The following is a 144179-nucleotide window of genomic DNA, read 5'->3' as shown; positions in this document are numbered from 1 at the left end:
TATCATATATTTTTTCCACAGGTTGGCATTTATTGTCATGAATCTTGTTCTGAAGGGAGCTTGGCAAAGTGGTCACTAACTGGCACAGACACAAATAATAAAATCTGATTTTAAACATAACCTTAACCCTAACCTTAACCACAGTGCTTACCCTAATGCTTAACCCTAACCCCCCCCCCCCCCCCAAAAAAAAAAAATTATTAATTTTTACGATATAGACAATTTTGACTTTGCAGCTGGCCCATCTAGCAGAACTCGCTCAGTTCTGCCTCCAGGGCAAGACAATAAACATCAACCTGCTTTGTTCCAGTGATCTCCATTTTTGCTGGTGTCATTTTATTTCTCTTCCAGCACCATGGAGACAAAGAGCTTCATGTGAGAGCTTGTATCTATATTTAAAATAATGAATCTAGATGTGTGATGATTGTGAGGCCTTGCACTTTGAGAAGCAAGTTGGTGCACACCAAAGGTTTGTTTGTGCCAACTATGATTCAACCGGGCTGATTGGTTTTATTCAGGCAAATGCCACTGTTACCATGGTGTTTATTAACACTCAATAACACTACCCTTGGGTGTCAAGTGTGCACTCACGCCATTCCAAATCATATAATGGCTGATCCAACTCTATACTGGCCTGGTCTACTGTATAATGGCCTAGCCTACTGAACTGAATAATATGTGTGTACTGAATTGACCATAATCAAAAAAATATACACTGCTCAAAAAAATAAAGGGAACACTTAAACAACACAATGTAACTCCAAGTCAATCACACTTCTGTGAAATCAAACTGTCCACTTAGGAAGCAACACTGATTGACAATACATTTCACATGCTGTTGTGCAAATGGAATAGACAACAGGTGGAAATTATAGGCAATTAGCAAGACACCCCCAATAAAGGAGTTGTTCTGCAGGTGGGGACCACAGACCACCTCTCAGTTCCTGCTTCCTGACTGATGTTTTGGTCACTTTTGAATGCTGGCGGTGCTTTCACTCTAGTGGTAGCATGAGACGGAGTCTACAACCCACACAAGTGGCTCAGGTAGTGCAGCTCATCCAGGATGGCACATCAATGCGAGCTGTGGCAAGAAGGTTTGCTGTGTCTGTCAGCGTAGTGTCCAGAGCATAGAGGCGCTACCAGGAGACAGGCCAGTACATCAGGAGACGTGGAGGAGGCCGTAGGAGGGCAACAACCCAGCAGCAGGACCGCTACCTCCGCCTTTGTGCAAGGAGGAGCAGGAGAAGCACTGCCAGAGCCCTGCAAAATGACCTCCAGCAGGCCACAAATGTGCATGTGTCTGCTCAAACGGTCAGAAACAGACTCCATGAGGGTGGTATGAGGGCCCGACGTCCACAGGTGGGGGTTGTGCTTACAGCCCAACACCGTGCAGGACGTTTGGCATTTGCCAGAGAACACCAAGATTGGCTAATTTGCCACTGGCGCCCTGTGCTCTTCACAGATGAAAGCAGGTTCACACTGAGCACGTGACAGACGTGACAGAGTCTGGAGACGCCGTGGAGAACGTTCTGCTGCCTGCAACATCCTCCAGCATGACCGGTTTGGCGGTGGGTCAGTCATGGTGTGGGGTGGCATTTCTTTGGGGGGCCGCACAGCCCTCCATGTGCTCGCCAGAGGTAGCCTGACTGCCATTAGGTACCGAGATGAGATCCTCAGACCCCTTGTGAGACCATATGCTGGTGCGGTTGGCCCTGGGTTCCTCCTAATGCAAGACAATGCTAGACCTCATGTGGCTGGAGTGTGTCAGCAGTTCCTGCAAGAGGAAGGCATTGATGCTATGGACTGGCCCGCCCGTTCCCCAGACCTGAATCCAATTGAGCACATCTGGAACATCATGTCTTGCTCCATCCACCAACGCCACGTTGCACCACAGACTGTCCAGGAGCATGCCCAGGCGTTGTAGGGAGGTCATACAGGTACGTGGAGGCCACACACACTACTGAGCCTCATTTTGACTTGTTTTAAGGACATTACATCAAAGTTGGATCAGCCTGTAGTGTGGTTTTCCACTTTAATCTTGAGTGTGACTCCAAATCCAGACCTCCATGGGTTGATAAATTGAATTTCCATTGATTATTTTTGTGTGATTTTGTTGTCAGCACATTCAACTATGTAAAGAAAAAAGTATTTAATAAGATTATTTCTTTCATTCAGATCTAGGATGTGTTGTTTAACTGTTCCCTTTATTTTTTTGAGCAGTATATATCAGGTCAGTTGTATTACATAAGCTTCTGACTGGCGCCTCTTTTCCTCAAAACCCAATTCCTCATAGATAAACCAAATTGACAACCATCTCATTTGTTTTTCGAATATCAGTTAATATTTCCATAATGTTTTCACTTTCAAAGAACAACAGTTCTTTGACTCTGAATGGAAGTTGTCCTGGGACATCTTCAAACCAATGGAAAGTACAGTACTCCAACAATCTAGACAGCCAATCAATTACAGGGGGAAAAGGAAAATCCATATACATTAGGACATTAGCTTTAGCCCAGACAGACATCTCTGTACGAGTGGTCATATGAGGTGAATGTTTACATGGCTGGAAGACCAGACAACATAGAGGGGTTAAAAGATGATGACATTCCAATAGGTACTTAACCTCTTAAACTCTAATGCCCTCTGGTGGCATTTTCTAAGCCACGCATAATATTGTATACTACTGCCCTCATAGTACATTTAGTTTCCAAAACTATAAATCCTACAAACACATGCTAAGAACTGTGGGATTGTGATAAAGGTGTCAGAAACAATGTGACTACTACAAATCCCGAGATTCAGCAAGCCAAAACATTTTTACATGATTTTTTTTACTGTCCCCATGTTGGGGAATAAGATATTTAAATGTCTAGGTTTGAAATAAAATATGTCACAAATTACCCCTCCCCCAAAATATAAAAAAGAAGTCTTATATTTTACTTAATGGTGGAGCTTTAAACGTGCAAATTTCCATAGGAAATCCGCCATTTTAAAAGTGAAGGACTTGTGCAATGTGCCATGCCTTCCTTTTTAGCCTTACAGGAATGACATACATACAAGGAGAAAGCTGTAGTGTCTACCTATCCATTGTTGTAAATATATCCCCTGTGTGATTCCCAGTTCTTCCACTAGAGAGCAGTAGGAGATCATATGACGTCACTTGGCCACTTGAAACCAGTTGCGTCTGGTTTGGGTAGTGAGTCACTTTGCAAAAATGGCTGAACAGATTTTCAAGCTCTTTTTTTTCTTTTTTTACCTTTATTTAACCAGGTAGGCTAGTTGAGAACAAGTTCTTAAAATGACTTTAGCAATCAGGGCTTTCAAGTTAGGGATTCCTCAAACAGGTGAGGAAACTTCAAACCTCTTTTCCCATTTACTTTTCCTGTTGTAAACAAAATACTCATTGTCAACCACTAACCCTAACAGTTAAATTATCCCTGCACCTGAACAGCAACAAGAACCCCTTCTGCTTCCAGTCTCATACTAGACTAACATAATGGATTTACGAATCCCAGATTGCCCCTTTAAATTCTCCCTGCATGAGAAAAGAAACAAATCATTGACTATTGGATCTCCAATACCTCTCCTTTTTGCTTCTGTCTGTTCTTGGCCCTATATGGGTTATTCCAGTTTGTTTATTGACATGATAAGTATATTATTATTGGGTTAATGGATCTTTTATTCAGCTCTCTTATAGTAAGAACAGTCTGGTCTAAGACTTAGTCAGCCTGAGTGTTGGTTCTTATCTGCTGGGTTGCAGAAGCTGCTGTGTGGTTCCTGTTATTGGGATCCCATGTCGCCCAGGCAGATAGGCTACGTCCCAAATGGCACCCTATTCTCTATACAGTGCACTACAGGAACCATAGGACTGATCAAAAGTAGCACATTAGAAAGGGAATTGGGTGCCATTTGGGACACATTCAGACATGTGCCCTCTTGGCTGCCGCTGAACCCCAGCCTCATTCACTGCCCAACAATCTAGACTGCTTAAGGAGGCAATGGCATAAAATAAGGATTGTTTGTTATTACAATGCCAATCCACGGTGGCCTGAGCATACGTTGTTTTGACTTCGAGAACAATGAACCTTTGCAAGAAAAGACCCCCCTCACAGAGGCATTCTCCAATCCCCCTTCCCCATGTCTATTTAAGCAATCCTTCCTGAAATGTTAGAAAGCTTGATACTCATTCAATGTTTTTTACCGGAATAGAGCAACAACGGTCACATTGTAAAGAATCACAGAAAGTGTGTGTGTGTGTGTGTGTGTGTGTGTGTGTGTGTGTGTGTGTGTGTGTGTGTGTGTGTGTGTGTGTGTGTGTGTGTGTGTGTGTGTGTGTGTGTGTGTGTGTGTGTGTGTGTGTGTGTCAACCTGCAGCTAAATAGTGATCATGTCTCTATTAGCGAAACTAGTAACCTAAAAATGTATCATAGACAAATCATGCATTTTGGGTTATTGTCCCTCTTGACAGAGCCAAACAATTCCTTCTAAGTGACCACTAAATCAACAAGGAATTATGGAAACCAGTGGATATTCTGGATATTAGTCTAGGGTAGTAAACTGTGCAACATGTTAATGGTACAGGTACCAATATAAGAATGAGTCACAGCCACCCAAGATAAAGGAACAAAGCTGGTTAATTAGATCCAAGTCAATAGAACATGCCTAAAATGGAAAATGACTCACTGATGGGGAATTTAAAAGGGCCCGTTCCAAATGGCACCCTATTCCAGAGCCCAGCTCTGGTCAAAAGTAGTGCACCAAATAGAAAATAGTGCACTATATAGGGAATAGAGTGCCATTTGGGATGCAGACAAAAAGCTTTTCAGGTTTCCTCCCCAAATGTTACACCCTTTTGAATATGAGAGTGTTGTTGAATGTGGAGGGTGGAGGAGGGGCTGGCTTTGGTGTGTGTGTGGGGGGGGGGGGGTTGGAACAAAACAGGAAAGCATCCCCTTGTTTTGGCTCGTGGAGCTACAAGTGTTTGGATTTTTGAAAAGGTGAATTCACATTTTATTTTCATGTCTGCATTCAGGCCACAGTATGCACACACAACCACGCACGAGCATGCACACATACACAGTGTCACAGACAGACAGACAGACAGACAGACAGACAGACAGACAGACAGACAGACAGACAGACAGACAGACAGACAGACAGACAGACAGACAGACAGACAGACAGACAGACAGACAGACAGACAGACAGACAGACAGACAGACAGACAAATTGTGACACACACACACACACAGACAGACAGACAAATTTTGACACACACACACACAGACAGACAGACAAATTGTGACACACACACAAACAGACAAATTGTGACAGACACACAGACAAATTGTGACACACACACAGACACACACAGTCTCACTGCAGAGAATGTCTGGCATTCCTCAATAAGCAGACACACGAAGAGCACGAACCACCTCTGTGATGGATGTTGTGAACAGAGAAAGCTCAATAGACAAAATTTGAGACCTGATCTGCTCAGAAGTTCTGGTGACCTTTGATCAATTTTTACTCCTATTCTAAAGTGGGTCAATCTATTTTAGCCATGTTGAATCCTATGCTACATTTCATTTGGGCTAGTATTTTCAAACTGTATCATCATGGATCCTTGATGATACTGTAGGATATTTCATAATGTGCTGTAAACTTTATACAAGGATGCAGTTCATCATCATCCGTTCATGCAGTTCATCACCTTTGTTTTGATGATTATCTAATATCTTTGGTGTTTCTATTTTTTTTTGGAGGGACAGAATACGGAGAGCATTCTTGAGATGGGGAAACACGTTATCAGTAAAAACAGACTGTCGGATAAGATGGATATACATGTGGGGACTGGTCATGTTCTTGTTTGGAAAGTGATTGTGAAGTGCATTCACATAGGTTCTTGTTGATATTTTTTCTGTGCCCATCTCTTGGAGATTGTGTGTGTTTATTTAGGGCTGAAGCATTACAGATAGCTCGCTAGAAATTTAAAGGTAATTTCCTACTGAGCCGACATCTGCAGTGATTACCATGAATGCAGTCTCCGCTGACACGGGAACATTGCCTTTAAATTTCAATCACACTGTGACGATGAATTTCTGCGATAAGGATTACAATGAATTCGGCAGAAATTCCGCCGCCATTTATTTTCAACAAGGGCACGAGGAGAAATGTGCACGGGATTGTGGGAAGGTGAAGAACCTTGCTAGCGAGTGGCAGAAAAAGTTGAGCTCTGCTCTACTTCATGCAAATTTTAAGCGGAGCGAAGAATTGTCAAGACGAGGTGCCGCCTCTGGTCAAAACCCACTGTTAGCTGTATTGTAGCTGACAGTCTAACCTGGTGGTAAATCATGGACACTTTACTAAATGTTTGAAAAGTGATTGTGGAGTACATTCGGACGGTTGTTAATATATTTTTTAAATCTAATTTCAGTCGTCAGCCCATATCTTGGAAATCCCGTGATGTGTGTTTTGTTCACACCATTAATCATGGACTCTTTAGTAGGCCTATACAGTACAGTCTACAGTCTACACTCTGCATCCTTAACATACACTACAAACAAAAAAATTGGCACCCTATTCCCTATTTAGTGCACTACTTTTGACCAGAGTCTACAGGGCTCTAGTCAAAAGTAGTGCACTATGTAGTGAATAGGGTGCCATTTGGGACTCACAGTGTCTACAGCGTTTTCATTCCTGGACTTTCATTCCTCTCTTGACATTGTCCATAATAATACACAATGTAAAGTGAGATGGCCAGTTGGATTTTAGAGCATTTTAATGTTTCCTGTCATTGTCTACAGGAATTATTTATTGAAACTACTGTAGCACTTTCAAGGACATGTCAAGGGAAGAAAGGGTTTCGTCCCAAATAACACCCTATTCCTTACATAGTGCACATAGGGCTCTGGTCGAAAGTAGTACACTATGTAGGAAATAAGGTGGCATTTGGGATGCACACCAGTTTGACCTGTAATTGATCAGTAATTGTTTCATTTTTAGCACCCCAGTCATCAGTCAACTCCTCTATTTTCTCCTCCCTGTGCTTTGAACTTTTTGATAAATGTGTTTTTAATCCAGCTACTTGGCATGGTCTGATTTGTCTTAATAGATTCTTAGGAATTGGATGACATTCAAAGAGGTATTTTAATATGATCCATCAAATACAAGGCATCGCAAGTGTTGGTTACAGGTGAGACACATTTTCAGAATGTATTATATAGCTACACACAATAGTTGCATTATGTTGCAATTACAATGTAAAAACAATGTATAGCCTCAGAGCAAATTTAGAGACTTGTGCCACTCTAAAAAAGACATTGAAAAACAAGAAACTGAAAGAGGGAAAAAATAAGACAATGGAAAATGGAGCTGTCGCTTGATACACTGATTGGTGTCTGTTTGTTTATATATGGGTGTTGTCACTCTGGTTCAAAAGCACTGACCCTTGACAAGTTCTTCCAGGTGAAGGTTCTCCTGTCTCACCCTCCTTCCTCCATCCCTCCCACCCACCCTACTCTCTCTGCAGACAGACCTCTTGCAGTCTCACACCACGGCTGCATTGGGACGCACTATGGATATGATATCCAGTAAATCAAAGACTGATGAAGTTGTAAGTACAGTTGAAGTCGGAAGTTAACATACACTTAGGTTGGAGTCATTAAAACTCATTTTTCAACCAATCCACAAATTTCTTCTGAACAAACTAGAGTTTTGGCAAGTAGGTTAGGACATCTACTTTGTGCATGACACAAGTCATTTTTCCAACAATCGTTTACAGACAGATTTTTTTCACTTATAATTCACTGTATCACAATTAAAGTGGGTCAGACGTTTACATACAGTAAGTAGACTGTGCCTTTAAACAGCATCATCCAGAAAATTATGTCATTGCTTTAGAAGCTTCTGATAGGCTAATTGACATAATTTGAGTCAATTGGAGGTGTACCTGTGGATGTATTTCAAGGCCTACCTTCAAACTCAGTGCCTATTTGCTTGACATCATGGGAAAATCAAAAGAAATCAGCCAAGACCTCAGAAAAGAATTGTAGACCTCCACAAGTCTGGTTCATCCTTGGGAGCAATTTCCAAACTCCTGAAGGTACCACGTTCATCTGTACAAATAATAACACGCAAGTACAAACACCATGGGACCACGCAGCCATCATACTGCTCAGGAAGGAGACGCGTCTCCTAGAGATGAACGTACTTTGGTGCGAAAAGTGCAAATCAATCCCAGAACAACAGTAAAGGACCTTGTAAAGATGCTGGAGGAAACAGGTATAAAAGTATCTATATCCACAGTAAAACGAGTCCTATATCGACATAACCTGAATGGCATCTCAGCAAGGAAGAAGCCACTGCTCCAAAACCGCCATAGAAAAGCCAGACTACGGTTTGCAACTGCACATGGGGACAAAGATTGTACTTTTTGGAGAAAGGTCCTCTGGTCTGATGAAACAAAAATATAACTGTTTGGCCATAATGACCATCGTTATGTTTGGAGGAAAAAGGGGGAGGCTTGCAAGCTTGCAAGCCATAGGGACTGGTGCACTTCACAAAATAGATGGCATCATGAGGATGGAAAATGATGTGCATATATTGAAGCAACATCTCAAGATGTCAGTCAGGAAGTTGAAGCTTGGTCTTAGGTCTTCAAAATGGACAATGACCCCAAGCATACTTCCAAAGTTGTGGCAAAATGGCGTAAGGACAACAAAGTCAAGGTATTGGAGTGGCCATCACAAAGCTCTGACCTCAATCCTACAGCACATTTGTGGGCAGAACTGAAAAAGTGTGTGTGAGTAAGGAGGCCTACAAACCTGACTCAGTTACACCAGCTCTGTCAGGAGGAATGGGCCAAAATGCACCCACCTTATTGTGGGAAGCTTGTGGAAGGCTACCTGAAACGTTTGACCCAAGTTAAACAATTTAATGGCCATGCTACCAAATACTAACTGAGTGTATGTAAACTTCTGACCCACTGGGAATGTGATGAAAGAAATAAAAGCTGAAATATATCATTCTCTCTACTATTATTCTGACATTTCACATTCTTAAAATAAAGTGGTGATCCTAACTGACCTAAGACAGGGAAAGTTTACTAGGATTAAATGTCAGGAATTGTGAAAAACTGAGTTTAAATGTATTTGACTAAGGTGTATGTAAACTTCCAGTAATCGGCCTGTGTGTAGCTGGTGTAGAGAGTCAGGCACAGGACAGCAGATATGAGTAATCAACGTAATTTTCTCAAGATTAACAAAATACAACACAATATACCTAGCCCACAATAACGGACCTTATACAAGACAAACAATTACTCACAAACAAACATGGGGGAGCAGAGGGTTAAATAATGAACAAGTAATTGGGGGATTGAAACCAGGTGTGTAAGACAAAGATAAAACAAATGGAAAATGAAAAGTGTATCGGCGATGGTTAGAAGGCCGGTGACGTCGACCGCCGAACGCCGCCCGAACAAGGAGAGGGACCGACTTCGGTGGAAGTCGTGACACTTCCGACTTCAACTGTATATGCATGATTGTAGTTTTAAACAAAGAAAGAGATAAAGAGAGAGTGAGAAAGAGAGAAAAATAAGAAGATAATGTACGAAACACTTTTTAGAAACCTTTTGACATTGTTCCTAGAAGCACAGGAATGTCCATGTAACTTGATCTCAGAGACTGCAGTTACATTTAAATTACTTCTGATTGTGACACATTAAACCTTTGTGCTCATGGAAATAGTATAGTTATGTATTCATTTACTGTTGACATTATCAAGTTAATATCAGGGCTAATTAAAATCACTTTGCCCAAATAAAACATTTGGTTTTGATTTCAAGAAAATTGAAATTGTGTTTCATGGTGTGAAAACATATCAGAGGCTAAGAAGAAGCTCTTATTTGAAAGTTTGAAACCGTCACTTGCCATCATAAACTGCACTACCACTGCTTACAGCCAGTTCACCTACAGTGGCAAGAAAAAGTATGTGAACCCTTTGGAAATACCTGGATTTCTGCATAAATTGATAATCAAATTTGATCTGATCTTCATCTAGGTCACAACAATAGACAAACACTGTCTGCTTAAACTAATAACACACAAACAATTATACATGTTCATGTCTTTATTGAACACACCGTGTAAACATTCACAGTGCAGGGTGGTTATATATGTGAACCCTTGGATTTAATAACTGGTTGACCCTCCTTTGGCAGCAATAACCTCAACCAAACGTTTTCTGTAGTTGCAGATCAGACCTGCACAGCGGTCAGGAAGAATTTTGGACCATTCCTCTTCACAAAACTGTTTCAGTTCAGCAATATTCTTGGGATATCTGGTGTGAACTGGTCTCTTGAGGTCATGCCACAGCATCTCAATCAGGTTGAGATCAGGACTCTGACAGGGCCACTCCAGAAGATGTATTTTCTTCTGTTGACGCCATTCTGTTGTTGATTTAGTTCTGTGTTTTTGGCCGTTGTCCTGTTGCATCACCCAACTTCTGTTGAGCTTCAATTGGTCGACAGATAGCCTAACATTCTCCAAGCAAAATGTCTTGATAATCTTGGGAATTCATTTTTCCGTCGATGATAGCAAGCTGTCCAGGCCCTGAGGCAGCAAAGCAGCCCCAAACCATGATGCTCCCTCCACCATACTTTACAGTTGGGATGAAGTTTTGATGTTGGTGTGCTGTGCCTTTTTTTGTCTATACATAGTGTTGTGTGTTCTTTCCAAACAACTCAACTGTAGTTTCATCTGTCCACGGAATATTTTGTCAGTAGCGCTGTGAAACATCCAGTTGCACTTTTGAAAACTTCAGACATGCAGCAATGTTTTTTTTGGACAGAAGTGGCTTCTTCTATGGTGTCCCCCCCTAAACACCATTCTTGTTTAGTGTTTTACGTGTCGTAGACCCGTCAACAGAGATGTTAGCATGTTCCGTTAGATTTATGTAAGTATTTAGCTAACACTCTAGGATTCTTCTTAACCTCATTGTGCATTCTGCACTGTGCTCCTCCAGTCATCTTTGCAGGATGGCCACTCCTAGGGAGAGTAGCAACAGTGCTGAACTTTCTCCATTTATAGACAATTTGTCTTATTGTGGACTGATGAACATCAAGGCTTTTAGAGATACTTTTGTAACCCTTTCCAGCTTTATGCAAGACAACAATTCTTAATCTTAGTTCTACTGCGATTTATTTTGTTCGAGGCATGGTTCACATCAGGCAATGCTTCTTGTGAATAGCAAACACAAGAAGTTTTGTGTGTGTCAAATTTTGTGTGTCATTTTGTGTGTCAAATTGTGTGTGTGTTTTTTATAGGGCAAGGCAGCTCTAATCAACATCTCCAATCTCGTCTCATTGATTGGACTCCTGAGCTGACTCCTGACTCCAATTAGCTTTTGGAGAAGTCATTAGCCTGGGGGTTCGCATACTATTTCCAACCTACACTGTGAATGTTTAAATTCAATATAGACAAGAAAAATACAATAATTTGTGTTATTAGTTTAAGCACACTATGTTTGTATATTGTTGTAACTTAGATGAAGATCAGATCAAATTTGATGACCAATTTATGCAGAAATCCAGGTAATTCCAAAAGGTTCACATACTTTTTCTTGCCACAGTACATCTGCTAACCTCAGTCGCTTAACATCAGCTGTCAAGCTGTCATTTTCCAAATCCTCCCCATGTGTCTGTGGAATGCAGGAGCTAGACCAACATTAGCATAGAGAGCTGGAAAACAAGTAAGCACTAATCTACTTCTGCACCTCTGGAATGCTTGTGTGTGAACCGTGGGGTCACTTTAGAGAGGAGAGAACAAGAATGAAAGAAATTCCTTGTTCCAAAATCCTTAGCAAGCACCCGCGAGATGTGTTGCATACATACTGTACATGTAATCTCCCCTAGGGGGACCGTTGTGCCACTAATGTCATATAAGACCCTCCGGCTATTCTTAGTCATGTCAATCTCTGTCTTGGTCTCTCTTTGTCTTCTTTCTTTCTTTCTTTCTTTCTAGCTCTCTCTCTCTTTCTCTCTCGCTCTCTCTTGCTCTCTCTCTATCTGCTATTGTAGTCACTGCAATACGTTTTCCCTGTGCTGTTGTGTGTCAAACGTTGAGCTGGGGAGTTAAAAGAAGCAGAAATGAGAACTTCCACTACATGTACTTCATACATTAAACAGCACCACACGCCTCATGCCACACGTTCACCTTTGATCTGTGGATTCCTTCAATGTGGAAAACAATTTCTCTAACCCCAGCCACTTTGGAAGATTTACAAGGACATTTTGTTTTATATTTTAAAAGAGAAGAAGACCATGTACTTCCATCTTCCAACAACCTCACTTCCTATCCTGTACTTATACACTCAGAAAATCCCTGGGTATTTGTCTTATTGCCAGGGTCCAGGGCAGGCATTAGCAAGGGTTTTGTTATTCAATTCCTCCCCCTTTTAGTCAGAGCCGGCTTCAAATAGTTTATGAGGAGAAAGAGTCAGCATTCAAAATGGCACCCTACTCCCTACGTAGTGCACTATATAGGGAACAGGGTGACATTTGGGACGAACACAAAAACTGAGGTTGAGCGATGTCAGTCATCTTCACTCCCTCTGGGCATCATTGGCAGCTCCAGCTTCTTTCAGCACCGTCATCACCCCCTCCATCACTCCACCCCTTCCTTCCCTCCCTCCCTCTCTCCCTCCCTCTCTCTCTTCTCTCTCTCCCCTTTTACCCCTCGTTGTTCGCTGCCTGGCCGAATTACAGCGGTAAAGGGTAAAAATGTGTCTGTTGGTGGTGGCCCGTGGCGGGGGGGTAATAGAGCAGTTAAGTGTGTTTAAGGCATTTTTTAGGCGTGTACCTGTCAGGCGGTGCTTTGCGCTGCAGGCAACATGGATTGGGAGAGTTGTGTGAGACAAGGGTATGTATGTACAGTGCATTCAGAAAGTATTCACACCACTTGACTTTTTTCACATTTTGTTGTGTTACAGCCTGAATTTTAAATGGATGAAATTTAGATTTTGGGGTCACTGGCCTACACACAATACCCCATAATGTCAAAGTGGAATTATGTTTTTCAAAATATTCAACCCCTTTGTTATGGCAAGCATAAATAAGTTCAGGAGTAAGCAATTTCTTAACAAGTCACATAATAAGTTGCATGGACTCTGTGTGCAATAATAGTGTTTAACATAATTTTTTTATGACTACCTCATCTCTGTACCTCAAACATACAATTATCTGTAAGGTCCCTCAGTTGAGCAGTGAATTTCGAACACAGGTTCAACCATAAAGACCAGAGAGGTTTTCCAATGCTTCGCAAAGAAGAGCACCTATTGGTAGATGAGTAAAAAAAAAATCACAAAAAACAGCCATTGAATGTCCCTTTTAGCAGGGGGAAGTTATTAATTACACTTTGGATAATGTATCAATACACCCAGTCACTGCAAAGATACAGGTGTCTTTCCTAACTTAGTTGCCAGAGATGAAAGAAAGTTTAACGGCTCTGATAGGACAAACCTGAGGACAACATTGTAGTTACTCCACAATACTAACCTAATTGACGTAGTGAAAAGAAGGAAGCCTGCACAGAATAAGAATATTACAAAACATGCATCAAAATAAAATACAATGTTATTTGTCACACACACTGAATACAACATGTGTAGGTAGACCTTACCGTGAAATGCTTACTTACAAGCCCTTAACCAACAAGGCACTAAAGTAATACTACATAACATGTGGCAAAACAATGAACTTTTAGTCCTGAATACGAAGTGTTTTGGTTGGGGCAAATCCAATACAACATACTACTGAGAACCACTCTCCATATTTTCAAGCACAGTGGCTAAATCATGTTATGGATATGCTTATAATCTTTAAGGACTGGGGAGTTTTTTAGGATAAAAATTAAATGGATTGGAGCTAAGAACAGGCAAAATCTTAGAGGAAAACCTGGTTCCGTGTGCTTTCCACCAGACAATGGGATATTAATGAATCTTTCAGCAGAACAATAACCTCAAACACAAGGCCAAATTGTCACGCCTACTCCTGCTCCCCCTCTCCGGCACTTGACGTCACCGGTCTACTAACCACCAGTCCTGGCAACCATCATTATGTACACCTGCTCCCAATCGTTACACACACTTGGACCTCATCTTCACCTTGATTGCTCTCCCTTTATTTAGCCCTCAGTAGCCTTAGTCATCGGGCAGTAGTGGTTTTGTTCACGTTCAGTACGCTTCTCCTGTTTTGTTTATCTGCCTTCTGTAATTATTATTAAACCCACCATCTGCACCTGCTTCCTGACTTCAAGCATAATACGTTGTACAAATCTACACTGAAATTGCATACCAAGAAGACAGTGAATATTCCTGAGTGGCCAAGTTACAGTTTCAACTTAAATCTGTTTCAAAAGATATGGCAAGACCTGAAAATGGTTGTCTAGTGATGATGAACAACCAATTTGACAGAGCTTGAAGAGTTTTGAAAAGAATAATGGGCAAATGTTGCACAATCCAGGTGTGAAAACCTCTTAGAGACTTACCCAGAAAAACTCACAACTGTAACGACTGCCAAAGGTTATTCTAACAAGCTCTGTCAAATTGGTTGTTCATCATCACTAGACAACCATTTTCAGGTCTTGCCATATCTTTTGAAACAGATTTAAGTTGAAACTCAGGGGGTTGGAGGCTTATGTAATCAAGATATATCGGTGTTTAATTCTTTATTTTATTTTTACAAATGTAAAAATGTGTCTTACACTTTGACATTACAAAGTATTTTGTGTAAATGTTTTTTTGACCCCGTTTTCATAGTATACAATTGGTAGTTACAGTCTTGTATCATAGCTGCAACTCCCATGCAGACTTGGGAGAGGCAAAGGTCGAGAGCCGTGCGTCCTCCGAAACACAACCCAACCAAGCTGCACTGCTTCTTGACACAATGCCCACTTAACCCGGAAGCCAGTCGCACCAATGTGTCGGAGGAAACACTGTGCACCTGGCGACCGTGTCAGCGTGGACTACACCTGGCCCGCCACAGGAGTTGCTAGTGCGTGATGGGACAAGGACATTCCTGCCGGCCAAACCCTCCCCTTACCTGGACGACGCTGGGCCAATTGTGCACTGCCCCATGGGTTTCCCGGTCGCGGCCGGCTGCAACAGAGCCTGGACTCGAACCCAGAATCTTTAGTGGTACAGCTAGCACTGCGATGCAGTGCCTTAGACCACTACACCACTCAGGAGGCCTAATTAAATCCATTTTAATCCCACTTTGTAACACAACAAAATGTGGAAAAGTCAAGGGGTGTGAATACTTTCTGAAGGTACTGTATATATGAGAGCTTCTCGATATCAAGATGAAAGTCGGATGACCTTGTTGTTGGAAAAACATCATCGCTGTCACGTATACTCCCTCTCCGGCGCTCAAGGTTGTCAGGCTGCTCATTATTACGCACACTTGTCACCATCGTTACGTGCATCAGCGCCTCATCACACTCACCTGGACTCCATCACCTGCCTGGTTACCTTCCCTATATATGTCACTCCCTTTGGTACTTTCCCTAGGCGTTATTGTTTCTGTTCCGTTGTTTCATGTCTGTACACTACTCGTGTTTCTTGTTTTGTTCCTTCTGTTATTTATTATTAAAAGTCACTCCCTGAACTTGCTTCCCGACTCCCAGTGTACAGGTTACAATCGCCCCTGGTACATCATTGGATCGCTTGAGCTGTAGATTATAAAGGTGGCCTTTGGAAATGTGATCAATTAACAATTAGTTTAAAGAATTCATTGAATTCATGCTACTATATCTACCGTTTGTATCGCTAACTTTATTGCCTTTTAATCAGTCCCACAAGGGCCATGACCTTTGTGACCTTTGTGATCTTCAGGCACAGTCTTTGATCCGTGGTGTTGTTGCTGTGGGTCTCCCAGGGTGCTCAGAGGAGGGAGGAGTAAGGAGTAAGAACACTCATTCCACAGACAGACAAACAGACAGGCACACACACACACACACACACACACACACACACACACACACACACACACACACACACACACACACACACACACACACACACACACATAGACAAGACGGCCCTTTGCCAAAATATTTCACGCTTAGCCAGGCTTCTCCAAAGCTCGTTAACCACATAACTCCAGGGAAGAGAGAGACGGTGACACCACTATCATAGTGAGATGAAGAAAGTGGATAAAGATGTTTTCACGGACCTGCAGGCATTGACAAAAATAACAAATATCCAAATTGAGTAGTCATGTGTAATGCTCTTTTCAGTGAGCGTCAATAGGACACGATTAGGATATGCCGGACTGTACATATGACCCTACTGTGAAAACAAACCCACATATGAAAAACAGAATTTCAGTGTGGGTTGTTGTGTGCAGATTTTTAGCATTAAAACATTGCCCCTGGTAGCTAAATAACAGAAGAGTCAACAGAGTGGTTGGCAACCACAAGATTCTGTCCCAAATGGCACCATATTCCCTACATTGTGCACTACTTTTGATCAGAGCCTTATGAGCCCTGGTCAAAATAGTGCACTATATAGGGAATGGGGTGCCATTTGGGAGGAATACAATAAGTGTTTCACTTTATTACACTAAGCTCGACATCAGCCTCCTATTCAGGCAGTCAAATAATATGTGTCTAAATAAAGGAACACTTTGAGATGAATTAGACAGACTCATAAGTACTGTGCTTGCTCTCTATTGTTTTCCATTATTTGCCATGGAATCCAAGGATAAACAGCTTTACGTTCTAAAAGGATTCTGTGTGGTCTTGGAATGGAGTGGAATGGAATGGATATACAGGTGTAGCTAAACATGTGGAAATTTAATGATGAATCTATCCAGGGTTGTGCCTGCAAGTAATAACATCCTATTCCCTTCATAGTGTGCTACTTTTTGCCAAAAGTAGTGCACTACATAGGGAATAGGTTGCCATTTCAGACACAGACAAGGTCTGTGATCTGTGCTGTTCACACATGATGATGAGAGACCTGCCCACCGCCCACCAGATTTCCACTACGCCTGCTAGAGCCTCTGACCAAAAGTAGTGCACTACAAAGTGAATAGGGTGAAATGTCTGTTGTTTGTACTGTTTACATAGGATGAATCATGACCAAAGACAGACCTGTTTTGCCTACCTGATACGAATAGTTATACAATTATAATATTTGAATAATTATTATTATTTTTGAATTATTTTTGTGTTGCCTTTCTCAACTTAAATATGTACAGACCGCCCTAATTGGTGCTTGTCTTCTGTCTATAAATAAGGTGGTGAAATGACCTGACGAAGATCCTCTGAGGATGGAAACGTTGTGTGTTTATTAATAAAGGTACATGGGGGAGCTGATGAGTGTGCAGGCTCGATTTCTTTTTTACATAGACAAACCTGGCCAGTCCACTGGATCTCCACTGAACCTTAAGCTTCACCTCCATGGTGTCACTTAACACTGGGATACCTTCACCTTCCGTTGTGCCCTCTCTCGCTCTGCTCTCTTTGTATCTGTTGTCTGTGCCGTTCTTCCCTCTTAAAGGTACACATTTCTGGTTCAGTGCCTACCAGGGGAAAGGGTAGCCTATAACACAATAGGAGGAGTCGAACTATTTTAGCGGCAGAGAGGGGGGAGTGTTCCTCTCTGGGTGGTTCAGATTGTTGCTTTGGTGGCCTCAGTCCACTGATTAATTCCACTGAAGAAAGCAAGAGACAAACCATTTCACGGCAATGTGTCTGTTAGGCAAAATGTGTTACTTCCCTGCCATCGCCAATGAAACCAGAAAATTATGTTAATCAATTCATTGTGATTATTCTTTATGGAGTGAACTAAAAAAAGTGTTTCATAATGTCTTGACATCCTAACGTCTTTATTAATGTAAAGTTGATTGGGTTTTGTTTTCTTTCTCATCGAGGTGCTTAAAGCCCTAAAGGAGCAATCTGTGATTGGTACATCCATTGTTTTACTTTTAAATTAATAATGTAGAATTATTGATTCAAGAAGAATATAGTTTATAAATACCCTATGAGCATTGTTCAACTACAGTACCCCATCAGAAACCAACATGTAAGCTTGTTATACTCCAATATTGTTTGTAAATATATATATATATATATATATTATAAAAAAACACTTTTCCTCAAAACATGGTTAGAACTATCATTTTAATCTCATGGATGGTCAGTGCTTGCATCCATAGCTCTGTCTATGAATTTGAGGGTGGTTACAGTTGTCCAGCCCCATCCCTCAGCTGTTAATAAAAAGAGTGACAGGGTGTCTGCTTTGTTTTTGTTTGAACGGCAGGTTGCCCCTATAACTCTCACATCATCTGCCATCTTTCATACTCCGCTGCTCCAGGAACAACACACATCACTCAGGTGAAGCCATACTTCTGATCGTGTTGTCATTTCTTGAAATGTTGCTTTGAAAAATGCTTGTTTTGATTCTGCTAGAATTGCGCCTATGTACAAAGGGAAATTATCATTGTTTTAAACATAAAATGCCTACTTAAGAATAACAAACCCTGCAAATATATATCGTACCATGGTTTATTTTTCTCTTGGTCGCAAGGCTACTTTTTTATCATTCAGCAAAGTGTTCCAAGCAATGTGTTGGTGAAGATCGATAACAGATAAGTAGTAGAGAGAGACAGATAAGTAGTAGAGCGAGAGAGAGAGAGTTGTCTATGAGCCTCCCTCATATCACAGATAATCACAATCTGTATCCTCTCCATTGTGCTTTTTGGCAAGTGAGCACAAAAGGGATGTCTGCATTGCAGTGACCAACACGTCGATATCAAGTGTTTGAGTAAGGAGATACAGTGTCACGGAGGCTCTCCGCACTGCTCTAGCTCCTCTGTTCCCATCCTCCTAGATCTATCCACTGCCTTCGACACCCTGAACCATCAGATCCTACTCTCCACCCTCTCAGGCCTGGCGTCTCAGGCTTTACACACTCATGTGCATCCAACATGGCAGGCCGCTCCTACCAGGTGAAGTGGAGAGCATCTGTGTCTACACCATGTACTCTCACTACTGGTGTCCCCCAGGGCTTGGTTCTAGGCCCTTTCCTCTTCTCTCTATACCCCGAGTCACTCGGCTCCATCATATCCTCACAAGGTCTCTCCTATCATTGCTATGCGGGTGACACTCAACTACTTTTCTCCTTCCCCCTTCTGGCACCCAGGTGGCAACACGCATCTCTGCGTGCCTGGCAGATATCTCAGCTTGGATGTTGGCCCACCACCTCAAGCTCAACCTCAACAAGACGGAGCTGATCTTCCTCCCAGGGAAGGCCTGCCTGCTCCAAGACCTCTCCATCACAGTTGTTATCTCCATGGTGTCCCCCTCCTAGAGTGCAAAGAAGCTTTTCATGATCCTGGACAACACCCTGTCGTTCTCTGCAAACATCAAAGTAGATTTTGCAGAGAACGGGTTCATGCTCTACAACAGCGTTATTCACTATTTTTTGTAAGGGGGCCGCTTTGGGTTGAGACAGTCATTCAGAGGGGCCGCACAGATCTTTAACCTGTCTGGGATAGGGGGCAGTATTTTCACGGCCGGAGAAAAACGTACCCGATTAACTCTCCTGACATAATCTAATGTTTTGCTTTCGCTGTAAAGCCTTTTTGAAATCGGACAATGTGGTTGGATTAACGAGAGTCTTATCTTTCAAATGGTGTAAAATAGTAATATGTTTGAGAAATTGAAGTTATAGCAGTTTTGAGGTATTTGTATTTTGCGCCACGCGATTCCACTGACTGTTGAATAGAGTGGGACGCTAACATCCCACCTAGCCCAGAGAGGTTAATTTGTTGTACTGAGGTAATCCAAGTGTGTATTGGTCAGTCTGTTTCTGTTTTTGTTTCACAATGTTCATTGTTGAGTCCCTTCTCCTTCCCTCGCATGTTTGGGGCGCCGTCAGTGCACACAGATGCCAGATTTGACCAGTCAATTTTATTATCATCAGCAAAAAAATGTAACAAGGGCTTTCAGAATATCCTCTCCTCGTGTTTGTCCCTGAAGGGGCAGTAAACATAAGAGTTCCTCTCTGAATGATTCGTTTTGAGGAAAGCGGACCCAAACACATAATTGGGCAATGTCCCTAACATCAGTGCTTTCGTCAAGCGCAATACTTAAATACGGCACCACGGATATGTCAGTAGTCAGTTGCTTACCGATGTCCTCTATGCGTCTTGTTATGGTCGAGTCTGAGAGTTGTAGTTCCTTAATTTGCTTTAAAATAGCTTCCTTATTTGTGAAATCAGCATACAATATTTCAGCTGAGGCCAAAAAACATTCTTTGACAATATCCGCGTCTGCGAAGGCCTTTGTGTTTTTTGCGAGTATTACACTTTTCCCCCCCTACTAACACTGACTTTGCTGATATCTGCTTTATTGAGGAAAATGTACTTACTATGACTGAGATCTTTGGTTGTCCTACCTAGCTATCTTAAACCTCTTACATCTAGGCGTTCCGCTAGCGGAACCCCGTTCTGCCAGCGGAACCCCTAGCCAACATCCAATGGGATCGCATGGCGCGAAATACAAAAAACTCAAAGATCCAATAACTTCAATTTTTCAAATATACGACTATTTTACACCATTTGAAAGATAAACCTCTGCTGAATCCAACCACGTTGTCCGATTTCAAAAAGGCTTTACAGCGAAAGCAAAACATTAGATTATGTCAGGAGAGTACATAGACCAAAATAACCACACAGCCATTTTCCAAGCAAGCATATATGTCAATAAAACCCAAAACACAGCTAAATGAAGCACTAACCTTTGATGATGTTCATCAGATGACACTCCTAGGACATTATGTTATACAATACATGTATGTTTTGTTCAATCAAGTTCATATTTATATCCAAAAACAGCTTTTTACATTGGCGCGTGATGTTCAGAAAATGTATTCCCACCAAAAACTTCCAGTGAATTTACAAAAATACTCATCATAAACGTTGACAAAATACATAACAATTATTTTAAGAATTCTAGATACAGAACTCCTTTATGCAATCGCTGTGACAGATTTTAAAATAGCTTTTCGGCGAAAGCACATTTTTCAATATTCTGAGTACATAGCTCGCCATCACGGCTAGCTATTTTGACACCCGCCAACTTCGGGGTCACCTAAACTCAGAATTAGTATTAGAAATATATTATTACCTTTGCTGATCTTTGTCAGAATGCACTCCCAGGACTGCTACTTCCACAAGAAATGTTGTTTTTCTTCGAAATAATCCATAGTTATGTCCAAATACCTTCGTTTTGTTTGTGCGTTCAGGTCACTATCCAAAGGGTAACGCGCGAGCGCAATTCGAGACACAAAAAGTCTAAATGTTCCATTACCATACTTAGAAGCATGTCAAACGCTGTTTAAAATCAATTTTTATGGTATTTTTAACGTAAAATTGTGATAATATTCCAACCGGACAATAGTGTATTCATTCAAGGAGGAAAAGAAAAAACAGCGTGCTCGTGGGAACGCGCATATCCAATCTCTTTGTCCTCAGGCAGACCACTCAGTAACTGAGCTCCTATACTCTGCCCAGAGACAGGAGAAGGCTCAATCCACTTTCTGAAGACTTTAGACAGCCAATGGAAGCCTTAGAAAGTGCAACGTAACAGCACAGATACTGTAGTTTCGAAAGGGACTAGAAAGAAGAACTACATTTCTCAGATCCTACACTTCCTGGTTGAATTTTTCTCTGGTTTTTGCCTTCCATATAAGTTCTGTTATACTCACAGACACCATTCAAACAGTTTTAGAAACTTCAGAGTGTTTTCTATCCAGATCTACTAATAATATGCATATTCTCGTTTCTGGGCAAGAGTAGTAACCACTTTAAGTCGGGTACGTTTTTTCATCCGGCCGTGAAAATACTGCCCCCTATCCATATCAGGTTAAGATGAATGCACTAACTCTAAGTCGCTCTGGATAAGAGTGTCTGCTGCAGTGCATTGGGAAGTATTCAGACCGCATGACTTTTTCCACATTTTGTTACGTTACAGCCTTATTCAAAAATGTATTATAGGTACCTGCGGAGACTCAATTAGCAGGAATTGGATCGTCTCACTGTGGTTTCATGACACACGTAGGTTGGTTGGTGACCCGGCCTAAAGTGCGCCCGTCCAGCGCTCTAACATTCATGGAAATGGAGTGGGGTTGAGTAGGGATGCCCAGCTCGGATGCCAGAGTAGCGTCCATAAGACTCATATCGGCTCCCGAGTCGATGAGTATCTGGAGACTTGGACTAGTCGCCCCACCGCACGGGGGCATGGAGAGGGGGGCGAGTAGGGGGAGAAGCAAAATTATCCTTAGGACCCAGCAGAATACTCATTCCTACCAATGATCTAGGTCGCTTGAAGGGACAGGTAGACACCTAATAACCGGCAGTACCCCAATACAGACAACTCTGGGTGTTAAGTCTGCGTAAGTGTTCGGCTGGAGACAGCCTAGCCCTGCCGAGCTGCATCGGCTCTGGAAGAGGCAAATTGGCAATCTTCGGAGGCTTATGGAGGACTGGAAGGTTCTGGAAGGTTCTCCCATCTCCATAGAGGAACTCTAGAGCTCTGTCACAGTGGCCACCGGGTTCTTGGTCACCTTCCTAACCCAGGCACTTCTCCCCCGATTGCTCAGTTTGGCTGGGCGGCCAGCTCTAGGAAGAGTCTTGGTGGTTCAAAACTTATTCCATTTAAGAATGATGGAGGCAACTGTGTTCTTGGGGACCTTCATAAATGCTGCAGAAATGTTTTGGTACCCTTCACCAGATCTGTGCCTCGACACAATCCTGTCTCAAGGCTCTATGGACAATTCCTTCAACCTCAGGGCTTGGTTTTTGCTCTGACATGCACTTTCAACTGTGGGACCTTATATAGACAGATGTGTGCATTTCCAAATCATGTCTAACCAATTGAATTTACCACAGGTGGACTCCAATTAAGTTGTAGAAACATCTCAAGGATGATCAATGGAAACAGTGTGCACCTGAGCTCAATTTCCAGTCTCATAGCAAAGGGTCTGAATACTTATGTAAATATGGTATTTCTGTTTTCACTTTGTTATTATGGGGTATTGTGTATAGATTGCTTCAGGTTTCTTTTTATTTAGTCCATTTTAGAATAAGGCTGTAACGTAACAAAATGTGGAAAAAATCAAGAGGTCTGAATACTTTCCGAATGCACTGTACAATGCTGTAATATATGTAATTTAGCAGACGTATCCAAAGAAACTTACAGTTATGCATGGATACATTTTTTATGTATGGATGGTCCCGGGAATCAAACCCACTATCTTGGTGTTGCAAGCACCATGCTCTACCAACTGAGCTACAGGGCCCAAATTGTTTGTTTGTTTGTTTGTAAAAAGATTATCAAATTAATACCATCAGCTTCCAAGCAAATTCACATTGAAAATACAAAAATGCTTTCTTCATAATGCATATTGTATCATTCTGGCTATGGAATGAAAAAAAAAAGTGTTGATATTGAAATGTATTTGTAAAGAGCTGGCACAGGCTGGCAGGTTTATGTCTAGCAGTGCATTCATGTGGTCAGAGATTTGGATGTAGAATATCTCAAACAAATATGAGCTGATGTAAGAAAGGATGTTGTGTAGACATGGCCAACATACTCTCTCCACACATGCCTCTACATACACTGAGTATACAACACCTTCCTAACATTAAGTTGCACCCCCCTTTTGCCCTCGGAACAGCCTCAATTCATCGGGGAATGGACTCTATAAGGTGTTGAAAGTGTTCCACAGGGATGCTGGCCCATTTTTCTCCAATTCTTCCCACACTTGTGTCAAGTTGGCTGCATGTCCTTTGGGTGGTGGACCATTGTTGATACACGGGAAACTGTTGAGAGTGAAAAATCCAGCAGCGTTGCAGTTCTTGACACTCAAAACGTTCAAAGGCTCTTAAGTATTTTGTCTTGCCCATTCACCCTCTGAATGGCACACATACACAATCCATGTCTCAAGGCTTAGAAATCCTTCTTTAGACTAACCTGGATTCACCTGGTTAGTCTATGTCATGAATAGAGCAGGTGTTCCTAATGTTTTGTACACTCAGTGTATGCAATCCAGAATTTGACGTTAATACAATGTATTTGATGTTTTGATGAACTCCAGTGATATATTACTATGTATTTGCAGCTTGAATCTGCACTAACAACCAATAGCACCTTTCACTGAAATATTGACAGTGAGAGATCACATTACATCACATACACATTGCCATCAGGGTTTGTATTCATGAAGAGTCTCAGATAGGAGTGCTGATCCAGGATCAAATCAAATCAAATGTATTTATATAGCCCTTCGTATATCAGCTGAAATCTCAAAGTGCTGTACAGAAACCCAGCCTAAAACCCCAAACAGCAAGCAATGCATGTGAAAGAAGCACGGTGGCTAGGAAAAACTCCCTAGGAAAAACTCCCTAGAAAGGCCAAAAACCTAGGAAGAAACCTAGAGAGGAACCAGGCTATGAGGGGTGGCCAGTCCTCTTCTGGCTGTGCCGGGTGGATATTATAACAGAACATGGTCAAGATGTTAAAATGTTCATAAATGACCAGCATGGTCAAATAATAATAATCATAGTAGTTGTCGAGGGTGCAACAAGCACGTCCGGTGAACAGGTCAGGGTTCCGTAGCCGCAGGCAGAACAGTTGAAACTGGAGCAGCAGCATGGCCAGGTGGACTTGGGACAGCAAGGAGTCATCATGCCAGGTAGTCCCGAGGCATGGTCCTAGGGCTCAGGTCCTCCGAGAGAAAGAAAGAAAGAGAGAAAGAGAGAATTAGAGAGAGCATATTTAAATTCACACAGGACACCGGATAATACAAGAGAATACTCCAGGATCAGTTTCCCCTTGCCCATTCATTGCAGTCTAAAAGGCAAAACCACTCCTAGATCAGCAGCCCTACTCTGTGGCACTTCATCAATATGGGCACTGGTTTAAGTACAGTTAGGGGCTGATCATCAAGAGATAAATATTTAGACATTCTCTTAGCTCTTTTCTGAGGAGTGGTTTTATTGAACCCATAGGAAGAGTTCCATTCAAAGGGCATTGGGTCAGATTCTAACCCATGTCGACTTTGGCACTAATTGCAGGACCACATATGCCACCTCTTGGATCTTTGAAAGACCTGTCCAATCCACAGTTAGTACATGCACCTGTCAAAACCAGGAAATGTCATCCTCAGTCAACCAAGAGTAGCTGGTAAAGTAAATGGTGGCTGTAGATATGGCTGAAGAGGTCACTGGAAAACCTTGACCTGACCTCTACCTCTAGCTTAAAGTTCCTTGTCTACAGACAGATAGAGAATGCCCTTACAATAATATTTTATGAGACACTATAGAACTATAAAACCTAAGTTTATCCAGTGTATACGGCAGAAGCAATTGTCTAAGATCTCCTTATCACGTCTCAAACATGATACTTGGCATACCACGTTACCACTGGTCATAAACAATAATTGTTAGAAAATAAAGAAAAATCCATTCTGATTCCAGTCTGGTTCATTGTGAGATAATCTCAGTTAACCCATAACTAAAATCTCCCGTAATTTAGTCAAATGCTCATTTACGTAGTCTTTCCACGAGAGATTAGTTGTGAGATCACCTTTGAAAATTAAAGGTAGAGTTTCTCTTATCCTGATTGAACCGTGTCCTAGCTTGCCACCCAGGTTTCTAAGCCTAAAATAGTGTCCCAAATGACACCCTATTTCCTATACAGTGCACTATTTTTGACCAGGGCCACGAGGGCTCTGGTTAAATGTAGTGCACAAATGTAGTGCACTAGGAAATAGGGTGTCATTTGGGACACAAACATAGCCTCTGTAGGACCGGGAAGAGATGACCTGCTGGGTATGAAAGGTGTGTGTGTGGGGTCAGGATGACACCCTGCCAGTACTGTGGAAAGACAATGGACATTATAACTGGAGAGGACCCAAAACCGGACTCTGCAAGAAGCCTACAAGACATAGAAACAGGTAACTTCCTTATTCCTTCCAGCTTCTAGTAGAGCAGAGGGCCTCAACAGTGCATCTCCAGCAGACTCTGTTCTAGGCGAGGTACAGTAAAGACACATACAAATTCTGAGGAGATGAGAGAGATTCAGCAACTTTACTTCTCTAGTAATTCACAGTAGTTCTGACTGTGTTCCTGTGTGGGAAAAGGTTAAGTCACAATCATCAAGCTTGCTGTTGCTAGCTAATTTGTCCTGGGATATAAACATTGGATTGTTATTTTACCTGAAATGCACAAGGTCCTCTACTCTGACAATCAATCCACAGATAAAACGGTAAACCGAATTTGTTTCTCGTCATCTCTCCTCCTTCCTTCAGGCTTCTTTTTCTTCTTTGGACTTTATATGGCGGTTGGCAACCAACTTTACAGCATTTCTACAACCGAGTGGAGTGTGGACCTCAGTTCATCTTTCAGTCACCCACGTGGGTATATGCTCCTAAAAACCAATGAGGAGATTTGAGAGGCAGGACTTGCAGTGCTATGAACGTCACAAATAGAACCAAGTTCTATTTTAGCAAATCAGTGATTTGTTCTGATCTGAAACACCTGGAAAACAGTGGCAATTGTTACTGCATTGACTATCCTGGCTAAACACACATTCAACAGCTACAAATGGGGCGTCACAGAATGAGCCTAAACATTTGACCATACAGACTCAATCTGGTTCATGTTTTAGTTGAACAAATAAAGCAATGTCCCCTTCATCCTTTACCACGTCAAAATGTAGGTCTCTAAATGCGTTCAATTGTTTTACAGGGCCGAAGGTTGCTGCCATCGTGTGTGGCGGCCATATTTCTCTGGGTGAAATATGAAGGCTGGGCCATACGGACACAAAACAAGGGGGCGAAGGAAAAGAATGACCTCATCGGCCACCGTCCCTCCCCTCTGTCTCCCTCTGAGGAATGCGTCCCAAATGGCAACCTATTCCCTATATAGTGCACTGCATTTGACCAGGACCCCCTATGAAGTGCACTATATAAGCAATAGGGTGTCATTTTGGATACAGCCAAGGACCCCCCCCCCCCCCCCCCCCCAGAAGGAAGGTCACCATGGCATGAATGGCATCCTAAATAGCCCCCCTCATAAAAGGCTTGTTCAGGGCCCCTGAATGGAGCAGGTAGGTACATGGCCTGCACTTGAAAGCAGCAATGAGAGGGGTGAGCGAGAGAGACCTTTGTGTGTATGTGCTCTGGAGGCATTCTTCCTTTCTATCAGTCAAACCCCCGGAACAAAGAAAACAGGTGGCCATACTGTCGTTTTCCGCTTAATTTCACAGCCAAACACTAACAGGAGGGTGGAGAGAGGGAAGAAAAGCCTCCAGTTCCTTCTCTCTCTCTCTCTCTCTCTCTACCTCTCTCTCTCTCTATATATATATATATATATATACCCTGGTGATCTATGCTCTGGTCCTCTCTGCTCTTTATCTCCAAACCTTCAAAGTGTTAGAAAGGCTCAAATGAAGTAATATGCTCTCACTTATGTACTCACCTATACATTCAGACATACACATAGAGATTTTGTATAATGCAACACCACAAGTTAACTTAATTTGCAAGTTCTTTAGGGTTATGGTGTTCCTGTTAGTTGTTTGGGTTAGTTGTGTGACTGAGACACAGAGACTTATTCATCATTTGACCCATATGCTGTTGACAAAGTGCTCTCTTTATTTTAGGACTTTAATTCAACGTACACAACTACATAGTGCAAGTGCAGACAATATTGTTTAAATTCTGCAGCCAGATAGTTTCTCTGAAACCAGTGTGGGGAGATTCAAATGTACCTGTAACAATACATGCAGACACAGTGAGATTCTCTTACTCGACTTTTATTGTACATGGAGGAATTACAGTTATGTATTGCATAAAATGGTTTGAGCCTTATTACTGTATTAATCATACAATTGACGACAAATGTAAAAATAAACGAAATGACACAAGGATTTGAAACTGGAGGTATTCATGTTAGAGGAGAGCGAAATAGTGAATCCCAGAAGAACCAAATGAAACATGTCATCTTTTTTTGTTTTCTGTGTGTCTGTGAGCATGGTATGCAGTGTCAAGTGGGGGACCGGGGGCCTTAGGTTGAGACTGGCAGCTAGGTTTGAAAAAGCTGCACCGCCCTGAAAAAAAAACACAGCCAGGAATGTGTAACCTCTCATTTGGAAAATACCATTACTCCTTCTCAGGTATCACCCAGAGAGAGACAGAGGGAGCGGGAGAAAGTGTGTGTGTGTATGTCAGAGAGAGGAGAGAGAGAGACAGAGAGAGAGAGACTGTACCAAAGCCACCCCAGCAAAGCTAATGAGTAGACACTATGTCCTCTAATGTCATCATAATAGTTTCCTAATATGAAACCGTGCCTACCAGGTGTGGAGACATACACAGGGGTTTCCTACCAGGTTTGAAGTGTAGTTTCCCTTTGTTTTGGATGGCTCACCCCCCATTAGTATTGTTAGTGCCTGACATACCTGGGTTCAAATAGTATTTGAGTACAAGTTATTGTTTGTACTCTATATTGAACTCTTTTGACAATTGTATTGCTGTGTGATATGCTGCTTGTTGGGTGAATGTACATGTATTTTGTTACCTTAATCATCTGAAACCTGTAAGTAATGTGTGACCTAGAAGCATTAAATAAAACAATTAAAATAAACACAATCTAAAAAAATCCAATACCACACAGTAGCTGTGCCTGATTGGCCTCTTGAAATGGAACCAATAGAAACGTTCCAAAAGTGTAAGCCCCCACCGACATGGGTTGAGGAACTTCTGTTAAAGTTAGCCTTGTCTGAAGGTTAATGGGTCAGTTCTAGTGCATTAAGGATCATCGCTGCACCCTATGTAGCCCAAGGGTGTGTTGTATGCAGCACCGGATCCCACTGAGAAACCAAGGGTAGAGAAACCAGAAGTTAGATGAAAGGTGAGCCACAGGTGAAGCTATTTAAAGCCTCTTTCTTTAATCGGCTCTGATGGAAATGATGAATAATAGATATGGATTCAAAATGTGATGTCATAACCAAGTGTTAATGCTCATTGAGGTTTTCCAATCGATTTGCTGAGGGACAGAGGGTGACTCGTCGGAGATGAATAAGGATTAGGATTAAGGCATTCCTCCTGGGATAGGTAGGTCTGCTCCACAACAACATCCAGAGGTTCATCCAAAAGTGTGCGACACCAATTCTGATCACTTACGCAGCACACCAACTGGCATCACTCCAGTGTTTATTAGTAGTAGGGGTGTGCGTGTGTGTGTGTGTGTGTGTGTGTGTGTGTGTGTGTGTGTGTGTGTGTGTGTGCGCACATGTGTATCACCTGTCATTGAGAAACAGGGTCACCGGAGTGCCCAGGGGCCTTCTCTTCGCGTGACAGGATCAGAACTATCATTCTGTGCCAGAACTCTAGTTTTCCACACAAGGACGCTTGAAGCGGAGAGGCAATAGTACATCAATAGACCTAAATAAAACATCACCATGGAAAAAAATAGAATGTTAAGCATGTTTTTCATGGCTGTCGTCAACGTATTGTTAATCTTTAGGCAACTAAACACCAGTTTCCCATACAAAGATCCTTGAGCTGCAGAGGCAGTAAGTAGCATATCATCTACAGAACATCACCAAGGATACAATCTTCATAAGCTGTAGTCAACAAAATATTCATCCATAGAAAACTAGCTAAACCCTTTCTGGGCTTTGCACTTCTTTGTACAGACCTGTAGTAAAAGGCCTGCAGAGCTTACATCTTTGACCTAGGCCTGCACAAATCAGATCAAAGCAGTTTGATGTTTACATCCCGGGTGCATCTTCTTTGTAGCAGTGCATACATGTCAACACACCCATCATTCCTGGAAGGATCCAGTATTTATAGATCCCATTTCCAACCCAGCTCCCGTATTGTTGTTACTCCCATATTTCCTTTCCCTGGCTCCCTCTGGATCTGAGTGTCACAAACTTGTGACCTTCCTCTGAACCCAATCTCATTGAGTGTTACAGGACCAAGCTTATTATTAGGCCTACCCTATTAATGTTCAATCTATCTAATGAATTACCTCATTGACATTCTCTTGCTCTTGCTACGTCTCTGTACCTTTCTGCTCCAAATTGAACAGCTATCTCTGCTCCAATATCTGAATTAATCTGAGGAACTGACACATTTCTCAGTGGGTCTATTCAGAGTCAGTGACAAATTCCTATTTAATACAGTATTCCACTGATACAGGCCTAAATGCATCACCAGACAAAGTCATTTGATTGACTGAGATTAAATGTCAAATACGGCAGCAGGTAGCCCTTAAGCAGGGCACTAACCCCTAGTTGCTCTGGATAAGTGTTGACTAAAATGTTAAGATTGTTTGATTTATGGTAAAATAATGTTCCAGTTTCATCATGTTCCTTTTTCACAATGTTGGCACAAAAGATGAGTCACAAAATGAACATGATAATCCAAAAATACTGCCTGAATGCTGCCAGGAACTACTGACTGTATACGTAGAAATTGTAGTGAGGCACCGACAGCAATATTACTAAATCATGAATAATGTCAGATCAAACCACAACTTGTTTGTGGGACAATGGAAGGGCAACACCACCTGGCCAGGGCTGTGAACTCAAACCCTACCATTAACAATCACTTTATTTGTGTTCCAAATGGCACCATATTCCCTATATAGTGCACTACATTGACCAGGGCCCATAGGGCACTATATAGGGAATACGGTGCAATTTGGGACACAGTCCTTGGCATAAACCAAAACAATGAAAGGCCACTAACACAAAAGAACACAGAGGAGAGAAAGAACGAACCCTGAGCAGCAGAGTACACAATGAGTCTAACCCACTAGTTTATCACTTGGCAGTAGTCCTGTCATAACAACTACCCATGGTTCTTAGTGTTGTTGTCCCGGGCCGCCCGCCGTTGGCAGCGTGATAGAGGAGGATCTGAGCTTGTGCCCCGTCCATGCCCTGATTAAAAGCCTATGGCTGTGTTCCAAAGGCACCCCATTCTGTATATAGGTCACTACTTGGAAACGGAGCCCAGCACCCTATTCCCAGGGCTCAATAGGGCTTTGGTCAAAAGTAGTGCACTATATAGGGAATAGGGTGCCGTTTGGGACGCAAATTAGGTATGTCTTGGGTCAATATTGCATCCTCTCCGGCCTGGTACTTTGGCGCAGATGGCACAATTGCTGTTGCTGCCTTGTTTAACTACTGCTGTTTTGTGGACATTTATCGATTGGTAGCTGTGAGAAATCAATGAGGAGAAGCATGAAGAAGTCCTGATTGTCACCAGATCTTTAGGTGAGACTGTACTTCGTGAGGTCATAACAGAGCATGTTGATCCCCCCATTAGGTATTATAACAGGTGCTCAACTTTGCCCTAATTAATAGGCTACTGACTTTCATAACAGGTGGTGACATAGCAGATTTATCATGCACTGTGATTCATCTTTGTAATTAACCTGATATTGATATCATTCCTGCATGCATCATCTACCTACTAATCTGGTCCAACGAGCCAACTACTGTCTCTCTCTCTCAGTCGCAATTGAGCCAGAGGACGAGGTTATCCACCTATACTTGTAGTATGAATAATGCAGCACACAGGAGTCGAACGTAAACTAATTAATTACACGTCACAGTTAATAGTTGCTCGTCAATGCAGGGTGTGTATCTAGTATTTCAAGTAATTCTTTATAACGAGCAGCTCTACGGTAAACAGTAATTGTCCTGCTCTCAGTATGCAGATTGAACCCTTGCCGTAACTACAGCATTTTGAATACATTTGCTGTGGAGCTACTGAGAGAGAGAGAGAGAAAGAGAGTTTAACCGGCACCTGTATAGCCATGTATACAAAGGATGGCAAAGCCAACAGCAACACTGGGTTTCACCACCAAGTTTTACCATCATTTGGAACGCACACATCACAAGTGTTACAATGCGTGCTAAATTATTCTTGGAAACGTAATCCCGAAATTATATCTATTTGCTTGCAAGGGTGATTTACTGTAAAAATGCACACTTCATTCCAATACGCTTATCAGACTCAATGTTGCGAGAGAAAAGCAGGATTACAGCTCCACCCGGGAGAAGCATCCGGGTGCGGATGATGCGTGCTGACGCGTGCTGACGCCACCTGGTCGGTATGTGCGCACGCAACCTGAACTCGCGAAGTGTTCCAAGGTCTCGGGGTGCTACGCACTTACCAGCCGGCGCACTAGCTCTGATCCAGAGTGTTATATTAGTACGTTAGTATAGTAGTGGTCGAAGTTGGGAGAGCAGTTACTTTACATATGAAGTGGGAGAACTAGCTAGCTATGTGTTCAGGATGAATTTAGTTTTATAATTTGTTCATATAATGTTAATACCAAAAATCACAACAACCAAGCAACCACTGTTGCTTGTGCGTTAACTGTCTATCACCTTAAAAAATTGCTACACTGGCTAGCTAGCTAGTAGCTTAGCTAACTAGCTAGCAAATATACTGGTAACTATCCCCTGTCGTCTGTGCTACTAGCTAGCTAGTAGTGTCTAATTCTAAAAGTAATTTCACCACACCTGCTGTTGGTGGCAGTAATGCACCATCCTCTCTGGCACCATTCCACATCCTGTCTCATCTCGCATGTCTGACAGCATCTGTGGTGTGAGAAGGTACAGTATCTGCTGGAGCCAGACCCAATTGCCACTGGGAGCAATTTATGATCCTGAAAATAATCTAACATTAAACTGCACAGGGAACTACACTTCACCTGTGGTTTTGGCAAAGGTATTCCTGCTCTACACGGTATTAACATTCTATGGCGTGACGCTCCTGATCCAAAAATACGACTACCTGCAGCTAATTCCTCTGGTTGGGGCTGTTGTTGTGAGAAGACAGGCAGGTAGGGCAGGCAGGCGTTGCTCTCTCTGGATAACAGCCCTTGAGGCATTCTCTTGTCTGACGTTGATTAACTTTACAGATGATAAATAATTAAATCTGTAACCTTTCATGAGTAATGCCTGTCGTTATGTATGACCTATGTAAAACTTGTAAAGTAAAAATGCAAAGAGATATTGTACATTTAGTGACGGTTTCCCAGACACAGTTTAAGCAAGCTCAATGAAGAATCTCCATTGAAAATAGTTTTTTTTGTCCAGGACTAGGCTTTATCTGTGGCCGGGACACCGCCGCTCAAAGTACAGAGTACTGTACATGAAGTCGCCTATTTCAAACATTTCCAAAGATTGCATGTTAAAACATAGAATGCTTGAACAAGATAACATTGCCCTATTGTTGATCTCGCAGAACCACCATTAGAGTACTGTGGCTGTTTATGAACTATTCTGAAAATGTTTTAGGGATATTCCATAGAACTGCTCCTCAGTTGTGCTCCTAGCTGAAATGACTGAAACAGCTAGAGAGTGACTGGGCTTGGCAGAGCTGAGAGAGAGAGAGAGAGAGAGAGAGAGAGAAAGAGTAGGATTACTGCAGCATTCAGACAGACTGACTGACTGACAGAATGCTGAATGATAGCTGTCTGCAAATTCCCATAATCACGTCTGAGAAGTGTGCACCAGGGCACATAGAGGATCAGTAAGGTTAGTCCCTGTAGTCGAGCAGGGTTTCGTGAGATCCGTTGGCACTGGCGGGGCTGGGAGTTGGATAACAGGGTGTGTGGAGGTAGCGAGCAGCTGGGGCAGGGCGGCTGAGACTAAGGTCTGGACACTCCTCCCTGACATATCTAGCACACAATCCCATTGTTTGCCTCATAGACTCGCAAATTCCTGTCGAGTCGAGGAGATTCTTTGCGGTGTAATGGGCTATTATGTTAGAAGCTGGAACTATTCAAAAGCCTAATGAGTTACACCAAAGCTAATGTCTCTGGGGAGTCCCGTGCAGAGAGGCTGCATAGCTCTGAAGGTGAGGACCATTGTTGCAAGGGCTGCTAGGGGCTCGGGGCCTGTCCACGAGTTGTTAACCTTTTTTAAGCATCCAGGTACACTGATGAACTAGCTGCTATCCACCACAACACAGCAACACTTTAGAGAAAGGATTAGAGGGTTAACATAACCACTACATACAGACGTCATGAAAGGTCATCTTCTCTGTCTTGGGTGAACAGATCCACAGTTTTGAACCTGAATGGAAAAGTACAAAGACTCAGTGAGTCTTTTGAAATTAGTTATCAGGGTTTAGGGGCTGGAGGGCTTTTGGAAAGTTTAAATGGTGATAATGCAATTATAAAGGGCACCACCACCATCATTACTGTTGTCATTATCATCACTACTGACCACTGACGCAATAAACGTAACAGTTATCAAACATCTGATCAGTTCATCTATATCAAGTTAATTTGTGTTCCCCAAGAGAGTGTAAATATCAGCAGATTGATCTCTGATAAATCTTTCACCTGTAGTCAACAGGAAATCCTGTAAAAACACCATCAAAGTAGAGACAGTTCTTCGGAACAGGCCAGAGGCACAATGTTTGCTGTTGATTTGTTATTTGGCTAAATAAGGTGGTAAGGAAATGTAGACTTTTCTTCTTCTATTTGCGTGGAGTGTCTCTAGCACCTGTTGTAGCCGGCATCTGATTGACAGATACAAACTGGAGAGGAAGGATCGAATAGTTTGGAAGTAAAGGACTTTAAGAAATGCTGAAGATTTTGTTAAAACATAAAACGAGGGTTATACATAAAACGTCTATTTTTTGTAACTCAGCACAAACACATGTTGTGTAACATGCATCGAGTGCAAGGCTGAGATTTAAGAGGGGGAAATCGGACAGTTTGAAGCAAAGCAATTTCAGCACAGTAATCTCGGCTTTGCAAACGATGCAGAAAGTGCCCGAGGTGCTGAAAATGCCATCAAAGAGCTGTCCAGTTTTACTCTCCAGGCTCTAGGCTATTATAGGCTGGCATGTGGCATAACCTCTTCAGTTCCTAATGGCCTGAAAACCACAGTAAGTGATCTCTGCAATGCAGTGAGGAGTCATGTAGTGATAATTTCACAGTGTAATGAGCATAGTATTACCCGATTAGCTAAGATGTTTTGACATGTCAATAGACTTCTACAGGGTCTGTTGAAGTTGAACCCTGAGATAAGCCAACAGAGTATACCACTCAATACAGGACATACACTGAGTGTACAAAACATTTGCACTCAAAACAGCCTCAATTTGTCGGGGCATGGACTCTACAAGGTATCGAAAGCATTCCACAGGAATGCTGGCCCATGTTCTCCAATGCTTCCCACAGTTGTGTCAAGTTGGCTGGATGTCCTTTGGGTGGTGGACCATTCTTGATACACACGGGAAACTGAATGGCACACATAAACAATCCATGTCTCAATTGTTTCAAGGTTTAAAACTCCTTCATTAACCTGTCTCCTCCCCTTCATCTACACTGATTTGAAATGCATTTAACAAGTTGCATCAATAAGAAATCAAAGCCTTCATCTGGATTCACCTGGTCAGTCCATATCACGTAGAGAACAGGTGTTCATAATGTTTTGTACACTTAGTGTAGGCCACTGGTCAAATGTCACATATTATGTTCTAGTGTTGTAACTTACATATAACCCACACACATGTATGTTACAAAACTAAAGAACAGTCATTACATTCAGTGAGCCAACTCTATCCTTCTCATCTGTAAGTGCATCTTTACAGAGCTGCCCCTGATTGTCAATCAGCCAGTGAAAAACACCACAGAGTATAGAGGACAGTTTGAATTTAGTCCCGGGTCACACTCACACACTGGCCCCAATCACTGCTCTTATTGAGTTCTATGGGCCGGTAGTGAATCTGCGTCACAAATGGCACCCAATTCCCCACATAATGCCGATAGGGCTCTGGTCAAAAGTATTACACTATATAGGGAATAAGGTGCCATTTAGGATAGGGCAGTCAGTGGAGGGGATAATAGCAGGGCTGATTAGAATGAAAAGAAAAGGAATGCAAGGGGTATCTGCTGTGGTGTCAGGAGTTTGGGGTGTATTGTGAAGGAGGAACAAGGACACTAAGGCCCTTCAGGCTTGGTAAAGGCTGATTAAGAGATGCCAGCTGTAAATAATGGCTTTTATGTCTCAACAGAGAGACTGGAGGAAGGTGGGTCTCTAAGGTCAGGGCTGGTGTTAGAGAATGGCTTCAGAGTGACTAAGGCTTTATTAAGCTGTTTATGTGTACATTTTGCTGAGTCACGAGTCACTTGTCTCATAAAATGGGTGTCAGATAGCCTAAAGATTAAGAGCGTTGGGCCAGTAACTAAAAGGTTGCTGGTTTGAATCCCCAGGCTGGCTAGGTGAAAGGATCTGTAGATATGCACTTGAGCAAGTCACTTAACCCTATTTTTTCTCCTGTAAATCAATCTGGATAGGAGTATCTGTAAAATGAAAGCAACGCTTGAATATTCATAAGAAGGACTTCAATGTACAGTTAATTGTCCTAAAATTGACATATTTCTTGATTGAAATGGAGATGAAAAGCACCTCTGACTAGCTAAAATGATGCAGTAAGCTAAGCAATGCATGTAACTTTTGTCCTGGTATTCACACAAGAGATTCTCCCTTGCAGCTGTTTGACAAATTGTAAAGTTTGCATCGGTTTAGCACACTGATAAAAGGTTGAGGTTAACCTTATTTTTCATATCACGCTTTGGTAAGCTTCCATATAATCGCTTTTTATTTAACACTTTCTCATTATCCCAGGTCTCCCAACAGTCTCAGAGTGCGTCACAAATGGCACAGTATTCCCTTAAGAGTGCACTACTTGGTGCTGGTCAACAGTAGTGAACTATTTAGGGAGTAGGGTACCATTTGGGATGCACACTGGGGCTTAAAGGACTTCTGTTTATTCCTGTTATTTATGGATCTCATTATTCACTGTTGACTCAATGCTAAATGCATCCCAAATGGCACCCTGTTTCCTATATAGTGCACTGCTTTTGACCAGAGCCCCATCAAAAGTAGTGCACTACATAGAGAACAGGAAACCATTTGGGATGCAGTCCTAGTCTTCAGAGGCTGCCTGTGGTTGGTATTACCTGGCTGTGTGTGGCAGTGAAGGGGAGTGCATGTTAAAACAGCTTTGTGAGTACAGATCCCATTCCCACTGCTGTGGTTTCTCTGCTGCTCCGTAATTCAGATGATTAACAAAGAGGCAAGAGCTCAGACTCGGTGAAAGGTCACTGATCTGAAATCAATCGTTCTAAGGATTATTCATAAATCTGAGATTATCACCTTTTTTTATCACTAACCACTTTGATGCATCTTTATAACTACTTGAATTGAACCATCTCATTTGGTGTTTTTGAGAATCCAAACGTGTTGTGAGTGTAACAGAAGGAATACCAGGAGAGATTTTGTGATTTTAAATAAGTGTGACAGTTTATTTTCCTAGGTTTTGCCAAATGTATCTTGGCGACAAAAGCATTTCTCAGAAATGACATACAATTATCACATGGATGGGTCCAATATGGCTATAAATAAATTTAATAAATAAAACATATGGACAGAACAATGTGCATTAATTATTATACAATGTGTATAGAGAAATCTCAGACAGCAATAAATAGAACAAAATATCATCAGAAAATGCTAAAGTTCTAATGGATAACCATAAGATCATTTGGAAAGATCTGTTGTCAAAAGTAGTGAAACTTAGTCAAACTGTGATAACGCCTAAAATCAATCAGTTGTGTTTCTTATGCCAGGTCATAGAGTCAATTCAATAAGACTATGAGATGGTGATCTTCTATGAATCCAATGTTTTCTTGAGAGAGCAGACACAAGAACTTTGGACAGGATACACTGTAGCAGCAACAGTGCTTCTGATGCTGTTGTGTAGCTGTCCCTCAAATCCAGTGATAATCAGAGGCATGCATAGAGTAAAGTTTCAGCCATGCAAGTTATTAGCTATGATCTGAAGTTCTGTTTGAGGGTTGCTGCTGAAGTCCAAAGGAGTGTCAACAGTACACAGGAGGACCATCAAGTGTCCGTTTTTGTCTTAGGATGTGGTGTCAATAAAGTTGACTCAAGTTCATTGCATTTCTCCTGCATGTGTCTCCAACCATCTGCATCTCTCTGATGAAGAGGGACAAGTCCAGTGGAGACGTTATGACACTGCACCCACCATCACTGCCATTCACCCCCTTTAATGACCCACACCGTGACTGAGCCAACATGGGGTCCAGTAGCAGGCTTCCTGTGGAGTATCCAATGCATCTCGAGGGACCAAAGCATATGACTCCCCAATGACAGGTGGATAGAGAGAGATAGATGAATCTCTGCCCTCTCTGTGCGTGAGACAGAGTATGTGGACATCTCCCTTCTCATCTCTCTTCTCTTGCCCTGTGTTGTTGTCCCACCATCCATTTCTCCAGCAGCAAGCGAGCTTTGACTGTGGCCCAAAGAGCTGAGGGGCCCACTGCTTTTTGGTCTCTGTATTTCACCCTGGAGAGAAATAGGACAGACCCATTAGACACCAATGATTAGACTTAACTCAATTCAATACAACTGTATTTATCCCCTGAAGGGCCATAAAGACTTGAATTCAGGTGATGTTTATTTGCACACTAAAACCACAAGGTTGGCCTGGCCTGTCATACAGATATAGGATCTTAATTTGCTCACCCCATTGCAGGAGAACTTTCTAGCAATGCAATAAATGTAAACGTGCAGTGTATTTGAGGTTTAAAAAGGCTTCTGAAGTTTGTAATTTCCACTTTGAAATTTCAGACTATTTTCCATTTACAAAAAATGTATCAACCCCTTACAAAAATGTATATTTATTATAATCCACATAGAGTAATTCACATTTCATGTTGTTGCAGGATTATTTTCCTGCTGTAACAAACTGGCTCAAATTAAGATCCTACATCTGTATCGCCTGCAGGTTTCTTTTGACACATCAAACCTAAATGCTCAGCAATTTGCCATATATGTTTCCATTTTATGAATGTGTCAAACAGAGCAGACACTGGCGCCTGACTGGGGGGGAGTTTTCCAACCCTGATGCCACATGAGAAGAGCTGTGCCAGGTGAAGGCTCCATTACAGGGATCACTATGACATTTATGCAAGGGAAAGTGATACATGCCCTCCTAGTCTGAGTGGGGAAATTCCATAAATAAATTAGAGAAAGAAAACTGTTTCTTTGTTGTTTCTAAACTTTCATATTTTTACATTTCATATTTCAGTGAGACTCTCTCCCATAATATAATATACTATGCTTGAGGGCCAGCACTCTCTCAAATAACGTCTTTATATCCCCTTTGACTATACAATGCGTGCCGCCTGAGCTTGACAGGCGCACTGATCCTTTTACAGTTTTACCCACGGAGAAAGTATGCACTCTGCTAGATTGCGTCTATCTTTCGTGAGGTTATAATTACAATGTCCATTTATTTTGCAAATAGACCTGTGGTATTCTCTTCTTACCTTTTAATCCTACTCGTCTTGGCTGCCAACTTGTGTTTGCACTGATGCCTCTCAGCACAGTCAGCGCCCACGGCGGGGTGGATCGCCGTTTCTGGCGTTACTGCTGCTGCTGCAGCGTATCTGAAGAAGAGCGAAAGTACACAACACATGAACATAGAGTCAGTCGGGTTTCCATTAATCATATCGTTTCGAAAGATTTAGGGGGGGGGGGGGGGGGGATAACAAGACGACGTGTAAACCTGTTCACACAGGTTACGGTGATTTGCATTGTCAAATGAGAATCGAATTGAATAGATTGCCAAGATAAATAGAGAAGGCGTTTTGAAATACCAAGCACAGGTGATTTATTTATCATACGGTGTATAAGCTACAATGTTGCAACATCCAGATAGCAGTAGCAGAATGGAACGCGCGTAATTACCCCAAATATTAGGCTAATAACATTATGTAAGAAGTTTTTGATAAGTTTTAACTAAAGTTATTGGGCTAATATATAACATGTTGTACCTCAGGTAAATTTCAAGCTGACAGAAGTTTGTACATGTGCTGTCATCTTCATGGACGCACTTGCAGCGAGGGTCCTGCTTGGAGATGGCGGGATCCTTGATGGCGCGCTTCTTTCTAGAAGCGTTGCCCAGACCGTAGGAAACCACGCGCCTAAAGAAATGAACGAAATTATTAGCCCACTGTAACCAAGCCAGTTACATTACATATAACAATAGAATATAATAAATATAATCAATTGTCTGTCGGAAAAGTGACTTACTCAGGCGTGTTGACCCATATGATGTCCAGGTGACAGAAGTAAACGCACTCCTTGTCCAGGAACGTTGCGCAGGAGCATCGCTTGTTCCTGATGTGGCGCACTGGCACCGGGGTGGCTGTGGTGGAAGCCGCTGTATCCTCTTCCATAAGAGCGGATGAGACTGTGAGGGAGAAAGTATGTTAATTACCTACATTTAATACTATTATATTGAAAAACCTATGACAGAAATTCTAACATAAGATGCTATTGCATAGGATATTGTTATTTATCGACTACGACTGCGCAGTTATTGTGTTGGATTCATTATGCTGCTTCAGGATTAAAGAGTGTAAAATATATGTATTGTTACCTAGCCTATTGTGGCCATTCATGTTAAAAAAGTGAATCAAATAATACTGAAAACACAAGATATTCAATAGTTGCTAAAACATGTGGCTCGTTTTGGAAGATCTTACCTGCATGTAAAATTCCAGAGTACATCATTGACAACATGGAGCAAAGTATTCTAAAATCCATGTTTTTGATATTTCTTCAGTACAGTTAGAATAATCTTGTTCACAAAATGGAATATTCCCTTTTTAATGAAAAGGCTTCAAAAAGCCAGCAAAAAGCGACACGGTGCCAACTGCGTACGTTCGCCTACAAGGTACGTTCACAAAGGAGTGCAAAAGCATTCCACTTGCACTGTTCTGTCAGTAGCTCCACATGTGCACCTTCTGCCCTTTATATACTAAACTTACCACCTCCCCCCTCTCCCCCTGCAGTCGCGTGTAAACAGTTTTGTCCTTTGACTTATTCGTAGACAATGCTGTTTGTTAATAATCACCGACAAGCAACGTGCAGCCCAAGATAAGAACTGTGGATGGAGACGCCGGGAGGCGGGCGGCGACGCGAGCCAAGTTTTGAATAGGGAAATTCTGAAGACGTAAATGCACACATTTTACAGTAGATGGCGACCAAGTATCAATGTATTATATTTACAATCGCATCAGCCCTCTAAAACGTTTTAATTTCCATAGAATGTATAGTCAGGTCCATCATTTTTTGCACCCTTGATAAAGATGGGCGCCCCTGTTTTTAATACTCTAGCACTCTCCCCTTACTCTCCCCTTAACTACACAGGCTTGATTGGAGAACTGGACTGACCTCTTCAAATCAAACCACAGGTTTTGAATTGGGGTTCAAGTCCGGTGACTGAGATGGACATTGCAAAATGTTGATTTTGTTGTAAAATAACATTTGTGTGTGAGTGTGGATTTTGATTAGTGCTTCGGGTTATCGTCTTGCTGGAAGATCCACTTGTGGAAAGGCAGAGGCAACCAGGTTTTTGGCTAAAATGGTCAAATAGGACCTTTTACAGCTAGGGGTTCCGCTAGCGTGAAATTGCAGAGCGCGAAATTCTATTTTTTTTATTAGAAATATTTAACTTTCATACAATCACAAGTGCAATACACCAAAATACAGCTTAACAAGGGCCCAGGACCAATGGAAGTAAAATACCCCCATAACATCAAACATCCACCACCATATTTTACCTTAGATATGAGGTAGGCCTACTTTTCTGAATATGCTTCTGTTTTTCAACGCCAAACCCACCACTGCTGTGGGTGACCAAAGAGCTCTATTTTCATGTCGTCTGACGATAGCACCGGTTCCAATCCAAGTGCCAATGCCGTTTATCAAACTCCAGGCGGTGCAATGGGCAGATTACATGAAAATAGATATCTTCAGCCATGAACACATGTGGTGAGTTTGACTTTGAAAATAAGCCTTCCAGTGAGACAATAACCCAGGCACAAGGCCTAATCAAAATCCACAAAGAAATGGTTAATTGACCACAAAGTACTTTTTTTGCAATGGCCATCTCAGTCTCCGGACTTGAACCCTATTGAAACCCTGTGGTTTGAATTGAAAAGGGCAGTTCATAAGAGCAGATGAAGGATATCAAGGATCTGGAAAGATTCTGTATGGAAGTATTGTGTAACACTTTCCCTGGCTGCCACTGATCTTGCTCAACAAAAATGTCCTGTGTGTCATCACAACTTTTGGAGATATTTTAACAAAACCATTTTGTGGTAAATTGATCATTTAATTTTTTATTTTTTTTTAAAGTTGTAGGTATATTCCAATGAAGTAAAATTTATAATTGTTTTTTTTAAATATACATGTAGGAAGGCCTTAAGATATATAATCCACTTGTTTTTTTAAAAATATACACGTAGGAAGGCCTTAAAATATATAATCCACTTGTTTAGAGAGAAAAATGTAGCAAATTTTTGAGTAAAGTAGTAATATGTTGGATGAGTGTGTTGGAGGCAAGTAGTTACCACTTTATGGTTATGAATATACACTGCTCAAAAAAATAAAGGGAACACTGAAATAACACATCCTAGATCAGAATTAATGAAATAATCTTATTAAATACTTTTTCTTTACATATTTGAATATGCTGACAACAAAATCACACAAAAATAATCAATGGAAATCCAATTTATCAACCCATGGAGGTCTGGATTTGGAGTCACACTCAAAATTAAAGTGGAAAACCACACTACAGGCTGATCCAACTTTGATGTAATGTCCTTAAAACAAGTCAAAATGAGGCTCAGTAGTGTGTGTGGCCTCCACGTGCCTGTATGACCTCCCTACAACGCCTGGGCATGCTCCAGATGAGGTGGCGGATGGTCTCCTGAGGGACCTCCTCCCAGACCTGGACGCAAGCATCCGCCAACTCCTGGACAGTCTGTGGTGCAACGTGGCATTGGTGGATGGAGCGAGACATGATGTCCCAGATGTGCTCAATTGGATTCAGGTCTGGGGAACGGGCGGGCCAGTCCATAGCATCAATGCCTTCCTCTTGCAGGAACTGCTGACACACTCCAGCCACATGAGGTCTAGCATTGTCTTGCATTAGGAGGAACCCAGGGCCAACCGCACCAGCATATGGTCTCACAAGGGGTCTGAGGATCTCATCTCGGTTCCTAATGGCAGTCAGGCTACCTCTGGCGAGCACATGGAGGGCTGTGCGGCCCCCCAAAGAAATGCCACCCCACACCATGACTGACCCACTGCCAAACCGGTCATGCTGGAGGATGTTGCAGGCAGCAGAACGTTCTCCACAGTGTCTCCAGACTCTGTCACGTCTGTCACATGTGCTCAGTGTGAACCTGCTTCCATCTGTGAAGAGCACAGGGCGCCAGTGGCGAATTTGCCAATCTTGGTGTTCTCTGGCAAATGCCAAACGTCCTGCACGGTGTTGGGCTGTAAGCACAACCCCCACCTGTGGACGTCGGGCCCTCATACCACCCTCATGGAGTCTGTTTCTGACCGTTTGAGCAGACACATGCACATTTGTGGCCTGCTGGAGGTCATTTTGCAGGGCTCTGGCAGTGCTCCTCCTGCTCCTCCTTGCACAAAGGCGGAGGTAGTGGTCCTGCTGCTGGGTTGTTGCCCTCCTACGGCCTCCTCCACGTCTCCTGATGTACTGGCCTGTCTCCTGGTAGCGCCGCCATGCTCTGGACACTACGCTGACAGACACAGCAAACCTTCTTGCCACAGCTCGCATTGATGTGCCATCCTGGATGAGCTGCACTACTTGAGCCACTTGTGTGGGTTGTAGACTCCGTCTCATGCTACAACTAGAGTGAAAGCACCGCCAGCATTCAAAAGTGACCAAAACATCAGCCAGGAAGCATAGGAACTGAGAAGTGGTCTGTGGTCACCACCTGCAGAACCACTCCTTTATTGGGGGTGTCTTGCTAATTGCCTATAATTTCCACCTGTTGTCTATTCCATTTGCACAACAGCATGTGAAATGTATTGTCAATCAGTGTTGCTTCCTAAGTGGACAGTTTGATTTCACAGAAGTGTGATTGACTTGGAGTTACATTGTGTTGTTTAAGTGTTCCCTTTATTTTTTTGAGCAGTATATATCTACCTGTCATTTAGACAATGACTAGCCCAGTTAGCGCTAGTTTATGCTAACATAGTAGCTAGCAACCTTACCACCAGATCATCTGAGTTAAAATACATTTAAAAGATAATGTAACTTAATTACAGTTGTGAATGTTTCCAATAGTGACTGATAGCTTTACAGTTAATGTTACTTTATAGCCTTTTAGCTATTTTACACAGCATTTTGTGTAAACTGTAACCGTTTATAGTTTATTCGCCTAAGCATGACCTTCATTCACATCCACATTTTTTTCCAAAATAGATTTTTTTGTGTCAGAAATTAGACATTGTTCTTAGGGGGGCTTGTTACCCCATAGTACCCTATATGTAGCCCAAAACACTAGCCTATGTATACAGACAAAAAAACTATTTTGTCTGACTGGAGAACTGTAATGAGCCTAGACTCATTCCTCAACATGTTAACACAAAATAGACAAAAGTTGATGTAAATGTGCGTCAATGAAAAAACATTGACGGATGGAGGAGTAAATTGGGTCTAGGCCCCAGTCCATCAGGGATTTCTGTATAGACCTATTTAATCTATACATATATTTCGAACCAAAGTAGCTTGCCTTCTGCATAAAGACCCCAAACTGCAAAGAGAATGTAATATAAATAATGAGCCAACTTGACGCTATGTATTTGAAATACAGTATTACGCATGCATTACACACAACATGTCACAAAAAGTTACCTCTGATACATGGTTTGGCCCAAATGGCGCCAAGTGCATTTTCCCTCTGCCAAACTAAAGATGGTGTGAAAAGGTAGAGAGAGGCCCCACCACAGCTGGGGAGTGCTCTGCCATCACTTTATTCTGGCTATACTGCCATAGTGGAAAACAGTGTTCATGGAAAGTGCTCTTGACACCCCTGTACACTTTATCATGCTTTCATTCATCCTTGTCCGGTCTGATTGTAGGCCTGCTTTGCATACATTTATAAAGGTTAGCAATAGGATATTTGCAGTATGCCAACCTGTTTCTGCATACTCATTTGAGTGTGGAAATTAAGGCAGTTAAAATGGCAATCTATTAGCAACAGTTAGGCCAAATAAAAATAGATACATGAAAGAAATTATCAAAGAATGCAATTCATCTCAAGTGCTCTTTTGTAACCTTAGGCAAAGGCTGGTCCCAAAGTTGATGTTTAATGACATCATCACTGATTATCTATGCCATTTAGTTGACGCATTTATGCAAAGCAACTTAGTCATGCATGCATACATTTTTTATGTATGGGTGGTCCTGGGAATTGAATCCACTATCCACGCATTGCAAGATCCATGCTCTACCAACTGAGCTCCGTTTAATCCCAATTTGAACAGCCCTATGGAAGACTTTGGTGGCAAATTTGACTGTTGTAACCTATTTGATGGGGGATCAAGCTACCACATTTACTAATGATGGAAAGTGACGGGGGTACAAAGTGGTGCAATGTGGAAAAACTTCAAGTAAAACATCCTGAGTCAAACAGTTCTGACAGGCCTAATCAAGGGCCTGGTGTTAGACAGTTTCCATTGGCCAAGGAACAGCTTGTGCTAATGGCTGCAGGACAGGACAGGACAGCCTGTCTGGCTCCTTTCCAGTCAAGACATCAGCCTATGATGCAGGGAGCAGAGCCTCAGTTTCCTATTCATAAGAGCCCTATAAAGCAGCTTCTTTCAGCCTTATTATAGGCGCCATCCCAAAGGACTTTGGAGTGGACCTGGCATAACAGAGCATGAAGCTGCTTTGGTGTTGCACAAACAAGGCAGGCTCTGAAAGGAAAAAGGCTACGGATAAACCTCACTCTCTCCGTGTCTCTGGTTTGGTGGATATTCGAACTTGGCAACATTCTCCCCACCCGCTTCACTACACCCACGGCTCTAACAGGGAGGGCTATCGCCCTCTAGGTGTCTCTGTTGCCTCATCCCAGGATCCAGGATCCTCCTCAGGCCCCAACAACTACTAACTAACTGAATAACAGAAGCAGACTCTCTCTCTCTCAAACCCTGATAGGCAGATAAGTCACCATCTACATCCCAAACGGCACCCTATTCTCTATATCGGGCCCATAGGGCTCTGGTCAAAAGTAGTGCACTATGTAGGGAATAGGGTGCCATTTGGGACGCATACACAGTTTAACTAGAGTAATGAGGAGTCTTACTGTAAAACCTCTTGAGATGAGCAATACGTTCTCGTCCTCACTGATGTTCCCTCTCTCTCTGGTCTGGTGTGTGATAGAGGTCTGATTGCATTTGTTTGGTCAGTGCCCTCCGAGAGCATTCCTGATGAAAATGGCTCTTTCCCACGGAATATGAAACCACTATAAGGCTGATTGTGAAATTATGTAGAGCATTGGGGAACCGTGGCGTTGAAAAAGCTAATGTTGAACTGTTACCGTATGATTGAGTGTTGAATTACACATTGATGCTAACATCCGGATGGATGTAGACATTTTGTTTTTAATCCGTGAACTTTTGCTGCATGTGAGATAAAATGTTGTACATAAGATCAAGAAAAAGGCTTTTGTCATATGTGGTCCAGAACTCTTGTCCATCTTCTAAACAGTATGACATTTTATTAAATGTTAAAACTTAGGTGCATCTGAGACAAAAAACATGAATACCATTTGTACATTTGTAAACAAAGTTTTACTGATACAGTTGATAATAATATTGATACCGCAATGTAAAGCTACCATATTACATATACCTATGGATTTATGAATCATCATGGGCACTAAATGGAATATAATAAATAGTTGAACACAACATCTGTACACAGAAACAATGCCCCAAATCCATAGAAATGTACATATACCAGTACAACACATTTATTTTTCCATAAATTTACGATTGACATAAAACCTTCCAAAATAAGATGGTTATCCTCCATTTTCACTTCCATGTCATCGAAATAAACACAAGCAACTGCTGAATTTTTAAGGTATTATTTACAGGTTCCTAAAACAAGTAACTCCAAAAAGGCACAATTGTCTATACAACATGTACAAAAAAAAAAATTGTCTGGAGCTGACAAAAAAAGTAAAAAGAAAAATGATTGGTCATCATTATCATCATCATCATCATAATAATAATAATCATTTATGATTGCACATACAATATGAATGTCAGAAACTGTGCTTTGAAAGGTGATTTGCAGAGAAACAAACCCACCCTGAAGTGTTTTCAGTCTTAGAAAGTGACAAGCATTACAAAAAGAGAACAAAGAAAGAGCTTTTCAATAGGTAGCCTGGTAACCCAGATTGAACGCTGCAATCACCATTGTAAGCTCAGCATTCGGTTTGATTTGACCAGGCTATTCGACTGGGGGTTTCAGGTGGCAATGACCAGTCTGTCCTCATCATCGCTGGATGCTGAGTCATCGATAAAGTCTTCCGTCACCTGCTGCCGTGACAGCATCGACTGCCTCTGAGGCGTGACAGGCTCACTGGATCCCCCTGCCCGCTCAACACCCCCCCCAGGAGCTGCAGCCGTGGAGGGCTGTGGTAGAGATGTTGTAACCCTCCCTTCCTTCCCTGGAGTCTGCGTGTGATCAGAGCCTCCGGAGCTCCTGTGCCCAGAGCTGCTGGGTCTGCTGCCTGATGTCACTTCCTGGGTGGGACTTCCTCTCAGGGTGGCAGCGGGAGAGGATGATGCAGCAGACGGACAGCTGACCAAGGGTCCTAGTTCAGTCTGAGAGGAGAGTCGGGTGGCCCCTTGTGCCTCAGGGCTGCCCTGCCTCTCAGAGGGTCCAGGGAGGGGACTGAGGGCGGAGAGAGGGCTGAGCGAGGGGATGAGGGCGGGCAGGGCAATGTTGAGGATCTGCAGGCCGGGGATGGGTGTGTGGTGGGTGTGGTGATGGTGAGGGCCCGTGCTGCTCTGGGAGCTGGGGCTGGCAGTCAGGACCTGCAGGTCCAGGGTGGCGTTGAGCGTCAGGCCTCCTGAGCTGGTCAGTCCCATGACGTTGAGGGTCTCCAGACCCATGGACTGCAGCGTCTGCTGGGAGGTACCAAGGGCCTGCAAGCCGGTGACCTGCCCCAGGGGGAAGCAGGGCATGATACTGCTGATGGGCTCCTGAACCACCAGGGGCTGGTTGGTGGGGGTCAAGGGAGAGCCCTCAGGCTGGGGGGAGTGAGAGGATTTGGGGAATGGGAGTGGGAGTGGACTGGTATTCCGGTGGATGACACTCACTGCGGGGATGGTGAGCTGGACAGTGCCGGCCTGGATAGGCACAAAGGTAGAGTAGGCTGGCAGGCCAGCAGGCACCAGCTGGATGCCCCCCACGGGGACCATGCTGTAGGAGGAGCAAGAGGGCTGCTGGGAGTGCAGAGGCAGGTGGCTGAAGAGGTGGGTGTGTGTCCCCTGTGTGGCCCCTGATCCTTGGGTCGAGACCTGGGAGGGAAAGTGCAAGGGGCTGTAGGAGGAGGTCTGGGGGGTGAAAGAGGTGGTCTGAGTGCTGACGTCTGTCCCGATAGGGACACCTGGCTCACTCGTTGGCAGGGTGGGAGGAGCCAAAGAGCCATCCTGGGAAAGAGCAAACATTTATAAAAATGAGTAATTATGACCTTTACATACTCTACATGTCTTATCACTGGAAACATGACAAACACTGAACATATTCCCCATATCTTTTCACAGGAAAAACCCAGTGAAGACATGAGATGATAATCTGTTACTAAAAAACAAGCCTTCTAACAAGCTGCCCATCAGAAATGCATTCACCTTTTCAAGCATTCAGAGCAACTTTGCTAAAGTGTCTCACATGCGGGATTCAAGGCAAAGAGTTTGGGTATGAAAGTGCGGAGAGACAGGGACAGAGGGATGGAGGGAGGGATGGAGAGAGAGAGAGGATGGGATGAGGAGAACATGGTGGGTCTCACCTGGCCAAGTTTGGAGCAGCCCTTGCCTGGTGCTGGAGGACTAGGGGGCACTTCAAAGTCGGGGTAGTCGATGGACATCTGCCTGCACGGCGAGACAGGGCTCATCATGTGCACCGACTCAGTGTCGGAGGTGTGGGGGGGTGGGGAGTAGGGCGGGGGGCCAGGGCTTGAACACCCTCCGGAGATTGACATCTGCTTGACCAGGGAGACGGGGCTCAGCATGGGCACAGACTCTGTGTCTGAGGCGTCGTGGGTGTGGGAGTCGGAGCCGGGGAGTTGGGGGAGGGACAGGGGAGCTTGGCGGTGGTGGTGGATGGACATCTGAGCAAGGAGGGAGCTGGGAGGGAGCTCAGCCTGGAGGGAGGAGGGTATGTGCTGGGGGCTGGCCGAGACCGAGGGGTTGGTGGACAGGCCCGACTCAGCCTGGCTGTCCTCTTCCTCTTCTTCGTTGTCATCATCGTTGTCATCGTCAGCGCCCTCCGAGTCCTCTCCGTCTGAATCTGGGCGGTCTGCAGTGCCCACCTGGCTATGGTCTCCTAGGGTAGAGAGATAGAGGGCACTTAGTATACGAGACAGCCGTGTCAATATGTACAACTATTAACCAACATTGACACAGTCATATGGGGGCTTTGGAAATCCTATATCTGGCACTGTTTCTATATCCCACTCCTAAAGTAAGAAAACTTGGCAATGAATAGCATTAAGATCGAGTACACAATGAGTGCATCTGAAAGGGTATAGGTCCCTGGTCAAAAGTAGAGCACTATATAGGGAATAGGGTGCCATTTGGGATGCAACCTAGCATTGAAGGAGGCAGAAGGAGAAAAACAAATATCCTATTGGCCTGGGACCATAGAAAGCCTTTTAGCCTCTGCCTCTCTCTCTCTCTCTAAAATTAGACGCAGCAATTTCCCTTCTAAACGCTGCCTGTGCATGCCGCCCACGTGTACTCCCAGTTAACTGATAAAGAAGCGGCATTTAGAATGTCTAATTAGAAACCTAGCAGTGGCATCATGGCTATTGATTGGCATGGCTACACAACGCAGACAGGGAATTGGCATTTCATAGCTGTGTGAAGTCATTTTCGGGAACTAAAGGAAAGGGTGATTCTGTTGTTAGAATCCATATGAGATTGGTGTAAACCTTCCTAATCAAATTCACATTTTGTGTTATAAACACAGGCTTAAATCTGAATGTTAGTGCATCCCAGTTTAGCTAGGGGATCTGTGTGGATTAAGAGTTCTGATACTGAAAGTGAAAAAAATACAAATATTACTACAAATCTGTAATATCCCTTTGAACTAAGAGGAATATGTTAATTCCTGTTGGTTTATGCTCTCTTTCAAACCTGTGATGAACTGACTTTATAACAGCCATCCTATCACATACGTCAGTACGCCTGTGTGCAGATATGGGCAGAATTTCTGTTACATGTATTTGAAATATGTATTTAAATTACTTCAGAGTATTTTGTCATTTATATTACAATGGGCTGAACTACACTCCAATTTATTTTGTAACAAGATCATTTTGGGGGCTGTCATTTGTATTTTCTAAATACAAAATACTTTTCTATACTATTTTTTATAGCGGTTCACCATATTGTGACCCCCTTTCACCCTGCATTGTTATCAGAAGTCTGATGACACTATGGTGTGATAAGAGTGTCTGCTATATGAACTAAATATAAATGTATATGTAAAAATGAACAATTGCAAAGCATTCTGAGTATTATTCTAATGGGCTCTGCCCCAAAACAAGGCCAATAATAATACCCAGTGTGCTTTGCATTTAATTTTGGTATGTTCATTTTCACATGTACATTTGCATTTTGGTCATTTAGCAGACACTCTTATCCAGAGTGACTTATAGTCAGTACATTCAACTAAGGTAGATGAACAACAACATATCACAGTCTGTAACCGTTACAGTGAATGTTGTTGCTGTTCGGGCCGCCTAATTGCAAATGTATTTCTGTATTTTAAAATGCAAAATACATGTATTTTAATTAAAGTACGATGTAGTTTATTTTGATACATTGATATTTATGGTATTTTGTAAATGTATTTTGACATTTTTGCCCATCATTGCCTGTGTGTATTACAGATCTGTGGTGAATTCACTTTTTAAATAGCCAGCACATAGAGGCCCTATGACAGTGGGTTGATGCTGAAATGTGAAGTACCTGAGTCCTCTGTATCATGGTCCTCGAGGCCTGCAGACACCCCCATCTCCATGCACTTCTTACTGTGGGCCTTGGACTTCATATGCTTGGTCAGATTCCCTGTAAGAAGAGATTTAAGTTTTAAATGGAAACATCATTGCATAGCAGCAATATAAAAATGAGATGCTCTTTACAAGTGGAGGACCATTCTGAAATAAAAACCAAACACCACATGATTTCTTTTTTTGAGAAAGAAGGCCACAAGTTTGTTAAGGTGGGACAAGCTTACACGCCACAGGAGGAGCTTACGTAAGTCTGAGAGCACTGTCTATGCCCCAAACGACAGCCTATTCCCTACATAGTGCACTACTTTTAACTAGGGCCGATAGGGTCTGGTCAGAACTGGTGCACTACATAAGGAATAGGGTGCCATTTGAGATTGCGCCACTATCTCTAGGCAGGCTGCATGTAATGGGTGAGTAATTCATAAATAAAATGTTTTTAAAGGAACGTGGGATGATGCTCTGACACCGAGTACTGTTCTGCAGTGTCGAGTGGGTAGACAGGTTCGAGAATGGTGAATCATCCTGCCTCTTTTAGAAGACAGAGAGAAAGACAAAGTCTTCAAAACCATCAAGGCTTCTAACAGTAAAAAGATTAGAGCGAAACTCAGTTGTGTGCTATTGAAAGTAAAAAGGGCCTTAAAAAGTAGAAACAAAGGAATGAAGTGCAATATCTGGCAGGCAATTAATGTCTGCCCACACATGTAATTTAAGATTTATTATACTGTCATTTGATTGAACATTGCATTATTGGCCTCACAATTCTTGTTTTCTTGCCCAAAGAAATATGACAATATGACTGTTTTCTGTGCATATCCCTTATGACACCAAAGCCTGCAACAGCCAGCAGCTAGGCATTATTTGTAACTCAAGATAGCTATTTGCTTATCTACAGGGCTGGAGTTAATTCAGATTGAAGGCAGTCAATTCAGGAAGTACACTACGGGTCCAAAGTTTTAGAAGTACTACTCATTCAACGTTTTTTCTTTATTTGTACTATTTTCTACATTGTAGAATAATTGTGAAGACATCAAAGCCATAAAATAAACAAATATGGAATCATGTAGTAACCAAAAAAGTGTTAAACAAATCAAAATATATTTTATATATTTGAGATTCTTCAAATAGCCACCTTGATGACAGAATGCTCTCTTGGCATTCTCTCAACCAGCTTCACCTGGAATGCTTTTCCAACAGTCTTGGCGTTCCCACATACGCTGAGCACTTGTTGGCTGCTTTTTCTTCACTCTGCGGTCCGACTCATCCCAAACCATCTCAATTTGGTTGAGGTCGGGTTATTGTGGAGGCGAGGTCGGGTGATGTAGCACTCCACCACTCTCCTTCTTGGTAAAATAGCCCTTACACAGCCTGGAGTTGTGTTGGGTCATTGTCCTGTTGAAAAACAAATGATAGTCCCACTAAGCCCAAACCAGATGGGATGGCGTATCGCTGCAGAATGCTGTGGTAACCATGCTGGTTAACTGTGCCTTGAATTCTAAATAAATCACAGACAGAGTCACCAGCAAAGCACCCCCACACCATAACACCTCATCCTCCAGGCTTTATGGTGGGAAATACACACATCTGTTCACCCACATACCATATCTCACAAAGACACGGCGGTTGGAACCAAAAATCGCCAATTTGGACTCCAGACCAAAGGACAAATTTCCACCGGTCCAATGTCCATTGCTCGTGTTTTTTGGCCGAAGCAATTCTCTTCTTCTTTTTGGTGTCCTTTAGTAGCGGTTTCCTTGCAGCAATTCGACCATGAAGGCCTGATTCACACAGTCTCCTCTGAACATTTGATGTTGAGACGTGTCTGTTACTTGAACTCTGTGAAGCATTTATTTGGGCTGCAACCTGAGGTGCAGTTAACTCTAAAGAACTTATCCTCTGCAGCAGAGGTAACTCTGGGTCTTCCATTCCTGTGGCGGTCCTCATGAGAGCCAGTTTCATCACAGCGCTTGATGGTTTTTGAGACGACACTTGAAGAAACTTTCAAAGTTCTTGAAATGTTCCTGGATTGACTGACCTTCATGTCTTAAAGTAATGATGGACTGTCATTTCTCTTTGCTTATTTGAGCTGTTCTTGCCATAATATGGACTTGGTCTTCTACAAAATTGGGCTATCTTCTGTATACCCCCCTACCTTGTCAGAACACAACTGATTGACTCAAATGCATTAAAAAGGAAATAAATTCCACAAATTAACAAGGCACACCTGTTAATTGAAATTAATTCCAGGTGATTACCTCATGAAGCTGGTTGAGAGAATGCCAAGAGTGTGCAAAGCTGTCATCAAGGCAAAGGGTGGCGATTTGAAGAATCTCAAATATAAAATATATCTTGATTTGTTTAACACTTTTTAGTTACTAAGTGTTATTTCATAGTTGTGATGTCTTCACTATTATTCTACATTGTAGAAAATAGTAAAAATAAAGAAAAACCCTTGAATGAGTTGGTGTTTGAAAATGTTTGACCGGTAGTCAATGAGCATCAATGACTTCCCAATAAACTGAGGAGTAGAAGATATTTATTGAAAAAGTTTTTCAATTTTTGAATATTAAATTAAACTGCCTTCAATTTGAATTGATCCCAGCCCTGTAGATAAGCAAATAGCTATCTTGACTTACAAATAATGTTAACACTTTAAGATATATATTATACCTTATAATCATTCGTTTTAAGATTACAGATTTATAAATCTGTAATAAACAGCTGTAACCCACTGGTTAATTTATTGTAAACCAAAGGTATATAAGGTGTACCTTATATATTAAGATACACCTGCTATACATAAAAAGGGGTTTTATGTGGGTTCTGAATTTTTTTTGATGATCAAATAATTAGACATCTTGAGTTACATGAAAAATGAAAAAAATTAGACATCTTGAGTTCCAAATAATGGTAACACTTTACATTATGTTACACATTATAAATGGTTTATAAATAACACAAATTGTAAAAAAAAAAGTTAAAAAAAAAAGATGAGTTTACAGTTATTATTATTAATTGTTAGGATTATAATTTATTAAATGCTTATAGATAATTAATAAACAGCAATAACACGTTGGTTAATTTATTATAACCCAAACCATGCTACTGGTGCTGGTATAATTAAGCAATAAGGCCTGAGGGGGTGTGGTATATGGCCAATATACCACGGCTAAGGGCTGTTCTTAAGCACGACCCAACTCGGAGTGCCTGGACACAGCCCTTAGCCATGGTACATTGGCCATATATCACAAAGCCCCGAGGAGCTTTATTGAGATTAAACTCAGCAAAAAAAGAATAGTCCCTTTTTCAGGACCCTGTCTTTAAAAGATAATTCATAAAAATCAAAATAACTTCACAGATCTTCATTGTAAAGGGTTTAAACACCGTTTCCCATGCTTGTTCAATGAACCATAAACAATTAATGAACATGCACCTGTGGAACGGTCGTAAAGACACTAACAGCTTACAGACGGTAGGCAATTAAGGTCACAGTTATGAAAACGTAGGACACTAAAGAGGCCTTTCTACGGACTCTGAAAAACACCAAAAGAAAGATGCCCAGTGTCCCTGCTCATCTGTGTGAACATGCCTTAGGCATGCGGCAAGGAGGCATGAGAACTGCAGACGTAGCCAGGGCAATAAATTGCAATGTCCGTACTGTGAGACGCCTAAGACAGCGCTACAGGGAGACAGGACGGACAGCTGATCGTCCTCGCAGTGGCAGACCACGTGTAACAACACCTGCACAGGATCGGTACATCCGAACATCACACCTGCAGGACAGGTACAGGATGGCAACAATAACTGCCCGAGTTACACCAGGAACGCACAATCCCTGATGAGCGTTACACCGAGGCCTGTATTCTGGAGCGGGATCGATTTGGAGGGTCCGTTATGGTCTGGGACGGTGTGTCACAGCATCATCGGACTGAGCTTGTTGTCATTGCAGGCAATCTCAATGCTGTGCGTTACAGGGAAGACATCCTCCTCCCTCATGTGGTACCCTTCCTGCAGGCTCATCCTGACATGACCCTCCAGCATGACAATGCCACCAGCCATACTGCTCGTTCTATGCATGATTTCCTGCAAGACAGGAATATCAGTGTTCTGCCAGCGAAGACCCCGGATCTCAATCCCATTGATCATGTCTGGGATCTGTTGGATCGGAGGTTGAGGGCTAGGGCCATTTCCCCCAGAAATGTCCGGGAACTTGCAGGTGCCATTGTGGAAGAGTGGTGTAACATCTCACAGCAAGAACTGGCAAGAACTGGCAGTCCATGAAGAGGAGATGCACTGCAGTACTTAATGGAGCTGGTGGCCACACCAGATACTGACTGTTACTTTTGATTTCGACCCCCCCTTTGTTCAATGACACATTATTCCATTTCTGTTAGTCACATGTCTGTGGAACTTGTTCAGTTTATGTCTCAGTTGTTGAATGTTGTTATATTCATACAAATATTTACACATGTTAAGTTTGCTGAAAATAAACGCAGTTGACAGTGAGAGGACGTTTCTTTTTTTGCTCAGTTTATAAACTGGTTACCAAAGTAATTAGAGCAGTAAAAATACATGTTGTCATACACATGGTATACGGTCTGATATACCATGGCTTTCAGCCAATCAGAATTCCGGGCTCAAACCTCCCAGTTTATAATGTAATATATACATTACGTTATAATATAACTTGTATTTCTAAAGGGGTTATAAGCAGTTTACAGATATAACAGCTATTGATTCATTTATTAGAAACCAAACCACGCTATTGCTGCCGTAAGCTCTGACCTTTAGTCTTGAAGGAGAAGTTGCAGTGGGTGCAGTGGTAGGGCCGTACGTCAGAGTGGGTGCGGATGTGTTTACGCAGCATGCTGGGCTTCTTGCAGCGGATCCCACACTCCTCACAGATGTATTTACCACGACCACGCCCACGCACATACACATAATCCTCGTTAGATTTGAATCTGCAGGGTTCACAAGAAGGTGAAAAACAATAAGTGCATACACCCAACATGACTGAATCCTTACAATAACTAATCAAATTGAGGAGACAATGAAAATATTTATATTACGGTTAAGACACATACCCTCCATCAAATATTTTGACCCTCCGTGGCTCTATTTTGGATGAGGAAGAATCCTTGTCTGACTCGCTGCTCACCTGACTCTCAGGTTGCACTTTGCTGTTATTCTCAGTTGTTACAGATTTCTGAGGCTTTAGGACCTAGGGTGTAAGTTGATTTGAGAAATGAACTAAGTACAAGACAGAAAACATAATGTGATAACATGCCCTTCACAAATTTCTATCATAAAATTATGGATATATTTAAATGGATTAAGAGATTAAATGATGGAAAATTAAAAACACAGATAATTCTACAAATAAATGTGAAAAATGAAATTAACGTTTGACAAATTATGTTTGGTTCTTACCTTAGGCATGACGTCTTTTAGCTTGCTTGAATAGGCCAAGATGTCGGATTTCATACTTGTCGTTATGGCTTCTGTGTAGTGTATTTTCTTGGAGTTCTGCTTGGAGTCAAAGAGAGACATCACCACTTTGGTGGGCAGGCCCAGTGGGTTGGGGTTGTTGGGGCTCACCGCCCAGGTGGAGTAGGCCGAAACCTTCTGGTCCGTCTGGGGAACATGCAGAGGCCTCCTCTTCATCAGGTAACACCAAGTGAAGGTGGTGGCAGTTTTCAGGCTGGGGAAAGACAGGCGATGGCTGTCTCGTGTGTTGACGACAGATACAGATGAGGCCAATTTCACCTGTCCATGGAAAGTCGAGGGCCTAATGGGAGACTTGGCGGGAGACCATCTCTCTTCCTCGCTCTTGTCTTGAGGCTTCAGGGAGGCGTTAGCTGGCACAGAGGAGGAGACATGACTCCCTGGAGCGGTGTTTAATGCAGAGCGTGGTTGTTCCTGGGGAACTACAGAAGATGGTTCATCCTTTCCGGTGCTTTCAGGTGTCATAGTCTTGCAGTTCTTAGGAGTCTGGGCGTCCTTTTCACCTACTGGCTTCTCGTGTTGCAGTGGAGGGGCCTCAGTTTCAATGGGACTATCCACTGGTTCAGTGGTGCACACCTGCCGGACTAGCATAAGCTTCCGTTGCCTAGTTACCTCCGCCATCTTGGAGTTCAGGTAGTTGACTGACCTGCCATCAGTGAGGCATGCGGCACCATGTTCATCCTTTGCTCGCTTCTGATGTTTTTCCATGGCGATATCCAAGCTGTTGGCAGGGGAGAGCATTCTCTTGCTTGAGGCAATGGGCTCTTGTTGTGGGCAAAGGGTCACAGCTGCCATTTTCTGGGTGCAGTGTAAGGACCCCAGGGAGGGAGCTCTTTGAATTTCACCAATATGGTTCTGGGTATTGGAAACTAAACCGTGTTTTACTTGAAGGCCAGTAGATGCTGGAGGCCTGTCCTTGTTCATTTCTGGTACAGTCTTTGTGTCAGTATCTACAACATACAGGTTACTGGCCACAGAGAGGGAAGGGTGCATCTGCTCATGAGTTATCAGTATCTGTGGCAATTGGAGAGCACCTGGTAGGTTTTGAGAAGGTGGGTCATTTTGTAGGCTTACAGGCAAGACTATTGATTGTGTCTTATTGCCTACAATCTGAAAACACGGTTGTGCCACACAGACATTGTGGAGAACATCTGAAGACTTCGAAATACTTTGCATCTGATTGGCAATAGGTATTGCTAAGACTGGCAAAGTTGTCTGAGTACCCTGTGTTGTAGAGAGAGAGTATGTTTGGCTTGGTCTCAGAGCAGGACACTGCAGTTGGTATTTGGGCACAAAGCTTTTCTTGTCTTGAGAGTCAGCAGATTTGTTCTGGGCATCTTCTTGGCCGACCACGACATGAACCACAGATTGCTGTATATTTTGGCATGTCTGAACCCTCGATGTTAGGTGCCAAGGGTGTGGAAGGCCATGAACTTGAGGCAGTTGACCTTGGCTGCCCAAGTTAATGCTTTGCACCATTCTTTCATTCTTCTGAGGGAGAGTTTCTCCAGAATGCACAATAAAGGGTTGGGCAAGGGGAGGCTTGTTGGCAGTCTGTTGAGGCCTCTGCTGAGATGTAGAGAATACAGTGGGGAGCCTCTGGAGAGGTATGGCATGCCTCCCGACATGTTGCTGACTCTCTGGCCCAATCTTTAAAGACATCTGGCGTACCAAGGGCCCCCTTCGCCTTTCAATGAGAGGTACCTGTACAGACGGGAAGGCTTGAGCACTCGTTGGCAGTTCCATTGGTGACATTGACCTGTTGGGTGGCAGAGACCTGCTGGGAGACACACTGCCAAAGTCAAAGGACTTGCTGCGATAGTCGCACAAAATCTCCACTGAGGGTTGAGTGCAACTGATCTGTTCTGAGGCAGCACGTCTTATCATGCCAGGGACCCCCAGGGTGTTGAAGGCTATTGGTAGCCCTTGAGGCTCAGATATTTTGTTGACAAATTCTCCTCTGGAGGGGCTCTCTGACCTGGATGGCTCATCCCGGTCGAAGGAGGCTGAGATACTGGAGCATCTTGAGAGGCTACTGTCTCTGCTGAGGCTACGAGACAGTGAAGACTCGAAGCTCGATTCTCCAGAGGAGTGCTCCATCTGAGCCAGACGAATTCTCTTTTTCTTGGGTGGAAGCTTTTCTGTCGGTAGTTTGGACAGGCTCTCGCTCCTCTGGGGCCAGTTGAATGTATCTGCAACCTTTTCCCCTTGCTCAGTGCTCTGACTGTCATGCTCCCGATCGGGTTCCTCTGTGACCAGGATTTCAGGAATGTTATTTTGGCGAACCAGACGAGACTGTTGGACAGCAGCACAGCTCTCAGCCACTGCTGCTAATGTGCTGTCGACACGGTTTTCCATCCCTTGTTTCCCCTGGTCGGCACATTTAGGAATGGACATCTTTTCATGGTAGCTCTCTAATGAAAGATTGGCAGTAGCATCGGCCTTAGTTTTTCCTGTGCTATGGCCATCTTTGTACATGAAATCAACAGGAGAGGCCCTGTCAATAGATTCAGAGGTCTCAAAGGAATTGGGCTTGCTTAAAGAGTTGGTGTGTCTGATAACTGATGTACCACTGCCTTGCCTCTGTAGGTCGCCTCTCTCTTTACCAGAGGTGTTAACCTGGGTTTCTCTGATCGGTGACAGTCTTGATTCTGATGCATCTGTACCTCTTGCTACTAGCTGATTTTGAGTTATTTGCGGTGGGTTGCTTTTAGGCTGTAGATCAACCATGATAGAGTGCTGAGAAAATGGCCGACCTGAACTGGCTGTTGATAGTTGGCAAGAATCAAAACTGACAGAGCATGGGGGATTGGTGTCAGTTGGTGATTGGTCATCATCGTCACCAACACTCTTCATTTTCCTTCTTTTTCTAATTGATTGCTGTTGGTCCATTATACCTGAAATAACGGTTCTGGGGACTAACGGCTGCTGCATGACATGTTGAAAAACATCCTGCTCAGTCTCTCTGACAGATACCGGCTTGTTTTTCGGACCATGGAGCTCTGAACAATAGAATTTCTTGTGATTTTCAAAGTTTTCTAGTTTTCGGTACCGATTGCGACAGGTCTCACATTCATACATTGTGCCTTTGCTCTGCAGAGGCTTTCGGTTTCGGTCTTGTGCATGCTCAAAAGACCTGCTTCTTTGCATTAACTCAGTGGAGATGCTAGACCCATGGTAACCTTCGTCCATGGAACGGACTGAGGTAAGGCCCTCACTTGTGGAGAAATCCTCCACTGCTACTTGTCGTACAAGAGTACGAGAATGTATTGCTGGATTTGGGGTAGAGGGGGCAGATGAAAACACATCATCGTTTAAGGAACTAATTTTGTCATCAACAGACTGACAGATCCGTAGTGGGTGGGGTTGCTGGACAATGTTTGGTGGGAGACCCGAGTGCCCTGGAGTTGTGGGCATAGAATTACTTCTTGTTATTGGTAAACAGTCCATTGGTGTATACTGATTGGGTACAGATAGAAGAAATACTGGCTTACATTTTTCTGTGGGGGTGAAGGGGGACTTGGGTATGTCTGAGCTGGAACTTGACCTTCTCGCCATTGGTTTAAGGTCAAACTGAAAAGAGTCTTTAAATATATACGATTTGGGGGAGTCTATGCTACCTCTCCTAGAAAGAGAAGTCCTTCTTGGTTTGACACTGTCCAATTGTTTGTCGTCAACCACTGCCTCATTGTCCGATATTAACTTTGAGATTCGTTCCTCGAGAGAGAGTGCTTTTGTTTCTAATGGAGGACGCATTTGTCCTTGCACAACACGGGGCTTCTCCACAGAAGCCACATGCATGGCAGTGGCAACCACTGCAGGGAGATTAGGAAGTGCATTTTTGGTGACATCCATGTCTGTTGGTGGGGTTATTTTGACAAAGGGACTCGGGGGACTCATGGCCTGGTCTGCACTTTCAGAACGTGAGAAGTAACCAGAGTCTGTGCTGCCTAAACTGCGGGGACTAAGCAGACACTTGCCCTGCTGCTGCTGAGAAAAGTCTGTGGCTTGCTGCCTCTGAAGCTGACCATGTCCGCCTCCTGGTGGAGTCCTGCACTGCTGATCCTCGTCCTCACTTCCTGCATCCTGTAGGGGGCTTGTGCAATCCACCTCTTTCAAGGATGACAGGACGGTGATGCTGGATCTCAGATGTGCCGTTTGGAAGTCCTTTTGCCGCTGGGCAGTAGCCTGCTCAGGGCTGGAGTCTGTGACTCTTGGACTGTCCGCCCGCTGAGGGGAGACATTGACAGGATAGACGACCACTTTTGGGAGGCCAGCTGTCCCTTTGGACTCATAGCCCCTCTGACTCAGGGGGAAAACAGCTGATGGGTCCCCTGCATCCCCATGATTGCCTTGTGTTGTGCCTGCACTCTGCAAACTGCTCTCTGAGAACGCTGCAACACTGCTTTGTGACGAGTCAGGGTCCAGGTCTGCTGTGCTACTTTCCTCATCGCTGTCCCCACTTTCCTCCACATCTGAATGTGTTCCAAGTGCTTTGTCAGACTCCACGGAGAGGGACCCACTTCCAGAGTCGGAACGCGCCACAAGCCCCAGTTTTATTGCGTGAGCATGGGATTTCTTATGCTTGTACAAATTGCTCTTAGTTTTGAATGAGAAGCCACAAGTAACACACGGGTAGGGCCGCTCTCCTGTGTGAGACCTGATGTGCTTGAGTAACACACTGGGCTTTGCACATGCCCGACTGCAGTATTCACACACATACTTCCCCTGCTTCTTAGGCTTCTGGTCCTTTGCTGAGATGCTACACATCTGTTCAAGCCCAAAGTTCACAACCGTGGCCATCTGGACTGGGTTGTAACCAGGTGTAACAGGGACTTGAATGGTGCTAGGGACACTAGCCGATAGGGACTGGCATGTGTGCACCACCGGTGGCTGGCTCTGAGGCAAGAAATTGGAGCCTGAGGGAACAGGTGAATGAGTTAGGGTATCGGAGGAGCCAGTACTGAAGCTCATCTGCAAGCCAGACTTTTCCCCACAGTTGCTGAAATGCTGTTTAGCATGCTGCAAAGTCTGCAAGGGAACAGCCTGGGTAGAGGACTGCATTGTGTAGGTCTCTTGTGTATTTACAAAGTCATTCTGCATATGCGCAGGCTGAGTTTGGAGTCCAAAATGTATAGCTGGCATAGCATTTACTTCACTATTAGACTGAGCAGAAAGAGTTCGGCTAGGTTTTTCAACGGCTGTGACTGGAAAGGATTTTTTTTTTTCTGCCAAGGAGCTGAAGTCTGGTTCCATAGCCTTAAGCAAGACTTCAAGGGGAGCGCTAGCATGGTAAGGAGAGGCACCTTCACAGCTTGTTTCGCCACTCTTACTGTCCTTGAGCTGCTGAGACTCCCCAACACCAGAGACAGATTCCTCTTTACCACTGATGGGATCGAGAGACTGTGGCTTTGAGAAGGACGTCTCCCTCTGCTTTAGCCTATCATTGTCAATGGAGGATGTCACTCCCTCAGAGGATTCAGCATTAGGCTGGACATACTCCGTATCTCGGTTCTGGCTTGGTGAGCTGGCAGGGTTTTGAGAAGGGCTGTTGGGGTAGGAGCAAGAGGGTGCGGCTTCCTTGGACGAGGTAGCTTGGAGTGTTGCCACGGAGGTCTTGGACTGCAAGGACTTCTTCACAGGAGATTTGGGTATTTTCTTTAGCTGGTTTTCTGACACAACCTTTTTCCTCTTCAATGCCTTTATGTTATCTGCACTTCTTCGACCACCCTCATTGATCCCTGTAAAGCAAACAAAATATAAATTAGCATGTATAATGAAATAATATTATATAATATACAATAACAATAATAACAACAACAACATGCTATTTAGCAGACTTTTATCCAAAGCAACTTAGAGTCATGCGTGCATTCATTTTACGTATGGGTGGTCCCAGCGGGAATCAAAACGCATGACCCTTTGCGTTGCAAGCGCCATGCTCTACCGACTGAGCTGCAGTTTATAGTTTCTGCAAAATGCTAAATGAAAATGATCCGATATGCTATGAGGATCTTCACTGAGAAGAATAGATATGATTCACCAAGAATTCACCAACCAGATAAAAATATGGTTTGGCCTGTGTTAGAAGAAACCACCCTGCAAACTGTGCTACCAAGAATCTGTTTTGTTGATTAATTAGAAGTGAAGTTTGTTATGCAACACTCCTCAATGTCCTCTCAATTGTTTCTGTCAATTTCATCCAAACAATTCTGTACGCAGGCATATTCCTAGTTTATTTTTATCTTGCACAAAATATTCAGAGCATGATAATCAATTAGGGTATTTTACAAAATAAAACGCATCACCAGTTGCATTAACCATCGGTCTTTCTACCAAAGATAAAAGGCTGTACTCTACCTGTGCATCAAGAATTTTAACGGTAGCAGCAAATCACTTGTCTATGTCTGTCGTTTGGTCTGTAAAACCTCCATCCTCCAACACCAACACCAGCCAACCTTTACCACTCACTGCCTTTTGTCTCCGACAGCTCGTTCTCATGGATGAGGCTTCTTGTTTTGGGCTCTGGAAGTTCTCCTCAGCAGCGCTAGCTGTGCGTCTGAAGCCACTGAGGCCCACGCATCATTACAGTATGAATAAAACCCACCCTCTCCCTCGCTCTCTTCCTCATTCCCACTCCTTTTCAAACCATCCCTTAACATTTTCCCTTATAATGATGTTGAGGATAGATTAATAAAAAGCAAACTGTTCCCTATAAATGTGTACCTTAATGCAATGTTATTGTATATACATTGCATATGCATACATTAAATAGCTAGTGCATGTGTATTAGAGTATATGCAAACATGTCGAGTAACGAAGTCAATCCCTGATTGCACTTAATCCTGGAGAGAACCAGTGCTACCAGTGCTAATTATTATTGTGCCAGATAATTACATAACACCAAATACAGTAATGGGAAACAACAGGTGTATTTCATTACTACATTACCACACAATTCAGTGAAATTGCAGCTTTTATCCTGTGGGTGTGCAGTCAGTTACCCAACCAAACACAGCTTCTACTGTTTAAACCAGATAGACCCATAGAGGGCTGTCCCATAACTCCTAAACCTGGCCTTGAAAGAGATGTTTATTAAAATGTCACTATTTTTCAACTTCATATTCATCATCCCCAGCACCACCCTAACATCAACATATGGGAAAATGGCACGTGACATCATCGGTGTGCATTGTGTGATTTTAACCAACTATGAGTAGGCATTGCCTAATACTAACTAATTGGTTGATGATGTCATTGGAATCACTTATTGTCCATCTTTTTTACTATAAAACATACTGTAGAAACGTTCCATTTTCACATATGTTGATGTTGGGATGGTGCTGGAGATGATGAATATGAAGTTGAAAAATAGAGGCGCGGTTGTGTGTGTGTGTGTGTGTGTGTGTGTGTGTGTGTATGTATATATATATATAATGGTTTATCATAAACTATGGAGCTAATCAGGATTATCTAGATTTATACTTTGGCATCATCTATGGGTTGCATGTTACGTGTGCGGACCAGTTATCGATCTCCTACCAAAACGTGGTCACATTTGTATAAACTTAAAGTATTACCTACTACAAACCTCAATAAAATAGTTTCACCCAAATCTGGCAACCCTGTTTAGCTTTCACTCTACGGCTAGGCTAGGCAGTTCGCTTGAAATTGAGGTGATAATCTGTGAGGTGATAACATTTTATTTGCTTTGTGTTTTGTCAAAAGCTGTAAATGACTTGTCAAGTCACGTGCTCCGGTTTTTGTATACACTATAACCAGCACATCAAAGATTTGTTATATGGTGAAAAGTGGCCAAACTAAATTGATCTTATTCCGGCAATGGGTGCAGCCATCTTGTTTGCATTTTATAGTGAATGGCATTCTGGGATTAGGGAGTTTACACTCGTAAAAAAACAAAAAAAAACATGGCTGCCATCATAAAGGATGTAGCTGCTGTTAGTTTAGCTGACATCTTTTTTCTAAACAATATTACATTTCTATCTTGTGCTCACCAGAGATGTGGTATATTCTAAACAAGTCTAGCTGTTAGGTCACTAATTTGTGTTATGTTTTTTGTCAGCACAACCTGTTATTTAGACTGGTTTATAGAATGAGTTTGGCTGTGGATGTGTTCCGTGTGATGCTTGGATGATTAAGTTAGCATTTATCTTAACAATAAAAGGTGAAATTGAGGAATACAGTTGTGAAGACTTATTTTCTATCAGTACAAACATTGTTTAGATGCTTTTCAGACAACAATGCTGTTCAATGTTTGTTGCATCATATATTCTGTTGCTACTGTTCCAATCATATACAGTTGAAGTCGGAAGTTTACATACACCTTAGCCAAACACATTTAAACTCAGTTTTTCATAATTGATTACATTTAATCCGAGTAAAAATTCCATGTCTTAGGTCAGTTAGGATCACCACTTTATTTTAAGAACGTGAAATGTCAGAATAATAGTAGAGTGATATATTTCAGCTTTTATTTATTTCATCACATTCCCAGTGGGTCACAAGTTTACATACACTCACTTAGTATTTGGTAGCATTGCTTTTAAGTTGTTTAACTTGGGTCAAACTTTTCGGGTAGCCTTCCACAAGCTTCCCACAATAAGGTGGGTGAATTTTGGCCCATTCCTCCTGACAGAGCTGGTGTAACAGAGTCAGGTTTGTAGGCCTCCTTGCTCACACACGCTTTTTCAGTTCTGCCAACAAATTTTCTATGGGATTGAGGTCAGGGCTTTGTGATGGCCACTCCAATACCTTGACTTTGTTGTCCTTAAGCCATTTTGCCACAACTTTGGAAGTATGTTTGGGGTCATTGTCCATTTGGAAGACCCATTTCTGACCAAGCTTTAACTTCCTGATTGATGTCTTGAGATGTTGCTTTAATATATCGACATACTTTTCCTTCCTCATGATGCCATTTATTTTGTGAAGAGCACCAGTCCCTCCTGCAGCAAAGCACCCCCACAACATAATGCTGCCACCCCCATGCTTCACAGTTGGGATGGTGTTCTTTGGCTTGCAAGCCTCCCCCTTTGTCCTGCAAACATAACGATGGTCATTATGGCCAAACAGTTATATTTTTGTTTCATCAGACCAGAGGACATTTCTCCAAAAAGTAGTCTCTTTTTTATGGGGGTTTTGGAGCAGTGGCTTCTTCCTTGCTGAGCGGCCTTTCAGGTTATGTCAATATAGGACTCGTTTTACTGTGGATATAGATACTTTTGTACCTGTTTCCTCTAGCATGTTCACAAGGTCCTTTGCTGTTGTTCTGTGATTGATTTGCACTTCTCGCACCAAAGTACGTTCATCTCTAGGAGACAGAACACGTCTCCTTCCTGAGCGGTATGACGGCTGCGTGGTCCCATGGTGTTTATACTTGCTTACTATTGTTTGTACAGGTCTTGGCTGATTTTAATTTTTTTTATTTTCCCATGATGTCAAGCAAAGAGGCACTGAGTTTGAAGGTAGGCCTTGAAATACATCCACAGGTACACCTCCAATTGACTCAAATGATGTCAATTAGCCTATCAGAAGTTTCTAAAGCCATGACATAATTTTCTGGAATATTCCAAGCTGTTAAGGCCCAGTCAACTAAGTGTACGTAAACTTCTGACCCACTGAATTATAAATCTGTCTGTAAACAATTGTTGGAAAAATTACTTGTGTCCTGCACAAAGTAGATGTCCTAACCGACTTGCCAAAACTATAGTTTGTTAACAAGAAATTTGTGGAGTGGTTGAAAAACAAGTTTTAATGACTTCAACCTAAGTATGTAAACTTCCGACTTCAACTGTATTTGCAATGGTATGCTGCAGGGACCACTCAACAATGATCACAAATATGTGATCGTACGCATGAAAGGGCCAAGAGTGTGGTTTTAGTGACCCATTACATAAGGTTAGCTTTACCCTGTGTGCATTCCAAATTGCACCCTATTTCCTATATATTATGTTACTTTTGACCAGGGCCTATATGCCTGTCATGATTTCCTGGCTTTTACAATTTTTTTCCCCCCCATTACCCATAAAATGTCAGGATTCCTATTAGTCCCTAATGTAGATAGATATTGGTCCTACAGTGCCTTCAGAAAGTATTCCACATTTTGTTGTGTTCCTGCCTGAATTCAAAATTGATTAAATATATTTTCTTCTCACAACACCCCAGAAGGAAAAGTGATTTTTTTTAATTGAAATTTAAATACTGAAATATCTCATTTAAATAGGTATTCACACCCCTGAGTTAATACTTTGTATTATCACCTTTGGCAGTGATTACAGCAGTGAGTCTTTCTGGTTCAGTTTCTAAGAGGTTTCCACACCTGGATTGAGCAACATTTGCCCATTATTCTTTTCAAAATTCTTCAAGCTCTGTCAAATTGGTTGTTGATCATTGCTAGACAACCATTTCCAGGTCCTGCAATAGATTTTCAAGTAAATTTAAGTCAGAACTGTAACTCTGCTACTCAGGAACATTCACTGTGTTCTTGGTAAGCAACTCAAGTGTAGATTTGGCCTTGTTTTAGGTTATTGTCCTGCTGAAAGGTGGATACTTCGCCCATTGTCTGATGGAAGTAGACTGAACAAGGTTTCCCTCTAGGATTTTGCCTAACTTTTTTTTTTTATCCTGAACCTCCCCATTCCTTAACGATAAAAGCATACCCATAACATGATGCAGCCACCACTATGCTTGAAAATATGGGGAGTGGTACTCAGTAATGTGCTGTATTGAATTTGACCCAAGCATAACACTGTACTCAGGACAAAAAGTTAATTGCTTTGCCAATTGTTTTGCAGTACTACTTTAGTGCCTTGATGCAAACACGATGCCTGTTTTGGAAAATGTTTATTCTATACAGGCTTCCTTCTTTTCACTCTGTCAATTAGATTAGTATTGTGGCGTAATTAAAATATTGATCCATCCTCAGTTGTCTCCTATCACAGCCATTAAACTCTAACTGTTTTAAAATCCATGAGTGGTTTCCTTCCTCTCCGGCAATTGAGTTAGGAAGGACACCTGTATATCTGTAGTAACTGGGTGTATTGATACACCATCCAAAGTGTAATTAATAACTTCACAATGCTGACTTCACTGGGCTCCTGAGTGGTGCAGCGGTCTAAGGCACTGCATCTCATTGCAAGAGGTGTCACTATAGTACCTGGTTCGTATCCAGGCTGTATCACATCTGGCCGTGATTGGGAGCCCCATAGGGCGGCGCACAATTGGCCCAGCGTCGTCCGGGTTTGGCCGGAGTAGGCCGTCATTGTAAATAAGAGTTTGTTCTTAACTGACTTGCCTAGTTAAATAAAGGTAAAATAAAAAGGAAAATCTGTCGTTCTGCCCGTGAGCAAGGCAGTTACCCACTGTTCCCCGGGCGCCGAAGACGTGAATGTCGATTAAGGCAGCCCCCCGCACCCCTCTGATTCAGAGGGTTGGGTTAAATGCGGAAGACACATTTCAGTTGAATGCATTCAGTTGTTCAACTGACTAGGTATCCCCCTTTTCCTTTCCTAGGTGCCCTACTGTGAAAGGCATTGGAAAATCTCCCTGGTCATGGTTAAATCGGTGTTTGAAATTCACTGCTCGACTGAGGGACCTTACAGATAATTGTATGTGTGGGGTACAGAGATGACAGTCATTCAAAAATCATGTTAAACACTATTATTGCACACAGAGTGAGTACATGCAACTTAATATGTGACTTGTTAAGCAAATGTTTACTCCTGAATTTATTTAGCCTTGCCATAACAAAAGACATTTCAGCTTTTCATTTTTATTACGTTGTAAACATTTTGAAAAAAAACAAACAATTCTACTTTGACATTGTGGGGTATTGTGTGTAGGCCAGTGACACAAAATCTCAAGTTAATACATTTTAAATTCAGGCTGTAACACAACATGTAGAAAAAGTCAAGGGGTGTGAATACTTTCTTAAAAGACACTAAATAACGCTTGGTGGTCTTATAAATTAATAAGTATAAATCAATTATTTGCACTTGCAATAAAATGATTTTTTTTCACCAGCCATGTTTTAGCTCAGATTACTATTCTGGATTACATAGTACATTGCAGGGAATGGCCATGAGTTAGAACACAAGGGAGGAAAATGACTGAAAGACAAGGAAAATGAGAAGCCATTGAAATGGTGTCCTAGTAGCACCTATTGATAGTGCCTTTCCATGGGGATTAACCTGTGATTGACAGGCCTGGTGACATCACCGGTGGTGTATTTGGAGAGGGGATTTAGACAATCTATACATTGTTAGTTCCGAATCCTCTCGCTTCAACACATAACCCCACCCAACCTCATTCAAAAGGAGACTGAGGCTACGTCTCAAAGGGCACCCTATTCCCTATTTAGCGCACTACTTTTGGGCCCTGGTTGAAAGTACTGCACTATAAAGGGAAAAGGGTGCCATTTAGGATGGATACTATGTAGGGCCTGCTCAGAGAGCAGGGGGATCTAATGGGATAGAGGAAATACCGGAACCTTCCTGATGTAGTAATCTCATTGGCATACTAACACTAATCTTCCTAGGTAAGGAACATAGCCTTAACAGCGTTCAAGGCATGAGTAAATATTTATGCCTATGTCCCAAATAGCGCCCTATTCTCTATATCAGTGGTTCCCAACCTTTTTTTTAACCGTGGCACACATTGATGGGATAAATATTCCACACCAAAAAATCCCAAATGTCCCTATGAATTTATTTAGTGGTGATGACGTCCACCTCACCTGGTACATACTACAAATCATCGATACAGATGTAACCATTTGTGCCATTCAATGTATTATCTGAGTGATATTCTTTCTAGCGGGACTGGTGCTCCCAAATCATCACATTCATTCCACAGGTTACATGTATAATTGAGTGTTCAAAAAAAGTTGCAATATTAGGAAAACAGTTTGAAAACTACTGCCCTGTATAATGCACTACTTTTGACCAGAACCCTATGGGTCCTGGTCAAAAAGTAGTGCACTACATAGGGAATCAATTGGGATGCATCCTATATCCACTAGTTCAGATAAACTGGACCATCTGACCAGAGGAGTATCCTACAAATGGCAAGGAATCCTTCAGAACTAACCTGCTACGAGGCAGGCTAACTCAAGACTAACTCCATTTCAAATTAAAATCAACATTTTATTTGTCACACGCGCCGAATACAACAGGTGCAGACCTTCCAGTGAAATGCTTACTTACGAGCCCTTACCCAACAATGCAGACAAAAAAAAAAAAAAAATTGCTGAATAAACTGAAGGAAAAACAGTACCACAATAAAATAACAACGATATATACAAGGGGTACCAGTACCGAGTCAATGTGGAGGGGTATGAGGTAGTCGAGGTAATATGTATATGTAGGTAGGGGTAATGTGACTATGCATAGATAATAAACAGAGTGGTTAGAGTCCAGTGAGTGTACATTGAGCCTGTGCAAGAGATTATAATAAAATAAGGATGCAAATAGTCCGGGAAACTGTTCAGCAGTCTTATGGCTTTGGGGGTAGAAGCTGTTAAGGAGCCTTTTGGTCCCAGACTTGGCGCTCCGGTACCGCTTGGCGGGCCATAGCAGAAAGAACAGTTCATGACTAGGGTGGCTGGAGTATTTGACAATTTTTAGGGCCTTCCTTTGCCACCGCCTGGTATAGAGGTCCTGGATGGCAAAAAGCTCGGCCCCAGTGATGTACTGGGCCGTACGGACTACCCTCTGTAGCACCTTGCGGTCGGATGCCGAGCATTTGTCATACCAAGCGGTGATGCAACCAGTCAGGATGCTCTTGATGGTGCAGCTGTAGAACTTTTAAATATAATTTTGTGTGTAAAGAAATTATGTTAAAATACTTATCACATTACACGTTTAGTAATGACTGCATTTGCTTTCCAAACTGCATGTTTTTAGTGGGATTGTATTTAGAAATTTGTTGTTGGCAAACTTACAGCTGCAACCATCCATAGACATGCAGTGCATTCGGAAAGTATTCAGACCCCGTAACTTTATCCACATTTTGTTATATTACGTTCTAAAATTGATGAAATAGTTTATTTTCCTCAAATCTACACACAACACCCTATAAATGACAAAGCAAAAACAGGTTTAGACATTTTAGAAAATGTATTCAAAATAAACTTAAATATTCAGACCCTTTACTGAGTACTTTGTTGAAGCACCTTTGGCAGCGATTACAGACTCGAGTCTTCTTGGGTATGACACTACAAGCTTTGCACTAGATGTCGACCGATTAGGATTTTTCAACGCCGATACCGATTATTGGAGGACCAAAAGAGCCGATACCGATTAAATCGGACGATATTTATTTATTTATAATAATGACAATTACAACAATACTGAATGAACACTTATTTTAACTTAATATAATACATAAATAAAATCTATTTAGCCTCAAATAAATAATGAAACAAGTTCAATTTGGTTTAAATAATGCAAAAACAAAGTGTTGGAGAAGACAGTAAAAGTGCAATATGTGCCATGTAAGAAAGCTAACGTTTAAGTGCCTTGCTCAGAACATGGGAACATATGAAAGCTGGTGGTTCCTTTTAACATGAGTATTCAATATTCCCAGGTAAGAAGTTTTAGGTTGTAGTTATTATAGGAATTATAGGACTATTTCTCTCTATACGATTTGTATTTCATATACCTTTGACTATTGGATGTTCTCATAGGCACTTTAGTATTGCCAGTGTAACAGTATAGCTTCCGTCCCTCTCCTCGCTCTTACCTGGGCTCGAACCAGGAACACATCGACAACAGCCACCCTCGAAGCAGCATTACCCATGCAGAACAAGGGGAACAACTACTCCAAGTCTCAGAGCGAGTGACGTTTGAAACACTATTAGCGCGCACCCGCTAACTAGCTAGCCATTTCACATCGGTTACACCAGCCTAATCTTGGGAGTTGAAAGGCTTGAAGACATAAACAGCGCAATGCATTGCGAAGAGCTGCTGGCAAAATGCACGAAAGTGCTGTTTGAATGAATGCTTACGAGCCTGCTGGTGCCTACCACCGCTCAGTCAGACTGCTCTGTCAAATCATAGACTTAATTATAATATAATAAATACGAGCCTTAGGTCATTAATATGGTCGAATCCGGAAACTATCATCTCGAAAACCAAACGTTTTTTTCTTTCAGTGAAATACGGAACCATTACGTATTTTATCTAACGGGTGGCATCCATAAGTCTAAATATTCCTGTTACATTGCACAACCTTCAATGGTATGTCATAATTACGTAAAATTCTGGCAAATTAGTTCGCAACGAGCCAGGCAATGAACGCAAGAGCAGTGACACAATTTCATGTTTGCAATATTAACAAAATATGCAGGTTTAAAAATATATACTTGTGTATTGATTTTAATGAAAGGGCTGTGATTCGATGAGAAATTAACAGGCACCGCACAGATTATATGCAACGCAGGACACGTTAGATAAACTAGTAATATCATCAACCATGTGTAGTTAACTAGTGATTATGTTAAGATTGATAGTTTTTTATAAAAGATAAGTTTAATGCTAGTTAGCAACTTACCTTGGCTTCTTGCTGCCCTCGCATAACAGGTAGTCAGCCTGCCATGCAGGCTCCTCGTGGAGTGCAATGTAAGGCAGGTGGTTAGAGCGTTGGACTAGTAACCAGAAGGTTGCAAAAACGAATCCCCCCTGAACAAGGCAGTTACCCCCCGTTCCTAGGCCGTCATTGAAAATAAGAATGTGTTCTTAATCTGACTTGCCTAGTTAAATAAAGGTGTAATTCTTAAAAATAAAAAAAAATTAAAATCAGCGGCCAAAAATACCGATTACAGATTGTTATGAAAACTTGAAATCGGCCCTAATCAATCGGCCATTCCGATTAATCGGTCGACCTCTACTTTGCACAACTGCATTTGGGAAGATTCTCCCATTCTCTACAGATCCTCTCAAGCATTATCAGGTTGGATGGGGAGTGTCGCTGCACAGCTATTTTTCAGGTCTCTCCAGAGATGTTTGATCGGGTTCAAGTCCGGGCTCTGGCTGGGCCACTCAAGGACATTCAGAGACTTGCCCTGAAGCCACTCCTGCATTTCTTGGCTGTGAGTTTAGGGTTGTTGTCCTGTTGGAATGTGAACCTTCGCCACAGCGTGAGGTTCTCAGCACTGGAGCAGGTTTTCATCAAGGACCTATCTTTACTTTGCTCCTTTCATCTTTTCCTTGATCCTGACTAGTCTCCCAGTCCCTGCCACTGAAAAACATTGCCACAGCATGATGCTGCCACCACCATGCTTCACAGTAGGGATGGTGCTAGGTTCCCTCCAGACGTGACGCTTGGCATTCAGGCCAAAGAGTTCAACTTTGGTTTTATCAGACCAGAGAATCTTGTTTCTAATGGTCTGAGAATCTTTTAGGTGCCAAGCGGGCTGTCATGTGCCTTTTACTGAGGAGTGGCTTCCGTCTGGCCTGATTGGTGGAGTGCTGCAGAGATGGTTGTCCTTCTGGAAGGTTCCACCATTTTCACAGAGGAACCTCTGGACCTCTGTCAGAGTGACCGTTGGGTTCTTGGTCACCTCCCTGACCAAGGCCCTTCTCCTCCGATTGCACAGTTTGGCCAGCGGCCAGCTGTGGGAAGAGTCTTGGTGGTTCCAAACTTCTTCCATTTAAGAATGATGGAGGCCACTGTGTCCTTGGGGACCATCAATCCCCACATCTGTGACGACACAATCCTGTCTCGGAGCTCTACGGACAATTCTTTTGACCTCATGGCTTGGTTTTTGATCTGACATGCACTGTCAACTATGGGACCTTATATAGACAGGTGTGCGTGCCTTTCCAAATCATGTCCAATAACTTTACATTTACCACAGGTGGACTCCAATCAAGTTGCAGAAACATCTCAAGGATGCTCAATGGAAACAGGAAGCACCTGAGCTCAATTTCGAGTCTCATAGCAAAGGGTCTGAATGCTTATGTAAATAAGGTATTTCTGTTTATTCGTCATACATTTCTAAAAACCTGGTTTTGCTTTGTTATTATGGGGCATTGTGTGTAGCTTGAGGAGGGGGGGGGGACAATTTTATCAATTTTAGGCTGTAACCTAACAAAATGTGGTAAAAGTCAAGGGGTCTGAATACTTTCTGAATACACTGAGCTGGAATGTCAAGCTAACTGAATCTGGTTAGCGTTAGAAAACACTGAGTAGATCTAGCTTGCGTTGTAGGATTCCCCTCTGTACAGCTCTTTTTTTACAGTTAGCATAACCCCTTTTTATAAACAAAGCCTTCGCCTTATTCCACCTCATGAGCTTCTGTGATTGACCAATTAAAATGTTCCTTGCATGTATCGTACAAAAAACAAGAACGTTTTGAGTTGACTGATGTACGGTACATTGAATGATGTGCTGTTTACATCAGTATTATCATAGGGTTGACATAGGCTACCTCAAGTTATCATTAACATCAGAGGACAAAATGTATTGTGTAGCAACCAGGCATACTTGTGTAGCATCAAGGCAAAGCTTTTTCATTACACTGACTGTCAGAAATTTCATCATATTCACCAATGTAGTGCGCTACATTAGACCAGGGCCCATAGGGTTCTGGTCAAAAGTAGTGTACTATATAGAGAATAGGGTGCCATTTCAGACGCAACCAATGACTGCCTGAGGAAAATATCCAGGCAGTTTTTCCTGCGTTAAAAATGTAAACTCCATAATGTAATGACTGGACTCCACTGACACAGCGCACAAAGGACCAATACTTTTTCCTATGATGAGCTTAAAAAAGACACTCCCAGCATTTGCCACAGAACACCAGCAGTTGCATCAGTACATAAAATGGCACAGTATGTTCTTTACAAATCACTGGGTTACTGTAAGTATGGACAGGAAAATAAATTCCCCTCACAACATACACTTAGCTAACTAGCATATGTTGAAAGTGAAAGCATTCCATGAATTCCCTTTGATCGTTACTCATCGATTAGAAATCATACCTTTCTGTGCGCCAGCTTTGGTATCTTTCAGTTCATTCTGTGCTTCTTCGATTTTATCTGCAACACAAGATAGGAAGGATACCTGTTGGTTTTCAGCACAGAGAAACAAACCAGAAGTAAGAGGCTGATTATTATCCACACTATAGGCAATGTAGAAAAGAACTAATGATCCTGGGGATGCTTCCTACACTGTTGTGGTATGGAGAGCTTTTTTATTATAATAAGAACCAGACATTCTTACACAGTAAAGGGAGAACACCAGAGTATTACAAAAAACATCATTATGAGAACAGCTCTTAGGGCTAGTACACACAGATAATGTCCCAAATGGCACCCTATTCTCAATTTAGTGCACTACTTTTGACAAGAGCCCTATGGGCCCTTTTCCAAATTAGTGCACTATAGGGAGTAAGGTACGAATTGGGACACAGTGTTGAGAGCTCATAAAATGCCTCAATTCCACAGAATATGCATGATACATGTTAGCGGAAAATGAACTAAACAAATTAACGCAGAGTGATAATGTAATTCTTATTACCTTTAAGAAACTGAAGGGATTCCATGAGGATCAATGTATCGATAAGATCAAGCACAACCTAGGCTACATCACAACACAACTCACATGCCTGTGTATCCATCCATCTATTTCGATTAGACCTTTTATAATGTGTGTCTTTGTACAAATGTATTCACACCCTTGACCTTTTCCGCATTGTGTTGTGTTACAGCCCAAATTTAAAATGGATTAAATTGACTGGCCTACACACAATGCTTCATAATGACAAAGCAGAATTGTTTACAATTTATTTTTACAAATGTATAAAAAATAAATCTAAAATATCTTGTGTCAATAAATATTCAACCCCTTATTAATGGCAAGCCTAAATAAGTTCAGGAGTAAACATTTGCATAACAAGTCACATAATAAGTTGCATGGACTCTGTGTGCAATAATAGCGTTTAACATGATTTCTGAATGACTACCTCATCTCTGTACCCCACACATACAATTATCTGTTAAGGTCCTTCAGTCAAGCAGTGAATTTCAAACACAGATTTAACAACAAAGACCAGGGAGATTTTCAAATGCCTCGCAAAGAAGGGCACTTAATGGTAGATGGGTTAAAAAAAAGCAGACACTGAATATCCCTTTGAGCATGGTGAAGTTATTAATTACACTTTGGATGGTGTATCAATTCAACCAGTCACAAGAAAGATACAGGCGTCCTTCCTAACTAAGTTTCCGGAGAGGAAGGAAACCGCTCAGGGATTCCACCATGACGCCAATCCTAGAAGAAAACGTGGTTCAGTTTGCTTTCCACCAGACACTGGGAGATTAATTCACCTTTCAGCAGGACAATAACCTAAAACGCAAGGCCACATCCACACTGGAGTTGCTTACCAAGAAGACAGTGGCCGAGTTACAGTTTTGACTTAAATATGCTTGAAAATCTATGGCAAGACCTGAAAATGTTTCTCTAGCTAAATTATTTTAAAGAATGATGGGCAAATATTGTACAATCCAGCTCTTAGAGACTTACACAAAAAGGCTCACAGCTGTAACATGTATTGACTCAGGGGTGTGAATACTTATGTAAATTAGATATTTCTGTATTTCATTGTCAATACATTTTCAAAAATAAACAAAAACATACCTGTTTTCACTTTGTCATTATCTGGTATTGAGTGTAGATGGGTGATAACAAAAACATATTTAACACATTTTGAATTCAGGCTGGAACACAACACGTGGAATAAGGGGTATGGATACTTTCTGAAGGCACTATAAAGGGAATATGGTGCCATTTGGGACGCATACTTTGTCATCGTCATCACCCACAGTCCCGCAGGTCTAATATGCAACATACAGACTATGTAGGAGGGCTTTATACATACAGTTCATTCGGAAAGTATTCAGACCCCTTCCCTTTTTCCACATTTTGTTACGTTACAGCCTTATTCTAAAATTGATGATATTATTATTTCTCATCAATGCACACATGATACCCCATAATGAACAAGCGAAAACATGTTTTTAGAAATACCTTATTTGGAAAGGCGCACACACACACCTGTCTATATACGTTCCCACAGTTGACAGTGCATGTAAGAGCAAAAACCAAGCCATGAGGTCGAAGGAACTGTCCGAAGAGCTCCGAGACAGGATTGTGTTGAGGCACAGATCTGGGAAAGGGTACCAAACCTCTGCAGCATTGAAGGTCCCCAAGAACACAGTGGCCTCCATCAATCTTAAATGGAAGAAGTTTGGAACCACCAATACTCTTCCTAGAGCTGGTTGCCCAGCCAAACTGAGCAATCAGGGGAGAAGAGCTTGGTCATGGAGGTGACCAAGAACCTGATGGTCACTGACAGAGCTCTTGAGTTTCTCTGTGGAGATGGGAGAATCTTCCAAAAGGACAAACATCTTTGCAGCACTCCACCAATCAGGCATTTATGGTAGTGTGGCCAGACAGAAGCCACTCCTCAGTAAAATGACAGCCCGCTTGGAGTTTGCCAAAAGGCACTTAATTGCTAAATTGTAATTATTTTCCTACTATGGCCTATTCATTGCCTTACCTCCCTAATCTTACTACATTTGCACACACTGTATATCGACTTTTCTATTGTTATGTGTAACTCTGTGTCGCACTGCTTTGTTCTATCTTGGCCAGGTCACAGTTGTAAATGAGAACTTGTTCTCAACTGGCCTACCTGGTTCAATAAAATGGCAATAAAATAAAAAATGAGTAGCCTACCAAACTTACTAACTGCCTGGTACTCAGCACTCTTGTCCCTCTAATCACTCTGACATCAATGCAAATGTATTAAAAAAAATCTAATCAAACACTTCATGAGAGCTAATGAGCTCATGTTGCACAACACTCCAATAGGCTATGTAATTGCTTGAGAAAACAAAGTGATGGCCTCCACTAAAAATAGGAGAAATCAGCTTTCTATAGGCTAGGCCTACTATATTTATTTATTTCTCAACTTTCCTAATATTAAGCACAGTGCTTATATTTACAACAGGAGTATAGCCTATCTGGCTGGCATGAAAATAAACCACGGAGAAAAGCGCCCTCCATTCGCTATTTAAGTGCATAGATGACATGTTTTTTTCCTGCTGCCCCTGTTTCAATACAGGTGCATGATAATGGTCCATTCTAAATCAAAACAAATTTCACACATTATTTAGTATATGTAAAGACAAGATTAAATCAAGAATAGTCTGATGGGTGACAATATTAGCCTAACACTTGTGAATTATATATCACTCGTGAATGATGCCAAGCATAAAGAAACTTTTTTTCAAATCATAGTTGCACACCTCATGTAGCCTAGCCCATAGGCCTATATGTTTTAATAAGGTTTGTATCACAACTAAAGTGGCCAAATAACTTCTTAAAATGAAGCGCATTAATCTGATTTACAAGGGGTGTAGAGCCTAACTGGCAAAAAAAGCAGTGCGTGAGTTTCAAGTTTAGGGAAGATAATTTTCCCCATAAAAATGCACCTTTATAATAAAAGCATTACATGCACAATTGCACTTTTGATAATGGTGTTTTCCGCTAATGGAACATTCACGCTTATAGCCTACTACCATGTGAGCATTGCTGCGCTTATAATGTGAAGAAAAAGCTTAATAGTTTATCAACATTTTAAGCTAAACATTCTGACCTGTTGCATCAGCCACAGTGGGTAAACATTTTTTAAATTCTAGTGGTTGTATTAATTTGGAATCTATCGCATCCCAACTGTCCCAGACCATGTTAGGAATATTTATTTCTCGCACAGAATAGGTCGACTTTATACAATGAGGGATATTAGATTGACATTGGCTTGTAATTTTCTGTTCGTTAGGCCTACTCATCTTGTTGGCTGCCGAAAAGTAAATGTAGTTCTTACAATATCTTCAATATGCACCTCGGAATTGAATTAGGACGCGAGCAGTTGCGTCCCGGATGTCTGTCTTCACTTGTAGCCTTTGAGATAGAACCGATCACGTGATGGAGCGCACAGCACTCCGCACTGGCCGCAAAAGGCATGTATTTTTTTAGGATGCATTACGGCCACACAAAGGGGATGCTGCAGGGAAATTGGAGGCGTTATCAAGTGCTTGTCAAATTGAAGTCTGCTCAAAAAAACAAAGCAGAGCTCAACCCTTTCAAGCAACTTTTTTCAAATCATCATTAGAGTCACATGCAGCCTTACAAAACATATAGCCCAACGTTTGTAGAACAACTAAAGTTACATTAATAACTCTAAATTAAGCATATAGGAATACCTATTTCTTTGTTATCCGCACAACACAAAATGTGCTCACTCCCTCAAATCGTTTGGAGAAAATATCCTTTCTATTTTATTCAGCTTTGTTCATTTGTATTCTTCATACTATAAAATAATGCCACGGAATTCTAAGCAAATCTTGTCTGCTAAATGAACTAGTGTAGCCCACAGCCATTTGAAATAGACTAATGGATTTATTGTGAAGGTGTAGGCTATTTTACATGGATTTATTAGACTTTTGAAATTGTAGATGTTCCAAAAGGTCTGCATCAGTGGCTTGTAGGCTGTGTGTGGAAGCCTGGAGATTATGTGTTTGGTAATTAACGGTCAATTACCGTGAGACCCACAGTTCTTTGCTTGACAATCATCGTCTGACGAAATTGTGACCCACCACCCCTAACAATCGTAAACAGCCACAGTTTGCGCACGTGTGTGTATTTTACTTATTTGGGAGCATGTTGTGGCACGTGTGTATGAATGAGTGCGTGAACTGAGATAACCCTCTGACTAGGGATACAGACTGATAGCATGTTCTTGGCACTGAGGCCTGGTTGGTATGCCTCCAGTGACAGGATCAGTAACCACAGAGTAACAGAGTCCCTCCGACACACACACACACACTTCCCTCAGCTTCAGTTCATAGAACCACACTGCCTACCAGGCATTCACTATAACTACCCCCCCAAAGCTCCCTAAAGCACACCACAAATTATATTATTGCAACCTAATTTAAAATAATAATAAATACTCATTTTCATTGGTCAGGGGATTTGAGGGTAGACTTTTACTATTATGCTTTATTGTTTGTACATGTATTGCATTAGACCACACTGGCAATCTAATCTTCACTGATTACTACTACAACAGAACAATCTGAGGGGTAATATGGGGTATGAGACCAGGGACCGCATTCACCATAGATCAGATTACACACACACACACACACACACACACACACACACACACACACACACACACACACACACACACACACACACACACACACACAAAATGATTGACAGACACCTATTAAGTAAAAGCCACTTTGCCCAGTACTGAGTGCACACCGCCTCTGAACAACACCGCCTCTGAGCCGTGGTGAACAACACCGCCTCTGAGCCGTGGTGAACAACACCGCCTCTGAGCCGTGGTGAACAACACCGCCTCTGAGCCGTGGTGAACAACACCGCCTCTGAGCCGTGGTGAACAACACAGTTACAGTATGAAGCAGTGAGGGAGGGAGAAAGGGAGGCACTGGCTGCATACCAAATGGCACCCTGTTTCCTTCATAGTGCACTACTTTTGAACAAGGCCCATGACCAGGGTCCAAATGTCAGGGACCCCAAAAGTAGTGCACTATAAAGGAAATAGGGTGTGATTTGGGATGAAGGGTACACACTTAATCAGAATGCTAGGAGTTATTAAGACCGTGGGGAATGATTATAGTGTTGTTCCTATTCCCCTCATTAAGATTCCTAGCTACTGTTATTACTGTGTTATTACAGTACCCCTGTTATTAAAGGCAAGCTTTCAGAAGAGCCTTTTATGATGTGATGTTTGACATGGTTGGGATGACAGCCAGACAGCTCATGTTTCATGAGAGGGAGAAAATGGAGAGATGTTAATCATGCAATTTTTACATGATTAATAAAATATAACGTAAAAAATAAACACTGCATTTATGTTGCCGGTGACGATGAACAGAGCACAATCATCTGTAAAACAGGTTGTGTCCCAAATGGCACCCTATTCCCTATATAGTGCACTGATTTTGAACAGAGCCCTCTAAAACTAGTGCACTATATAGGGAATAGAGTGCCATTTGGGACACATGCCTGACTGTAATTTAAACGGAGGGAGGGTCAACATTGTTTTAGGGTATTGAACTCATGAAGCTGTGTTATGGTTGCCAGTGACTGGACTGCTGTCGAGTGTAGGCTTAAGGAAAACAGAAAAATCTGAAGTTCATAAGATGGTTTCATACAAGAAAGCAGAGACTATAAATGAGTTCAATGCAGCTAATTTCCATTTGACACAAGGCACAGCACCAACCTAGGCAGAGTCTGTAGTAGTACAAGTAGGTTATACCACCCTTTGGTTACACTTTCATAGAGGAATTCCTTTATTTTAATTAGTTAATTATTACAACTTAGACAGCTGCTTTCACCATGTATTCAAGCAGCAAAACTGGAACATAACACCCAGTATAATATGTCATGGTTGTGATAAATTCAGAATTGATTCCCATTCAACTCATGAGTTGAAATTCAAATTAAATTGTCCACACCCCACAGGATGTAGAATTAGAATTTCAGTTTGTGACAGAAAATAGCATTTCATTCAATTCAAATAAATTCCACTCCGTCAATAAAACATGAATGTTTCATTGTATCTGCCAGGTCAGATACAGTAACTTTTATCTGGAAACAATGTTCATATACTCTTAACCTTAGTGCTAGAATAGCCAATTATGTTTCCACCAACCATTTCATTTGTTTGTGATTTTTTTTAAAGCTTTATGCTCAATTTGAGGGTTAAACTAATGCATTCAGGGATTATTTTCCCCATATTGAACAACATTTTTGTGATTTTGTTTTCCTTGATCATTCATTTTAAGAGTTGGTCCTGGCAATTGCATGTATATATCGACATGTTTTATGTACACTCAATGACCAGGTTATTAGGTACACCCATCTAGTACAGGGTCGGACCCCCTTTGCCTCCAGAACAGCTTAAATTCTTTGGGGCATGGCACTGGGGCGGCAGGTAGCCTAGTGGTTAGAGCGTTGGGCCAGTAACCGAAAGGTTGCTAGATCGAATCCCCAAGCTGACAAGGTAAAAATCTATCGTTCTGCCCCTGAACAAGGCAGTTAACCCACTGTTCCCCAGTAGGCCGTCATTGTGAATAAGAATTTGTTCTTAACTGACTTGCCTAGTTAAATTTAAAAAAATGCAATTGGTATCAAGAGACCTTACGTGTGCCAGAAACATTCCCCACACCAGTACACCACTGCCACCAGGCAGGATAGATCCATGGACTCATGCCGTTTACCCCAAATCCTGACTCTGCATGACGCAACAGGAACCGGGATTCGTCGGACCAGGCGATGTTTGTCCAGTGTTGGTGATCTCGTGCCCACTGGAGCCGCTTCTTCTTGTTTTTAGTTGATAGGAGTGGAACCCGGTGTGGTCGTCTGCTGCAGTAGCCCATCAGTGACAAGGTTGGCGAGTTGTGAGTTTACCTAAAACTGTCCACTAAGTGTATATTAGTATAGACTACACCTAATATAGAGTAGAAGATGCATTTGAATTTCAGAACATATTACTGAATTCAATTCTGTTTCCATTCATTCAAATTTGTGAATCCTGTTTCCCACTTCAATTCAAATTAAAGAATTCAATTCTGAATTAAGCACAACAGTGTGTGTGGGCAGAGCTGCTACAGGGCAGATGGAACAGCTGCAGAGGTGTGACGGATGGCTTCTGATCCTCAAGTGGCTTCCCTCTCCTTCCTACGCTTTCCCTCGCTTTTCTCTCTTTCCCTCTCTCACCTCTTTCTTTCGCCCTACCGCCCTCTTTTTACCTCCTATTTCTTTACCGCTCCCTCTCTCCATCTCCCTTTAACCCCTCTCTCTCCCTCTTTTACTCTCTTTCCAGTATCTCTCACTCTGTTTTACCTCTCCCTCACTCTCAAATCTCTGATATGATGAGGATGAGCCCAGTCAGCAGCCCATTAATAGAGGTAGCTTCCAAAATGGCACCCTATTCCTTATTTGGTGCACTACTTTTTGGTACCATTTGGGATGCAGACAGAGTCTCCAGGTAGAGACCCTCATGTCAAACCTTGATCCAGGCAACGTGATTATATCAGATTGGTGGTGGAAGGGGCTTGTGTGGGCAGGATGCATGTCAATTAAGCTGCAGAGCCGTGGGCCTAGAACGAGTCATCGTTGGCGCTACCATGACAACCAGGAATCCTATCCTCATTGCAGCCCCCCCCCCCCCCCCCCCCCACACACACACACACACACCCTGCTCCCTCTTTGCTCACTTCAGTGTGAGGTGGAATGTGATTAAACTGGTCCCCATGGACCAAAAATGATGTCACAACCGCCACATGTGAAACATAATTGACTTTGCTACAACGCCCACGTTAGTGAATTCCCGAAAAACCAAGCCACAGCAAGGAGGAGGAGCATAGCTTGCTCTAACTCTTCAATGAAACAGGGCTCCTGTCAGCATTAGGCCCAAATGAATACAATTGGAGGAGTGTGGCCATGAGGCGCAGGGCACATCTGCAGCAGACACCTGGCTCGGACTGAGGCTCTCCTCGTGACAGGCAACACCTGCTACCCGTCTCAGCCTGCTACTAGAAAACCACCAGGCTCTTCGTCCCCTGCCTGCCCACCTCCCCCTGCTGCCTGCCAGGCAGTAACACATTTAGCTCAGCTCAACAGCCTGCTCTGCCCTTCTGGTGCCTGGGCCTAGCCATGCCCACCATGCCAAACAACTAAGTCCATCTGTGATTGGCATATGTGTGTTCAGTTCAACAATGGAGCACAATGCCTGTTGGGCTGCAGAGCAAACAGTATGGTGGATGGCTTTATTATTGGCTGCATTCCAAATGGCACCCCATCCCCTATATAATGCACTACTTTTGACCAGGGCCAATAGGGCTCTATGTATCTGGCACTAAACAGAGAGTACACAGTGGCAGAATACCTGACCACTATAACTGACCCTAAATTAAGACAATCTTTGACTATGTCCAGACTCAGTGAGCATAGCCTTGCTATTGAGAGAGGCCGTCGTAGGCAGACCTGGCCCTCGAAAAGATGGGCTATGTACACACTGTCCACAAAATGAGGTGGAAACTAATTTCTAACATTTTTATGTTGATGCCGTTGTGTCTTCTCACTTTTGTTTGTTTATTTCACTTGCTTAGGCAATATAAAATGTTTCCAATGCCAATAAAGCCCCATTGAATTGAGAGCGAGAGAAAAAGTGAGACTGATGCTGCTGCAGATGAGAGAGGAACAGACAGCCATCCCCCACTTCTCTGTCACAGCAAGGGAGGGAGATGAAGATTCAAAGAGCTACCTCCTCCTCAGGCACTCTTCCTGTCGTCTGAAAATGAGATATTGCTTTTTCTGCAGCTCTCAGCAGAGACCTCCTGAAGCAGACAGCTACTGTACAGTACGGTCTGTCTGACACATGTTTAGGTCGCACCCTTACAAGAAACCATTGGAGACGCCCATGGGTCTGGAGAAAACAACCAATCACAGACAAGAAAAGATACCAAAAAAAGAACCTACACCCAGTATTCTAGGAAGTACAGTAAGCTCCTAGTTACGGTCAGTGGGTGACACACACACTGTGGTAGATGAGATGAGGAAGCCCAGTGACTAGTGTCCTATTACCCAACAGTGTATCATCATCAGCAGACTTACAGGCTAGTGCACACAGCTTTGACCTTCCCCACTCCCATAGACATTCACTGGAGCGACTGGCTCCATCAGCCTTAATAGACCAGGAGGTATGGAGAGAGTGTGGGGATGAGAAAGAAATAACCACCCAGACTACCCTGTGCTAGACTGCAGTGCTGTGCTGAGTGCTCTGACTCTCTCCGTCAATCCTAATGGACAAGGAGGGAGGGATGGAGAGAGAGAGAGAGAGAGAGGGAGAGAACGAGGAAAAAGAAAAAGGGAACCATGCAGACTTCAGTGCTGAATGCACGTCTGAGAGTTTCACTTCCCAAAAGCCGTGCAGCATGACATAAACAAATCATTCAGGCAAATCTCTCTCCAGTTACGGGATCAGCTTCCAACTACTAAGCACTCTGCGAGGACAGGAGGGGAGGCAGCGTGGGAGGATGGGATGGTGCAGCATACCCTGTTGGGGCTGGGCGCGTCTCGCTCCATTGGGATAGACTGGGAGGGAGATGGTTGTGGTGTGTATAGGCAAGGTAGTGAATGGACACAACATGCATTATGCACAAACTGAGACAAACACCCAGTCCCAACATACACGTTTGGTTTCGAACATGTACACACACCACACCACACACAGGTTTTGGTGTAGGTTATTTACAGTGCGGCTGGCCCCACAGGAAACAGTGGGAAGTAGGTAGGCAGGCAGGCAGTACACCGGCAGGCAGCAAACAGGCTTGATTGGTGGGAATCTTCCTTGAACAGTACCAGTCAAAAGTTTGGACACCGACTTATTCAAGGGTTTTCCATTATTTTTACTATTTTCTACATTCTAGAATAAGCAGCCAACAAGTGCTCAGCATGTGGGAACTCCTTCAAGACTGTTGGAAAAGCATTCCAGGTGAAGCTGGTTGAGAGATTGCCAAGAGTGTGCAAAGCTGTCATCAAGGCAAAGGGTGGATACTTTGAAGAATCTCAAATATATTTAGAATTGTTTAGCACTTTTTTGGTTACTACATGATTCCATATGTGTAATTTCATAGTTTTGATGTCTTCTATTTATTCTACAATGTAGATAAATAGTCAAAAGTAAGAGAACCTATAATGAGTAGGTGTGTCAACATTTGACTGGTACTGTATATAAAACTACAGTAGTCAGATTGAGATGTGTTGGTTGGGGGGTTTGTGTGGGTGTGTGTGTGCGTAATGGCGCGGGTGGTGGCAAATGTGAATTCTGAAACTTCCATCGCTATTAGACAATCTGGCCTGTGTAAATAAAGAGACAGACTGCCAAACCAAAACACATGGCCAAGCAGAGCTAAATTATGATTTGTTTCTTTCTCAGTTGCCGATCATGGAAGGCGTGATTATGGTACTGAAATAGACCCAATGATTCAGACTGGCTCTAGAAAACAGAGAACTGAATTGCATTGCTGGTTGATGTTTACATTTAACAAACAATCAGGAACACATCAAACAGGCATGTGATTCAATGTGTCTTACAAATCACTCACGGAATTTAAAATGTCATAAAATATGTTGTAACAGTAGAATGGGTAAAGATTTGATCTAATTGAAATCGATAAATAGATCAAATAGAACAAAAGACAAATTAAACAAAACACAAATTAAGTAAAGAAATTAGGGAAAAGAAAATAGAGAAATCAGTCCATGTGATTGGTATCACTTCCTGATTGATTAAGACAGGGGAGAGAAATTATAATTGAAATGCTACAGCCAGCCCAAATACACACAAACACACTCGTTCCTTTCTCTGCATAAAACCCCAAAACGGGAAACAAAACAAGCCACACGTCAAAGTTGATCGGGTCAAAATCTCAAGTTCCCCATTGGCTGGTTCTTCTAGGGGCCGTGAACCAGAGCTAATGTGCGTGTGTGTGACAGAACGAACATCCAGACTGCGGTTCCACTCAACTGACTCCACGGACTGACAGCCAGCCAAGGCGACCGGGCCCGCGCGGGGCAGGAAGCATGTTCCATTAGATTCAGTGTAAAAACAAACTTCACATGCAGTCACACACACGCACAACTAACCACACACAAGCTCTTCGGACCAGCGGAGGTAAGATGGGGGCTGGGAGATTGTCGCACGGCTGAGACTAAGATTACTTTTTTTTAATGCATTCCGTAATCACATTAATTAATTAGATTAATTAGATTAATTAGAAGTTGCCATGTCTTCTGCACACTTGGCTAAAGCTAAGCGCTTCATCAACACAGTCATTAGCTGAAGCAGGTCGATTGGAGAAGCCTCTGCCACTCACTCACACTGCAGGTCTGAGTCCCAAAGAGCACCCTATTCCCTACAGTATATAGTGCCCTACCTTTGACCAGAGCCCTATGGGTGGGACATAGGGTGTCATTTCGGACACGGCCTCAGTCACACAACTCCAGAAGTAGGTGTGGAGAAATTCAGCACGGGTGTGTGGTACACTGATATTAGGCTACCCTGAAAAAAAACTACGCCTAAGAAACGCTATTAGCGTGCACCCCGCTAACTAGCTAGCCATTTCACACCGCTTACACTAACAAGCTGTTCTATCTAAAACAAACCCACACCTTGCATGTTCATTTAACATTTGCTTCAGATTGGTCTCCTGTGGATGAACTTTAAAACAGACAGCAGTAGTTTTCTGAGGCAAAAACTGAAGACTACATGAACTCTATTTCATTCCTAACATGTTCGTTCCCTCAGCCCTGGCCCCTTACCATATGACTGTCCATATTAAATTGGTTGCCGTTGTTGTTACAGTTGCTCTATGAGTGACAGCGGCCGAGCTGCTCCCTGTCACCTCTGCTCTCATCAAACACGTTGCTGTGGACGGTTGCAGTTAGCGGCACTCAACCCTGAACGCTCCCTCAACCCCCGGGGAGCAGTCCACCCATTCAGCGCACACACACACTGTGTACAAGTCATGGGGGGTATACAGTATCTCACAAAAGTGAGTACACCCCTCACATTTTTGTAAATATTTGAGTATATCTTTTCATGTGACAACACTGAAGAAATGACACTTTGCTACAATGTAAAGTAGTGAGTGTACATCTTGTATAACAGTGTAAATTTGCTGTCCCCTCAAAATAACTCAACACACAGCCATTAATGTCTAAACCGCTGGCAACAAAAGTGAATACACCCCTAAGTGAAAATGTCCAAATTGGGCCCAATTAGCCATTTTCCCTCCCCGGTGTCATGTGACTCGTTAGTGTTACAAGGTCTCAGGTGTGAATGGGGAGCAGGTGTGTTAAATTTGGTGTCATCGCTCTCACACTCCCTCATACTGACTGGTCACTGGAAGTTCAACATGGCACCTCATGGCAAAGAACTCTCTGAGGATCTGAAAAAAAGAATTGTTGCTCTACATAAAGATGGCCTGGGCTATAAGAAAATTGCCAAGACCCTGAAACTGAGCTGCAGCCCGGTGGTCAAGACCATACAGCGGTTTAATAGGACAGGTTTCACTCAGAACAGGCCTCGCCATGGTCGACCAAAGAAGTTGAGTGCACGTGCTCAGAGTCATATCCAGAGGTTGTCTTTGGGAAAAAGACGTACGAGTGCTGCCAGCATTGCTGCAGAGGTTGAAGGGGTGGGGGGGTCAGCCTGTCAGTGCTCAGACCATACGCCGCACATTGCATCAAATTGGTCGTCACAGAAGGAAGCCTCTTCTAAAGATGATGCACAAGAAAGCCCGCAAACAGTTTGCTGAAGACAAGCAGACTAAGGACATGGATTACTGGAACCATGTCCTGTGGTCTGATGAGACCAAGATAAACTTATTTGGTTCAGATGGTGTCAAGCGTGTGTGGCGGCAACCAGGTGAGGAGTACAAAGACAAGTGTCTTGCCTACAGTCAAGCATGGTGGTGGGAGTGTCATGGTATGGGGCTGCATGAGTGCTGCCGGCACTGGGGACCTACAGTTCATTGAGGGAACCATGAATGCCAACATGTACTGTGACATACTGAAGCAGAGCATGATCCCCTCCCTTCGGAGACTGGGCCGTAGGGCAGTATTCCAACATGATAACGACCCCAAACACACCTCCAAGACGACCACTGCCTTGCTGAAGAAGCTGAGGGTAAAGGTGATGGACTGGCCAAGCATGTCTCCAGACCTAAACCCTATTGAGCATCTGTGGGGCATCCTCAAACGGAAGGTGGAGGAGTGCAAGGTCTCTAACATCCCCCAGCTCCGTGATGTCGTCATGGAGGAGTGGAAGAGGACTCCAGTGGCAACCTGTGAAGCTCTGGTGAACTCCATGCCCAAGAGGGTTAAGGCAGTGCTGGAAAATGATGGTGGCCACACAAAATATTGACACTTTGGGCCCAATTTGGATATTTTCACTTAGGGGTGTACTCACTTTTGTTGCCAGCGGTTTAGACAATGGCTATATGTTGTGTTATTTTGAGGGGACAGCAAATTTACACTGTTATACAAGCTGTACACTCACTACTTTACATTGTAGCAAAGTGTCATTTCTTCAGTGTTGTCACATGAAAAGATATACTCAAATATTTCCCAAAATTTGAGGGGTGTACTCACTTTTGTGAGATACTGTATATAATAGCATTAGTGGGTGCTTATATTTGTCCTATTTCAAAAATGTACAAGTGTGTGTATTATACACGTGTGTGAAATGGAGATGTATTTTTTAAATTCTCACTCCCTCCGAGACACCCTTAGAAAGTGGAGGGGAGCTGGGCCAGCAGGGTCTGCCATTATCAACAGTGATCCTGGAGCAATTAGAGATAAGTGCCTTGCTCAAAGGCACAGACAGATTATTCACCTTGTCGGCTCGGGTATTCGAACCAGCAACCTTTAGGTTAGTGGCCCAATGCTCTAACCGCTAGCCTACCTACTGACTACTGTAAAGCATGTATCTCTCCATCCAGATACTATATAGAAGCTAGCTAGTCTGATCTCACATTAAACAAACACTTGACGACTGGCCTTTGTCCTGAAACGCAAACAACAAGTCTTTTGTATAGCTTACATACTCATCCATCAGTCAACACACAGTCATAAGTCATCATTTTTGGCCAAACAGCTGTGGAGCTGCTGCGGTAGCCACAGTAACTTGGCGACGAGGAGGGGAATTCCTGTCAGGGCAGAAGAGAGGGAAGGAGGAAATGGGAGGGACGAGGAAGGAGGGGAGCTGGGCCAGCCAAAACACAGTGGTGGAGTATGGTGACGTCACTAGAAAATGCTCTGGTACCCTCCAGGGGTTCTGGTTCTCAGCTCTCATGTTCTTTTTTTCTCTCGCTCAGCTCTCTTTTTCTTGCTCTCTCTTTTTGGAGCAAGAGCGTTCCTCTGAAGTGCCAGAGGCAATGGTGGAAGGAGAGGGAAGGGAGGAGCGGAGGGGGGAGGACGGGAGTTGGGGTGGTAGGCTCTGCCAACTGCCTTCTGCCCAACTTCTAACTCAACAAGGAGGAGATACAGGTGTTGAGTGAACCAGTTAAATTTTTCCCCCTCTCTCAGACCTGGTAAACAACTCAGACTCTGTTATTTGTCTTAGCAGCTGTGGTGTTAACTTACTATATGCGCAAAAACAATTAGGTAGGCCTACTTATTAAGAAGGAAATGTAACAGATCGTAGACCTATAGCAAAACTGAGGATACACAATTAATGTGGCATCTTCTTAAAGGCATCTTTGAAAATTAATCACTCAATTCGTTGTTCAACTAAAACTTAATCTACACTTAAACAACTTAAAGGCCTAGTATAGCCAAAAATTAGCTTTTCCTGTGTTTTATATGTCTGGAACTCTATTGGTGGGATGCGACACCATTCTCCCACGAGAAATTCCATTTGTAGTTTTGTTGACTGTGGTGGAAAACTCTCCAGAATCTCACAAGTGTTCAATTGAGTCGAGATCTGGTGACTGAGACGGCCATTGCATATGGTTTACATCGTTTTCATGCTCATCAAACCATTCAGTGACAACTCGTGCCCTGGCATTGTCATTCTATGAGGGTGTAGCCATGGAACCCAAAATATTGGCCTGCCCAGCATTTTTATACATGACCCTAAGCATGATGGGATGTTAATGTATTAATTAAAATCAGGAACCACACCTGTGTGGGACCACCTGCGTTCAATATACACTGTATGCCTCATTTCTCAAGTGTTTCCAATATACCTGTATATTTCCACACTGAGTTTGGAATAATACTATGAAATTGTGAAAATTATTATAATGCCCTTTTAGTGTTAGAGCAGTTAGAAAAGACCACATGAATGGGGTTTTGGCCTGGCTATATAAAGAGGGAACTTCCCTGGGTTTCAGTTTTGGATATGGCTATTAGGGGAAGTCCTGAAGGCTAAAATAACCAGCCAACCTAAACAAGTGGCTTCACTCAATCAGATAAATATTTACCAAGGCCAGGGACAAACACAGGCTGTTTCCCAAATGGCACCCTATTCCCTATACAGTGCACTACTTTTGACCAGAGTCATATGGGCCCTGATCAAAAGAAGTGCACATCTCTACATAGGAATAAGGTGCCATTTGGGACACTGCCCTAGTGAGTGACCACACAGTTTTTTGCAATGTCACTGTGAAGTGGTGGTAAATAAATAGGCATTTATGTGTTCCGGTAAATCGTTGCAAAACAAAACCCAAACAGTGAAAACAAACCCAACACTAATTAGGGAAACACTGGGATAATTTGGCAGTAGTGTACTGTGGTAATTTTAGACAGGAATAAGGGTCTCTGCCTGTAAACAACAAATAACTACAATACGAGTCAAAAGTTTGGACACACCTACTCATTTAAGGGTTTTTCTTTTTTTATATATATATTTGACATTGTAGAATAATAGTGAATACATCAAAACTATGAAATTACACATGGAATCATGTAATAACCAAAAAAAAAGTGTTAAAGAAAATATATTTGAGATTCTTCAAACTAGCCAACCTCTGCCTTGACAGCTTTGCACAATCTTGGCATTCTCTCAACCAGAATCACCTGGAATGCTTTTCCAACAATCTTGAAGGAGTACCCACATATACTGAGCACTTGTTGGCTGCTTTTCCTTCACTCTGCGGTCCAACTCATCCCATACCATCTGAATTGGGTTGAGGTCAGGTGATTGTGGAGGCCAGGTCATCTGATGCAGCACTCCATCACTCTCCTTCTAGGTCAAATAGCCCTTACACAGCCTGGAGGTGTGTTGGGTCATTGTCCAGTTGAAAAACAAATGATAGTCCCACTAAGCTCACACCAGATGGGATGGTGTAACACTGCATAATGCTGTGGTAGCCATGCTGGTTAAGTGTGCCTTGAATTCTAAATAAATCACTGACAGTGCCACCAGCAAAGCACCATCACACCTCCTCCATGCTTCACGGTGGGAACCACACATGCAGAGATCTGTTCTCCTACTCTGCGTCTCACAAAGACACAGCAGTTGGAACCAAAAATCTCAAATTTGGACTCATCAGACCAAAAGGACAGATTTACAAGGATCTAATGTCCATTGCTCGTGTTTTGTAGCCCTAGCAAGTCTCTTCTTATTATTGGTATCCTTTAGTAGTGGTTTCTTTGCAGCAATTCGACCATGAAGGCCTGATTTCACGCAGTCTCCTCTGAACAGTTGATGTTGAGATGTCTGTTACTTGAAGTCTGTGAAGCATTTATTTTTGCTGCAATCTGAGGTGCAGTTAACTTGAATGAACTTATCCACGGCAGCAGAACCTCAAAGTTATACAGCTGCACCATCAAGAGCATCCTTACTGGGTGCATCACTGCCTGGTATGATAACTGCTCAGCCTCCGACCACAAGGCACTACAGAGGGTAGTGCGTACGGCCCAGTACATCACTGGGGCCAAGGTTCCTGCCATCCAGGACCTCTATACTGGTGTCAGAGGAAGGCCCTAACAATTGTCAGACTCCAGCCACCCTAGTCATAGACTGTTCTCTCTGCTACCGCATGGCAAGTGGTACTGAAGCACCAAGTCTAGGTCCAAAAGACTTAACAGCTTCTACCCCCAAAACACCAGTCTCAACGTCAACAGTGAAGAGGCGACTCCGGGATGCTGGCCTTCTAGGCAGAGTTGCAAAGAAAAAGCCATATTTCAGACTGGCCAATAAAAAAAAAAGATTAAGATGGGCAAAAGAACACAGACACTGGACAGAGGAACTCTGCTTAGAAGGCCAGCATCCCGGAGTCGCCTCTTCACTGTTGACGTTGAGACTGGTGTTTTGCGGGTACTATTTTACAAAGCTGCCAGTTGAGGACTTGTGAGGCGTCTGTTTCTCAAACTAGACACTTTAATGTACTTGTCCTCTTGCTTAGTGGTGCACCGGGGCCTCCCACTCCTCTTTCTATTCTGGTTAGAGCCAGTTCGCACTGTTCTGTGAAGGGAGTAGCACAGTGTTGTACCAGATCTTCAGTTTCTTGGCAATTTCTTGCATGGACTAGCCTTCATTTCTCAGAACAAGAATAGACTGACGAGTTTCAGAAGAAAGTGCTTTGTTTCTGGCCATTTTGAGCCTGTAATCGAACCCACAAATGCTGATGCTCCAGATACTCAACTAGCCTAAAGAAGGCCAGTTTTGTTGCTCTTTAAATCACATCAACAGTTTTCAGCTGTGCTAACATATTTGCAAAAGGGTTTTCTAATGATTAATTAGTCTTTTTAAAATTATAAACTTGGATTAGCTAACACAATGTGCCATTGGAACACAGGACTGATGGTTCCTGATAAATGTAGATATTCCATAAAAAAATCTGCCGTTTTCAGCTACAATAGTTATTTACAACATTAACAATGTCTACACTATATTTCTGATCAATTTGATATTTTAAATGGACAAATTTTGCTTTTCTTTCAAAAACAAGGACATTTCTTAGTGACCCCAAACTTTAGAACGGTAGTGTACATTTTACCTCAATAACCTCGACTAACCGGTGCCCCCTCACATTGACTCTGTACCGGTACCCCTATTGTTATTTTACTGCTGCTCTTTAATTATTTGTTACTGGTATTACTATTATTTTTTTTTTTACTTACCTATTTTTTACTTAACACTTCATTTTACTTAACTGCATTGTTGGTTAAGGTCTTGTAAGTAAGCATTTCACTGTAAGGCCCAAATCTGTTGTATTCGGCGCATGTGACAAATAAAATTTGATTTGAACTCTGGGTCTTCCTTTCCTGTGGCAGTCCTCATGAGAGCCAGTTTCATCATAGCGCTTGATGGTTTTTGCGACAACACTTGAAGAAACTTTCAAAGTTCTTTAGATTTTCCGGATTGACTGACCTTCATGTCGTAAAGTAATGATGGACTGTCGTTTCTCTTTGCTTATTTGAGCTGTTCTTGCCATAATATGGAGTTGGTATTTTACCATATAGGGCTCTTCTGTATACCACCCTACCAACACAACTGATTGGCTCAAACACATTAAGAAGGAAAGCAATTCCACAAATGATCTTAACAAGGCACACCTGTTCATTGAAATGCATTCCAGGTGACTACCTTATGAAGCTAGTTGAGAGAATGCCAAGAGTGTGCAAAGCTGTCATCAAGGCAAAGGGTGGCTACTTTGAAGAATCTCATATACAATATATTTTGATTTAACACTTCTTTTTTGGTTACTACATGATTCCACATTGTTATTTCATAGTTTTGATGTCTTCACTAATATTCTACAATATAGAAAATAGTAAAAATAAAGAAACCTTAGAATGAGTAGGGGTGTCCAAACTTCTCACTGGTACTGTGTGTGTGCATCCATGAGTGTGGTAATGGATGATTAAGAGAGTGTGTGTGTATTAATGGAAGGTTCATGGCAGGACACGAACATCTGAGTTAGTGTGTGTGTGTGTGTGTGTGTGTGTTATTCATAGGGTTACATTTGACAATTCACACACAAACATGAAATTACAAGAATTCCTCTGATTTTAAAGCAATTGCTTCGATCAACCCCCGTCTCCCATCCAGAGTGACAAAAGGACAGATGAACAATGACTGTATAGAAGAAGCCTGCCTATTCTTTAATAACATTCCCTATGAGAGGCATTTCTGTCAGTCTTTTCTCTAGACCGCAGCATAGTGTTTGTGTCAAATATGGTTGCGATCAGAACTGCAGGAATGGGACAGAAAGGCCACGTTCAAATGCTCCTTTATGCATGTGAAATTAACTGCTCGGCCAAGACCTTTATCAAACATAATGTCAGCCTGTCTTTTGAATAACTGAGTGCACAAAAAATAAAATGTTCTTCTTCACTTATTATAGCTAAATATGAATGATAAGGAAGACACGAGGAGTGTCAAAAATGTGCACTATTAAGCTTGTGTTACTGTTGCAAAATGGCATAAAAATCAGTGGAATCTGACACCAGTCCACAGAAAGAAAGGAGGGTCTCAGTAGGCTGAGAGGAGAGAGGCACTGCTTGCTAGCTACCTTGATGTTGTTGTTGCTGCCGCCATGCCTCTGCCTCACGTTGTTACTCGGTGCCAATCACCGACAGGCAGGCAGGAGGTAACGTTACATAATCCCACCCAGTGGAACTCCGCTGACAGAGAGCCTTCTCTCTACCCTCCCCATCTCTCCCACTCCTCTCTCCTTTTTTCCCCTCCATCTCTTTCGCACCCGTATAACAGCATAACAAAACAAAGACATCCACTGAACATCAGGTTAATGTCGTGTATCAGACCACTGTTACAGAGTATTACCACCTAGATGGTAAAGAGATCGTAACAATCCTGTAAGCTTGTTTTCCCCACCATTTAATTTCATCATGGTGAATGGTGGGCCCTGGTCAAAAGTAGTGCACTATAAAGGGAATAGGACGCCATTTGAGATGAAGGTGTCCTTGTACCTCTAGCAGAGGTAGTAGGATGATCATGTCATTAAAATACCTTGATGAAATAAAGCAGGGAGAACATGGCTATGTGGAACAAAACACTGAGGGAGGGAGATCTCTCTCCCTCTCTCTTTCTCTCTCACACAGAAATAAATGTGCAACCTTACACACACAAACATGACTGTGCGCATGCACCACACACAGACACAGACACACATGCACAAGCACACATCACCCTATTGCTGTGATAGGGACTAGCTAATATTAAAGCATGCATAGCAGGGATTGTGTCTGAATGAGCTAAGTGAGCTGATGAGCTCATGGTGGGTGGAACAGTCAGTCAAGACCACCTCCTCTCACACATATGCGCGCACACAGACACACGCAGCTCTCATCTGTGGGACTTGGTTGTCTGTTATGTAACCACCCCCTCACCTCGTCCTCCTTGGTCCTACGTCACTCTGCCCATGAAGAAACACACCACAAACATGTGCAGGAAGTAAGCCCTGCTTAAGGACTCACTCACTGATTGGAGTTAGTGGGAGTGGAGTTAGCATTTAGCCTTGTTAGCCCCTGACCAACATCAACGATCCTGCCAATGTCAAGGCCAACAGACAGAGAGTAGCCTGCATTTACATTTTTGAAATTTAAATGTAACCTTTATTTAACTAGGCAAGTCAGTTAAGAACAAATTCTTATTTACAAAGAAGGCCTACCGGGGAACAGTGGGTTAACTGCCTTGTTCAGAGGCAGAACAACAGAATTTTACCTTGTCAGTTCTGGGATTCGATCCAGCAACCTTCGGTAACTGGCCAAACCCTCTAACTACTAGGCTACATCATCTGGTTGGGCACATATAATGAACAAACAAACATATCCCCATTAGGCTATTTTTCTTATTATACACTCTTAAAGACACAGGCACTCTTTAAGATGTTACACATCATCCATAACATACCACCCTCCAACCTTGGTAGGTATTATTTTACAGTAAAGGTAAAACAAATTCAAAAAGGATCAGAGAAAAGGGAGGCCTCAATCCCAACTCCACCTGGACAGGATATGACATAAACAGATCACAGTGCCACACAAAAACACCACAAGGTAGCAGCAGCACTCTTAATGGTCTAAGAAGTTAGATGAAAGGAGAGAGAAAGAGATAACAAAAGGAGGTGAAGAGAGAAGGAGCCAATCAGAACCATGGCTACAGTAGAGGAGGTAAAGAAAGAGGGGATCAATGAGGATAGTGAAGGACCGATAATCGGCCGAGCCGATATATTGGGCCGATATTGTCCTTTTCTATTCTATCAGCCCTTCTCTGTTGGCTTTGCCGATAGTCCCTTTACATAGCAAAACTGTTGGTACTGTATGCCAGTCGACACTCACCGCCTGAGTCACGAGCACTGCAGAATGCGGAGGAATGCCTAGCTAGGAAAATCAGCAAGCTAGCTGTGACTGGAAATACTACTTTAGTTAATTCACTAATAATAAAGCTTGTGTCGACGTGCCTGGACATGCGTGCAATAAACAAGCTAGCTAGCTAGCTAAGCAGATAGCTATGTGCCCTGTTAGTAAATATGATTACTAACCCTTTCATCTGTGGGGTTAGCTAGCTAGCAATATTAGCTACTATGCTAGCTACTGTAGCTGGCTAGATAAACACCCCTGCTAAGATATCAGGAGATAATAGCCAACGTAGCTAGCCAACATTAGCTGCTTATCCTTTTGAACATGCACCATTTTTGGCAACGAGCCATCTGACTTGGGGTGTAAGGTTAGCTATTTACTGGTGTGCTGATCTGACCAGCCGCAATCGTATCCATAAATTGACAGTTGATAGTCAGATTAGATGATTGTTGTAATAGGGAAAGGAGGAAGTGTTTTAAACTGCCTAAATAAAGGTTGGAAATAGGTTTAGCAACCTAAGAATCTTCCTGCAGGTTTAGGGGCCAAGAAAGCTGTAGATCAGCGCGAGCGAGTGTGCATTCTCACTTCACAAACTATGAGCAGACTTGAGTCACAGACAGAACGTGCATAGTTTTTTAAGCTTTTTTCCTACCCTCAGTCTCCTTGTTAAATATTATTCACATGTATGGATTGGTTGCAAATGGCATTGCCATTGAGCTAGTTCTCATAGTAGCAGTAACAGCAGCAAGTGATATGAGCGATGGGGAGAGATGTAACAGTAGGATCAAGTTACAATACGCCCATTTCTTGACAGATAGCTGAACTAGCCATTTGAGTCACTTGTTAAATCCACTTAGAATCAGTGACGATGAAGGGGAGGAGACAGGTTAAAGAAGGATTTTTAAGCAAACTCAATATTAGGAAGGTGTTCATAATGTTTTGTACACTCTGTGTAAGTCCCAAATGGAAGGAAAACAAGCTCAATAACTCAATGCATGCACACACTCTTGCTGACTACACATTCACCTGTTTTGTGAGTAGGCCTATGCCATCTTAATTCATCCAGTTTATCAAGAGATTTACGATTCCAAAAAAAGTATTACAATTATGTTGCTTTGTAGTTAAATTAGTAAAAAATTATATATATATTGTTTGAGAAAAAAATGTATGCATTAATCTCTGGGAACATTTGTCATAAAAGTCCGCCATCGACCTCCTTGACTCTCAAATCGGTATCGGCCCTAGAAAATCCATATCTCCAAATGAAAACCATTGATACAGTAGGAGGTAAAGAAAGAGAGGATCAATGAAAAACATGGATACAGTAGAGGAGAAAACTGAAACTCAACAAGCTCTATATGAGTATATAATGCTGTTGCAATAACACGCAGCTATAAATCAACGCACGCACGCACAAACATCACAATACCTGTGCAAGAGGCAGAGAACTCTGTTCTGTTGTGTAGTCTGAAGTCTCTGTCTTCTCTTCTCGTCTTTCCTTCGAGTCAGACAACATGTAGTTTACAGGGGAACACCTGACCTAACAATCCCCACACAGTCGGTCAGTCAGACATGCTCCTCCCGAACAATAACCGGCTGACATTCCTTCTTGCCCTCTCCTCAACTCCTGAAATGCCACAGCGGAGCAGAGCGAAAGGCAGAGAGCCTCCGTCTGGTCACCGTCTGTCTGTCTGAGAACTCACTCAAAACTCCACTGAGTGAGACAAGAGTCTGAGCTTTCTCTTTACACTTCTGCCTGCCTCCCCTTTTGCTGGAGCGGTAGCTAGCATGCAGCCAAGCTTCCCTTCCTTCTCTCTCTTTCTGCCTTGCCTTTCCTTTTTTTCGTCCCTCTCTCGTCCAGTTTTTTTAATCCCTGCTCTAAATCAGGGAAAGCCCTGGCTGCCACTGTGCCGACTTCCCCTACCAAAGTGTCAGCTCTCTCGCTCGCTCACTCAAATCAAATCTTATCCGTCACACGCTTCGTAAAACAACAGGTGTAGACTAAATGCTGACTTACGGGCCCTTCCCAACAACACAGAGAGAGAAAAATAGAATAATTGAAAATAAAACACGTAATAATAAAATAAGTAATAAATACGCGATAACTTGGCTATATCTCTCTCAAAAAAATCTAACCAAAGCAGGATGCAGGGGCAAAAAAAAAAGATCTGGTGCCTAATTCCGCTTCACACAAACAGACACACAGAGGCGTAATGCATCCATTATTTTAGAGGGGGCATGAAGTATGTGAGATTGGAGGGGGGGGGGAATTGGAGAATTTAACATTTTTCAAACACCCTAAACAGCTTTTTTCCTGCAATCTTGAGCCATAGTCATTATGTTCAATTGTAATTTTAATGAGGGTGTTAGACTGACTGTTGTTAATCACACATACTGACTGTTGTTAATCACATAACAGACTGCACTAACATGCCTAGGATATTACATCTACATTACAACACAGTACATGGGATCATAATCCCCAAAGACTGGAAAGCTGCCGCGGTCATCCCCCTCTTCAAAGGGGGAGACACTCTAGACCCAAACTGTTAGACCTATATCTGTCCTACCTTGCCTTTCTAAGGTCTTCGAAAGCCAAGTTAACAAACAGATCACCGACCATTTCGTATCCCAGCGTACCTTCTCCGCTATGCAATCTGGTTTCCGAGCTGGTCATGGGTGCACCTCAGCCACGCTCAAGGTTCTAAACGATATCACAACCGCCATCGATAAAAGACATTACTGTGCAGCCGTAGTCATCGACCTGGCCAAGTCTTTCGACTCTGTCAATCACTGCATTCTCAAATGACTGCCTCGCCTGGTTCACCAACTACTTCTCAGACAAAGTTCAGTGTGTCAAATCGAAGGGCCTGTTGTTCTCGGGCCGACTCTTTTCTCTGTATACATCAATGATGTCGCTCTTGCTGCTGGTGATTCTCTGATCCACCTCTATGCAGACGACACCATTCTGTATACTTCTGGCCCTTCTTTGGACACTGTGTTAACTAACCTCCAGACAAGCTTCAATGCCATACAACTCTCCTTCCGTGGCCTCCAACTGCTCTTAAATGCAAGTAAAACTAAATGCATGCTCTTCAACCGATCGCTGCCTGCACCTGCCCGCCCGTCTAGCATCACTACTCTGGACGGTTCTGACTTCAAATATGTGGACAACTACAAATACCTAGGTGTCTGGTTAGACTGTAAACTCTCCTTCCAGACTCACATTAAGCATCTCCAATCCAAAATTAAATCTAGAATCGGCTTCCTATTTCGCAAAAAGCACCCTTCACTCATGCTGCCAAACATACCCTCGTAAAACTGACAATCCTACCGATCCTTGACTTCGGCGATGTCATTTCCAAAATAGCTTCCAACACTCTACTCAGCAAATTGGATGCAGTCTATCACAGTGCCATGCGTTTTGTCACCAAAGCCCCATATACTACCCACCATTGCAACCTGCATGCTCTCGTTGGCTGGCCCTCGCTTCATATTCATCGCCAAACCCACTGGCTACAGGTCATCTATAAGTCTTTGCTAGGTAAAGCCCCGCCTTAACTCAGCTCACTGGTCACCATAGCAGCACCCACCCGTAGCACGCACTCCAGCAGGTACTCCACTGACCACCCCCAAAGCCAATTCCTCTTTGGCCGCCTTTCCTTCCAGTTCTCTGCTGCCAATGACTGGAACGAATTGCAAAAATCTTATTATCATAAAATGCCCGATTACATTTAAACCAAGTATGTTCTGTATATCTAAGCATACCTCTTGAACTGTCTGTATCCTCGACTGGTGGTTCTTTTTTTAAGGAAACTAAATATCCTTCTCTGCATCTCTAGTAAAATCTGGGAAAAAGATGTGAGTCTTATTCAGTACATTTAGTAATTGCTTGCTTTTCTAAAGTCTAGCAACCTTGCCAGCAGGCATGCAAGCTAAGATAGTTAGACAAGCTACTCAAACTCCATTGATAGCCTGAATTGGCTTGGCAGCTAGTTATGAGGTTGGGAGACTGGGAACTTATCAAGCTGGCTAGCTAAAGCCAACTTCATAAAATGGCTGTTGCTAGTGTTACAGAGAAACAACAAAACATGTTCATTATATTAATCAAGAGGGAATCAATAGGCTACATATCTTGAGCAAATGAATTTACAAACATACCTCCTGCGAGTCCTGCCCATCACCGGCAGCTAATGTCAAATCAAACAACGTGTGTCTTTTCTCCGTGGTGCACCTTGAAAGGAACCCCTTACCAAGGAGAATAAGAGGGGGGGGGGGTTCCAGTCACTGTGCCCCCTCCTCAAAATACAGCTGACAGATATGATTATGAATAATCATGATAGAATGTGGGCTTAAAAATGAAGTGTAGTAATTAAATTAACGTCTTAAAAATAAAATAAAAACTTGACAAATTTGAGGGGTGTACCCTTGTGCCCCCTATGGGCATGACACCTCTGCACACACACACACTGCTCAACAGCAGAGCAGATTAGCCGCTAACCCACTTGTGGTGCACAACAACATCCCATGGCCCCACAGCAACATTGAATACACATCGATCTGTCCTGTGCATTGATCCTATCTGCTGCTGGACCACGAGTTCTCGCTTCGCTCCTGCCGAGGAGGACATCCGTAGCTAATACACAAACAGGGACTAATGAGTGTAGCTAACACACACATACACACATAGCAGGACGGAAATAGACACAGAGAAACAGACACACACAAACACACATTCTCACATAGAAACAGACACACACACACACATAAAAAGAGAAACATGCACACACACGCTCTCTCACACATGCACAGTATACACACACTCTCTCACACACACACACACACACACACACACACACACACACACACACACACACACACACACACACACAGAGAGAGAAAGAGAAAGACATAGAGAAACAGACACACACAAACACACTCACACATAAAATGAGAAACGGGGAAAAGTGCACACACACACGCTTTCTCCCTCTTGCTCTCTCACACACACAGTATACACACACACACACATACTCTCTCTATTTCTCTCCCACTCTCTCACACACACAGTACACACTCTTCCTCTCTCTCACTCACACACAGACTCTCACTCTCTCTCACAGAAACACACACCAGGAAGTCTCAGCAGAGGGAGTGCTGCACATTGTGTGCTGTGTACTTGCTGCTTGGTCTCAGCTGTGTTCTTCTCTCTGCAAGCTGGTGCTACAGCAGCCCTCTCTCAATGTCTGTCTGTCAGTCACCTGGTTACAGAGTAACTCCACCAACACACTCCTGAGACCCACCCCAGTTAGTCATTGGCGCACCCACACATGTGCAAATGCACTAACACAAACGGAAAAACTGGGAGAGACACAGTTTATTTTTTATAGCTCTTTTTTTGTATATATATATATATTTTTTTTTTATAAGGAACACCTGAGGGAGCATTGAGTCACAGCCCAGCAGTTTCATTGCGGAATTTGTCGTCATAAACACACACACACCATGTGAGAGCACACACACTCTCACGCTCTATAAAATAAACTAAGTATAGTCTAGTTCATGATAATATCCAGGCAAATGATAGGACCTCTGAAACAGAATTTATGCTTTGTTTAGAAACACAATCCAGGTTCAGTGGGATCTACAGTATCTCGAAAAAACAATCATACAATTTAAGCACATTCTCTCAGCCTCGACAGACAGACAGACAGACAGACAGACAGACAGACAGACAGACAGACAGACAGACAGACAGACAGACAGACAGACAGACAGACAGACAGACAGACAGACAGACAGACAGGACAGCACAAGTCGGTTGGGGACAGTCGCAGGGAGCTTAGAAATCCCCAGACAGTCAGTCTCTCTCTCCTGTCTATGCGAGTGAGGCGTAGTGAGCTCAGAAACCACCTCCCCTCGCCATTTTTCCCCATGGCAACAGCTGCTAAAGGAAGACGGACCACATGTTACACAACCAGCAGGCAGTCAACCCCCTCCTCCATCCCCTTTACTCATACAGCTATTTCCATTGCCTCCTTAAGAACTCAACAAAGGCTATGCAAGCAGAGCAGACACAGCCGCACAAATGTACGTAGAACTATGTAGAGCAACGCAAACGGACCTCAGTCAGCTCTGTTGGCATAGACCCCTTCAACTCTTTTCACAGTAGACCCCCCTCTGCTCTCACTTTCTTTCTCGAACACCTCATCTCCTACTCGCTCTCTTTCACACCCTCAATATCCAGGGCCTTGGTCAACATTTTTCAAATTTTCCTGGGAGTCTCAAATGGCATCTTATTCCCTATATAGTGCACTGTTTACTAGGTATAGGATGCCATTTGGGAGGCAGCTTGGAAAGAAACACTGGTGTCATGGCTGACTGGCTTTTCCATTAGAAAAGGCGGTTTCCACAGTGAGTCTGGTCAACAAACTGAAGTTCTGTGTCTCAAATGGCACCCCATTCTCTATTTAGTGCCCTACTTTTTACCAGGACTATGGTCAAAAGTAGTGCACTAAATAGGGAATGGGGTGCCATTTGGGAAGTACTCAATAGCCAATGGAGGCTTGATGCCAGCGCTTGACCTGTAAGGAGGAGTGGAGCGCGAGTTTCCCATCGTAAACCAGATCCTCCAGAGTCCAGACAATACATCAACCCCTTACACCTGACTGCCACCTGTCAGTACAGACTCTGCTGCCTGTACACTGTCTGAGAGGTGAAAGGTCAGAAACCGTCTGAACCCGATCCCTCAGGAGTAAGTTAGTGAGTGTGTGTGTATAATATTGACCTGACTGACCCTGCTGACCCCACATTCATGTTCCTGATGACTCACACACCCACAGTGGGGGTCTTTCAATATATCAACATCGACCCACCCGCCAGAATCCATCAGGTCCACACAACCAAGGACAGGGCCATGCTGACACCAGCACACACTTTAGACCATAGGCCTATACACTCAATTCCTCCTCCACCTCCTCTCCCTTCCTACAAATCCATACACACCCACACACACCCACACAAGACCATCATTGCCGGTACTGGGGGGGTTCAATTATTAAAACAACTAATTGAGGAATGTACACAACACAACGACGAGAGGGACAGAGACAGTTTGAAAGTATGTCTTATCTACTTTGAAGAACTAGTAAAATAATTGAGTCAGACAGCTCTGCAGCCTACTTAGGCAGGCTAGTTAAATAGCACAGTATTGGGAGCACATAGATAAGATGGTCTGGCTGGCTGACTGCAACTGTCTGAATAAAAAATAATAGCACCAGTTAACATTACATAAGCATCGTGGAGCGATTCTCTACAGAGAATGGCATTAGATTGCTTGTTGTGCTGTTCATTTCAGACCATCCTTCAACTGGACCTTGAACAGTACATTACAACGACAAAAATACACAGCAGCAGTTAACAAAACAAAACCTGTGTAGAACAAATCTTCCCAATAATGTCAGATAGATGGCCTGTTGTGTTGCTTATTACAGAGAACCTTCAGCATCATTCTACTGGACCTTGAAGACAATTCACCTCAGAATGTCCTCCCCCTCAACACACCACGGAGGCTGTGTCACAAATCGCACCTTATTCCCTAAATGTTCACTACTTTTGACCAGGGCTCTGGTCAAGGGCTCTAGTCAAAAGTAATGGACTTAGGTCAAAAGTAGTGCACTAAATAGGGAATAGGAGTAGTGCACTACTGTACATAGGGAATAGGGTATAATTTCAGAGCAACCTGAGAGCCACACACACACAGGTGTGCTGAGGATAGGAGAGCTTACAGTCCACAGTGTTGTGGTGACAGACAGCCCATGCAAAACCAATCCCTTAACACACAAATGTCACATGCTTCATAAACAATAGTGAAATGCTTACTTCCCAACAATGCAGAGATATATCTGTTTTTTATAATAGAAAAATAATTACACGAGGAATAAATACACAATGAGTAATGATAACTTGGCTATATACACGGGGTACCAGTACCGAGTCCATGTGCAGGGGTACGAGGTAACAGGTAGATATGTAAATATAGGTAGGGATAAAGTGACCAGGCAACAGGATAGATAATAAACAGTAGCAGCAGTGTATGTCACGAGTCATAAAAGGGTCAACGCAGATCGTAAAATAGGTAAACAATAGCTACCTGACTAACTATTTATCAGTCTTATGGCTTGGGGGTAGAAGCTGTTCAGGGTCCTGTTGGTTCCAGACTTGGTGCATCGGTACAGCCGTGTCACTAGAGATACAACTCTAATCCTTCAGCATGACCTTAACCCAACTACCACACAAATTCCACCTAACTTCCCTTCTGTCCGCCCACCTGCCCCTCTCAACCCATGTGTCAGCCCCAACATCTGGTAGGTCGACACCACCTACTGTCAAACACACATCACCGGCCAAAGCCTGTTTGTCACCTGTAGTCAAAGACAACATCGTATAGCAAGGCTGGAGAAAGGGTGTGTACATGCGTGTGTGAAAAAGAGAGACAGGAGTCATTTGTGCTCATATCATACAGCCCTGCATATGCTAACGTGTGTGTGTGTGTGTGTGTGTGTGTGTGTGTGTGTGTGTGTGTGTGTGTGTGTGTGTGTGTGTGTGTCAACCTAAGTATGTATGTAACGGCTCTTTAATGTGTGTGCGTCAGATGGTGTACTGTCTAATGTGTGTTCACTGTATGAATGCAGAATATAAATGTTGACATTGAATTAATGATCTGCTTAGCTATTAAGTTCAGTCAACTAACTGTGTGTCATTAATAGTAATGACCACCGCTGCCAATAGGTTGTTGACATGGATTGAATCTCAAATGACACCCTATTCCCTACGTAGTGCACTACTTTTGACCAGAGCCCTATAACCAAAAAGCCACATGGTAAACTTACAGGCCAAGGAATAAATGTTATTTGATGATTTGAGGGGTTCCATTATTGGACTAGAGATGGTGAATGGAAAAGGGAGGAAAAGAGGGAAACATTATGACAACTGTGGTGATTCAAACCCCAGCCCAGAGACTCAGGGACTCAGAGAGCATATCATTGTTGCCAGCGAGGAGGCTGGCTGTTATTATTTTCCTTCAGTATGTCACTGGGGAGCAGAAAGCGAAAAGAGACTTTGGGGGGGGGGGGGGGGTGTAACACTGCATGGCTGTCCTCTCTGGCCGGTAGATCTAAGCTGACGTGCGTCCACACACTCTGTCTTGTCACTGTGCCAACCCTCCCAATAGCCATAACTCCCCCCCATTCTCCACACCGCTATTCTTCTGCCAGTCACTCTGGCTTGCTGAATTTATTGCATTGTTGCTCCTACTCTGTTAACTACTCTTCTCTCCCATTCTCTACTTCTCATTCTCTCCCTCAGTCTTCCCTGCTCTTTGCAGGAGTATGACTTTTGTTACGGGCCCCTATCGAGCGCCAGCTGAGGTCCAGGACTGTCCTCAAAGACTCTGGAGTCCTTTTGTGTGAAATTCTTCTTCTTACCCCCTTCCCCTTTTTCTCCCGCTGTTATTTTTCCACCTTTATTTCATCCCCTGTTAGTGTTGTAACTAGGCTTTCTTAAAATCACTCTCTCCCTCGTTTATGTACTTCACTACTTCTATCAAACCCATTTTTCTCAGTCTTACCTGAGCTGCCCGGTGCTCCCTCTCCTCCCTCCCTTCCTCCCTCTCTCTCTCTCATCGTAGGAGGCTCCAGGAGTAGGACACAAGGAACAGCACCTGCACACTAAGACTCATGCTGATCCGTTGCCCAGGCAACCGCTACATCAGGCTTCGCTTGTGCAAACCATTAGGCATTGCCAGCACACTGCGCTCACACACAAAGACACACAAATACACCCCCATGCAACCACCCTATTAAGGGTTTCCGGCTGGCATACGTCAGTTCTACTGCCTCTCTTTTTCACCCAAAGCTGTTTTTCCAAATCCTTTTTTATTTTAACTGAAGTGAATTAACTCACATTTTCCCCAATCATAAAAGGAGCCTCAGGGAAAACAGAATGCAGTGTGTGAACTTCACACAGTGGTGTAGTGTTTTGTTCAAGAGGCATTTCTCTGGTAACGACACATTCTCTAAAGCAGATCAGATAGAGGGAGGATCTACTTTACCTCCCCAGCTGTGTCGTGATTCCTGAACGGGTGTCAAAACCACACTAGGTCCAATCATTGGACCGTTTCATGACCGCAGGGGACTTCTCCCACTGTTCCAGATTTATAGTGCTGACGCGGACAGATGCAATTGAAAGGGGGCTCGACTGCTCCCATGCGGTTTTTCCCCTCAGTCCGGGTCGGTCAAAATGCAAACATGTCCCTTTCTAAGCATGCCAACATCAATGCCGCTATACCAAGGTTCCAGGAAGTGGTGTTGGAATGGAGCCCCGGGCTGCTGAGCTCACCTGTGGAACGTGTGTGTGTGTGTATGTCTACGTACGTGTGTTCGAACGGGGGGTGTAGTGGGGAGGCCTCTGTTCGCCAGCTCTTCACTTGAACTTCAGTTTAAAACGAGTCAACAATTGCACAATCAATGATTCAGTCCAACGGATTGAGAAATAGTCACCATTACTAACCCACACAGAAAGAGAAGGCACAGAAACACACACACTATAGGGAGGGCCAGTCAGGAGGTCAGACCTACTGGCATCAGGGAGTAGTGTTCTAAATAGTGATTGGCTGAGTTGAGGTGAGAGACGCATAGTGCCTTCAGAAAGTATTCCTACAGTGCCTTCAGAAAGTATTCCTACAGTGCCTTCAGAAAGTATTCCTACAGTGTCTTCAGAAAGTATTCCTACAGTGTCTTCAGAAAGTATTCCTACAGTGTCTTCAGAAAGTATTCATGCAGTGCCTTCAGAAAGTATTCATACAGTGCTTTCAGAAAGTATTCATACAGTGCCTTCAGAAAGTATTCATACCCCTTCACTTATTCCTACAGTACCATCAAAGTATTCATACCCTTTTACTTATTCATACAGTACCTTCAGAAAGTATTCATACCCATTCACTTATTCATACGGTGCCTTCAGAAAGTATTCATACCCCTTCACTTATTCCACATTTTGTTGTGTTACAGCTTCAATTCAAAATGGATGAAAATGTTGTTGTTTTTTTTTTACACACAATACCCCATAATGGCAAAGTGAAAAAAAATATTTAAAGAATTGCCAATTTATTGAAAATTAAATACAGAAATATATAATTTACCAAAGTATTCACACCCCTGAGTCAATACATTAGAATCACATTTGGCAGCGACTACAGCTGTGAGTCTTTCTGGGCAAGTCAAATTCAAGGACTTATAAGTACTTTTTGAAGCACTAATATTTATTTTGGAGGACCATCAATTAGTAATAGTTCCTATTATGCAATTGTTTGTAGTCGCCACCAAGTGGCAGTATATTGCCACAACCTTATGAAGAAATTTTTTTTGTTTTTACTATTCATCACTGCCTTACAAGTTCTACTCAATAATTGTACTACATACATGAATGGTAAGTCAGTATTGATAATGTAATTTGGGTAGTGATGAGAAAAGTTTTGGGACATGCCTACTGGCGAACACACATTTCCTATTCGCATTACTACACAATTCCAGCTTAATGACTATATTGTATTTTTATTGGGCATTTGGGGATCTACTACTTAATATCTACGAAAACGCGTCTTGCATATTCACATATGTTATAGGTTAGACCCTATTGTACATAATCTGAGGTTATGGTGTTGTGCCCACCATTGGTTGAGACACAACATGCTCTTGAAAAATGGGTGGGTGTAATTTCAAGCCTAGAAATAGAACTCATAGAATGGGCATATCCCTTCAGACAACTGAAATTTATCTGGTGCAACATTGAATTTGAAATTTAAGAGAAATTGTCGTTAAATACCACAAAGATCGTATTTAATTAATTCACCAAAAATATAAACGCAACATGCAACAATAACAAAGATTTTATTGAGTTACGGTTCATATACGGGAATCAGTCAAATGAAATTAATTCATTAGGATATGGATTTCACATGACTGGGAATGTTGGTCACAGATACCATAAAAAAAAGGTAGGTGCATGGATCAGAAAACCAGGTAGTATCTGGTGACCACTATTTGCCTCATACAGCGCAACACATCTCCTTTGCATAGAGTCGATCATGCTGTTGATTGTGGGCTGTGGAATGTTGTCTCACTCCTCTTCAATGGCTGTGCGAAGTTACTGTATATTGCCAGGAACTGAACACACTGTGTACGCGTCGACCCAGAGCATCCCAAACATTTTCAGCTTCCAGGAATTGTGTACAGATCCTTGTGTCAGGTGGCCGTGCATTATCATGCTGAAACATGAGGTGATGGCGCCGGATGAATGGCACGACAATGGGCCTTCGGGATCTCGTATCTCTGTGCATTCAAATTGCCATTGATAAAATGTAATTCTGTTCATTGTGCGTAGCCTGCCCATACCATAACCCCAACACCACCATGGGAAACTCTGTTCACAACATTGACATCAGCAAACCACTCAGCCACATGACACCATACACGTGGTGTGCGGTTGTGAGGTCGGTTGGACATACTGCCAAATTCTCCAAAACGATGTTGGAGGCGGCTTATGGTAGAGAAATGAACAATACATTCTCTGGCAATAGCTCTGGTGTCTATTCTATTATCTATATTTCTATGATTTCAACAGGTTTCCTATGAAGGACTGACAGTATTGACGTTAATGGTTAAAAAATGTCATTTTTAGCCAGCCAGCAACTTAACCCTGTTGCCCAAAGCTAACGTTATAAGCAGCCAGCTAGCTTCATCTGGCTAGTGAGGCTCGAACAGGACCGGGTTACGAGCTTCAATGCCATACAACTCTCCTTCCGTGGTCTCCAACTGCTCCTAAATACAAGTAAAACTAAATGCATGCTCTTCAACCGATCGCTGCCTGCACCTGCCCACCTGTCCAGCATCACTTCTCTGGACGGTTCTAACTTAGAATTTGTGGACAACTACAAATACCTAGGTGTCTGGTTAGACTGTAAACTCTCCTTCCAGACTCACATCAATCATCTCCAATCCAAAGTTAAATCTAGAATTGGCTTCCTATTTCGCAACAAAGCATCCTTCACTCATGCTGCCAAACATGCCCTCGTAAAACTGACCATCCTACTAATCCTCGACTTCGGCGATGTCATTTACAAAATAGCCTCCAATACCCTACTCAACAAGCTGGATGCAGTCGATCACAGTGCCATCCGTTTTGTCACCAAAGCCCCATATACTACCCACCACTGCGACCTGTACGCTCTCGTTGGCTGGCCTTCGCTTCATAATCGTCGCCAAACACATTGGCTCCAGGTCATCTACAAGACCCTGCTAGGTAAAGTCCCCCCTTATCTCCGCTCACTGGTCAACATAGCAGCACCCATCTGTAGCACGCGCTCCAGCAGGTATATCTCTCTGGTCACCCCTAAAGCCAACTCCTCCTTTGGTCGTCTCTCCTTCCAGTTCTCTGCTGCCAATGACTGGAACGAACTACAAAAATCTCTGAAACTGGAAACACATCTCCCTCACTAGCTTTAAGCACCAGCTATCAGAGCAGCTCCCAGATCACTGCACCTGTACATAGCCCATCTATAATTTAGCCCAAACTACTACCTCTTCCCCTACTGTATTTATTTATTTTATTTATTATTTTGCTCCTTTGCATCATATTATTTATATTTTAACTTTGAACTTTCTTCAAATTACAAATCTACCATTCCAGTGTTTTGATTGTATGTTGTTTTACTCCATATGTAACTCTGTGTTTTTGTATGTTGTCGAACTGCTTTGCTTTATCTTGGCCAGGTCGCAATTGTAAATGAGAACTTATTCTCAACTTGCCTACCTGGTTAAATAATGGTTACACACACACACACCACACTGACCAAAAATGTATTTTGTTGGCATTTGCATATGTCCCCATAATCAAAACCTATTTTTTTCACTTACTTGCTGTGCTGTTTCGTTGTTCATTTGTTCAGTCGTTTCATTCTCAACCAGGATTTATATGGAACGTCGTCTGGGTCTTTGCGTGTCAAAAAAGATACACGTCAAATAACACTATTTTGACGTGTCAAATAAGCTTGTTGATCAATCAAGACATGAAAATGACTGCACATCACATAATTTAACGCGTTCATAAATTTTTTTACGTAGTTATTACACATTGATTATACTCACTCGTATTTCATATGTCACAACGATTCATCGCCACGTATGCTATGATGCTGGTAAAGTTGACTCGCGCACCTACAGTGCTGGTCACAAAATAAAGCTAGCTAGCTCATGGATGGAAACAGTGTTCTTCCCCAAAAACATAGCAAAACGACAATCTGTTTCAGTAGCTGTAGTTAGCTAGCTAACTATATAGCTAGGTGTCATCATCTAAAATAACCCTAATTTATAAGACAGTTTTTATTTGATTAAATGGTGGTCGGACCCATCTATGTGAAGCTAGCCACAATAAGGATTAGCCACAATAGTGGACTTTGCGGTTAGCCTTCAAAATAAAAGTATGGCATAATTCTACTATTTGTATTCATTTGCATCACTGTCAATGACATACTTTTATTTTGAATGCAAACCGCAAATTCGACTATTGTGCCTAATCCTTATTGTGGCAAGCTTCACAACACATTTATTATTTATTTATTTATTTCACCTTTATTTAACTAGGCAAGTCAGTTAAGGACACATTCCTATTTACAATGACGGCCCGGACGACGCTGGGCCAATTGTGCGCCGCCCTATGGGACTCCCAATCACGGCCAGATATGATACAGCCTGGATACGAACCAGGGACTATAGTGACACCTCTTGCAATGAGATGCAGTGCCTTAGACCGCTGCATTCATGTGTGTGTGTTAACTATTTAACTGTACTAGAATGCTTAAAAGGCCGCAAAATAATGTAATATCGGTTAACGGTATCGTTTTCTTGGCAAGGAAAATATCAGGTATCGGCCAAAAATGACATATCGGTGCATCACTAGTATGTATGGAAGGTTCGTTCAAATCCAAAAGGGTGCTGTCAAAAGGTGATTGAGTTCAAATGGATTTAACCTCAAAACAGGATGTCTCAACTCTGACAAGTAAATTATACAGTTGACAATCAATTAATAAACTGTCATGAGTTCCATTTTAAAGGGTAAGGCACATTCTGAGAAGTACTGAACAGAAATAAAATGTTTCACTGCCTTCACAGTAGGACGCAGGCAACACACACTAGACACACAGGGCCTTCTCTGCACAGACATGTGGGTGGTGTGAGCACTGGTATTAGTCACCATACAGTGTCTGATAAACAGGCAGTGTTTTTGACAGACATTCAAACCGAAACTGTCTGAAAAGAGCGCATGGTTTGAGAGGAGGTGGGAGGAATAAAAGAAAGTAGGCCTCAGAGAGAGAGAGAGAGAGAGAGAGAGAGAAAATAAAAAACTGAGAACAAGAAAACAACACAAGCGTTCCAATCCCACAGCTTAAAAAATGAACTAGTACGAAGTTAACTCAACTGCAGCTTGAGGGCCTGAGAGTCAAGTCGTGGGTTGGGTTCCTATCCAAGTAACTATCAACGAGTTCTGGCCTATTTCATTGGAAATTCACATCCAAAAAGATCTAATTACCTGAATGGACTGCTGCCATTCAGCAGTCCATTGTTGGAAATTGGCCATCGGTTTGTTGGAAATTGGCCATCGGTTAAGTGCTTCCTCAAGAACATATGTTCGCCGGTAATGGAGAGGTCATCAGAGCAGACCAAGACCTGCTCTGCCCTCTCCTCTAGGCTAGGTGATTTGTCAGTGAACTCCCACCTCTTTAGAGAAAAAACACCCCCATTGTGATAAAAAAGCTGCTCTTGGAGACTGGAGAGACACCCCTGATGGTTTGAATCCCGACCAAATGGTGGGGGAAAAGGGTATTCTAATGTTGTCAAGAGTTACAGCTAAAATACATATTGGAAATCATACGTCTACTTTTCCGTTGTTGAATATAAATCTATCACATTAGCTACCATCTCTTTGGTGGCTTCCAGTGAAAGTGAAAACACAGTGAGCAGTAAAACACACTGCCTTTCCCTCTTGTAAAGGAGATTAGAATTGAACCCACATTACAGATGACAGAGTGAACAGCCGGTGTGTGTTTATTCAACGTATTCCATTTCATTCACACAAAATATGACCAGAAACATTTTATTTTGTCTCCCTTGTCCCCTCCCTGTCTTTCTCACCTCCCTCCCTTCCTCTTTCCTCTCAAAGTGAAAGGCTTCTCCCGTTCTCAGAGGTCAACACTAAGTTAAACAGACCTCCATAAATCCGTCCCAGCCTGTCTGTTGTACTAGTTACTGTTGCTAAAACCCTGGGTTCTTCCTGCCTCTGGGGCAGAAGTTCCCTTTGTGTGAATCTTGCTGGTTTCTAACACATTCATTTGAAGGAGGAGGTACAGTACAGAGGGACTGGTTTGGCTTCCTAAGCATGACACAACGTGTAGAAATCCATGCACAGGAGTCAGGGTGTTAGCTCTTTCTCTGCACCATTGACTCTAGCTGAGCTAAACTCAAAGTACAGTAGACAGACAGACACTATGCTATACAACATATCGTTTGATTGATTTAACCTTTATTTATCCAGGATGTCTCATTGAGGTCATGAGACCTATTTTACAAGAGAGACCTGGCCAGTAATATATAGGGCATGCTTGTTGGGCTATTTACTTAGGATATTAAGAATCTGTTGTCAAGCATATAGGGTCCAATCCAGGCTCCAATCCAGCCCTGGGTAAAGTGCTTACTAAGCTGACCTAACTGCTTACAGGATGGGGGCTCCTCTCCTGGGAGGAGGACCTAAGTATGGAGGGAAAGGGAATCTCCCAGACTGCGTCACAAATGGCACCCTATTCACTTTATAGTGCACTACTTCTGACCTGGGCCCAAAGTGACTTTTCAGACCCTGACCCTCTGGTGGCCCTGAGCTGGGAATTCAGAGGGGTTCACTGGGCATCAGGACAGAGCAGGGGAGCAGTCAGCAGAGGCCTGGTCGGGCATAGAGCTAACAGAGGAGAGGAGCCAGACCAGCAGCACAGAGCACTCTTAAAGAGCCACTGAACACACCGATTGGCACATGTGTTTTCTGTTGCTCATTAGAAAAACTAGACTTCAGTCTTGGAGGTGTTTCCTGACCGATTCCGCGTTTGGTTAAGGATGTTTGTCCCTCATGAGACACTGTAGACACAGAAGCCTATTTCAGTTTCTGAAAAATCCCCAGAATTAGTCTAAGATAACTCAAGACATCTGTAATTAATTTTGACGCATTATGTCAAGGATGTTTTAGTTGTGCAATTTTGCAATTAAGGTGTGTGGTGCAGCATTTCTCAAGTAAAAAAATGTGTGACGTGTTATTTTATGTAAACAGACTGCTATTGGATAGAGAGCAATCACCGCAGCTGTCCACCCCATGTTAGTGGGTAAATGAACAGTCAAATCAAAACCCGTTGTGACACATGGATGTGACATTTACCCGTTGTGACACATGGATGTTCCAAACCCCGTTTTCGACAAGACTGACTTTATGACCAAAATTATCGTATTTACACTTTGTACTAAATTTTGACACTAGAATAGCTGTTTCTGACTCACATCAATACCACATAGGACGTTTTCAAAGGGATTCGTTGCTTTTTAAAGGCAGTCGCTCTTTAACCTCTTGACCAAATAGAGGAGACAAGATATCATGTTACCCTTCTCCCTTCTGTGTGTTGGTTTTGGTTAACGAAATATAAAGTCCTGTAAATAAATAAATAAGCTTAACTACAGCAAATGCATTACAGAAAGAAAAAAAACATTACTGTGACCTTGAAACCATAAAAAGACAAGTGAACAGCCTAAAGAAATACAGTAAATACACGCACCAAGCAGGAAGAAAAAACATAATTGTAGTCTTGAAACCATAAACAAGTAAGAATGAGTGTGTGTCCCATATCTCTAGTTTACTGTGTGAGTGAGACCAGGGACTCTGACCCCAAAATACCTAACCAGTAACCACTGGCAGCAATGAAGTCATTGATTGGGTTGATTATTAACAGACAACATCCCAAATGGCATCCTATTCTCTATACTATGTAGTGCACTACTTTCAACCAGGGCCCATAGGGTAAAGTAATATATAGGGAATAGGGTGCATATTGGGACACAGACAGAGTGATGTTGCTATGGTCAGAAACTACCGTATTGGTGAAATATTCAACTGGCTAACAGCCGTTATACACACACAGAGCACACACTATATCAACCTAAGCTATTACCCAGTTAATGCAATAGCCTATACAGTTTGCAGAGATTGAATGTATTTTTCCCTCTAAAAGGGTAAAATGTAAAACCTTGTTAAATGTGTGGACCCCTGCATAGCAATTGTTCACCATTTTGCAGACAGTGTTTTGTTTGCTAAAGCAGGGGTCCAGACATACTGAGCCTTGGTGAGATTAAACCTTTTATAAGACAGGAGGAATGCAAGCTCGGTGCTATAATAAAAACTGGTGTGGTTAACAAGACTGGGCATTTTCAGGGGCACAATAAAAAGGAATATGAGGTGAGGGTAGCTAGGGGGTGAGCTGAGGTGCTATGCTACTGCAAGTCAACACCGACCAAACAACACAAACTGAACAGTACCAGTCTACACATCATAAAGTTTACAAGACCACTGACATAAATAATCCAACACAAGAAATAATCCAAGATCATGGGCACTTGGTAAGGAGAATAATTACATTTTCAGCAAATATTTTGCATTTTTAATCATGAAAAAAAAGCAGATCCCGAGGAGCTGTGTCTCAATGGTGAATGTATGTATGATGGTCATAGAGTGTGAATCTGTCAGTCAGTGATGGGGGAAGTGGCAGGCTAGACCCAGGGGAACTACTGTTATGACCTGGCGCCTGCCAAGCCAAAGCTGTTGGAAACCAGCTGTTTGAAGTAAACAGCAGACCTGAACGGGGGTCCGGAGTTCCTGACTTCCTGCTTTACTACCCGCAAACTGCGTCACAGCATTCCTGTCATGTTGACATCACACACACACACACATCGGAGCTTCACCCTGTTTTAACTTCACCTGTTTGCACCCTGCCCATACAGCTGGGTTGAGAGTCAATAAAACAAAGAATCTTGTGTATCTCTTGACAGGACCCAATGTGAGAACCTAAATAGAATACATGGTGACACACAGACAAATACACACAAGGGTGGTTCCCTCACTGACATGATTGTTGGTACTCATGGTACCAGTAGTCAGTACAGAGCTTCAAGCCAAAAAGAAAATGGAGGGAACTTTGGCCTTCAACACAGATTTGGATTATTTTCAAAAATATTTACAGTTGAAGTTGGAAGTTTACATACACCTTTACCTGAGATTAAATGTATTTGGCTTTCACAATTCCTGACATTTAATCCTAGAAGAAATTCCGTCTTAGGTCAGTTAGGATCAGCACTATATTTTAAGAATGTGAAATCTCAGAATAATAGAAGAGAATTATTTATTTCAGCTTTTATTTCTTTCATCACATTCCCAGTGGGTCAGAAGTTTACATACACTCAATCAGTATTTCGTAGCATTGCCTTTAAATTGTTTCACTTGGGTCAAATGTTTTCGGGTAGCCTTCCACAAGCTTCCCACAATAAGTTGGGTCAATTTTGGCCCAGTCCTCCTGACAGAGCTGGTGTAATTGAGTCAGGTTTATAGGCACATTTTCTATAGGATTGAGGTCAAGGCTTTGTGATGGCCACTCCAATACCTTGACTTTGTTGTCCTTAAGACGTTTTGCCAGAACTTTGGAAGTATGCTTGGGGTCATTGTCCATTTGGAAGACCCAAGCATTAACTTCCTGACTGATGTCTTGATGTTGCTTCAATATATCCACATAATTTTCCATCCTCATGATGCCATCTATTTTGTGAAGTGCACCAGTACCTCCTGCAGCAAAGCACCCCCACAACATGATGCTGCCACCCCCCTGCTTCACGGTTGGGATGGTGTTCTTCGGCTTGCAAGCCTCCCCCTTTTTCCTCCAAACATAACGATGGCCAAACAGTTCTGTTTTTGTTTCATCAGACCAGAGGACAATTCTCCAAAAAGTACGATCTTTGTCCCCATGTGCAGTTGCAAACCGCAGTCTGGCTTTTTCATGGCAGTTTTGGAGCAGTGGCTTCTTCTTTGCTGAGCAGCCTTTCAGGTTATGTCGATATAGGACTCGTTTTACTGTGGATATAGATACTTTTGTACCTGTTTCCTCCAGCATCTTCACAAGATCCTTTGCTGTTGTTCTGGGATTGATTTGCACTTCTCGCACCAAAGTACGTTCATCTCTAGGAGACAGAACGCGTCTCCTTCCTGAGTGGTATGACGGCTGCGTGGTCCCATGGTGTTTATACTTGCGTACTATTGCTTGTACAGATGAACGTAGTACCTTCAGGCATTTGGAAATTGCTCCCAAGGATGAACCAGACTTGTGGAGGTCTACAATTTTTTTTCTGAGATCTTGGCTGATTTCTTTAGATTTTCCCATGATGTCAAGCAGAGAGGCACTGAGTTTGAAGGTAGGCCTTGAAACACATCCACAGGTACACCTCCAATTGACTCAAATTATGTCAATTAGCCTATCAGAAGCATCTAAAGCCATGACATCATTTTCTGGAATTTTCCAAGCAGTTTAAAGGCACAGTCAACTTACTGTACCTAAACTTCTGACCAACTGGAATTGTGATACAGTGAATTATAAGTGAAATAATCTGTCTGTAAACAATTGTTGGAAAAATTACTTGTGTCATGCACAAAGTAGATGTCCTAACCGACTTGCCAAATCTATAGTTTGAGAAATTTGTGGAGTGGTTGAAAAATGAGTTTTAAATGACTCCAACCTGTGTATGTAAACTTCCGACTTCAACTGTAACTATTTAAATGGACAAAGCCACTGTTTTTTTTCCTGGAGTTCGATATTTTTTTATAATATTTATTTAACACACTGTATTAGACTAAAAATAACTTTACTAGCCATCTTATCAATGCAATTTGATTTGCTGGTTTTAAACATTAAACATTCAAATAGCGCTTCGTTGACTGTTGCTGGGTGTTATCGTCCTCCATCAGCTCCGGCCTGTACCCTACCTGCCCGAGGCTCTCTCCTGGCCCCTTACACTAAGTCTGAATTTCTCCTGCTAGGTGACCTAAACTGGGACATGCTTAAATCACCTGACCAAGTCCTAAAGCAATGGGACTCCCTAAATCTTTCTCAGATTATTACCAATCCCACAAGGTATGACTCCAAACACCCAGAAAAGACTACTCTCCTCGATGTTATCCTCACAAATAATCCTGATAGGTATCAGTCTGGTGTTTTCTATAATGACCTTAGTGATGACTGTTTTACAGCCTGTGTTCGTAATGGCTGCTCAAGGAAACGACCTGTCCTGATTTGTCATAGACCCTTGCTAAAAAACTTTAATGAGCAAGCCTTCCTTCATGGCCTGGCCTCTGTAAATTGGTATAGAATCAGTTTGATCCCCTCTGTCGAAGATGCTTGGACCTTCTTTTTTGATATTTCAAGTGATATTGTTAACAAACATGCCCCCATAAAGAAAATGACAATTAAAAACAGGTTCAGCCTCTGGTTCGACTGTGATCTTGCAGAGTTACTACACCTAAAGAATTGCATTTGGCGAACGGCTCGGTACACGCATACTCAGGCTGACTGGCTCTCGTTTAGGCAAATGAAAAATAAGTCCACTCTGGCTATCCGGAAGGCCAAAGTTAGTTACTTTAAGGAGCAGTTCTCTCTCTGTTGGTCTAACCCTAAGAAGTTCTGGTAAACGGTTCAAGACCTGGAAAATAAACCCTCCTCCTCACAGCTGCCCATGTCCCTTAAAGTTGACTATGTGGTTGTTACTGATGGCTGAGCGCTTTAACCTGTATGGGCTAGGTGGCAGTATTTTCACGGCCGGATGAAAAACGTTCCCAATTTAAACAGGTTACTACTCTGGCCCAGAAACTAGAATATGCATATTATTAGTAGATTTGGATAGAAAACACTCTAAAGTTTCTAAAACTGTTTGAATGGTGTCTGTGAGTATAACAGAACTCATATGGCAGGCAAAAACCTGAGAAAAATACAACCAGGAAATGAAAATCTGGTGCCTGTAGTTTTTTCAAGTGATTGCCTATCTAACACACAGTGAGTTAGGGTTCATTTTGCACTTCCTAGGGCTTCCACTAGATGTCAACAGTCTTTAGAAAGTTGTTTGAGGCGGCTATGATGAACAGAGAGCGAACAAGAAGGTGGGGAAGTTGGTGACCCAGGGAAGGACATCAGTTCATTGGCGAGCATTCACGTGAGAGTTAGCTGTGTTCCAAAATGTTTTTCAAGACAATGGAATCGTCCGGTTGGAATTTTACTGAAGTTTCACGTTAAAATGGCCCTAAAGATTGATGCTATATAACGTTTGACATGTTTGAACGAACATAAATATAACTTCTTTTTGACTTTTCGTCTTAACATTTTCCTCGCACGTCCTACATTTTGAGTAGCTTACTGAACGCGCAAACAACATGGAGTTATTTGGACATAAATTATGAACTTTATCGAACAAAACAACATTTATTGTGGACCTGGGATTCCTGGAAGTGCCTTCTGATGAAGATTATTAAAGGTAAGTGAATATTTCTAATGCTATTTATGCATTTAGATGACTCCAAAATGGAGGATATCTGTAATTGCCTGATGTATTTTTCTGAGCGCAGTACTCAGATTATTGCAAAGTGTGCTTTCCCAGTAAAGTTATTTTGAAATCTGTCAATGCGGTTGCATTCAGGAGATGTTAATCTATAATTCTTTGAATAACAGTTTAATATTTTATCAACGTTTATAATGAGTATTTTTGTAAATTGTTGTGCTGATTCACCGGCAGTTTTGGGGGAAATACATTCTTTGAACGTCACACGCCAATGTAAAATGGGGTTTTTGGATATAAATATGAACTTGATAGAACAAAAAATGCATGTATTGTCTAACATAATGTCCTAGGAGTGTCATCTGATGAAGATTGTCAAAGGTTAGTGCATAATTTTAGCTGGTTTTCTGCTTTTGGTGACGCTTGTCCTTGCATTGAAAATGGCTGCGTGTAATTTTTTGTCTATGTACTGTCCTAACATAATCTAACTTTATGCTTTCGCCGTAAAGCCTTTTTGAAATCGGACAACGTGGTTGGATTAAGGAGATGTTTATCTATAAAATGGTGTAAAATAGTTGTATGTTTGAAAAATTTGAATTATCACATTTTGTTGTTTTCGAATTTGGCACTCTGATTTTTCACTGGCTGTTGAATAGTGTGCACGGTGGGTGGGCCCTAGCGTCCGATTAGCCTCAAAAAGTTAAAGCTCTTTATAAAACACCACTTCATTAATTCAGGATTCCTATTTGACTCAGACATGCCTCGTTGCCGGTCCAACATTTCCTCATCTCCCACCCCTTCTAATGCCACTATCCCCAATGCTCCTCCCTCTTTTTCCCCTGCCCCACTACAAAGTTTCTCCCTGCAGGCAGTCACTGAGTCCGAGGTGCTAAAGGAGCTCCTTAAACTTGACCCCCCAAAAATATCTGGGTTTTCTTTAACTTGTTATGGATAGGGGGCAGTATTTTCACGGCCGGATAAAAAACGTACCCGATTTAATCTGATTATTACTCCTGCCCAGAAACTAGAATATGCATATAATTATTAGCTTTGGATAGAAAACACTCCAAAGTTTCTAAAACTGTTTGAATGGTGTCTGTGAGTATAACAGAACTCATTTGGCAGGCCAAAACCTGAGAAGATTCCTTACAGGAAGTGCCCTCTCTGACCATTTCTTGGTCTTCTACACTCTCTTTATTGAAAACTGAGGATCTCTGCTGTAACGTGACACTTCCTACGGCTCCCATAGGCTCTCAGAAGGCGGCAGAACGGTGAATGATGACTTTGCAGGCCATGGCTGAAAAACAGTAGCGCATTTGGATAGTGGTCGATCTGAGAACAATGAGGCTGGGGGCGCGTGCACGAGAAGACTCCATGTTTTTATTTTCAGTCTTTGAACGAAAACAACGACTCCCGGTCGGAATATTATCGCTTTTTTACGAGAAAAATCGCATAAAAATGTATTTTAAACAGCGTTTGAAATGCTTCGAAGTACGGTAATGGAATATTTTGAAATTCTTTGTCACGAAACGCGCCCTTCGTCACCCTTCGGATAGTGTCTTGAACGCACAAGAAAACACCGCTATTTGGATATAACTATGGATTATCTGGAACCAAACCAACATTTGTTATTGAAGTAGAAGTCCTGGGAGTGCATTCTGACGAAGAACAGCAAAGGTAATCCAATTATTCTTATAGTAAATCTGAGTTTGGTGAGGGCCAAACTTGGTGGGTGTCAAAATAGCTAGCCCGTGATGGCGAGCTATCTACTCAGAATATTGCAAAATGTGCTTTCACCGAAAAGTTATTTTAAAATCGGACATAGCGATTGCATAAAGGAGTTCTGTATCTATAATTCTTAAAATAATTATGTTTTTTGTGAACGTTTATCGTGAGTAATTTAGTAAATTCACCAGAAGTTTTCGGTGGGTATGCTAGTTCTGAACGTCACATGCTAATGTAAAAAGCTGTTTTTTGATATAAATATGAACTTGATTGAACAAAACATGCATGTATTGTATAACATAATGTCCTAGGAGTGTCATCTGATGAAGATCAAAGGTTAGTGCTGCATTTAGCTGTGGTTTTGTTTTTTGTGACATTATATGCTAGCTTGAAAAATGGGTGTCTGATTATTTCTGGCTGGGTACTCTCCTGACATAATCTAATGTTTTGCTTTCGCTGTAAAGCCTTTTTGAAATCGGACAGTGTGGTTAGATAAAGGAGAGTCTTGTCTTTAAAATGGTGTAAAATAGTCATATGTTTGAAAAATTTAAGTTTTCGGATTTTAGAGGAGTTTGTATTTCGCGCCATGCCCATCATTGGATATTGGAGCGGGTGTTCCGCTAGCGGAACGTCTAGATGTAAGAGGTTTTAAGGTTGCTACCCCTATAATCACCAAGACCATCTCTGACCTTTTTAACCTGGCTCTCCTCTCTGGGGAGGTTCCCATTGCTTGGAAGGCAGCCACGCTTCGTCCTTTATTTAAAGGGTGAGATCAAGCTGATCCTAACTGTTATAGGCCTATTTCTATTTTGCCCTGTTAATCAAAAGTGTTGGAAAAACATGTCAATAATCAACTGACTGTCTTTCTTGATGTCTATAGTATTCTCTCTGGTATGCAATCTGGTTTCCGCTCAGGTTATGGATGTGTCACTGCAAACTTAAAGGTCCTCAATGATGTCACCATTGCCCTTGATTCTAAGCAATGTTCTGCTGCTATTTTATTGACTTGGCCAAAGCTTTAGATACGGTAGACCATTCCATTCTTGTGGGCCGGGTAAGGAGTATTGGTGTCTCTGAGGGGTCTTTTGCCTGGTTTGCTAACTACCTTTCTCAAAGAGTGCAGTGTATAAAGTCAGAACATTTGCTGTCTCAGCCACTGCCTGTCACCAAGGGTGTACCCCAAGGGCTCAATCCTAGGCCCCACGCTCTTCTCAATTTACATCAACAACATAGCTCAAGCAGTAGGATACTCTCTCATCCATTTATATGCAGATGATACAATCTTATACTCAGCAGGCCCCTCCCCAGATTTTGTGATAAACGCTCTACAACAAACCTTCTTAGTTTCGAATAAGCTTTCTCTGCCCTTAACCTTATTCTGAAACACCTCCAAAGCAAAGGTAATGTGGTTTGATAAGAAGAATGCCCCTCTCCCCACAGGTGTGATTACTACCTCTGAGGGTTTAGAGCTTGAGGTAGTCACCACATACAAGTACTTGGGAGTATGGCTAGACGGTACACTGTCCTTCTCTCAGCACATATAACTTTAGCTGCAAGCTAAAGTTAGAGGAAACCAAGTCTAGATTTATCGTAAATCGCTCCTCTTTCACCACAGCTGCCAAACTAACCCTGATTCAGATGACCATCCTATCCATGCTAGATTACGGAGACATAATTTATAGATCGGCAGTTAAGGGTGCTCGTCACTGCAATCTATGCTCTTCTGTAAACTGGTCATCTCTGTATACCCGTCGCAAGACCCACTGGTTGACGCTTATTTATAAAACCCTCTTAGGCCTCACTCCCCCCTATCTGAGATATCTACTGCAGCACTCATCCTCCACATTTAACACCCGTTCTGCCAGTCACATTCTGTTAAAGGTCCCCAAAGCACACACATCCCTGGGTCGCTTGTCTTTTCAGTTCGCTGCAGCTAGCGACTGGAACAAGCTGCAACAAACACTCAAACTGGACAGTTTTATCTGAACTTCTTCATTCAAAGACTCAATCATGGGACACTCTTACTGACAGTTGTGGGTGCTTTGCGTGATGTATTGTTGTCTCTATCTTCTAGCCCTATGTGCTGTTGTCTATGACCAATAATGTTTGTACCCTGTTTTGTGCTGCTACCATGGTGTTGTCATGTTGTGTTGCTACCATGCTGTGTTTTCATGTGTTGCTGCCATGCTATGTTGTTGTCTTAGGTCTCTCTTTATGTAGTGTTGTGTTGTCTCTCTATCATGACGTGTGTTTTGTCCTATATTTTTATTTTATTTATTTTTAATCCCAGCCCCCTTCCCCGCAGGAGGCCTTTTGCCTTTTGGTAGTCCGTCATTGTAAATAAGAATTTGTTCTTAACTGACTTGCCTAGTTAAATGAAGGTTAAATAAAAATAAAACATTAATTCTGTCAGGCTACATACAGTAATGTTGCCTTGAGGTCTGAGCATTATCATGTGATGGCACGAGTCAGTTTGGGGAGTATTTTAGTACTTTATTAGGATCCCCATTAGCTACTGCTAAAGAAGCAGCTACTCTTCCTGGGGTCCACACAAAACATTACATATTACATAACATTAATAGGCAAGTACAGTACATCCCTAGGATAGAACTACTTACTTCCCTCAATTCCGGCTTATCTACCCTGGGCTCTTTCTGTAATTCCGACCGAATTTTCGGGCTACCCAGAAGAAAATGCCAACGTTACAGAGGCAAGAGAAGGGGGATCCTGGCAAGATTAAGGTGAAGGGAAACCCAGCCACCTCTTCCCTCCATTCTACTGGCCAATGTACAGTCACTTGATAATAAGATGGATGACCGCCGATCGCGGATTTGCTACCAACGGGAGTCTCGCAACTGCAATATTCTCTGCTGTTCTGAAACATGGCTCTTGGACAAGATACACCCATGGCTATCCAACTTGATTGATTCTCCATTCACCGTGCCAACAGGACAGTGGATTCTGGGAAATCAAGGGGGGAGGGGGTTGCCTCTTCATCAACAACAACTGGTGTGTTGTCTTGAGCATAGTGGAAGTGTCGACCCATTGTTCACCCATCTTGGAATGCCCAATTGTCAAATGCCGACCCTTTTACCTCCCGAGAGAGTTTTTAGCTGTTATCGTGACTATTGTATATCACCTCAGGACAAGAAAAATAACAAGCTGGGACTAAACGAAATGTATGAGGCTATAACCAAGCAGGAAAACGTGCATCCTTCTTGCCAGCGATTTTAATTCTGAGTCATTAAGACACGTGATGTCCAACTTCCATCAACACATCTCCCTCGCCACTTGGGGCGATAAAGTCCTAGACCACTGTTTTACCCACAAGCAAGAATACAAGGCCCTCCCTCATTTGCCATTCGTAAAATCAGATCATGACTCCATATTCCTGCTTCCTGTTTACAAGCAGAAGCTGAAACACGAATTACCCGTGACTGGCTCTGTTGAGAAATGGTCTCCAGAATCAGAGATTATGCTACAGGACTGCTTTGCTTGTGCTGATTGGAATATGTTTCGAGATTCTGCCGATAACATTGACAAGCTAACCACCTCCATCACCGGCTTCATTAGGAAATGCTTCGCCGACGTTGTCCCCACAGTTACTTTTTGCTGCTTTCCCAATCAAAAGCCCTGGATTAACACTGAGGTTAGATAGCCCTGTGTGGGGTAGCCCTATCGCAGACAACCAAGGCTACGGCTGAGAATAAGAACAAGAAGTCCTGAAATGACCACCGCAGAGTCATCAAACAAGCAAAAGGACAATATAGGAATAAGGTGGAATGATATTACACAGGCTTCGACACCTGGCACGTGTGGCAGGGGCTACAGTCCATTACGGAATACAAAGGAAGACCCAGCCTCGATCTGCTCAAAAATGCCTCTACCAGATGAACTCAATGCATTTTATGCATGCTTTGACAATAACAACATCGTGCAAGGTGTGAGGGTTGCCACCAACCCAGAAGATTTGGTGATCTCACTCACCGAGGCCGATGTGAGTAAAGTCTTTAATCAGGTCAATATCCGCAAGGTCGTGGGCCCATTGATTTGCATACCGCCCCAACAGATCCATAGACGACCCAATCTCAATTGAACTCCACACTGCCCTCACCCAACTAGATAAGAGGAATACTTATGTGAGAATGCTGTTCACTGACTACAACTCAGCGTCCAACACCATTCTCCCCTCCAAGCTCATCACCAAGCTTAGGACCCTTGGACTGAACACCTCCCTCTGCAACTGGATCTTGGACTTTCTGGCAGGCCAACCCCAGGTGGTAAGGGTAGGCAATATCACCTCCGCCACGCTGACCCTCAACACAGGGCCCCCTCAGAGGTGTGTCCTTAGTCCCCTGCTGTACTCGCTGTTCACCTACGACTGCATGGCCACCCACGACTCTAACACCATCATCAAGTTTGCTGCCGACAACGGTGGTAGGCCTGATCACCGGCAACGATGAAACAGCCTATATGGATGAGATCAGTGACCTGACAGTGTGGGGCCGGAACAACAACCTCTCCCTCAACAGTGGAGCGGGTCGAGAGCTTCAAGCTCCTCTGTGTCCAAATCACTAAATGGTCCACACACACCGCACAATTGTGAAGAAGGCACAACAGCACCTCTTCCCCCTCAGGAGGTTGAAAAGGTTTGGCATGGGCCTTCAAATCCTCAAAATGTTTTACAGCTGTACCATTGAGAGCATCTTGACTGGCTGCATCACTGCTTGGTATGTCAATAGCACTGCCCCCAATCGCATGGCGCTACAGAGGGTGGTGTGGACAGCCCAGTACATCACTGGGGCCGAGCTCCCTGCCATCCAGGACCTTTATATCAGGCGGTGTGAAAGGAAGGCCTGGAATATCGTTAGTCTCAAACCACCCAAGCCATAGACTGTTCTCTCTGCTTTCGCACGGCAAGCAGTACTGGTTAAAGTCTGACACCAACAGGCTCCTGAACAGCTTCTATCACCATGGCATAAGACTGTTAAATAGCTAAGAAAATGGCTACACGGACTATCTGAGTTTAACTTAGTGCAAAAAGAACAATAAAATACAGTCTCTATGCACACACACAGGGCCCTACACACTATGCACTCATATCTCCCTCACTAGCTTTAAGCACCAGCTGTCAGAGCAGCTCACAGATCTCTGCACCTGTAGATAGCCCATCTGTAAACAGCCCGTCTATCTACCTACCTCATCCCCATACTGTATTTATTTATCTTGCTCCTTTGCACCCCGGTATCTCTACTTGCACATTCATCTTTTGCACATCTACCATTCCAGTGTTTAATTGCTATATTGTAATTACTTCGCCACCATGGCCTATTTATTGCCTTAACTTACCTCATTTGCACTCACTGTCTATAGACTTTTTGTTTTCTTTTGTTCTACTGTATTATTGACTGTATGTTTTGTTTATTCCATGTGTAACTCTGTGTTGTTGTATGTGTCGAATTGCTATGCTTTATCTTGGCCAGGTCGCAGTTGCAAATGAGAACTTGTTATCAACTAGCCTACCTGGTTAAATAAAGGTGAAATAAAAAAATAAAATAAATGCACACTGATACTCCAACACACATACAAAAACTCACTCCATCATTTGCTCACACACACATAATATGCACATACATTTATACTGACTCTACACACACCCACTCACATACAATCATCATATACGCTGCTGCTACTTTGTTTATCATATATTCTGATGCCTAGTCACCTTACCCTTAACATATCGACGTCTATCGATCCAGTATGCCTGCACATTGTTAATATGGTACTGGAACTGACCCTGTATATAGTACGCTTACTTATTTTATGGTGTTCTTCTTATTTTTATATATTTCCTGTGTTTTTGTTCTACCGTGTTATTTTCAGTATTACATTGTTATTGATTACTGCATCGTTGGGGTTAGAGCAAGAAAGGCATTTCACAGTACTTGTGCATGTGACATTAAAACTTGAAACTTATGCCTTCATAATCACACACAATAAAAAAAAATGGAATGGGAGGAGGGTGTGTGGGGTTCCCAAGAAGAACGTTACAAGGATCTGAGTGGTATGACTCTCACTTCAGCAGAATGTGAGTTTGCCTGTGATAGCATGCCACGCCACGCACTAAGCAGCATAGCATTTCCTGTCTGACTAATCAACTCCTGAGCACAGAGGGGGAGAGGTGATGAAACAGGTCAAAGGTCAAAAGCCACAATACAGAAGCTGTAAACGACCCTGTGTCTATTCAATATAAAGTACCAGAAGCTGTAAGATACTCTTATACTATTTGTAATGGTGGATTTACATCTACAGGTACCAAGTAATAACTATTATTTTTAATATATCTGATCCTCTCATTTCCTTGAGCTCCTATTGAAACTTCACTGAGAAACTTCAGATGGAAAAAGAGAGGGAGACTATAGATGTTGGATCTTAATTTGAGCCAGTTTTGTACAGCAGGAAAATAATCCTGCAGCATCAGGAAATGTGGATTATTATATGGATTAAAATTCATGGGTATTTTTGTAGGGGTTGAAACATTTTTGTAAGGGAAAATCAAGTCGGAAATTTCAAAGTGGAAATTTCTCCTGCAACGGGGTGATCAAATTCAGGTCCTACTTCTGTATGAGAGGAGACTATGGGGTAAGAGGAACAGAGGAATGCATCAGAGAGAACGGGACAGGACATCCTTGTTCACTGCAGTATTTGCATGTGTAACAAAACAAAATCCATACTTTTCCAGAGGAAACAATTGAGGAAATATCAATCTTCCTTCCATTCCTTAATTAATTAGGTCCTGCCTTTAGGTGACAGACATTTCTTCTTTTTAATTTGCTCATTCACATTGATTGATCCTAACAGCTCCTCAAAATGATGTTGCCCCAACCCCACCCTTTAGACCACATATGTACAGCTGGCATGGATATACCCACATTACATGACATTTACATTACCTCTGCCTAGCCCTGCTACTAATAAAACTGGGTGTTTCCACTCGCTCTAAAATAGTAACTGGTCTAACGTGGCTGGGGAAATGTACTATCCCACAGTCCTCCATTGGGAAATCTGCTATTATAAAACTAAATTATTTACGTTGTTTGGCCAAGTAAGCTCAAAGCAATAAACTTGTGGGTGGGGGTGGGGGGTGTTATAATAAATAAACAGTAAAATCTGGGTCGCTGCTTGCCGACATTGGCAAAGTACGTTCTTTTCTAATTTTATTCTTATGGACTTTGCATGCAACACACATAGAAACACACACAAACATCTAAATAAATCCATTACTAGTGTACATGCCTTAGGTTCTGACAGATACTTCGCCTCTGCGATAACGCATAATTGTCCGATAATTAGCCTATCAAAGGCAAATGATAAAGTCGAAGAAAAGCTCTGTTCTTGATTAACAGTCATGCATTTGTAAACATAAGCCGTTATAGCCTACACACTAACATATGGACTCCAACAACACAAAGGGAGGTTCCACCATAGAACGACACAATTGATTCTAGTTGTTTACTTACTATAGGTTCCACAGCACACACTGATTGGAAAACTAAGCACTAATAGTGAAGACAATTGTGTAACAAAAGACAAAACTAAAAAAAATCACAAAAGGAAAGTGGACAACCACGGCTCAGCAGATTCTATAGACATTTGGTCAGCAAGTGTGGACAGAGAAGTGGGTAGGGGGCAAGTGTGGACAGAGAAGTGGGTAGGGGGCAAATGTGGACAGAAATCTGTAAGGGAGTAGGGGACTGTGGGAGGACAGATGGCTCAGTGATCCCTTCTATCTATTTCTCCCTCCATCTCTCGCTTTTGAATATTAAATTATAGTCTGAACTAAGATGACCTTCCTTTTTTTAAAGACCTTTCATTTGTTTACTGAGGATAGTACACTTAGTAACAATTTAGAGGGAGTCCTGAGTTTGATAAAATCAATAAAAACATACACATTACATGCCCCCCAAAAAATGTAACAACACAGCACACATGACATGACATAGGCCTACACACACGGGCATTTAAAACACAGCACACATGACATGACATAGGCCTACACACACGGGCATTTAAAACACAGCACACATGACATGACAGGCCTACACACACGGGCATTTAAAACACAGCACACATGACATGACATAGGCCTACACACACGGGCATTTAAAACACAGCACACATGACATGACATAGGCCTACACACACGGGCATTTAAAACACAGCACACATGACATGACATAGGCCTACACACACGGCATTTAAAACACAGCACACATGACATGACATAGGCCTACACACACGGGCATTTAAAACACAGCACACATGACATGACATAGGCCTACACACACGGGCATTTAAAACACAGCAATTCAGGTTGGCAACTCACCTTTAAGGTTCTTCGGGTTGTTCTGCTTGGTTCGCGGCATCTTTTCTTGTTGGTTGTTTCACTGACACATCTTCTGAAAGGTTGTCAATTCTCTAATGCAGGTGGACCTCGAGAACACCCTCTGGGTTCATCTACAAAGCACACATACACACACCAGAGAGGGTCAGTGTCAGCTCAACACACCATAGATCAATAAACACTAAGCAGCCCTTATCTTCTTACTAAGTGTGCGTGTGTGTCTGTGGCTGTCTGTGTGCAGTCTCCCGTCCTCTCACTTGGCAAGAATCAGAAAGGACATTGCTGTTGTTGCGTCTGTCAGTTTAACAGTTGTCCCTGTCTAAATTCTAATTCCAGTCCAAACCTGCACGGTCTAAATTCTTATTCCAGTCCAAACGTACACAGTATAAATTCTAATTCCAGTTCAAACATACAAGGCTTATATTCTTGTTCCAGTCCAAACGTACACAAAACAAAGCCCAGTGAGCACAATACGTTGAAAAGACGTTTATCAACGTCTTGTCAACATCTTTTGCCCATAGGGAGGCTCCTGCTAAGTTTGATGGCATGACATAATATCCAATACAGCACCACTGACAGGGTGCTCCTCTACCGATATCAGGTGAGTTCTGGACCGACTCTGAGACGCGAATGCATCTCTCTCCTTATAAATATAAACCTTGGAGTGGCTATCTATAGTCTGATCTAAACCAAGAGGAGATGGCTGTTTTGTCCATGTCAGATACACTGCCCTGCCCTTCGCTTTGACGACACACACATTTCAGATGACGAAAGACGCAAACAATAAGGCCTTGTGTCTGGCGGTTAGTCAGCGCTCCAGGGTGCTTAGGCGGTTAGCGGGCTACAATCAGACGCATCTTCTTGTAAAAGTGAACACTCCACAGATCATTGCATCACCATCAGACATAAGCAAACACTGAAAGGGCATCTTGATCTCATAGCTGTATGGTATCTGTTTAATCTTATTGTATTGCTGCTAATGATACCCTTTTTACAGTGGATGAAAAGTGACTAATTTTAGACTTCATGCAAATCTGAGCTCTGTAAAAGAAACATCAGCAGACACCATCAGCAGTATGCTGAAGCTAAATGTTACCAAATCTTGACCTTTCAAAAACCCAAAGCAAAGCAAAGAGCAAGCAGAATGAATGATCAGCAGAGCTCCCATCAGTCTCTCCCGATACATTTCTATAGACCTATAGCCTACATAAATGATCTATAGCCTACATAAAATTCACATGCATTGCTCTAGTCTATACATTATCTGTACATAAAAATAAATGTATTGAAAATGACTAAACCTTTTACATATTATATTCTGTATTATGTTTATAGATAATTCCCTACATGATCTTCCTGAAAGAACCTCGTCTGGTCATAACAGTCAACCTAGATCAATCCCTTCCACTGTACATTATGTTCCACCATCCAGACTGTTCCGTTTGCCAATGTTACATAACAGTCCGTTACTACAGCTGTAGGATGTTTTACCATATACTGGTACACGTGCGCTGCTACAGCAATGACATCATTGAGCTCGCAAAATATATCGGCAGTAATGTACACAGCGCATGCACCAGGTCACAGAGCCCAGCAAGAACGACAATGAAAGTCATACAATCAAACATGTTCATAAGCTCCCACCTGCCCCCCCAGAGAGAACGAAGGACAGGTCGAATACCTCCAGTTCAGACGATGCTGGTGATTTGGAGGAGAGCGAGACGTGCGTGTGCGGCACGCGTGTCAGCTGAGAAATATTTGAGGAAACACCCCGAAACTGACAGCTTGATGAGGATGCCACAATAAGCGGCTAAGTAAATGTTGCAGTAGGCCTAGTCCTATAGCTGTCCGAAAGGAATGTTCTCCCTGAGTCCCTGACGACAGACTTCCGCCTCATTCAACACACACCTAGGAGGATTCCTTCCAGTCACCTTGCAGCATTTTACAGCAACATTGTAACCGCATGTAAAAACAATGGACATGATGTCCTTCATTATGAAATATGAACACTGAATAGCCAAACCCCTGTGACATAATCAAATGCCTCTATCTATCCAACCAATAACGGTGGCTTCAAATGACACATCTCAAACAGGTAAACAACCCTGTTTGCTTGTAGGCATGCATCAATGTCTTTATACAATACATGTTACATCACAACATTCCCATCTTATTGTGAAGGAATGCAGTCTAAATAAAAAACAATGACTGGGTTATAGCGTATTTTATGCCTGTAGCACAAGCAACACATGAACGCGCTTTAACTGAGGGAGGAGTCAGGGAAAACCCCTCGGTCTCTGCAACACTACGGCGGCACTTCCCTAATTCAACAAATATGCGACATTATTTTTCAACACTTTCTCATGTGTTGCGTAATATCTATGTATCATATAAATGGCTAATGTATCAGATAAATGGCAATAGATCAGTCTTACCTATTGGCGCAAAAGACAGGCACATTCAGTAGCAAGCAAGACAGCAACATTACACACACCACATTAGATTGCTGCAGACGTATAACGTTACACCAAAACAACGATTCTGTGGTAAGCAACGACGGTTCTGAAAGCTTAACTTGTTTGATCCCAAAATTTGACATTCCTTCTTTGCAAACGTGAACGCACAGGCGTGAGCTAAAAGAAACACAACGGTGAATACATTGAATACAAATAACTAGCCGAACCAGCAAGAACGTCCCCGACAGGCGTTGAAGCCTACACGATCGCCCAGTGAGAGTACTACCCCAGAACACTTCCACATGCATGCAGCCCAAAGTTTCAACCACATTTACGACAAATAAATATATATATATATATATATATATATATATATATATATACTTACAAGTGAGGTCTTAATAGTTGTCAAGGATTTCTGGTGTAACACACCTTAATAAGGGTAAAGGTCTGTTTTTGTCGCTTCTCCCTCTCTCACTTTCTATTGCAGGAAACAGACAGGCCAACTGACGTCAACGGGGGTCCCGTCTCCGCCTCCCAACCACAGGATGTCATCTCCGGGAGGTATGCGACGATTAAACTACGACCAAATAAATTACTAAAAACAATATCACCAGGGCCTTATTTTTACCATATTCATTCAAATATATTTCAAACGTATATTAAGTAAGTTTAGAACATATTTACGACTGAAACCGTGTCTAAAACAGTGTTTATTTTAAGCGTCGTTTGTCGTGCACCCCCTAAAGATCTTCCCTTTGCACACAGTTTGGGACTGACAGTTTTCCCGGAGGTTCCTTGTTGTCAGGTCACGTTGCGCCCATACACTGCCGACTGGGCTTTCCCATGCAGATCTCCCATTGCAATTACTAAACCATTTATTTTCAAGCCTAACAGACTTTGAACTTGTCTGAGGTACTGAGGCAGGATGAGTTTGAAAATCGAAGATTATATAGCATAGGTCATAGCTACAGTAGGGTGCCATACAGTGATTTCAGTCGGGTTTTGTATAGCCTGCATTATTGTTTTTTCCCCATCCATAGAGTATTAATCCAATTTAATTGAACTTGTTTTCATTTTAAAGAAATTAAACATGAAATTACATACTAGTCTTCTATAATAAATTGTATAAGATGCACCTGGCAGAATACTCCATACTTGACTGTTACTGAATTGCATTTATGCAACTAAGAAAGGCCTATTCCCAATGGAATTGTATCTTGCACATCCTATCCCTTTGGTTAGAGTATGCCTTCTACTTCCTTATTATTTTGTATAACATTACTTTCCAGGTTCCTACTTTTCTAAATAGTACATTTTTCTCATTCAATAAAATATGTTGGCTATTTGAGGTCCACATCAGGTTAAGTAAGATAAGCTACTATGGGAATTTATCTATGGGAGTTTTATCTAATGGAGATATACTTCAACATACTGTACAGTAGTTGGAATTCTTGCTACTGCAATAAATTGAGTCACAGCACCCCATTGTCTGCTAAGAGAAGATACATGTGAATTCAGATGATGCTGCGTGTGGGTTATTTTTAACCCATGCCTGTGTGCCTCAAATCATGATTGCTACCACTGTGTTCAGCTATGACACATCACCTAATGAAAAAGGTCAAGGTATATTTTTGTCGTTGCGAACAGAAATAATTCACTAATGACCGTGGTGGTAGAAGTGGCAGTTTTTCTATGTGGAACAGATTCCCCACACAATGGTCAACAACCTGGTCAAAAGTAATGCACTATGTAGGGAATGGGGTGCCATTTGGGGCACAACCTACGGTTGAAGTCGAGAGTTTACATACACTTTAGCCAAATACATTTAAACTCAGTTTTTTACAATTCCTGACATTTAATCCTATCAAAAATTCCCTGTCTTAGGTCAGTTAGGATCACCACTTTATTTTAAGAATGTGAAATGTCAGAATAATAGCAGAGAGAATGATTTATTTCAGCTTTTATTTCTTTCATCACATTCCCAGTGGGTCACAAGTTTACATACACTCAATTAGTATTTGATAGCATTGCCTTTAAATAGTTTAACTTGGGTCAAATGTTTTTGGGTAGCCTTCCACAAGCTTCCCACAATAAGGTGGGTGAATTTTGGCCCATTCCTCCTGACAGAGCTGGTGTAACTGAGTCAGTTTGTAGGCCTCCTTGCTCGCGCACGCTTTTTCAGTTCTGCCCACAAATGTGCTATAGGATTGAGGTCAGGGCTTTGTGATGACCACTCTAATAATTTGACTTTGTTGTCCTTAAGCCATTTTGCCACAGTTTTGGAAGTATGCTTGGGGTCATTGTCCATTTGGAAGACCCATTTGCGACCAAGCTTTAACTTCCTGACTGATGTCTTGAGATGTTGCTTCAATATATCCACATAATTTTCCTTCCTAGTGTTGCCATCTATTTTGTGAAGTGCACCAGTCCCTCCTGCATTAAAGAACCCCAACAACATGATGCTGCCACCCCCGTGCTTCACGGTTGGGATGGTGTTCTTCGGCTTGCAAGCCTCACCCTTTTTCCTCCAAACATAATGATGGTCATTATGGCCAAACAGTTCTGTTTTTGTTTCATCAGACCAGAGGACAATTCTCCAAAAAGTACGATCTTTGTCCCCATGTGCAGCTGCAAACATTAGTCTGGCTTTTTTATGGTGGCTTTGGAGCAGCTTCTTCTTTGCTGAGCAGCCTTTCAGGTTATGTCGATAAAGGACTAATTTTACTGTGAAAATAGATACTTTTGTACCTGTTTCCTCCAGCATCTTCACAAGGTCCTTTGCTGTTGTACTTGGATTGATTTGCACTTCTCGCACCAAAGTACATTCATCTCTAGGAGACAGAACGCGTCTCCTTCCTGAGCGGTATGACGGCTGCGTGGTCCCATGGTGTTTATACTTGCGTATTATTGTTTGTACGGATGAACGTGGTACCTTCAGGCATTTGGAAATTGCTCCCAAGGATGAACCAAACTTGTGGAGGTCTACCATTTTCTTCTGAGGTCTTGGCTGATTTCTTTTGATTTTCCCATGATGTCAAGCAGAGGCACTGAGTTTGAAGGTAGGCCTTGAAATACATCCACAGGTACACCTCCAATTGACTCAAATTATGTCAATTAGCCTATCAGAAGCTTCTAAAGGCATGAGATCATTTTCTGGAATTTTTCAAGCTGTTTAAAGGCACAGTCAACTTAGTGTATGTAAGCTTCTGACCCACTGGAATTGTGATACAGTGAATTATAAGTGAAATAATCTGTCTGTAAACAATTGTTGGAAAAATGACTTGTGTCATGCACAAAGTAGATGCCCTAACCGACTTGCCAAAACTATAGTTTGTTAACAATAAATTTGTGGAGTGGTTGAAAAACCATGACTCCAATCTAAGTGTATGTAAACTTCCGACTTCATCTGTATGTGCACTAACATGCATATTTGAGGGAGGGAGATAACGAATGGTTACAAAATAGCATCACGTGAATGTACTATTTTTAGGGGTGTATTGCCAGGCCAAGCTATTTTTGTTGGAGGAAATAGCCCACTGTGATAAATGTTTTCTGGACTAGACCGAATTCCATCTTCAGTCATTGCGAAATGTATTCATTTATATAATATGTTAACTGTGTGAATAGCTGCTGGGTTGTTCCACGAAATGAGGGACTTTTGCGTCCCTTTAATATTTTAAGTGGAAATTGCGCACCAAAAGCCTGTTATATTCAATGAAGTGCCCTTTAATATAGACCACATGGAGAATTCAATGAATACGGTTTTATTATGAATAAAGACTTGGTAAAGTGCCAAAATGCAGCATTTTGACATGTCCCTCCATGTACCTCCTTTGACTTCCAGGAAGATTGTAATTCACTTAACCCCAACATTTTTCACCATCATTGTTAAGCCCAAGTTATTTAGTTTTTTTGACAAAGTCATTTCTGCAGATTATTATTTATTTCATGTGATTCGTGATTCATTTTAACGTAAAAAAGAAATAATTAAAGTCAACTCTGTTAGGTGAACTGAACTTGTTTTAAAATGGTGAAATTATTCCTTTTTAATATTATTTTCAAAAGAAACATTGAACATCTAATAGTCAAATCATAGTGTAAAAGCAGGTAAGCTGGTTCTACTCTTTTTGGAAAATGTCTGGTGTTTTGTGGTGGAAAACTGAGTGGGTCGAGCATAACACGTCAACCCTGTCACCCATAGATAGACAGGCTAGAAATGTTTCAACAATTACAAAAACAATTGTGAAGCTTATATTCTGGCAGGGAAAAGCTTCCATTTCCCCTGCCACAAAGAGATGTATAATTATTAGGTGGGTGCTTACATTTGTCTTATTTGTGTTTATTATACATGTGTGGATTGGAAATTCGTTTTTTGCATATCCCACTCCCCCTGAGACACCCTCTGAGACTGGGGTCATAATCAGGGATCAGACATTATTGACGGCAACCCTCAAGGGCACATCGGCAAATCTATCACCTATTCGGCTTGGGGATTCAAACCAGCGACTATTAGTCTACTGGCCCAAAGCTCTTAACTACCTGCTGCCACTTTATGGCTGATTTCAGATTAAATCTCAAAGCTGTTATGGTCATCCCTGTTACTTTATTTGGCACTTAATAAGCACTTTCTATAGCTTTTTTCTCTCTTTTTTTATGAATTAGAACATGCAAATTTTTTCACCAAGTTACACATCTGAAAAGAGCTGTGACCACACTGCTCTGGATAAGAGGGTGTTAGTTAATGCAATAGTCGCTCAGAAATTGTGTGACGGGTTTGATTGGTTCTCTCAAATGTTGAGACCTCTCGTTGTTCTGATTTGAAAATCCAACCGTTGTAATAGAAGGGGGCGGCACTCAGGGGCTGTGTGTGGCTGTGGGTGTTTGAGGACACAGACTGCCAACCAGTAAAACCACAGTCCCCTTCATTATCAACGCATTGTGCCGACAACATCAAAGAGCCATTCCAGACTCTGAAGTCAGAAGGACTGGTCTTAGAAAACTCAACAAGGCAGTTAAGATTTATGAATTAATCCCATTTAAAAAAAAAATTGGTGGCCAATTTGTGTTTTCTGTCAAAGGGTACAGAAAGAAGTAAGAAAGCACATGCTCCTTCTACAGTCAATGCACTGGTACACTTTCTGACACTACACCAGTGTTATTAGTCACAGACTGTGGTCAATCTTCCATTGAAAGGTCCATTGGAAGGTGGTCCTGTGAAAGCTGCCCACCATCACATCTCAGACTACCTGTAGAGTGGAACTATTAGCCCATTCACCCATTGTGACTAACCTTTTTCCACTGCATCCTACAGTACCACACAGAACATAGCCTATGGAATACAGTATGTGATATTAGTACATTTTGACAAAGACAAGTTTTGCTAAATATATCAAGTTTATGTTGGTGTAGGCCAGTTTATTTGAGTGAATATATTCACATATTTACATTTTTTCAGTATGTATGTTGTGTTTCCTTGACCTTGAGCAAATGCATAATATTTTTTATAATTAGGGAAAAAATAAGGGACTGATCTCTCTCTCTAATATTAAAAAGTGTATGCTTTTAAGAAGTTCAGTTATATAACAAAGCCTACAGAAGACGATAATGCAGCACAGATATGATCTAAAGGGCACTCTCCCACACATCCGTCTCATTTTCTCGAAAAGACATAACCTCATTTGCATTCACCACTGTCTTCCCACCCACAGAGCTAGATGTTTTATTATTGCAGAGAAAGAGAGCGCATGAGGGTGTGATATGAAATATTTTATGTAACTGCTATTCTTCCATGCAGACAGAAAATGGATGGCCTTCCCTTCAGAAAAATATATTTGATCTAAACCCTCCTTGAACGCTTGAAAAAAAAAAACAAGTGACCCTTCCCTATAACCAAAATAATAATTAAAACAAAGTGGATAGCAGAGAACATGTCTTCCTTTTACCCTCACTTCTTGGACAGACCACAGCCTTAAAGCCAATTTATGCTTGATCCGAATATGTGGTCGGAGGCTTCGTCTGGAGGATGTGAAGCAATTGCGGAGCCTCCGGAGGCATGCAGTGGCCAAATCAAGCTCCTTACTGCATCGCCGTCCACCTCTAAAATGTAGGTGGGGGCAGTACGTCCTGTATAAACACAAACTCACTTCCTTGACAACTTCCTTAACAATTGCTCTGCTCCGCTAAGCACAAGAAGTATGAAAGTCCCGAGGCTGCAACAAAGTAAATGTTATATGGCCACTTCAGATGTCGGATTGACCATGCAGTGCCTTTTTAAAGGCTCTGCCTGGTCAATCCGACATCTGCATTGGCCGTGCGGCATTTATGGTGATATGGCCTCTGCAGATGTCAGGGCATTCATACTTCTTGAGCTTCGCGGAGCAGCAAAGAGCTGTTGTGAAGGAAGTTGTCAAGGAATTCAGTTTGTGTTTATACAGGAACTCCCGCCCTCACCTACTGTCAACCAATCATGTCAATGCGGAGCTATACAGAGCCCTGTTAAAAATGTTGAAAGGCACACGGTGATGCGGTACAGAGCTCAATTACAGAGCTCAGCATGCCTCCAGAGGCTCTGCAATTGCGTCACACTATCCATACGGCACCCCCAACCACATTTTCGTATCAAGCATAAATTTGCACACAGGGCTGCGGGCCAGAAGGTTGTGGGTTTGCAAAGCACTGTGGACAAGTGTAGGGATGGAAAGATCTCCCAGGTAAACACTCTCATGTACTGTATGGGCGACGAATCATGTTAGGTTTTGAGGGGTCTAAACCGAAACAAACTCGAGCAAAAACAGTATGGACAAATAAGAGACGGATTTCATGCAGTCTTTATTGTGAAAAAGAGCGTGATCTATGAGAGAGCCCGCTTTAACATGCAGAGACAGTGAAAATAAAACAGTGGATTATTTTGTCACAGCCTTATATGCCCTAGCAGAGTATTGCAACTATGAACTTTTGTATGATGAACTAATTAGAGACAGGCTAGTCTTTGGGTTAGCAGACATGCGTCTGTCAGAAACTATCAAGCTAGATAAAGATCTCATGCTAGAGAGAGCCATTGAGATGGCAAGGCAAACTGAAGTGAAAAAGCAGCAAAGTTGACTGCGAGGTGACACAGTAACAACAAAGAGGCATGCTCAGTGGATAGGGTTAGGCAGAAAGGCAGCCAGTAGAAACAGAAATTCCAGCGTGAGAAAGCTAGCCATGAAAATGCTAATGACAAAAAGCAGTCAAAGTGTTGAAACTGTGGCAAAATCCCTGCACATCCAAGAGCACAGTGTGCAGCAAATGAAGTAGTGTGTCACTCCTGTTGGAAAAAGGGACATTATCAACATGTGTGTATGTCATCAAGACCTATAAACGAGCTTCAAGAAGAGGATGATAGCATTATCCTAGGAACAATAACAGCAGGTGACCCATCGATGATTGACATTCAAGTGATGGACAGAAATGTGAAATTCAAAGTAGACACGGGTGCCAATGTGACTGTTAATCCCAGGCAATGTGTTCAATCACATTTTTGCAGGAACCAGCAAGCCAGAGATCAGAGATCTACACACAGCTTACAACAACCACATACCATCAAGCTGAAACCTGGCACAGAGCCCTACTCACTCCATACTCCATGACGGATTCCTCTGACAATTCTGCCAAAGTAAAAAGAACTAAAGCGCATGTAAGGGTTCAAGGTTTTCACCAGAGTGGAGAAGCCCACGGACTTGTGCGCCGGCATTGTGGTTGTCCCAAAGAAGAAAGGGGATGTTTGGATATGTGTCGATTTCACCAGTCTCAATGAGACAGTGTGTAGAGAAAAATACATCCTTCCCGCTGTGGAACAGACCCTTGGCTCACTAGCCAGGGCGAAGATCTTCAGCAAGCTCGACGCAAACATGGGCTTCTGGCAGATCCCGCTAGCCGAGGAGCCAGTTAAGCTAACAACCTTCATCACACCTTTTGGACATTACTACTTCAACCGTCTGACTTTTGGCATCACTTCAGCACATGAACACTTCCAGAACAGAATGGTCACTGAAGGCCTGGAAGGTGTGGTCTGTCACATGGATGATGTGTTGGTCTGGGGCCAAACACAGCATGAGCATGATGCAAGACTTCATGCTACATTGCAGAAGATGGAAAAAGCCAGCTTAACTATGTACATTGACAAATATGACCTGTTTTCTATTTATTTATTTTTTATTTCACCTTTATTTAACCAGGTAGGCCAGTTGAGAACAAGTTCTCATTTACAACTGCAACCTGGCCATGAAGCAAAGTAGTGCGACACAAACAACACAGAGTTACTTATGGGATAAACAAAACGTACAGTCAATAACACAATAGAAAAATCTATATACAGTGAGTGCAAATGTAGTAAGATTAGGGAGGTAAGGCAATAAATAGGCCATAGTGGCGAAATAATTACAATTTAGGATTAACACTGGAGTGATAGATGTGCAGAAGATGATGTGCAAGTAGAGATACTGGAGTGCAAAGGAGCAAAAAAATAAATAACAATATGGGGAGGGGGTAGTTGGGTGGGCTATGTACAGATGGCCTGTGTACAGGTGCAATGATCGGTAAGCTGCTCTGACAGCTGATGGTTTTAGTTATGAGGGAGATATAAGTCTCCAACTTCAGTGATTTTTTCAATTCGTTCCAGTCATTGGCAGCAGAGAACTGCAAGGAAAGGCGGTCAAAGGAAGTGTTGGCTTTGGGGATGACCCGTTAAATATACCTGCTGGAGCACGTGCTACGGGTGGGTGTTGCTCTGGTGACCAGTGAGCTGAGATAATGCAGGGCTTTACCTAGCAAAGACTTATAGATGACCTGGAGCCAGTGGGTTTGGTGATGAATAAGAAGCGAGGGCCAGCAAATGATAGCATGCAGGTCCCAGTGGTGGATAGTATATGGGGCTTTGGTGACAAAACAGATGGCACTGTGATAGACTACGTCCAATTTGCTGAGTATAGTGTTGGAGGCTATTTTGTAAATGACATCGCCGAAGTCAAGGATCGGTAGGATTGTCAGTTTTACGAGGGTATGTTTAGCAGCATAACTGAAGGATGCTTTGTTGCGAAGTTGGAAGCCGATTCTAGATTTAATTTTGGATTGGAGATGCTTAATGTAAGTCTGGAAGGAGAGTTTACAGTCTAACCAGACACCTAGGTATTTGTAGTTGTCCACATATTCTAAGTCAGAACCGTCCAGTGTAGAGGTCGACCGATTATGATTTTTCAACGCCGATACCGATTATTGGAGGACCAAAATAGGCGATACTGATTAATCGGCCAATTTATATATATATATATTTGTAATAATGACAATTACAAAAATACTGAATGAACAATGAACACTTTTATTTGAACATAAACAAAATCTATTTTGTCTCAAATAAATAATGAAACATGCTCAATTTGGTTTAAATAATGCAAAAACAGTGTTGGAGAAGAAAGTAAAAGTGCAGTATGTGCCATGTAAAAAAGCTAACGTTTAAATTCCTTGCTCAGAACATGAGAACATATGAAAGCTGGTGGTTCAATATTCCCAGTTCTTCAATATTCCCAGTTAAGACATTTTAGGTTGTAGTTATTATAGGAATTATGACACGTCGACTATTTCTCTCTATACCATTTGTATTTCATATACCTTTGACTATTGGATGTTCTAATAGGCACTTTAGTATTGCCAGCTTAATCTCAGGAGTTGATAGGGTTGAAGTCATAAACAGCACTGTGAAACAAGCATTGCTAAGAGCTGTTGGCAAATGCAGTAAAGTTTGAATGAATGCTTACGAGCCTGCTTCCGCCTACCACCGCTCAGTCAGACTGCTCTATCAAATCATATACCTAATTATAATATAATAAACAGAGAAATACGAGCCGCTGGTCATTAATATGGTCAAATCCGGAAACGATTATTTCGAAAACAAAACGTTTATTCTTTGTGTGAAATACGGAACCGTTCCGTATTTGCAACCCTAAGTCTAAATATTGCTGTTTCATTGCACAACCTTCAAAATTATGCAAAATTCTGGCAAATTAGTTCGCAACGAGCCAGGTGGCCCAAACTGTTGCATATACCCTGACTCTGCATGCAATGAACGCAAGAGAAGTGACTCAATTTCCCTAGTTAATATTGCCTGCTAACATGAATTTCTTTTAACTAAATATGCAGATTTAAAAAAATATACTTCTGTGTATTGATTTTAAGAAAGGCATTGATGTTTATGGTTAGGTACATTCGTGCAACGATTGTGCTTTTTTCGCGAATGCACTTAAATCATCCCCCGTTTGGTGAAGCAGACTGTGATTGCACCGCATTGATTATATGCAACGCAGGACAAGCTAGTTAACCTAGTAATATCATCAACCATGTGTAGTTAACTAGTGATTATGTGAAGATTGATTGATTGTTTTTTTTAAGATAAGTTTAATGCTAGCTAACAACCTTGGCTCCTTGCTGCAATCACATAACAGGTGGTCAGCCTGCCACGCAGTTTCCTCGTGGAATGCAATGTAATCGGCCATAATCGGCGTCCAAAAATGACGATTACCGATTGTTATGAAAACTTGAAATCGGCCCTAATTAATCGGCCTCTAGTCCAGAGTAGTGATGCTTGACGGGTTGGTGGTTTTCGGGCAGCGATCGGAAGGAGTGTTGTATGAATTGAAGCTAGTCTGGAGGATTGTTTACACAGTGTCCAAAGAAGGGCCAGAAGTATACAGAAGGGTGTCGTCTGCGCAGAGGTGGATCAGAGAATCAGCAGCAACAAGAGTGACATCATTGATATATACAGAGAAAAGAGTCGGCCCGAGAATTGAACCTTGTGGCACCCCCATAGAGACTGCCAGAGGTACGGACAACAGGCCTTTCGATTTGACACACTAAACTATATCTGAGAAGTAGTTGGTGAAGCAGGCGAGGCAGTCATTTGAGAAACCAAGGCTGTTAAGTCTGGCCTTGGCCAGGTCGATGAATACGGCTGCACAGTACTGTCTTTTATCGATGACGGTTATGATATCGTTTAGGACCTTGAGCATGGCTGAGGTGCACCCATGACCAGCTCGGAAACCAGATTGCATAGCGGAGAAGGTACGGTGGGATTCTTTGTTCTCTGAAAAGGAGAGATGTGGTGTAATTTGCATATTGCATAGCCTGAAGGCTATGGATCATTTGATTGAGACCACACTAAATAGCCTATTGGCACACTTGATATTGTGCGCCCAGCGGAGAATCAGAGATGAGGGGCGGCATCGGGCACACATCGATATATAACCTAATAAGCAACTAATTCTAAAACACAGAGAAATAAAGACATTTCTTCAATTACAAATTACATGACCCTCCCCTGGACTAGATATGTTCCTCCAGGTAATCATTCTTTACATTTTGGTCCATCCATAATGAGTTGGTTTGAGGAGCTACTGCAATATGCCAGAAGTTGAAGACTTCCCACTGGGCAAAAACTGGTTGAATCAACGTTATTTCCACGTCATTCAATCCAACAAAATAATGTGAGGATGTGGATTCAATGTGGAAAACTGGTTGGATTTGCACAAAGTCATCAACAAAAGGGCATTTCGTCTTTTTTTCACCCAACTTTTAACAAAAATTCATGACATGGTGACATTTTTTGTGGATTTAACATTGAATTCACGTTAGCTGACACTTCAACCAAATGTAAATCAAAACTAGATGTTGTACTGATGTCTCTGCACCGTGGGCCTGTAAAAGGAATACAAATCTGAAGAACTACCGCATTACGCCAGAAGTTAATACCTGTAAAAGCTCCGGCTCTTGTCAGCCAAAGTAAGGACAAGATCATGTTTGGACTTGAGAGTAGCCAATGTTTTCAACAGAAGCATTGGCATGTCATAACTGCTTCTCAGCAGAAATTGTAGGTCCTTTTGGGAACAGTCTTGGTTTAGCATGCCATTGGTTTTGCATGCTATTGGTTTAGCGTACTATTGGTTTAGCCAAGCCACAGAGAAGCAATCTGCATGCCCTGATAAACCCCTACCTCTTCTATACTGAACAAAAATATAAACGCACCATGTAAAGTGTTGGTTCCATGTTTCATGAGCAGAAATAAAAGATCCCATAAATGTTCCATACGCAAA

At 42.5% G+C, this 144179-nt stretch overlaps 2 protein-coding genes and 1 long non-coding RNA gene across 9 annotated transcripts; all 3 read right to left on the bottom strand.

Moving 5' to 3' along the window:
- Positions 1-28824: 28824 nt before the first annotated feature.
- LOC115176205 (uncharacterized) lies at positions 28825-32179 on the bottom strand. 2 transcript variants are annotated; one of them, XR_003872177.1, is made up of 3 exons: positions 31891-32179; positions 29374-29514; positions 28825-28940 (listed from the first exon to the last, which is right to left on the bottom strand). It is a non-coding gene; the product is annotated as an uncharacterized LOC115176205 (long non-coding RNA). The 2 variants fall into 2 exon arrangements; XR_003872176.1 differs by having other exon boundaries at positions 32062-32179.
- Positions 32180-37391: 5212 nt separating this feature from the next.
- On the bottom strand, positions 37392-40934 carry edn1 (endothelin 1). The gene is made up of 5 exons (XM_029735000.1): positions 40691-40934; positions 40236-40395; positions 39977-40126; positions 39470-39589; positions 37392-38483 (listed from the first exon to the last, which is right to left on the bottom strand). Exons 1-5 carry the CDS (start codon positions 40749-40751, stop codon positions 38363-38365), a joined length of 612 nt encoding a protein of 203 aa, XP_029590860.1. The 5' UTR covers positions 40752-40934; the 3' UTR covers positions 37392-38362.
- A 5781-nt stretch (positions 40935-46715) lies between these two features.
- hivep1 (HIVEP zinc finger 1) lies at positions 46716-132594 on the bottom strand. Of its 6 annotated transcripts, none has more exons than XM_029734993.1 (9): positions 132490-132594; positions 129584-129714; positions 74785-74841; positions 56711-62526; positions 56365-56501; positions 56066-56241; positions 51240-51338; positions 49055-49590; positions 46716-48698 (listed from the first exon to the last, which is right to left on the bottom strand). In XM_029734993.1, the coding sequence occupies exons 2-9, from the start codon at positions 129621-129623 to the stop codon at positions 47508-47510; spliced, it is 8052 nt and encodes a 2683-aa protein (XP_029590853.1). In that variant the 5' UTR covers positions 129624-129714; positions 132490-132594; the 3' UTR covers positions 46716-47507. The 6 variants fall into 6 exon arrangements, with proteins under 6 accessions (XP_029590853.1, XP_029590852.1, XP_029590857.1 ...); XM_029734992.1 differs by having other exon boundaries at positions 132446-132589; XM_029734997.1 differs by lacking the exon at positions 132490-132594 and adding an exon at positions 132285-132384.
- Positions 132595-144179: the final 11585 nt, after the last annotated feature.

This window comes from Salmo trutta, chromosome 36, assembly GCF_901001165.1.
Source record: "Salmo trutta chromosome 36, fSalTru1.1, whole genome shotgun sequence".
NCBI lineage: Eukaryota > Metazoa > Chordata > Actinopteri > Salmoniformes > Salmonidae > Salmo > Salmo trutta.
This window is presented reverse-complemented; position numbering and strand designations above follow the sequence as displayed.

Bases quoted from the DNA above. Each gene is read 5' to 3' on its own strand.
- edn1 (XM_029735000.1), bottom strand. From the start codon at position 40,751: ATGGATTTTAGAATACTTTGCTCCATGTTGTCAATGATGTACTCTGGA. The intron at 40,396-40,690 runs GTAAGATCTTCC...TCTCCCTCACAG, and splicing joins CTCTGGAATTTTACATGCAG to TCTCATCCGCTCTTATGGAA. The intron at 40,127-40,235 runs GTAAGTCACTTT...TCATTTCTTTAG, and splicing joins ATATGGGTCAACACGCCTGA to GCGCGTGGTTTCCTACGGTC.
- hivep1 (XM_029734993.1), bottom strand. From the start codon at position 129,623: ATGCCGCGAACCAAGCAGAACAACCCGAAGAACCTTAAAG. The intron at 74,842-129,583 runs GTGAGTTGCCAA...CTTGTGTTGCAG, and splicing joins CAACCCGAAGAACCTTAAAG to ATAAAATCGAAGAAGCACAG. The intron at 56,242-56,364 runs GTATGTGTCTTA...TGAACCCTGCAG, and splicing joins GTCAAAATATTTGATGGAGG to ATTCAAATCTAACGAGGATT.